The following is a 101,499-nucleotide window of genomic DNA, read 5'->3' as shown; positions in this document are numbered from 1 at the left end:
CTACCTCCTCCAGTGGTGTTGACACTCAGACAGTGGGCTGCGACTTACCATCTCACATTGACTTTGATATCTGGCCACTTCTTTTTTACTTCGGGCACTGTGTGACCTTCTCATCTTGAACTTTTGAGTTGCTTATATCACTGCTTAAGCCACTAAATAGTATGTTTTCCTTGCTTCCACTTCACTGAGCAGGACCACTATTTCGCATTCATTGAAATTCTTCGTTGTTACAAGTGCTTTTGCCATTGTCACTGAAAAGAAGGGGCTTTTTATATTGATTTGCATTTTCAAATATATGAAATTCGGGGAGAAGTTGGGGTGGGGCAATAGGCGTGTGCATGTGTGTCAAAAATCACATTGCTTTTGATTTATAAAGGGAAAGTGCACAAAACAGTTTTATGCATCTGAATTTTTTTATGCGTTCGCACATTTTAATTTATTTTGTTTAGTGTGAATTCTACACAAGGTGTTATACATGAGGCCCCTGATCTCTCAACATATCTGCACCAGTTTTGAGGAGTATTCTTGCACATGTCCTAGATATCTTGGGGCACACATACCCCACACTCAAATATACATACCAGGTCAGTTTACATCTGCAGATGAAATAGAGCACCACACAATCATAGAAACTCCACATGAGCAGTGTCTATGCCTGGATCAGAGCCGTGAGGAAGCAGAAATCAGTGTGCCACAACACAAACCCTTGTTTAGAGAAACAGTTCAAATATTGTCTGGAACAGTGATGTATTTGCAATGATAAAAGCTACATTCAAATGTTATATTGGCTTCCAGAATCCCTGAGCACCAGCAACATTTCCATTTTGTTCTTGTAGCCTACCTAAAACCCAGGGGACAGCACATATTTGATAATACCATGGGATTATCCAGCAGTAACAGCATTTTGCATGGGGGTCCCATCATCACTTTCCTTATTACTAGGAAAAAATATTTATTGCACTCCCAAGTGTCTTTTACTTAATGATGATGATAAATCAGAAGGCAGCTTAGTTATCTGGCTTCTCTGCAGCTAACAAGATGATTACCCTATGCAACCTTGAAGCAGTAGGTATTGCTGTTTATAGCTACTGCTCAGACAGAAATGTCCATTGCCTAGGTTCACATTGCCTTGCCATGGCTGATGTGAAATGGCAGAGACAGTCTGACTGCTCCTAGCTTCTTAAGGGAATTTGTTGCCACCTACAGGATTCTTTGAAGCCAATTTTGTTCAGAAATGGTTTTGTGGTCACAATAGGGAGGAGTGGAGGGGAGAAGGACCTTTAATGTGAGGTTTTCAGTAAGTGGAAGAGGAAACAGAATTGCTGGGTTGAAGAAACCTCTTTTATTTAAATTCTTTTTTGCATAACTTATGTAGAACTAATTACATCTAGCCTAAAGTAGGGGCCTGAGCTACCTCAAAAGCTTGCATATTGTAATAAAAAATAAAAAAAACTGTAATTTTGTTTGACTTTAGAACATTAGAACATTAGAACACTCTAGATAAGAACAGGCCATTAAGCCCAACAAAGCTCGCCAGTCCTATCCACTTATTTCTTCCAAAAAAACATCAAGTCGAGTTTTGAAAGTCCATAAAGTCTTACTGTCTACTGCCTGACTTCTCATTGCATGCATAACTTATGTGTATTTAAAATAAATAAATGAAAATGTAATCATTAAATATTACAGATTTGTAGAGGTTATTAGAAAAATAAAATGATAAGGTGAAAAATCTGATTTCTTTGAGGAGGTATTTGAGAATTCCCACATCAAGTGAATGCAGCATTAGTTTGTCTTGCAATTAGTGACAATGGAGGTGTCTAATGAACATGTACCAGTTAAGGCTAGCAATAGCAAAGAATTGAATTAAAATTAAACCCAGGGTTTTACAACTGGCACATTCAACACTGAGATCAGGGGACAATCAAAGTTGAAGATTAGCACTCAAAAGGAAGTCACAGGCATACTGAAGAGCCATCTTTCAGCACTACATCACAAGTTAGCCACACCATGTCAGCCATTACCTTAAAGTAAGGCAAACATAGTTAGCAGGTAATTGTTGTGGTAACATGTCAACTGATACACCTTCAAATGCCTGCAATGACATGGAAAGTTTCAACATGACCACACTCCTTATTGTTCCTGTTACCAAGACCATCTCAAGCCAGAGAGTGATCTTAGCAATATATTGTAGGAAGTTAAGTTGACTCCCCAAGTCTACCATTGACTGCCTGTGTTGTGTTGAGCAGTTCTGATGATGTTTTGCTCCTTTCTTCTCAACAGGTCTGATGAAGCAAACGAATGTCTTAGGGGTAAGGAACGTCCTCATGTGGTAATGGCACTACTGATGATCTCCACAACTGTCTTAAGTATTATGTCATGCTGTCAGAGATATTGGCCTTACCCCAAAGCCTTTGGACAGCAGCTCAAAATGTACCTGAGAGTCTCCTTTCCATGAACACGGATGCAATCTGGTTTCTCTTTCATGCTTCAGCAGTGCAGGTTGGACGGGCTTGGGAGGACATCATATACTGTCTGGATCAACAACTTGATGCAGTGTGGTTCCATCTACCAGAGGTCAGTTCACAAGGTCTGTCTCTCCAAAACTTGTGCCCTTGTGGTCTAAGTACTTTGCTGTCTCATCCCTCCTGCTTTACATTAACTTTCCTCCTCAACCATAGCTCTCACCTCCTCCTAGACCAGGTTATGCCCCTCCTTTCCTTGTGCCTTGCCATATCAAGGAGTTTTAAAGTTTCCTAGTTCCTAGTTCCTAGTCCCCCTCTGGCCGCTATTTCCACCAGGCCACCAAGTCCATACTCCACAGTTGTGACTCTGTCTGCTCCACTGCTGTCTCCATTCTCAACGTTCAGCAATCTACCTCTTCTCCCTTAACTTTAGGTCTCTTGACTCTTTATACTGTAGGACCTCATTTACACATGCAATCTGAAGGTCCTCCTTGACTCATCTGTCCCAGAAGAAGGAAAACATAATCATCTCAAGTAGCAATTTACTCTCCTTTCAAGGTTTGTGATGGAGGTAATAGGGAACACATATAAGAGAAATGGCTTGACTTATCCACCTCTTTCAGCCTCCCCTTCAGATCCCTGCAGGGTTCTTAATCAATGCCATGTCTCTAAGGATCCAATCAAAGAACTTTCTAAAGCTTTGCACAGGCTTCTCAGAGATGGTGGGGATTGGTGAGCTGGAACTGGGACACCAGCATTTGTCAATAACTCTGCCTTTCGCAGGACCAATAGATTTTTATTTTTCTAAAATAGGCAAACCACTTCACTGTTTAGTGAGGAAACATCTGCAGACAGTGTTCAGTGGGACAGATGCACTGTCTTTCTCTGTTCTTCATTTCCCCGGTCTTTTAAGTATAATTCTTCTAGTTTTATTTTTTTTAACCTTCTTACAGTATATTTTATTCAGATCACTGTGTAATGCAAAGGGAAGGGGAGGTGTGTCATTTCTCCCAGTCACACGACACAAGTTTAAATGGATTGGGGAGTATGGAAAGCATAATTGTGCAAGACAGTAAAGATACATTGAGCAGTACTGGAGCGTTTTCAGGTAAAGTACATTTTAAAGACGCTATAACACAACAGGTAAGTAGCACTAACAGCAGCTTAAATGTATTTGGATCATCTTTCTGTAGCAGATCCCTTGTGAAAGGTGCTACACGACCGCTGTGGTATAGAAATTACATTTTCTATGCGATCCTGCAAATTTCTGCCTGACAAACTTGCACTACGTGCCTGTGATTTCAGAGAAAAATTATTCTGAGAAATGTGGATGCTGCCCTTCCATGCTTAACGGGCAGAAGGTCCAAACAATTCCCAAGTCCAAAACTTAACATGAAGAGGTTGGTACATCTTCTTAGATGTAAACCCTACATCTTCTTAAAATAATTCATCACAAAAGCAACCTTGAATGATGTGGGGTTTTAGTGACCTGAACTCATCTTAAGGGACAGTAAGTAGTTGTGCAGCTCAATTTACAAAGAGAGTTTTGCTTTGATGGCGCCAATCACACTCATTTGCAAAGATTTCCAAGAGCCGACAGGGCACTCGAAGTGTCACAAACAGTGCAAGAAGAGAGGACGCCGCCCGAAACTGCGAAGCTCTCGACCCGGCGAAGCAGCCCGACATTCTGCGCCTCCGAGCATCCACTTTGTTCTCACGACCCCTCGCCACTGAAGGCAGTGTCACCTTCACATTGTTTATAGCTCGGCGCAGTTAAAAAGTAGAAAGATGCAAAGCTGTTTTCCTCATCTCTTCTACTATCAAGTACTGCCAATGAAAAAAAGTTATAATGTGGCAGTTTCCACGACATGTGGACGAATAAATAAAACCTCTCTGTCAGAACACGCCTGGTGGCAGATGGCTCAGCGTTGGAGTCCAGAGAGGAGGGCTGGGAGAGGGCGATGCGGGGCGCACTTCTATGGGATAGATCGCTGTGTTTGTGTTTACTTCTTTTCAATATCAGTAAAATAACTCTCACACAAATAATAAGATTTCGTAAAGGCGATATAAAAATGGCTTCCACAAACGAAGTGATTAGTTCCTGTATTATAATATGTGGCACGGTGGCGCAGTGGTAGCGCTGCTGCCTCGCAGTTAGGAGACCCGGGTTCGCTTCCCGGGTCCTCCCTGCGTGGAGTTTGCATGTTCTCCCCGTGTCTGCGTGGGTTTCCTCCCACAATCCAAAGACATGCAGGTTAGGTGGATTGGCGATTCTAAATTGGCCCTAGTGTGTGCTTGGTGTGTTTGTGTGTGTCCTGCAGTGGGTTGGTACCCTGCCCAGGATTGGTTCCTGCCTTGTGCCCTGTGTTGGCTGGGATTGGCTCCAGCAGACCCCCGTGACCCTGTATTCGGATTCAGCGGGTTAGAAAATGGATGGATGGATTATAATATGTTCTGTGGCCATACGTAATTTACGTTTCACGTGGTTGTACGTAATTTCCATTTTAAACACGAAAAGAATTTTATATATATAGCTTTCACTTTGAGCTACATTTTTTTGTATGAAAATGTGCTATATAAATAAATGTTGATTGATTGATTGATAAATTGAATTATTCAGTAATATACTTCCATGAAAAAATGTCCATGTTTTGTTTAATTAGTGAATTCAGCTGTAAGTAACATGAAGCATGTCTCTTAGTGCTTCAAATATCTCAGATTATACAGCAAAATAAACCTCTCATTCACCTCATTTACTCAATAGACACAAAATATTAGGATTGTGATGCTGTTAAAACAAGAGAAAACCAATCAACGCTTAGAGGAAGCCCTCACATATAAATATTTGGTAGGATATGATGCCATATAAATGGAAAGAAGTCCCCCTTGATTAATGAAACATGAATGTCAAGTTCAGAGCAATTTTCTCTCCAAATGACACAGACATTCGGATACAGAGGTGATCCGATTAATGGAAAATCAAAAGACATTGTTTAGCAGGCTATGACTGTGGTGGTTAATAAAGAAGGTGACTGGTTAGGTGGTATTTGGAATAAGAAGACACAAACAGTTGGTCTTCATTATAGTCCACAGAAAAATCAATATAAGTTATTTTAGCATTGTATATGGTTTTATTTAAATGGAATTAAAGCATCCTTTGATTTCCTGCTCTCAAAATTTTTTCTGCATTATCCTTCTCCATCAGTATAATAATTTGGCTGTTATGTGTTTCTTTAGGTTTTAAAGCTTTTACACTGAACCTATTGTATTAGTGCTTTTATTTGTTTGTTTGTTTTTGCCTTTTGTATAAATTTTGCACCATCCTGTCTGCAATAAAAAAGTACAGACTAGTGCACACATATGAAGAACACCTTGCATGCATACTTTTAAATTTGCAAAGGTGTTAAAATGTCATGCTATGTCATTGTCTAACTCACTTAATGAAGGCCTGGGTCATGGCAGGTGCTGAAACCTGTCCCATCTAGCATAGGGTGCAAGGCAAGAACAAACCCTGGACAGAGCATCCCAGGGTGAACACACAAACAAACCCAAACTGGGGCCAACGGCACTTCACCTAAACTGCAAGCCTTTGGATAGTGGGAGAAAACTGGAGTAGCCACAGGAAAACGAGGCAGACACGAGGAGAACATGCACACTCCACACAGGGAGGACAGAAGACGTGACCCCTGGTCTCCTTACTGCCAGGCAGCAAGCATCCAAATATTTTCATGTCAATTTCAGCTTTTATAAATCTCAATTTGTATCTTGATTTCCGTGTAAATTGAAATCCACAGAGTTCAAGATCATATTTGTCTATTATAATAAAAAATCCTGGGATGAGACAAGACTTTTTAGCCTGGGACAAGACGTGACTTTTTAGCCTGGGACGAGACATGACTTTTTCAGAGAGATAATTTTACATACTGCGAAACGAGACTTTGTGCCAAGAAATTTAAACACGCCCAGGGCTGGAAATAAAAGACAAAGAGTAGATGACAAAGTAGAATGTTGTAAAGAATTCAAAAATGTTGGCGTGATACACATGCAGAGCAGGTTAGAGATAATGAAAATACTAAAATTCGAAAGTCTCAAAAAACAAATGGAAATTATCATTCTGTGAAATAACAAAACAGTGAAAAGAGATCAAATATATTGTTTGGATTTAAACTTTAAGTCGGAGACTTGTAGATCGTCTAATTCATGTTGCCATCAAGGAAAAGCAGTGTTTCTTCCCAATAAAGAAGCGTATCCATGAGAATTAAAAGATTTCTTGTTTAGTGAATGTGAAATCCCCATATGTGAGTGGCAGAGACGTGAAGTGGCTGGCACATAGCACAGGCCAATGGTTTGCAAGCGAAGCGTGCAGGGGACAAAGCCCCCTTGTCTTATCATATAATCATTTTATAAATGACCAATTCTTTAATGCCTCAATGCCCAATCCCCTAAGCCTAGAGAGTACCGATTTCAGGCCAGTCCTCACTGAACTGTCCCTTGAATTGACAACTTGGCTCCAGTTTTCTTAGCTGAAGGTAATGTACTACCACTTGTCAGCCTGAAGATCCTGCTACCAGTCTTCTTTGGCCTCAATTACTACTTAAATAAATAGTCGGGTACCTCTGTTGGGTTGCCTGCCTACCAGTGTGCTGACATTTTATGTTTCGACCAAGGTTACAAATCTGTCTCCCATACTGGTGACCTACCTGCACATGCCCTTCCAGGGCACACAGTACATAAAATGTTTAATGCATTCTGGAAATTCCTTTGACCTTGTCCTGTTCCAAACTATCTCATCATAAATTTGTTAAATTGATTTAAAATAGCTCCATATGCTTAAAGGGCTTGGCACATTAATATTGAAAATGATAAAATAGTACCATCTAATGGTTATACGGAAAATTGCTCTACACCTTCAGTCTACTACAATCATTTATTTTGTTACTTTTGGAAGTACACAGTCATTATTTTTCAGATTTGTCATTATCAGGTGGGCTCTTATCCCTATAATTAAAATTAAAGGAGTTGCCATCTTGACACACAAATATTGTATTTTCAAAAAATGTTGTCATTTTCCTATCATTATTATCTTAAGTATGACATAGTGGCCTGGTGGTTAGTGCTGCTGCCTTAAGCCTTTTGAGTTCAGATCCCAGCTGGGTTGTTGTCTGTGTTCTGCATGCTTGTTCTCCTCATATCTGTCTGGATTTTCTGGCCCGAGGTTCCTTGTTTCCTTTCACATCCAAAAGACTGTGAAGCCAAATTAAATGTTATCTACAGTCGTCTGTCAGACCATTTAACACAGGTCCTTGGATTGCACCTTATAAAGTGCTGGGACTAGATGCACATCAGTAAAGTGCATGTTGAATTGTTATCTGCACCTGTAAATTCCATAAATATTATAACCATCCATGTACTCTTCGTCTATTTTCCAGTCTCAATTAATCCAATTATAGTCATAGTTGACCGTGCTACACTGGGCATGAGGAAGGAATCCACTCTGACTGAGAGTCAATTTTATTATTACCATTTTCATGAAATATCAACAGAGAACTTTAAAAGCAGAAAAATTAAATGACTTCTTTCACACAGTACTTAAGGTTTCATATTGAGGCTTCTTGAAATGTTCACCTCCTGGCAGTCTGTCCGCTGTTTATGACTTTACCCTTATGAAGTCAGTTAAACAGTATGAACAAAGTCCTGCAAGACTCAGGCCAGGTCACCATATGAATAGAGAGAGACTGTGAAGGGGTGCGGGAGTGGGGGGGTGTAGGAGGGGGTGGACAGGTATGTAAGGCATTATACACTATGCCAAATAGTTAGAAAGATAGATGTTATACACAAAATGCGCTCATGAAGTGATTTGTAGTTTTTAATTGGAAATTATGATGATATTTTTAAAGCTAAGGCTTCACCACAAAGATAATAAAAATATTCAACGTAGTAGTAGTAGTAGTAGGGGGAGAAGAAGAAGAAGGAAAATATAATAAGCTAGAATAATGCTCTAAGCTTCATGTAATTGTTGCCACTTTGCAAAAGCATCAAGAACATCCAAGACTATCTGTGTGTTGATACTGTGATATCGCTTGTGATTCACATATGCATGCTTATCCACACTTATGATCTCTATGAGTGATTTCTTGAATGCAGCTTGCAGTACCTGTTGTGGAGTGGAGGGAAAATTAGACGGAGGAACTATAAGAACGGACAGAGCAGGCTCTTTTTCCTTAGGAGACTGTGTTTCTTAATGTGGGAATCGACACCCTTCACATCTTCTATAACTCTGTGATGGCCAGTGTGGTCTTCTATGCTGTGGTGTGCTGAGCTGGTAAAATAAAAAATAAAAGAGAGGCCCACTGAATCAAGAAACTAACTTAAAGGATGCGGTTAATGATGAAACACACTCTGGACTCCCTGGGTGTAGTAAAGAAGGCGAGAATAAAAACAAAATGGAGTGCCATTATGAACAATGTTGCACATCCTCTCTCTGACACTCTAATACTGAAGATTTTCAACCAGCAAATTATTTAACAGAAGTGTGTCAAGAAACGGTATGGGGTCGTTATACCAAGAGCAATATGTCTGTATAATGCCTTGCTGGGACAGTGACTGCCACTGCTTTCTTTCTAAATTGTCTTTATTTGTAATCTACAGTATCTATCTATCTATCTATCTATTGTCATACATACGTGATTAGGAAGCAGCCATCAAGTCCAAAAGGTGAGTGCTACTTCACGAGGTAGAGGGCTGGTTATGTGCCCTGATGTCTCTTTCTTTTTGCTGACAGAAATAAAGAAGAAAAATAAGAATGAAACTTTTGTGATGTCATTTCCGGCTCCTGCACAGAGACATAACTTCTGGGGCTGCCATAAAGACGTCACTTTTGGCCATTCCAGATGAGGTCATTTCCATCATGTCATTTCCTTCCACCATTTTGTCTTTAACAACACCTTAAACAGAATGCACAATGTCTTCTGTGATCTATTTTGATTTATTTGGTCACATTTTTTTTTCATCTTTGTCTGTCGGACAATACACAACTCTTTTTGAGTTATTTTTATCATGCTACCTATCTATCTATCTATCTATCTATCTATCTATCTATCTATCTATGTAAATGTAATAAGTCTGCATATTGTGCATATTACCTCATATGCTGTACAGATGTTCAAAATTTGGTACAAAAATCAAGAAATGGTTGGTTGTGACATACACAGATCATCCATCCATCAATGCATTATCCAACCCGCTATATCCTAACTGCAGGGTCACGGGGGTCTGCTGGAGCCAATCCCAGTGTGCAAGGCAGGAAACAAACCCTGGGCTGGGCGCCAGCCCACCGCAGAGCACACACACACACACCAAGCACTAGGGACAATTTAGGATCGCCAATGCACCTAACCTGCATGGGAGGAAACCGGAGTACCCAGAGAAAACCCACGCAGACACGAGGAGAACATGCAAACTCCATGCAGGGAGGACCCGGGAAGTGAACCCTGGTCTCCTAACTTTTCCTATTTTAGTTGCTGCTATGATTTGGAGGCAGACTCGAACTTGCAAGCTTCTACCTTGCATGAGTGGTCCAACCGGTTGAGCCACCAAGTCTGACAATACAGATCATCATTTTGCAAAGATGCATGTTCCCCATGGCCAAAAAACATAAACCTACCAACACTTTCATTTCAGCTGACTGCACATGGCCTCTCCGCTTAGATAGAGTGAGTGTGTGACTCATAAGATTTATTACTAATAATATTCTCTGTCCACCAAATCGATTTTTTTTTTATGTGCTTGTTGTTGTCCAGCATTTTCAGTGAATGCGTGTGCTGAACTCTGTTTGCCTGCCATCTTCTGGCACCTTCTGTCGAGTTCCCCTAAATCCTGCTGAAGTTAGGAGTTTCTCAAATTAGGAACATTGATAAAATACTATTATTCCTACTCCTAAGTGTAGGACCAAATTTGCATCACTCAGATTTTGGGCCAGTAAGGACCTTTTTTCTACTTTGAGATACTTGATATAAACGGGCATCGAGGGCTCTTCTCACTGTATCTAATTCAGAGCACACAGTATTGCTGATGCGCACAGTTCTGAGCCACAGTTAGAAACAACAGTCAGATCAAGCATTTTGGGAGACCTTCAGAATTTGTATAAAATATATGTGTGGGTTCTCCCCTCCTTTGCTTTGTGTCCGCTACATTGGTAATCCATACTGAATTCTGAGGAAGATTTCTTAGCATTAAAGCCTCACACATATCAGCATGAGACAATCTATGCAGTGCTATGAAAAGGTGCATGGAGGGATCAGACAGCAAACATGAGATCTGCAGAGAGTGACTTCATGGCAGCTGCATCAACATGCTTGCAAGTTAAAGTACCAACCTTCAGTTCCCCACTTTAGAAAAACACTTGTGGCTTGAAGTCCAATGTTGTTCATTTACTTGCAGGTTTAATAAGCAATTGTAAATAATGATGTTGAATACACGTTAATCGAGCACTTTATTGTCACAGTTCTAGATAGCAGTCTGCAATGAAAAACTTTGTTTCTTGACTCCATCCATTTTCCTTTTCATTTATAGTGTGTGATAGCCGATCCTTGAAGCCCTGGGTACAAAGCAGGAACCGATCAATGATGTGGTGCAAGTCCGTCCTAGGGCACACTTACCTTATCAGGTCAACGTGCAGTCACTAATGAATCTTAACAGACATCTTTGGACTAGAAGAGGGACTTGTCGACCCATTTAGACACTGGGTGTTGTTAAGGTAATATAGTAGTCTAATTCTCACACCATGCAAATTCTAGAAAGGCAGCTATCTGACGGGAACTTGTACCCAGGTTCACGTGGCGAGAAATTCACTATGCCAGCCTTTAAGTAGGTGAAAAGCATTAGACATGGTGTCAAAGAGGGGCATTTGAGCAACAAAACAGTTCTCATCAAGAGAGTTTCATTTGCAGCAGGGCTGGTTTGGGACCTGCTTGAATGAAAATTGGGCAGCTATCCGCTTCTATAAATCCTTCTGATCTGAGATGTCGGTGAAAGTCCAGCAAAAGACAGTCTGAGCCAATGCAGTAGCTGGCAGAGTGTGCCACACAGGAGGCTAAGCCTGATTGATGTTTGTGCTCGGCACTCTGCCCTGCCACCCAAGCTGTTTGACCATCAGGCCCACTGTTGGTGTGAGCCTTTGATCTCCCACAGCTGGACCACACACATCTTTGAGTTGTAAATGAGACTTGTAGTTCATTTTCAAGCTCTGATCAATTCAGGCTCAAATGTATTACTATGTTGTGCAGCTGAGAGCGGACTGGCTGTCCGAGGTGTTATAAAGTGTGAGTAGTACAGAGACCGACTGTGCTTGGGATGTGAACTTGGAAGAGCGATGTCAAGCAGTATGTGTTTGTTATCAGACAGGCATGCATCTACCACATTCATATTGCACATTGAAAACCCAAGTGACAAAACGCGGTCTACGCTATGTCAATGCTCATGAGTTGGGCCCACAGCAGAGTCAAATTAAATGAATGGAGAAGTAAAAAATCCCCAACCAAAAGTTTGGAAGGACAGCAAACATGAAATTTAAAATCACAAAGAATTAAAAACTTATCTGTAGTAGGTAAAGTTAAAAAAAAAAATTTGAGAATTCCTGAATAAATTTCCTGTTCATTTCGGGAGGTCTATACACTAGAGCACAGAGCTCAGGGTATGATCGGTACATGTTGAACTGGAATGTATTTTCTGAATGACTAACTACCGCTGCTTTTTTCTGAAATTTTAATTGAAACAGTCCATTCTCATGATTTGCTAAGATCATAAAAAGGTAAGTTTTTATATCCTGTAAAGATTCAGTTTGAATCTTACCCTCACCACTTTTCACTTCGCTTGTCCAAACCACCTAAAGAAAGTTTACATTGGACACAAAGAGCTAAGGGGAACATTTCATGCGTAAGTATAGCTTCACACTCTGAACATTTGCCTCATTCTTTAGTCTTTGCTACTCCATTTTGGTTTCCATTGTTTTCCCAGTTTTGGATGGGACCCTGCTATAATAAACATAGGCTTGTTTCTGATGACAAAAATCAGAAAGGCCCAAAGACGTCTCTATTTCCCCACTCCATTTCACTTTAAAATTGCTGCCGTCTGACACAAGAGTGTTAAGCCATGTGCATGCAGAAGTCTCCATGACAGTGCTTCTGTTTACTGGGCGCACTCTATTTTTAAGTTCACATGGTATGTGGCACTCCAGTGACAGCTGCAAGAGCGCAGTCACACCCTGGTGCTCAAGCAGAGACGCTGTGTCAAAAGGCACAGGGGCAAAATAATGAGCAGGAAGACAATGAAAAGCTCAGGAGACTGACTGGCATCCAGTCACAACCCAACAATGGAAAAACAATAGAAAGACAAAAAGTTATCAAAAGCAGGTAACTCCAGCAAGCAGGGCACTTAAATGCTAATACTGTAGTACTAGCAGAAATAATGAGGTTAACATGGCTCTGCTGGCATTTAGGAGAGGAGAATTCCCTCGTCTTCGGCCTCCTCTGCCTTCTACCGATGCGCATTTCAGCTCAAAGTGAATTTTAACTAGGGAGCTGGGCCTTGAGTTCCTGATCTGATCGATATTTTATTTTTCATATTTTTCTCCAGTCACTTACATATTCCCTAATATTTTCAGCGGTGTCATTCACACTCATTTTCATATGGCTATACCTGTATCAGACTCCTTTTCTGTGCTATTTGGCCTGTCCTCACAAAAGCAACGTTTAATTTATGCTTTGCATGTTCTATAAAAAAGCTGAAGAAAAATGGTTTTGAATGGCACACCTGGCTCCTACATAGCCCCTACATGTTTATGTAATGGTGGCAAAATCAAACTCTAAGTTGAATCCATCCATCCATCCATTTTCCAACCCGTTGAATCCGACCTGGAAGTGCAACCAGATGCAGGTAATGAAACTCCTGGATCGCTTCCAGTTGGGCTATAAAAGGAGCCAACAACCACCACTCGGAGAGCCAGAGTCGAGAGAAGGGAGGCAAGGCTGCCGGGGGGAGTGGAGGAAAAGAGAAGAATAGATTTGTGTTTGCTTTTGCGTTGGGCTTGTGGGTACAGGGAAGACGTAGTCCACAGACGAAGAAAATAAAAGTTTATTTATTTTACGTGTGCCTCCGTTGTCAGTCTGTGTCAGGTCAGTGCTCATATAGCGCCTTTTTATCACAGCAGTCTAAGGTAAACTGATCTCTTTCTTGCATACCAAATAAAGTACCTACTATAGTATCATAGTTTTCTGGACCAAATGAGGGACGGTAGTTGAAGATCCATCCACCCCTGAATCCAACAATCCATCCATCATCTGTTCATTTCATCCATAACATTGTCTAAAGGTGATACAATAGGACATATCTTGGCAACACTGAATAGGTCAGGAGTAACTGTGTGCAGAATGCACATAGGCTATTGACTTTAAGCAAAGGAGAAGGTCTCATAAGTGCTGCTGTTTAAGTACCTGATCCTCCAGCCCCCAAGCCATGCTACCCAGGCCAGAGTTATAGCCAACTCTCCCACATGGACAGCCCACAGACACCTGAGTGGTGTATGTTTTGTTGATGTAACTTCTACTATTTCTTCTTGAACTGGTTTGCACTTAAGTGCCTCTGTCCAGCCATACTGTTGGCTGTATGGTGGTGGTAACTTCTTTTATTAAGTGCTCAGACTCAATACTGAACTATGTATTAACAGATATTTGAAGAAATAAGAAATGGAATCACATGGCTCAGTTGGAATGTCATAAATTTTAGCACTGACTCAACAACCAAGACTCGGGACACCTGGACTATTCAAACCTTTTTTGAAACAAAGCCTTCATAAACTATAACTGATTATGATCCACTCAGACATCACCTGTTCAACTACAAAGTGGTCCAGATCTAATTATGCAGATCCAGATCGTCTGGATGACTTTGATTTATGCGGGGATGATTCCAGTTTGGTGCAAAGACAATTCTTCATGTCGTCAGTTCACACACTTCTCGGTGGTCCAGGATTTTTCTGGTGATGTTCTATGTGATAAACTTAGTAAGTTATAGTGTAATGAAAATTGCATAATTAGATCTGGACCACCCTATACAGGCTGCTGGACTCTAAATCAAATCTCAAACAAACTGTTGTGTTGAAATATTGGCATCTTTGGAATGACTGCTATGTATTCAGTTAAACTCTGCATCTTTATTGATTTGAACCTTGTATCTTTTAGAATCCTAAAAACAAACCATTAAACATAATTTAATGAGGTAATTAGGATTAGGGAGGTTATTATCCAGGGAATGTAATCCAAACTCTTAAATGTGGTTTTAAGATGATCAGTTATTTGTGTAATCATTGTTAATTACATGTGGAGTGAGGCCTTTAAGTTTGGGATGCATGCTACACAAAAAAAGGAAGAGACACAACAAAAACACCGTCACCAATATCTGCATCTGCAGCTTAAACTGGCAAGATACAAGACCTATGTGGACTAAAGAAAAATTGGATTCAGTTATACACCCACACTTGAAAAATCCCATCTTCTGCATCATCTGTATCCTTACATAAGTGTCTTTCGATAAAACTCTTTTTAGTTACATTTTCTGCTTTGGCTACTATTTGCTTTATTGTGTTTTATTAATTTTGCTCCATTGCAGAACTGATTTAATACTGTTTGGTTGGTCCAAGCTATAGTGAGAAGAATACCTAGTGTGGATGATTGCCATATTCCCACAAGAGTTAGTAGGCTGAGCAGACGTTTTCAAAAAAGCAGCAGCATGGTGAGCAGCACTTGCTTTGGTAAGCGGCGCAGGTGTAGCTTAACAGTGAAGACCACAATTTGGTCTGTTTATGCCACGCTAGTAAGCTTCTGTTTGGAGCAGTTGTCCATTTGTGGGTAAAACTTGTAACGGCCGACCCCTTACCCAGACTGGCCACTACACTACCAAGAGATATTCCTTGGGTTACCTGAGGTTTCTTGCTCTAATAACAAGCCATACTCCATACAAGTTGTCTTATTTTTTCCCGACATGACGAAATAATCAGAAAACAGTAAACAGATATGTAAAATCAAACACTGATACATTGATATTTGTCTGTCTTTTCATTTTCCAATGTATATACTGGTGCCGGTCATAAAATTAGAATATCATGACAAAGTTGATTTATTTCAGTAATTCCATTCAAAAAGTGAAACTTGTATATTAGATTCATTCATTACACACAGACTGATGTATTTCAAATGTTTGTTTCTTTTAATTTTGAGGATTATAACTGACAACTAATGAAAGTCCCAAATTCAGTATCTCGGAAAATTAGAATATTGTGAAAAGGTTCAATATTGAAGACACCTGGTGCCACACTCTGATCAGCTAATTAACTCACTTTCAACTCAATTTGGACTGCTGCTGAGTGGTCCAAAGTTATGTTCTCTGATGAAAGTAAATTTTGCATTTCCTTCGGAAATCAAGGTCCCAGAGTCTGGAGGAAGAGAGGAGAGGCACAGAATCCACGTTGCTTGAGGTCCAGTGTAAAGTTTCCTCAGTCAGTGATGGTTTGGGGTGCCATGTCATCTGCTGGTATTGGTACATTGTGTTTTCTGAGGTCCAAGGTCAACGCAGCCGTCTACCAGGAAGTTTTAGAGCACTTCATGCTTCCTGCTGCTGACGAACTTTATGGAGATGCAGATTTCATTTTCCAACAGGACCTGGCACCTGCACACAGTGCCAAATCTACCAGTACCTGGTTTAAGGACCATGGTATCCCTGTTCTTGATTGACCAGCAAACTCACCTGACCTTAGCCCCATAGAAAATCTATGGGGTATTGTGAAGAGGAAGATGCAATACGCCAGACCCAACAATTCAGAAGAGCTGAAGGCCACTATCAGAGCAAAATGGGCTCTCATAACACCTGAGCAGTGCCACAGACTGATCGACTCCATGCCACGCCGCATTGCTGCAGTAATCCAGGCCAAAGGAGCCCCAACTAAATACTGAGTACTGTACATGCTCATACTTTTCATGTTCATACCTTTCAGTTGGCCAACATTTCTAAAAATCCTTTTTTTGCATTGGTCTTAATTGATATTCTAATTTTCCGAGATACTGAATTTGGGACTTTCGTTAGTTGTCAGTTATAATCCTCAAAATTAAAAGAAACAAACATTTGAAATACATCAGTCTGTGTGTAATGAATGAATCTAATATACAAGTTTCACTTTTTGAATGGAATTACTGAAATAAATCAACTTTGTCATGATATTCTAATTTTATGACCGGCACCTGTATATATGTGTGTGTGTGTGCAAAACACCACTATCCCAAAAACACCAGTGACTAATTATTATATGAGACACGAATAGACAAATATTTACATTAACCCTCCCTTGCCCCAAACAATAAACAAAAGCACATAACACAAATACAAAAACAGATTAGATAAACACAGAAATTGAAAATGGGGTGAAAAATGAGTCCAAAATAAAGTCTGGCGTTATTGAAACTGGCTGTAATGTATTGTGCTCCTTCCCGACAACAAAACAACCTCACCGTAAAAAGTCCTGGCAATGGCTGGTATGAATCCAAACTCTGGGGTTATTGGCTCTGGCTGTCGTGATGTAGAATCGGATGGTGAAAAAAGCAAGCAGTGGACTAAAGCAATGACCGGCGGTGATGAGTTGATAAATGGATGGTTATATTGTTTTCTTTTCACTCCTCAATTTGTCTCCTCTCTCTCTCCTCACCTATCATCTTGCCTTCACTCCTCTTTTTTAAATACAGAATGTCCCAGATGTATCTGGTTAGTTAACAGGTGATTTCTGTCTCGGGGCTGCGGTCTCTCTCTATCATCCTTTCCCTCTGCACTTACGGGGACAACATTTACTGACACACATATAACGGACAGTAAACAGGACGATGAAAACAAAACGCACTCAGCACAAACATAGAATTTACTCTTATTATGTTACCTTGCTACATACTGTACATGCAGGGTTCTGTAAAGCAATTATATTAATACACAGTTTGTAATTGATCACAAAACAAGTTTGTTATACCACGTCTTTATCTGAAAACAGTGTCAGATCGGGGGTTGTGGGAGCGTGAACGTGACTGAGAGAATAAAACTGAAAAAAAAGTTAACTTTTACAAGTACTATAAATTTACACCAACTATTACAGACACAAATCAAATGTATGTTTTTATTGTACAGTATAATATTAACAATAAGAGCAGCTGACTGATCAAAATGGTAAACTTGGGAGACAGCCTATATTGAACCAGCAACATCTTGTTTAGGAGTCAGCAGTTCTTACCATTACACAATGCAAGCCATTGTATCAATAGCCTACTCTTTTTCTTCGGTTATATTCTTGAATAAAAGCTTACCTGTTTTGTTATACTTGTACCTTTTGTGAAAGTGCTTATTTGATATTTGGACTTTAGTCTTCACACATTATACACTTCATGTCTACATTTTGTCAATTATTACTAAAACATGAAAAATGTTTCTGTTTTAACAATGTGTTTACATAAATTGTTGTAGACACGGAACACACATTAAATGTAAGTATTCCAAATGACGATGCATTATTTACCCTCTACAACTCCTGGCACTTCACTCCAAGATAAACACTGAGCACTGAGAATCTTTCTTGTAAATTGAGCTACGGCGGTGGGCGAGAGGATGGGACAGCAGGCTGCTTGTGTTGTTCGACACATTTACAACACAAAAGACGCAGACAGAGAGGTGCGAATGAATTTAAGGTGGGCCAGGATTATGAGTTTTTTTGTAGGCTTTGGGAATTCTAGTGTTAAGGTACAAGGTAAACCAAAGCAGAAGACTAAAAAAGAGGGTCTGCATTTCTAAAATGGTTTCAAATATCAGACTTAATGCTTTTAGTAAGGTTACTAATCTGAAATTCTTTGTTTTGTAATAGGTGGATGTTTAGTACAAACTTCAAAATACTTTCACATGAAGGAAATATATTTGTCTATAAAATCCTTATCTAAAGTACTGTACATTACCTATGCTGATCAACACTGATGGAATATCTACTTTTAGCCGTGGGTCTAATTACAGTCTAAATATGTTGACTAATCTTTATTTGGAGTTAATTCTGAGTTGGTAACAAACTATAGTAAGAAATGCCCCTGTTAAGAGTTTATGGATGAAAATCAGAGTAGTAGTAGAAGTGTTAAGCCAACATTTTAAGATCACAATACCATGGCCTGGTCAGTGTCCTAAAAATCAACTGTGCAATTTTATTTCTGTATGTTGGCATATAAAAAAAAAAATGCTGGCCAATTAAGGTAGGGAAACTATTTTTAAAAGTTCAGGCTGCTCCCAAAAATTGTACAAACTATTCAAAAAAGCCATGACTTTAGAAGTAGAAGTCCAGCTCTTTAGGCAGGAGCCCATTTTAGATTACAAGCTCCTTTTGCTAAACAGCCAGACACAATTCAATTGTGATGTTTGTATTTGATAAATTATTTCAATCTCCTCTACCGGATAAGGAACTTCTCTTGCATTTTCTTCTACAGTATCTGACATGGAGTGTTTCAGAGCACGCCAAGCAATCACAAGAAGCTTGCTGACGTGCTCCTGTCATTTTGTGTTTGGGGTGAACAGCGGTGTCAGAAAAGGTTTAAGGTTAAGCAGGCCGTGATATGTGACAGTTTATGCTTTTGACAGCGCCAGAGGCTGGCAGCGCTGATACAGATGGGGACAGTTCTGCTTCACCGCATTTATTAATGACTGTTAGTGACACTGGTGGAAGGCTAAACGAGCCTGGGAGCTGCTTTCACAACCTCAGCACCGTCATTTTGTCCGCTTGAATCACTATTATATGCTTTATATCCTAGCAGGAAATCTGAAAATAATTCTAATGACTAAATTTAAACCAAACCACTGAGAGGTGGATCACTTCTAATTTTCCTGCCCTGCATTTTTTACTATTGTCTATTAAGGAACATTTTCAATTTAATACACTTAGCTCTCAAGACATTTGCTTGAAAATGCACATGCACAGAGGAAAACATTACTTTTTACTTTAGTGACAGATACATTTAGCAAAATCTTTATTTTTTTTTACTTTACATACAAACATTCTTAAATTCATAAAAAAAAAACCCACTTTTAAATTTACTAAATTCAATATGGGGTAGTGGAAGCCAGAGCTGATCCTGGCATGACTTGGGCACAAAGCAGAAAACTGACCCACAGTTCTCCTGCCTCTGAAACTGCTGCCCGTTGGTCATGTAGTCCACAACAGTTTGTTCCAGCTCTTGTATGAACTGAAGGCCACGCTTATAGAGGTGAAAATACTCGGCATACCGTGCCATTATGCTGCTGGGTGGGAACTTCTCCAAACAATATGGATGAAGTGTAATTACTGAAAAATGGGGCTGAAGTCTTCAAGAACTGGTGAGAAGGAGTTGCTGCTGTTTTGATATCTGTGATGAAAGCAATCTAATAGTTTCCTCCCACAGTCCAAAGACATGCAGGTTAGGTGCATTGGCGATCCTAAATTGTCCCTAGTGTGTGCTTGGTGTGTGGGTGTGTGTGTGTGTGTTTGTGTGTGCCCTGTGGTGGGCTGGCACCCTGCGCGGGGTTTGTTCCTGCCTTGCACCCTGTGCTGGCTGGGATTGGCTCCAGCAGACCCCTGCGACCCTGTGTTAGGATATAGCAGGTTGGACAATGACTGACTGAGTGGCAATCTAGTAAAGCTCGAAGTCTGAATGATCGTTTTCTGTAGCCTATTTCAGGAATCGGTTGTGAGTACAACAGAAAGTGGAAGTAATACCCCATCATCCCTAGGAGATAAAGCAAGTTATGATACAGTTTTAGACTGAAGCACGGGGAGGTAGACTGTCATAGCACTGTGCCCTTAGCAAACAAGCAGAATCTGATAAACTGTACTTCTCCACGTTAAGGGAAGGTTGTTTCTGGAAAAGAGTTGTGAAAGCATGTGAGGAGTTCATTATGGGATTTGGCATCTTGATTGTGTAGCACAGCACCACAGAGTAAAACAGCCTGACATCAGTTTCTGACAAATACTTAGTGCCTAGCTAAGACCAAAGGGCAAGTTTGTGCACTTGGATATTCAAAAATGTGTTCCAACTGCAGCAAGTGTCCTGCTGCCAGGGTGGAAAGGAACCTACACTACCTTATACTTGGTAAAGACGGTTGAACTGTGAAAATTAGTGGTAACCTCCATTTCTACACAAAATTTATGCTGTGTCAATAGATTGCTCGACTGCCTACAAACGGCTTACATGACAGGGTTCCAAATCCACGGTGACAAGTTAACTGGGTTGATTAAAAATTGTGTAAGAGGAGTAGCACGATTAAAGCACATAGGACCAAAACAAGTCAACAAAAATGCTCAAAGAAAGGAGTGCAGTGACAAATTCACACAAAACAAGCAAACTCACATTCAAGGTGTCTCCTTTTCTTTTCTGCTAGGTATTCACATTTCCTGATTAAGAGAACGCATCCAAAAATGTATTCTCAGAAGCAGTGTTAGTGGGCTGTCATTTACCACTGTGGACAGCAGAGACAGAGTAAAGTGCAGGAACTGAATTTACTGGGCACTTACAAAACTTACGAAAACATCTGCCAGCACAATAAAACGGTATTAGCTTTATGTTGTGTGCTTTGTGATTACTGCTTTGGGAGAGTTTGTAGATACATTCACTCCAGAGCTAGAAGTGTCCAAATCAAGGTATGGCCAGCTTAATTGCCACCTACAACATTTAATAACAGCATACTGACTTTTAGAAAGGGATTGTGCACATTGTGGTGCTATAAAGTGCACATTAACATTAAGCCTTTTTTCCCTAGTTTTGAGTTTTGTCTCCATTTGCAACATGTTCCTTTGTATGTTTATTATTTTTATCAAAGATAACACCTTTCCAGTAATGAAAACTATGCTTTCAGTAAAATCACAATTCACCACAGACTTATATTGAAGATCAGGGGAGCCCAAAGCGTTGACCGGTAGATCGCATTCCATTCCAAAAAATGTTTTTAAATGTTAGTCTATCATATATTCTCCCTATGGCATTTGCCACTTGATTGACATACAGGGCGGCCAGTCTGAGATCCCTTTTCTTCTAACACACTGGTCAACTGGCACACACGATCAAACATGCGAGCTACTGCAAAACTCTGGCTGTGATCTAGTTAGCCTTCCAATTTATATCGACTAAAGAAGGGATTTAAAAAGAAATTGTTTGGGGAGGGTATGGGCTGGATATGAAATTGGAAGAGGATTCTTCTCCCACAATGTCACAATCAAAGTGCGTTTGTCTGATCTGTCAATCTATCATTGCTATTCCAAAGAAGGAAAATGTGGAAAGGCACTTTCGAACTCTTCATATAAACTACGAAACTGACATCCTTCCAAAAAGCGATATGAGAAAGAAAAAAGAAAGGAAACTAAAATCACAGTTAACTGGACAGCCGTCATTTTTCACTCGGCTGAATTTAAAAGCTCCTTGACTGCATTATTCTGCTCAACTTATTTAGCCTTTTCCCACATAAAGATTATTAAATCCAAATACTGTGGTGACCATAAATGTATTGAATTGTTATTGTGACATAAAGGCTTATGCAAGGTACAACAACATATATTTTCTGTATAAAGTATACCCAGTATGTATATATATATATATATAATTTTTAATATAAGTACAGTAGATCATTTCGACCTGGTCATTTTAAAAGTAGCTCGCAAGTCGAAAAAGTGTGGGCATCCCTGTTGTAGATAATAATAGAAAGGGAGGAATCGAAACATTACGCACATCAGAATCTGTTCCTCGGAGAGTCGCAGTCAGGGCGGCTGATGTAACGGTCCTTACAGATGACACTGCAGTTGTGACCCGCTGGGCTGACTACTTTGAGCAGCTGCTCAAAGCTGATTCTCCGGCTATGTCGTTGGATATCTCTGGGTCCACGGTCCTTGAGGCTGATCCTCCGATTAGCTGTGAACCACCCAATCTCGCCGAGGTTGCACAGGTGGTGAACCAGCTTAGGGGAGGAAAGTCTGCAGGGATCTGTGGTATCAGGGGTGAAATTCTCCAGGCAGGTGGTAAGGCTGACCTCCTGGCATTGCAAGCAATCTTTACTTCCATTTGGGAGACTGGCATCATCCCAACTAACTGGAAAACAGGACGTCATCCCTATCTGGAAAGGGAAGAGTGATCACCGGGATTGCAGCAACTGCTCTCGCTGCCAGGTAAGGTCCTTGCTATGGTCATCCTCAATAGGATCTGTGATTACTTGCTCGCCTACCACTGACCAGAACAGTCTGGTTTTACACCTAAGAAGTCTGCCATTGACCGCATCCTGGCACCAAGGGTTCTCATGGAGCACAAACACGAATATCAGCAGAGTTTCTTTGCAGCTTTTGTCGATTTTCGTAAAGCGTTCGACTCGGTTGATCGAGCTGCCCTGTGGGACATCCTGAGGGTTCGTGAAATCCCCTCGAGGATGCTGGATATCATGGCCGACTTATACACTGGTACTGTGAGTGCTGTGCAGAGTGGAGGCAGAACCTCTGTATATTTCCCAGTTGATTCTGGGGTTCGTCAGGGGTGTGTTCTTGTTCCTACTCTGTTCAGTGCTTGTATGGACCAGGTGTTGGGCAAGGTTGTGGGGTCCAGCTGGTGTGGGGCATCAGTTTGTGAAGAAAGATTCATGGATTTTGACTATGCTGTGATCGTCACGGAGTTAATGGAGGCTCTGACTTGGGCGGAGTGAGGAGTCTGAGTGTCTGTTCTTGTGAGTATCCTGGATAAAAACCAAGATCCACGCTTTTAATGACCTCTTGGGCACAGCCATCGGCAGTGTGTCTGTTTGCGGAGAGAGTGTCGCCCTTGTTGAGAGGTTTACTTACCAGACATTCATATCTGTGGTGACTCTTCCTATGAAGTCAGTAGATGGATTGGGAGAGCATGGGGAGGTCATGAAGTCGCTGGAAAGGGTGTGTGGTGCTCCCGATATCTATGCAAATGGACGTAGGTCCAAGTCTTTAGAGTCCTGGTGGTTCCTGTCTTGCTATATGGTTGCGAGACATGGACGCTATCCAGTGACCTGAGACGAAGACTGGACTCCTTCGGTACTGTGTCTCTTCAGAGAATCCTTGGGTACCATTGGTTTGACTTTGTGTCGAATGAGTGGTTGCTCATGGAGTCCCAAATGAGGCACATTACCTGCATTGTGAGGGAGCGTCAGTTACGGCACTATGGCCATGTGGCGCGTTTCCCCAAAGATGATCCAGCTTGTAAGATCCCGATTGTTGGGGACCCAAGTGGCTGGACCAGGCCAAGGGGTCGCCCACGTAAAACCTTGCTGCGGCAGATAGAGGGTCATTTCCGGAGTGTCGGACTGGAACGCGTGTCTGCCTGGGGGGTTGCAAACCAGGATCCTGAGTTGTTTCATCGTATAGTGGGTGCAGCGAGAAACTGTACCAGTGCAGTCTCCCCAACTTGACTTGACTTGACTTGCATATATAATGGACAAATTCTAACTGATGAGTTATATCTTACCTTACATGTTTAAACATCATTGAGTGTATTTGCTGCTCTGTGTTTCTGTTCATGTGCTACAGGACAGACTCTTACTGTAAAGCTAAAGTATTTATATGACTGGAGTCATTGTGTGACTCAATAAAAGCTGATGCACAACAGAGGTGAGGCCATTTAGGACACTGAAAACAACTAGCCACGCTGTGTCATTAAAGACACATGAGAAGAATGTTCAGCCTAAAAATCATTGCAAATGCCAGCACCTTTAATAGACTAAAGTCTGGGAGATTTTATTGCAGTTTTATTGCAATCCCAGCACCTCTATTCTGACTTTGCTGTACTCTTAGCACACTTGAGGAACGTTTTCTGGTTCCACAGCAAAAGCTTAACAACAGCTTCAGTGTAAAGAAACAACCATTTATGTTTCATGTAAACCTGGTCGAATTTAAAGTGTGACTTGCCCAAGCTGACCATGTAGATATAATGAGAAGCAGAGGAGTGACAACAAAAGCAACAGCCCTTTTGGACCTGAAATAGTAGCCTTGTAGAGGGCTATTGTGGCGCTGCAGGGGTACACATACAGCACGTTTGCCTGGCGGATTGTGTTTTCTTTCTATTGGGATGTACATCTCTCTACACCCAACGTTAAAGTGCTCTTTGATAACATTTGACTGGAGAATTAGCTCCTGGCGGAAGCGTCTCATCTTAATCCTGCCACTTAGACGTTTTGATGTGTAGTTTGGATGACTCATATATGGCTTTTTCACTGTAAGAAACACTCCAGGTCAATAATACCAGTATGTGCTGGTGTGAACAGACTGAAGATGACAGGATACTAGGCCTTGTATGTGAAGTCGTAAAAATGAATCGTGTTATCTGACAACATCTGCAGCTAATTTGTGCATGCCGGAAGTGATGGGAAGTCTGGTAGACAGACAGGTGTGTCCCAGCAAAATATTATGAAGGGTATTTTGTTCTTGAAGATTGTTGAATGTGAAGAATGACATCCTTTACATCTTTCACTACTCTGATGGCCAATATGGTTTTCTATGCTGGGGTGTGCTGGGCTGGTAACACCAAATTAGTAAGGTAATTAAAAAGGCAAGCTCAGTTATGGCACACACTCTGAGCCACCTGGAGGTCGTAGTGAAGGAGAGAAAGAAAGCAAAACTGAGTGCCATTAAGAACAATGCTGCACATCCTCTCTCTGACACACTAACACTGAGGACCTTCAGCTAACAAATCATTCAGCCAGAGTGTGTCAAGAAACCCTATGGAGGCTCCTTTATACCAACAGCAGTACGCCTGCATAATGTCTTACTGTGACTCTGGCACCTGCAAGTCAGATGTTTTCGTTTTCTTTTATCTGTTCAGACCATAGCATGTGTGGGTTTATTTTTTATTTATTTAAATGAGCTTCTGTAAAAAGCCAAATTCCTCTCTGGGGACAAATCGGGCTCCACTTACCCAATCTATGATCACCTGACACTTTCAAATCACAGGTTTAGAAACGTCGGCTGCCTATAAGTGGATGCTCATTAGAAATAGAATTTAAGTTCTTCAGTACACGATGCTCAACAAGGAAACCCACGTACATCACAAGCAGTCTGCAGGAATCCACCAGTGGCATAGCACCAGAAAGCTGTCCGGAGCTGCACAGTGGCACACGAGGGAACAATTCTGGTGCATTTTTCTCCGTCCAAGGCATTCTGCTCCATACCAAGGAGTGTTTTTATTTCATCTCTGCACATCCTGCATTTCTCTATTAATTGCCAGTTAGCGAGATAACCCAAAGGATTCGTGGCTGCCTAGAGAACAGCATGTAGAACTGTAATTGGCTTCTTGTGCGGCAAGGTTTCAAACAGCATCTTTCAACTTTAAAAGAAAACGACAGATTACATGCTGAGTTTGATTAGTTAACTCATCAAAAGTATGAGACACTTTATAACATACATTATAATCTTGTATTACAGCAATAAATTATTATGTTTTGGGTTCTACTCAGAGCGACCTCCATCTATCTGTAGCAGAATCGTAGGCAAACATTAAAATAAATACACAACATTAAAGATTATAAGTGGGTCACACATTAACAACATGATCACGAGTTAGGAAGGTTTCAGGAAACAATTGCTAATTAATCAATGATCTTAACTATGAGATAATGAAGTTCTTTGTGTTACAAAGCTTTTCGGAAAACAAATCCACTCTTGTTCTCATTATGAGAACATCAGCATCAATTTGCTTCTGTTGCAAAACTCATACACCTAATCCAATTGTTCTTACACCAGTTCTTCAATACGGCAATTTCCTCTCTGCTGTGCTTCGGAATCATGCAAGTTTCTACAGATAAACTCACCCAAATGATCCTGTTTATCAGATTGTCCTCTTGCTCTCCTAATTTTGCATGCTGAACAACAACCGCTGTCGAGTCTCCCTGACAACAAATGGAGTATAATCTCAAACAAATATTGTTTTCCTAAATGCATCCCAAAGAAAGCAGAAACAAATTATTGCAGAAATAAACTTGACAATTAACTAGAATGTAATGCTAACTTGGCAGGTAATCCTCTGTCCATTACCTGCTAAATCAGGAGCAGTAGGAGGTCTTTATTAGCAGCATAAGGATGACACAGGAACAACCCATGATATGCCGTCATTTTCTATCGGATTTTCTCATTTCTGTTTCCAACGCCACAGTCCATACCAGTCTACACGTACCGCATGCACACAGTAAACAAAATGTTGCCTTAAACCTTCTTTTATATGCTAATAAAATACACTGAGGAGAACTTGCAGAGTTTGCCAGAGAGATGGGTGGCAGACACAAAAGCAGGTGGAGTACAAGAAAATGTGTAGAACTGAATCAAGGAAGCAAATGCAGAATCTGGAACACCTGTAATATATCAAGAATTTTCAGCTGAAATGTTAAGTGTGTACCACCAGTATGGCTGTGAAACATTAGAAGTCAAGCTATTTAGAATCTGCAGGTGTTCATTAATCAAGCTCTACGAAGAATACTGAATACAAGAGACAGAGACAACAATGAACAGCTTCTCGTGTAGGCAAATGCAGAAAGTAGAGAAGTACAAAGTAGGAGAAGGAAATGGAGGTGGATGGGGCACAAGTAGCTAAAGAACGCCCAAGCAGTCAAAAAGAAAGTTTGATGGGAGTCTGCACAGATTAAGGTGCAGAGAGGAGAACAAAAAATGAGTGGGAGGAAAGTAGAAACAGGAGGCAGCAAAACTAGGAGAGATGTGGAGTGAATTCAAGGCACTGCACAAGATGTGTTCCTTCTTGGAGACACTATGCCTCACCTTGGAGCAAAAGGAAAAACAAGATTGCCAGAGATGGCATTCAGCACTTCATACACCAACATTCAACAGTTAAAATGTTTCTACAGACGTACAAAGCTTATTCCAGAAATAGCTGACTGTTAATGGTGTGTATAACTGTCATACACTTGGCAGTTTACTGTAAATATTAGTTCTAAATGTGTCAAGAGCATTGAACCTCTAGATCGTGAAGAGCATAAATATTTTGTGCCTGTCACATTTCTCACGAGGTCTAATGACACAAATTAACTCAAGATATACTAGTTTATAAAGCAACAACAGTAGGAAAAATGGCCTTTTTAAAGTCATATTGTTGAGTAAATGTTAACGCTTATGCACTTATGTTTGGGTTTAGTTAGCAAGATTGACCTACGCTAATCATTTTTGAGGAAGATTGAAGACTTAAGTGCCAGCTTAAGTGAAAAATTAAAGGTATTAAGTAATTGCAACACAAAAACTAACTTAATCAGTTTAACTCGAAAAGATGCCGACGAAAGAAGAGAAGAAGAGCTGTTGAGGAACCAGCAAGTGCATCAACCTCTGATCAAACAAATGCTAAACAGATAAAGAGGATTAAAACTAGGAATGCTCAAGTCAAGTGTATTCACTGCATGTTATAGTGCAACTAGCAGAATACCCGCGCTTCGCAGCGGAGAAGTAGTGTGTTAAAGAAGGTACGAAAAAGAAAAGGAAAAATTTGAAAAATAACGTAACATGATTGTTAATGTAATTGTTTTGTCATTGATATGAGTGTTGTTCTCATATCTATCTATCTATATATATATATATATTGTTCTCATATCTATCTATCTATATATATATATATATATATATATATGTTGTTCTCATATCTATCTATATATATATATATATACCCGCGCTTGGCAGCGGAGAAGTAGTGTGTTAAAGAAGGAAAGAGAAAGAAAAGGAAACATTTTAAAAATAATGTAACATGATTGTCAATGTAATTGTTTTGTCACTGTTATGAGTGTCACTGTGATATATATATATATATATAGCAAAATACCCGATTCTTGCGATGTCATGTGTTAAAGAAGTTATGAAAAAGAAAAGGAAACATTTTAAAAATAATGTAACATGATTGTCAAAGTAATTGTTTTGTGTATTTGGCGGCAGCGTCACAAAGTTTTTTTCGTCTAGCTGCATCAGAAAATGTACCACGACGTCTGACACGCCTCCTTTTTAGTGTTTTCTCACAGCTTGGATTGCTGCTGTCATATATATATATATACATACATACATACACACATACATATCTTGATATCTACATATCTATATACATATCTACATATACACATATATATATATATACATACCTATCTACATCATATATACACACACATACATACATACACACACACAAATTATACATATGTGTGTATGTATGTATGTATGTATGTGTGTATGTGTATATATATATATATATATACACATACATACATATATATACACATACATATACTTGTGTGTATGTTTGTATGTGTCTATATGTGTGTGTATAGCTTTGGTCACTGAGTGCAAGGGAAAAATAATAAAACATAGTCTATAAGTTATTAAACAGTAAAACATTAACGTTTTAAGAAGTACAGGTACATTGAAATTACATTTTCTATGTGAACGTTCAAATTTGTGCCTCTGGTAATGTGCCTTACCGGCATTTAAAGAAAATTAGTTTTGTGTCCTCTGCAGTGTTAAGAGAAAAGGCTTTGGTTTGGGATAAAAGGAAAAAGGTGTAAAGAAAGGAAAGTTGCCTTTTCTTTTATATAGTATAGATATGTGTTCGCTGACGTTATGATCGCCTTTTGGGGACAGTCGCGGTGGGTCTTGTGTACATTGGTGAGACGTCCTCGCCATTAATCGGCTGTAATGGCACTGCCAGTCCTCCACTCGTGTGCGTGTCTTCATAATCCGAGTGAGGACCTCATAATCGTATCGTGCAAAAGAAAGTGTGAATCGCCTTAATATTATTTTGCTGGTGTAGAAAAGGGGTCCCGTGTTTGCACTTGTCTGGGCTATAGCGCAGGGGAGGATGAAAAAATTAAAAGTGCTCACTTTGACTTAAGGCAGAAGCGCAGTCAGCGTCTCAAAGGCCGGCACAGCTATGCACGCGCTGGCTGCTCGACTTTTGCTGGGCAGGAGACCCCAGTTTTTGCAGACACGTTCATGATATCAAAAGTCTCAGCGCTCTTTGGAGGTCATTCATATATTATATATATATAGTAAAATACCCGCTACGCGGAGAAGTAGTGTGTTAAAGAAGTAATGAAAAGAAAAGGAAACATTTTAATAATAACGTAACATGATTGACATTGTCATGAGTGTTGCTGTCATATATATGCCTGCCTAAATAAGTCACCCTCGCTTTGCTCTTACTTTTTACCGTTCATTTAATCATGGCTAGTGGCGGAAAAATTATAAAATGGAAGGAGGATGGCTTTACCAAAACTATTATTGATGGCGAATCGATTATTCATAAAGCTTGAATTGGTGATCTGTTTTCTGTGTTAACCTCATATTTTTCATACTTTTCTCAAACTAAGGTGGTGCGAGGGTAAAATGAATCGGGATGCACTGATCAATGTAATCGGTGTACCAGGAAATCATGCATTGACAAAAGCTCCCTTTGCTTGTAATGCAAAGTGTGATTAAATGCATTATTTTTAACGTTATGGAGCACATGCATGAAGCTTCTCAGCTGTGCTTGTGCTAAGAAAAGGAAAGATTTTAAAAATAACGTAACACGATTGTCAATGTGACCTTTTGTAAGTAGTGCCTGGAGGATTCAGTGTGGAGAAACTCTAGAGACAGCGTGTGTATTAACTTGTGGATTTTTCTGTGAGTATTTGGTGGCAGTCTGACGAAGTTGCTTGGAAGACAGCGTTAGCTGAGCTCAGCTCAGAGCGAAATGAGATGAATGGGAGGGGAGATGATGACGTGACTCCCCCACCCGCCTTAACTGTCAATCCCCCACAAACACAGTCTCTCGGAATTTGCATAAGCACACCCCTTCACCTACAATTTTAACTTAGTTACAAAGTGATCAAAACTCTCGTTTATATCCTCGTCCTCTCATTAAACTTGTATCCCGCATTACCTGTGGGCATGTGAAACGCAGCGTAGCCTGTCTATGAACTTAATTTAAAGTTTAGGTTTACACCTTTCTTTCTTTCCGAGGCAGCAGCATTCATGAATATGGTAGTATATGCCACTCGCTTCGCTTCTTATTGTTTCGCTGCCTTCTCAATTATATAATGCATGTTTTCTTAAGCGCTTTTTGGAGGTCTTCCTGGTTTTCTACGCACTGCGTTGACAGTCAGTTCACGTGATTACGTGGGAGGCGTGATGATGTCACACGAAACTCCCCCCCGTCATTCCAGCTCAACTCCATTACAGTTAATGGAGAAAATACCTTCCAGTTATGACCATTAGGCATAGAATTTCGAAATGAAACCTGTCCAACTTTTGTAAGTAAGCTGTAAGGAATGAACCTGCCAAATTTCAGCCTTCTACCTACACGGAAAGTTGGAGAATTAGTGATGAGTGAGTGAGTGAGGGCTTTGCCTTTTATTAGTATAGATACACCGTTACTTATATCTATATCTATATATATATATATAGAGAGAGAGAGAGAGAGAGAGAGAGAGAGAGAGAGAGAGAGAGAGAGAGAGAGAGAGAGAGAGAGAGAGAGAGAGAGAGAGAGAGAGAGAGACTCACCTAAAGGATTATTAGGAACACCATACTAATACGGTGTTTGACCCCCTTTCGCCTTCAGAACTGCCTTAATTCTACGTGGCATTGATTCAACAAGGTGCTGAAAGCATTCTTTAGAAATGTTGGCCCATATTGATAGGATAGCATCTTGCAGTTGATGGAGATTTGTGGGATGCACATCCAGGGCACAAAGCTCCCGTTCCACCACATCCCAAAGATGCTCTATTGGGTTGAGATCTGGTGACTGTGGGGGCCATTTTAGTACAGTGAACTCATTGTCATGTTCAAGAAACCAATTTGAAATGATTCGAGCTTTGTGACATGGTGTATTATCCTGCTGGAAGTAGCCATCAGAGGATGGGTACATGGTGGTCATGAAGGGATGGACATGGTCAGAAACAATGCTCAGGTAGCCCGTGGCATTTAAGCGATGCCCAATTGGCACTAAGGGGCCTAAAGTGTGCCAAGAAAACATCCCCCACACCATTACACCACCACCACCACCAGCCTGCACAGTGGTAACAAGGCATGATGGATCCATGTTCTCTTTCTGTTTATGCCAAATTTTCACTCTACCATTTGAATGTCTCAACAGAAATCGAGACTCATCAGACCAGGCAACATTTTTCCAGTCTTCAACTGTCCAATTTTGGTGAGCTTGTGCAAATTGTAGCCTCTTTTTCCTATTTGTAGTGGAGATGAGTGGTACCGGTAGGGTCTTCTGCTGTTGTAGCCCATCTGCCTCAAGGTTGTGCGTGTTGTGGCGTCACAAATGCTTTGCTGCATACCTCGGTTGTAGCAGTGGTTATTTCAGTCAAAGTTGCTCTTCTATCAGCTTGAATCAGTCGGCCCATTCTCCTCTGACCTCTAGCATCAACAAGGCATTTTCGCCCACAGGACTGCCGCATACTGGATGTTTTTCCCTTTTCACACCAATCTTTGTAAACCCTAGAAATGGTTGTGCGTGAAAATCCCAGTAACTGAGCAGATTGTGAAATACTCAGACTGGCCCGTCTGGCACCAACAACCATGCCACGCTCAAAATTGCTTAAATCACCTTTCTTTCCCATTCTGACATTCAGTTTGGAGTTCAGGAGATTGTCTTGACCAGGACCACACCCTAAATGCATTGAAGCAACTGCCATGTGATTGGTTGATTAGATAATTGCATTAATGAGAAATTGAACAGGTGTTCCTAATAATCCTTTAGGTGAGTGTATGTGTAAATCTCTCTCTCTCTCTCTCTCTCTCTCTCTCTCTCTCTCTCTCTCTCTCTCTCTCTCTCTCTCTCTCTCTCTCTCTCTCTCTCTCTCTCTCTCTCTCTCTCTCTCTCTCTCTCTCTCTCTCTCTCTCTCTCTCTCTCTCTCTCTCTCTATATATATATATATATATATATATATATATATATATATATATATATATATATATATATATATATATATATATATATGAGAGAGGGGTCTTACCAAAGCTCATCAAGCAATCCACTCCTCATCTTCAGTAGCTGTGTTTGTATAACAATCCTATGTATTGTTTCAATCCTCTCCTGTTAACTGATTTTATGGATAACCTCACCCTGCCACATGGAATCAGTAGGATGGAACACATATAAAAAATGAGACTCATGGGCATGACAGAACATAAAACAAATGCTGGGGAACTGATATTTTTAGACATGATTTGATAATATTAAGAATATAAATACAGCCATGTTTTATTCAGATTAGAAAAATATCTTTACTGGCAGATTTTTGCAGTAACTAAACAGCTGCAGAATTTGCTTTTCAGGCTTATAAAATTTGATCTGTCAAATAATTATCAGTAGCTGAGCCACTAACTTAAGAGTCTGTAACTGCATGGTGTCCTCTAACCGCTGAAAGACAGACTAGCATTACTGCTAAAACCCCAAGAGTAGCTTAAAATGTAGCCCAATATCAACATTTCTATATACATAAAATACACAGAAGGGACTCAATACACATAATGGGTTATTTAAATTTGTATAAAAAACATAAGAGGTAACAGACATCAATTCAGACAGTTAAAGAACAGACTTCTTTTTTTTGAGGGCACTTTTTCTGAAATCCTTCTCATTTGATTCAGCAACATAAATGCACCTCAAAGTTAAACACATAAAATACAAATGAAAACAAAATCTAAAATGTTAACTCGATTGAATGTGGTACAATTACAGCATAAAGACAGGATTCAAAAGAAACTGGTTATTTAATTTAGACTGTAATATCCCATGGTGAAAACAAATGGATTGCAGGATCTTCAGGAAACGTTCTTTAAGGAAAAGAACATAATTAAAATAAAATCCTCAGATGTTTTTCTTAAACAGAAAAAAAATTCAAAATTAAAATTATTCTTAAAGGGGGTGAAACAGAAGAAAATGTGTCATTCCCACAAAGCAGCACATTTCATAATCCTAAATGATCATGATATGCATAATTAGTAGAAACATTGCTGGGCAGCTGTATTTCATATTGTTAATCCTACACTCTTCATGTGTTCAAATGCTTCTAATTCTATCACAAAAATATTAAAACCGACAAGCACTTAGTGTCCATGTGTACTGTGAAGTATACATCTGATAGCATGTGTGTTAACATAAAAACCTGGCAAAACATCAAATAAGATGAATGAGAAACTCGCAAGCCACCTACAGTTATCGCTTCAAAACTGTAACTGAGTATTTTAAGTTAATCCAAATGTGTAAAACCATGACCATCAAAGATGACAAAATTGTTTTAATTATATTAAAAAAAAAAAGAATTGGGTTGGGTCCTGCATACTGCTGCACTCTGCACTGGCCCTTTTTGGTCACAAGTTACAAGCTTTTGAGGAAACAAATTTTACTGCTTGCCACAGACTCCTCTTATCTCCTGCTAATATGTTGGCCACATGTGTAGGTAGATACCAGGCTGAGGGGGACAGATTTAGTTCTTCTTTGTGCCTGGGTACTTGTTAAAAAGGTTGATGCTACTTTTGGATCCCGTTGAGGAAGATTCTTGTCTAACTTTGTTCAGGGTCGTCTTTTTGATAGCTGCTGGAGAGATTTTCTCTTGGTCAGCCAAGAACTGAAGTTCCCTAAGGAGAAAAATTGAAATGGAAATTTTGTAATGAAATACTGACACAACACAAAAATCTGCCACATTACAACTAGAGATCCTGCAGGTTCAACAGCTTCAATAGGAATTCATCCGACAAAAATAAACTTTTATAATGAAATGGTGCATCTTCTAAATACCAGCAACAAGTAAAACAATTCACTTTTCCTTGTGAGCTAGAGACCATGGGCTGGCACTCGTAGTTGGATTGGCTTCACATATATTTCATTATACTATGTACCTTCAAGTATGTCAGAGGGCAGTTTTTTTAAAGACTTCATGAAGAACTGATAGCTTGCAATGCAGCTTAAAAAAATACAAGCAATAATATATCATCATGTGCATCCCATTTACAAAACACTAAAACAGATTCAAAATGTATTTTTGCATTTGGACAGAACATTTTCTACAACAATAAACCAACCCTTACAGGGAAATTAATTAGAACGAGATGTCAACCATGATTAGTAGCAAAACAACCATTGAGATGGTCATGGGCGGAAAGATGTGAAGGTCTTAAATTGTAATAATGAATACTCAAAAAACTGACTGGCATATTCTCTCCTCTGGTCAAGAGTTAACTTTCCTCCTTGCCTTTACCTGAAAGTTACATTTTTGCCTCTAGGTTTCTTTCAAGTAAATAAATATCTGGCAGAATTAGATTTGAAATGAATCCCTCAAAGTTATAATATCCATGTCTCTTCTATACTTTTTATGGTTCATTGGTATGGCTCACTTCTACTCTGTGCTGACCAAACAATACAATTCAAACGCTATCAGAGCTGTTTTGTTGGCATGTGTGAAGGTTCTACACAATATTAGGCAGATGGTTTTAATGTTGTGGGTGACTGGTGCAGTAAACACACAAGATACTGTTAGTCTAATATATTAATCCTGCAACTTGAGTTTGGTAAAAAAAACAAGTCTAAGATTCTGTAAGGCGGTCTGTAAGGCAATAGTTGTCATTTCAGAATTATAACACACAAAGCCTGCTTGTAGGTTTAAAGGCAAAACAATTCAAAAAAGACACAATGTGCAGCAAATTTAGGACTAGAAGTGAATGCTAATTGAAATCTACTCCTAGTCAGGAGCCCTGTTTGAGTTAATGTCCCAGTGCACCTACACCATGTCTTGCCTTTTGGGCTGCATGGGGTGCAAGCGACACTCCATCATCTATCTGGTGGACAAGCTGCTATGGCCCCATACTGCCTACAGTGCCACCTACCTGGATGACTTGGTCGTCTATTCCTCCACCTGGGAAGAACATGCAAGCCATATTTTGGCCGTATTGCAATCCATTCACAAATACAGCGTCCATAATATTTATAAAAATGCTACTTCAGACTTATTGAGGCTAAGCTCTTAGGCTGTGTGGTGTGGGGCATGGTATGGGTCAAACTGCAGTCGTCTAAAGTTGCTGCCATTTTGGATTTGCTCCAGCCACAAATAAAACAAAGGCAGGCCCAACTTTTCTGGAAATAGCAGAGAATATTACTCATGCAACATGGTTTGGTTCTCAGAAGGAGCTATGCCTTTAATTTAGCTTGGAAATGGGCCTCAAATGCAGTGGTGTGGACTCCAAATGTTGAGGCACCGTTCTCTGAACTGAAGAAGGCTCTTACATCAGAACCGGTATGAATAGCTCCTGACTTTTATTTACCTTTTTCCTCCAGGCCGACATGTCCAACAACAACCTGAAAGCAGTGTTTAGTTAGGAGGCTGATGGAGTGATGCATCTCAGCTGGAAACCGTTGGACCAGGAGAGGGGGTATTCAGCTATTGATTGGAAAACCATTGCCATTAAGTGGGCAGTCACACAACTTAAGTATTATGTCCTGGGTCAGGAATTTACCTTGGTGACTGACCACACTCCTTTACAGTGGCTTGCGATCCACAAAAAAGCCAAATATAGGGTCACACGGTGATTCCTTGACCTTCAACCTTACTGTTTCAAGGTTTCCAACCGCCAAGGGTTACTTGATGCCAATGCCCACAAATTCTTAGTTAGATTTGCTCACCCCTGCCTTAGCCAAGCTAGAGGAAGCCATGTAAGGAACAAGTGCTTTGGAGTTATCTTAAAACTCCTGCAGTGACAAAAGAGATTGTCTGCAGACTCCCAAACATGCCTTTGTTGTGCCCATGTTCTCTTTTCACAGTGTGCTTCCATATACAGTACAGGCCAAAAGTGTGGACACACCTCCTCATTCAATGTGTTTTCTTTATTTTCATGACCATTTACATTGGTAGATTCTCACTGAAGGCATCAAAACTATGAATGAACAAATGTGGAGTTATGTACTTAACAAAAAAAGGTGAAATAACTGAAAACATGTTTTATATTCTAGTTTCTTCAAAATAGCCACCCTTTGCTCTGATTACTGCTTTGCACACTCTTGGCATTCTCTCGATGAGCTTCAACAGGTAGTCACCTGAAATGGTTTTATTTTATGAAGATGGGAAAGAGTAGTGGAAGCTAGGTTAAGAAGGGGAGTGATGATTAGTGAGCAGCAGTTTGGTTTCATGCCAAGAAAGAGCACCACAGATGCAATTTTTGCTCTAAGGGTGTTGATGGAGAAGTATAGGTAGGCCAGAAAGAGCTGCATTGCACCTTTGTGGACCTGGAGAAAGCATATGACAGGGTGTCTCAAGAGGAGTTGTGGCATTATATGAGGAAGTCGGGAGTGGGAGAGAATTACGTAAGAGTTGTACAGGATATGTACGAGGGAAGTGTGACAGTGGTGAGGTCAGCGGTAGGATGCAGTCAATGTGGAGGTGGAATTACATTGGTGATCGGCTCTGAGTCCTTTCTTATTTGTAATGATGATGGACAGGTTGACAGATGAGATTAGACAGGAGTCCCCGTGGGCTATGATGTTTGCTGATGACATTGTGATCTGTAGCAAGAGTAGGGAGCAGGTTGAGGAGACCCTGGAGAGGTGGAGATATGCTCTAAAGAGGAAAGGAATGAAGGTCAGTAGGAACAAGACAGAATACATGTGTGTAAATGAGAGGGAGGTCAGTGGAATGATGAGGATGCAGGGAGTAGAGTTGGCGAAGGTGGATGAGTTTAAATACTTAGGAACAACAGTACAGAGTAATGGGGATTGTGGAAGAGAGGTGTAAAAGAGAGAGCACGCAGGGTGGAATGGGTGGTGAAGAGTGTCAGTAGTAATTTGTGACAGACGGGTATCAACAAGAGTGAAAGGGAAGGTCTACAGGACAGTAGTGAGACCAGCTATGTTATATGGGTTGGAGACGGTGGCACTGACCAGAAAGCAGGAGACACAGCTGGAGGTGGCAGAGTTAAAGATGCTAAGATTTGCATTAGGTGTGATGAGGATGGACAGGATTAGAAATTAGTGCATTAGAGGGTCAGCTCAGGTTGGACGGTTGGGAGACAAAGTCAGAGAGGAGGGATTGCGTTGGTTTGGACATGTGCAGGGAAGAGATGCTGGGTATTTGGAAAAAAGGATGCGAAGAATAGAGCTGTCAGGCAAGAGGAAAAGAGGAAGGCCTAAGACGAGGTTTATGGATGTGGTGAGAGAAGACATGCAGATGATGGGTGTAACAGAACAAGATGTAAAGGACAGGAAGATATGGAACAAGATGATCCGCTGTGGTGACCCTTAATGGGAGAAGCCGAAAGAAGACGACGAAGAAGAAGAAGATGCACACAGTAGATCTGTGAAACAGTTAAGTGCAGCAGGGCAACTGGAAATGGGAGGTCAGCTCAGCAATTAATAAGCTCTAAAATTATTTGCTTTTGCTCTTCTCATATATCCAGGACAGGAAATAACCCCAAGTGAATACACAAAAATATATAAATTCTTTGCATTAAAAAGTACTTCTCTGACACTGACACTCTAGTTTGGGTTAAAACTCTCATCACTCACTCCTAATGGCAACTGGTTCCTTTATATGTCGTGTTTGGCTGACTGTGTTGAAGAAACTGGCATAACTTTATTTTTATTCCTCCACAGTTTTTACTCTCTCAATCGCCTATATGATGGGAGCACATGAATAAGTATTTAGTTTCTTTCTATGTCTTCTTTCTCTAATATAGTGATCCACTATTGCAACAGACGTTCAGTAACTCCCCCTGCCTCCAACAATGCCCAAAGCACAAATAATGTTCTGATGCTTAATGAATTTCATATCCTTGTATATACTGTATATTAACAGTACTTCCTACCACACCTTGTAAAGATGTCCTCATTCCCAAGAGACTCTATTCTTCCTCATACACTTCTAGTCTCAAACCATAGCCTTCATGCTTGACATACACGTGATAATTGTAAAATAAAAATATTTCAAGGTGTAGTGACCACTAAATAATCTTGTACCTGCATCTTTACCAGGTCCCCAAAATAGAGCAGCTACTGAGTTGGCAAGGTAGGATCCAGAGTCAAACGCATAGCAAAAGAAATTTCTCAGTCCATTATACTGTAGTTTGTTTTAAAAGTTTAGTGAAAATTTAAAAAGGAACAAAGCACAAAAATTTAGAAAAAAGTTAACACATGGAGAATAAAAAGGAAAAAAAAGGTTTCTTTTCTGCTTCATTACAATCTTAGCTTTCTTGTGTTAAACTACAGTTTCTAACTTAAAGGCTCTGTTATTTTTCAATGGCAAACTTACATTGGCTTCACTTAGCACATTCTGTATGCATGTCATATACGATTTTAAGCCATTTGCCCACCATGCCTTACCAAATGCAAGGCAGATCATAAACTGGAACTAGTCTATAGTCAGAATGACAAGAAAGTATTAGAGTATTCCATTTTCAATTTAGCTTGTGGGGGTTATAACAGAACCTACTGCAGACAATGTAGTAATATACAGGCAAACATTTTAACATAACCCAACTAACAAATGGCTCTTACAAATATAATTAAATGGATATATGAATTCTGAGCTGTATGACAAAACTATTTCACATGAAGGTCAAGCACAAGACATTTCACTAAAGCAAAAACCGGTTAGAACAAAAGCAGGGAAAAGAGCATTTAGGGAAATGTCATTCATTGGACTAATTTTCTACACAGTTGAATAAGATAATAAAAAAAAGAACTGCTAACAGACCCTGGTCATGGCTTTCTGTCTATCACACTTGTTTAACATCTGACTGCTATCTTGCTGGATTTAATTCAGTGCTTTGCATTTTTGGTGCCTATTATGAATGAATGAAATAACAGATGTCAGGTATATTTACGTTAAAACAAATGTTAAGGACAGGCAAGAAAACTAGTAGATCTGTTGAAGACCACAAATTCTTCCTTTGATAACATCATTTATTTTAAATAGAAATAAAATGGTCATTTGAACATCAAGGCTAATGAAATGCAGGAATCTAACATGTCAGATACAACCAAAATGTTTGATACATTACACACCTGGTCCTGATGCAGGAGGCCTCCACAGCATTGATAAGAAGACTGCGAAAACCCCCACTTTCCATGACATGCAGGGCATGGATGGTAGCACCACCTGGAGAACACACATTGTCCTTCAACTGGCCAGGATGTTGCTCAGAATCCAGCAACATCTTTGCTGCTCCCTGTAATACAAAGACAGCAGATAAGAAAGTGTGGACAGATGAGATAATGTCCTATACTAAAGCCAATTTCATCACATTTCTCTATCCAATGATTTCTGATATTTATGCATTTAAAAGGCAAAACTAGGAAAACAACACTATCCACATTGATGAATCTTTACATTTGTCTCCACCTATCTTAACTTATTAGTTATTTTCCACAACTGTACTCGACAGCTTGCAATAAAGGTTTCCAAGCAATCAATCTACCTTGATATTACATAACACCTTCAGGGTACTCACTAAGCACGGTTTACAAAGGAAAGCAGACTATAATTATTCTAGAAGTAAAACATAAAATCTTAAAATGCAACTAAACCCTAGTGGGCGATTACTCTTTTCTAGAAAATGCTTGCAAATGCTCAGTGCAGTAGTGACCATTATGAGTAACAGTTTGTCAAGACTAATTATATTCTTTCTTTAAATCCATTTTACCTAGCTTAGTCCAATAAAGATTTGTAGAATTTCAAAATTCCAGAGATGTTTTAAGAAACATTTAAGAAACAAATTTTAAAAACTTATAAACTTATAAACACTTTAACAGATTGATTATAGTGACAAGTTCAAGGTACACTGGGGTGTGGTTGGAGTTGCATGCAGAGGTAGTAGGTAAATTTGCATTGAAAGTAGCATGGAAGAGCAGCATAGTCAGGTATTCAAATTAGAAAGCATACTTTATGTTCTTGATTGCAACCGGAGGGCCAATTATTGGGCATCTGCTGAATAGGCTTTTAATCATACTGTGAGATATGGCTGGGCATTCATCCTGGCCAATACCCCCACACCGCTAGATGGAACCCTTCCGGCAGCATGGAGGTGCCCCGAATTCCAGCAGGGCATCATGGATATTGGAGTTTTCCTTCACAGCCCTGCTGGATACCATGGGGGCCGCACTGGGATGCTGCAGGGAGGCTGGCTCAGAGACTTTTATGTGCACTATAACCCGGAAGTACGTCCTGGTCACAGGGACAGAGAAAATGGTGTACTTCCGGGATGAAAAAAAGAAGAGTTCTGATCTGACCCGGAAGTGTTAAGAATCACAAGGACTGAGGGATCAGAAACACTTCTGGATCATGGACTATAAAGGACTGTGGGAGCTCCCAGATGGACGAGCTGAGCTGGGTGTCAGGTTGGCAACGCGTCTGAGAGAGTGGAGGATTTTGTAATGGAGTAATTATTGTATTGTTTATGAATATAGTGGAGAGGAGGGTGCTTTGTGCACTTTATTATTATAATAAATTCAACTTTTGGACTTTTAACTGGTGTCTGACGTTTGATTTGAGGGTTCAAGAGAGCGACAGCGCCCCCTATCTGTCACATAACATACTTTTGCCAAGTGAGCAAATATAACTAGAGTCAGACTGATATGATTGGTGTGCTACCTGTTCTGACTACCAGAACTTACTAACAGTCTAAGTGTGAAAACTTGACAGTACTACCAACACTGATGGGAGGAATGCTTTTACAAAAGAGGAAACAGATCAGGGAGGCACATGGTAAAATGAACATAGGAGTACTTGTGAATTGAGTGGCAGTGGCTCACAGCACCAATGTCAATACTCCATGTCCTACAAATTTTTGCTGCCCTCAATGAATGGCCTAGTAACACCTTAGATCAGTGGGTAGTAACTGCTAGTACTACGTGAGGGTTTTCACCTGGACACAACTATTTGTGTCACAATAAATATCTTAAATCTGACCTTCTTTCTCTTTCTTTCTTTCTTTCCTAGTACACAAAGCGGAAGTGGAAGCCGACAATGACCGACGGTGAGATGGAGTGCATTGTCGAAGAACTCCAGGCCCTCGACAACCAGATCCAGAAACTCCTGACCAGACTGAGGCACCTGAGGGAACTGAAGGCTCATCTACTGAATGAGTCCTCCCAGACTTCTAAGATTGTTGCAGAAAATCGCAATTCAGCCACCTTGACTCCTCTGCTCACTTTCAGGGCCAAGTGAGTTTTACCCCCACGCCTCGTCTGAGGGAATCTGCCTGTTTCAGCTATGCAGGAGGGGGTTTAAGGCTAGATCACCCCCATTGGCCCAGGCAAGCATCTCCACCCAGAACTGATTCAACCCTCTTCACTCCCCTACTGTGCCGGCAACCCCAGGTGATATATTTGTGATTGGAGATTCGATTGTATGAGACCTAAACATTTCTTGCCCTAAACAGAAATCTTTTGTTTCTTGTTTTCCTGGTTCTTGTGTTCGAGATTTTACGAGAACAGCGCTGACGGTCTTCGAGAGACACAAGAAGAGTGCAGTGGAATCCATCATATTACATGCCAGGGTAAACAAAGTTAGACACTGACAGTCAGAGATTCTTAAGGTGGACTTTGCAGCACTTATTAAAGCCATGAAGGAGAGGACCCCAGTTGCGAGGATCTTCATCTCGGGTCCCTGACCTCTGGTTAGAAGATCAAATGAGTACTACAGACTTCTGCTGTCATTAAACATCTGGGTGAAAGGCTTCTTCAAGGAACAAATCATTGGGTTCATCGACAACTGGGATCTCTTCTGGGAGAGACTGCGTTTCTTCAGGCGGTATGGTCTGCATCCTAATAGATTTGGCGCCCGTGTCCTCTCTGAAAACATCTCTAAGGTAATTCATATCTCTTGACTGTACTTTTAATTCTAATACTTTCCATAATGCCTTGCTAGGACATGATAACTCTATAGTGAGCTCTTCTTCAAAAGTCCACTGCATCAATACTTTAATAACCAACCTCAGTACATGTAAAAGTCCAGACAGTACAGCATAAATGCGAGTAATTTAATTACAAGTTCACCTCTAGATGTGCACTTTATTAAAACTATAAAAACAGACTATAGATTAAATAAAAAATCCATAAAAAGCAGCACAAATAGGAATAACTTAATCACCATTTCGAGTAGCCTAAACGTTGCAACAACAATTCAGTTCTGCACTTCCGAGACATTAAATATGGCCTTAATTAATGTTACAGCATTAACCAACAAGACGTTTTCCAACAATGATCTTATTAGTGATAGGAAAATCGATTTTTTTGCATTAAGTGAAACGTGGTTTAGCTCTGATGGTGCAGCTGTTTTAATCAAATCTGCACCTCAAAATTACAGCTTTACTCGGGCGGATCGCCAAGAAAGACGGCGGTTTAGCAAATACTTACTCGAGCCGGTTAAAGTGTAAAGATGTCAGTTTTGGTACATTCAAATCTTTTGAGTATCTTGCCATTGTTATTCATGGAGCTTCTCAGTCTCTAATATTGTCCATGTATAGACCTCTTAAATATAATGCGTATTTCTTTGAGGAATTCTCAGATTTAGTGTCAATTATAATTACCAGCTATGACAGGTTCCTAATAGTTGGCACCTTTAATTTTCATATCGATAATCAGTGTGACCCAAAAGCAAAAGAATTCATGAACCTCCTGCACTGTTTTGATCTGAGCCAGCACATTAGTCAGGCAACACACAAAGGAGGGCAAACGCTGGATTTGGCGATTACTAAAGGATTAAAAGTTGATGCGAGACAGATAATGGATATCAGTTTATCAGACAGCATATTGTTAAAAAAATGCTTCTTTGATTCATCTGCAGCTTCAAAATTTACAAACATTTTAAGCAACTAGTCCATTTGTAATGCTTACTACAACAGTAAGGTGGAAATTGTTAATGATAAAGTGAGAACTACCGCTGACATAGTCACTCCTGAAAATACAGTTAAAAAATCCTCCAGCACTGTTACACCATGGAAGACCCAAATAGTGTCTCATTTAAAGAAAGCATGCCAGAGAGCTGAGTGTAAATGGAGAAAAACTGAATTGATTATCCATTATGAGATATTGAAGGCTGAAATAACAGAATACAACAACATAGCCTGTGTCTTGAGAGGCAGTGCTATTTCTCTAAAATTATAAATAATAATGCTAATAATCTGAGTTTTATTGTCTACTATTGATCGTTTGCTAAAACCAGGTCACTCAAAGGAATGCCTATGAAAAACTTCCAGTGAAACTTGTGAGGCTTTTGCTACATTTTTTAATTACAAAATGAATGATATCAGAAATAATACAGTACATCCCCCCAATAACTTCTCAACTGAGACCCTCCACCTGCATCCTTGACCTAATACCAACAATTTTTTTCAAAGAAGTATCTGATGTGCTAATTGATAGTGTTTTTGACATAGTAAACTCATCATTAGATATGGGGGTCTTCACAGACTGTCTTAAAACTGCTGTTTCCTGTTCAAGAAAAATAATCTTGACTCCTCTGGCATATAAAGTAAGCCTCTCTCAAGGACGATATACCTGGAGACACGAACAAGTGCTTAAATGTCTTGCAGCTACTCTGGAAAGCAAGAGAACTGCCATCAATGGCCTGCCACCCACAGAGACCAACTTAAATGTGCCTATGTTGTTTGTTCGGGAAGGGGACCAAAGGCAACACAAGTTTTGCCTGAAGACCAGATTGGGCGAGATGGAGACAACGCAGGACTGGCAAATGCTGGTGGACGTGGTCCAACGACTCACAGTCCCACCAGAAACAGCAGTCACCAACCGAAGGCCTGACCTGGTCTTGTGGTCAGGTACACAGCGTAAGGCAGGGGTGCCCAATGCCGATCGACTGGTAGATCGCAAAGGTAGTGTATGTAAATCACGTTGCATTCAAAAAAATTTTTTTTTTTTTTTAAGCGTTAGTCTATTGTATATCCTTCCTATGGCATTTGCCACTTGATTTACATACAGGGCGGCCAGTCTGAGATCTCCTTCCTTCTAACATGCTGATCATCCTGCACGCACGATCAAACGTGCGACCTACTGCAAAACTCTGCCAGTGATCTAGTTAGCCTTCCAATTTATATCGACTAAAGAAGGGATTTTAAAAAAAAATTGTTTGGGGAGGGTATGGACTTTATGTGGAATTAGAAGAGGATTTTTTTCTCTCACAATGTCACAATCAAAGTGTGTTTGTCTGATCTGTCAATCTATCATTGCTATTCCAAAGAAGGAAAATGTGGAAAGGCACTTTTAAACTGTTCATAAAAACTACGAAACTGACTTCCTTCCAAAAAGCAATCTGAGAAAGAGAAAGGAGAAGAAACTAAAATCGCAGTTAAATCGGACAGCCGTCATTTTTCACTCGGCTGAATTCAAAAGCTCCTTGACTGCATTATTCTGCTCTACTTAGTTATACAAGTCAGCCTTTTCCCACATGAAGATTATTAAATTCAAATACTGTAGTGTCCATAAATGTATTGAATTGTTATTGTGCCATAAAGGTTATTCAATTATGCAAGGTACGACAACATATATTTTAGGTATAAAGTATACTTAGTGTGTGTGTGTATATATATATATATATATATATATATATATATATATATAGCGCAGTTTTAATGTAGGTAGATCATTTCAACCTGGTCATTGTAAAAGTAGCTCGCAAGCCGAAAAAGTGTGGACACCCCTGGCATAAGGTATACTACGTCGAGCTCACAGATCATGGGGAATATGCAGTGCAGGAAGCTTTTGAACGGAAAAAACTAAGATATTTTAAGCTTGCAGCAGAGGCAGGACAGCAAGGATGGAGTGTAAAAATCTACCCAGTGGAGGTTGGATGCTGGGGCTTTGTTGCAACATCCACTGTAAGGCTGATGAGGGACTTTGGCATTAGTGGGCATGCCCTACGCTATGCCATTAAGGAAATACCTAGGGTAGCAGAATGGAGCAGCCAGTGGCTATGGATTAAAAGAAAAGACCCTATCTGGTCTCCCAAATAAGAAGGCTGGACAAATGCAGAAGGGGGTGGTTCTGGGACACCAGATACCACTGCTAAGGCTACTGGAGATGTCGTGGGCCTAGTCACTGAAATGTTGATAACAGTAGGAACCCACTTGACAACCCCAGTGATGTGTCTGTCCAGCCTGCTCAAAACATCAGAAACATAGTGCGATTCCGTCTTTTAGGTATGCTGTCGGGTGTAAGCTTGGCTCAGGGAAGAGGACGCCCCTGCCTTGCATAGTCCCCAGGCACTATGGATGTTAAACATCTCATCCTGTGTATTTGAAATCTTATATGGTGTTCCACAAGGATCTATCCTGAGTCCACTGCTCTTTTCGATCTACATGCTTCCATTGGCTCAGATTATATCAAGGCATAACGTGAGCTACCACAGATATTCTGATGACACGCAGCTGTATTTATCAACAGAGCCTAATGACCCCGACTCTCTTGGTTCACTGACCCCAATGTCTTACTTGTGTTTCTGAATGGATGAGTAGTAATTTTCTCAAACTAAATAAGGAGAAATTCGAAAATCTTAGTGACTGGCAAAAATGGATATAATGAGGGTATTAGAAATAAACTTGATCCATTATGCTTGAAAGTTAAGTCAGAGGTAAATAATTTAGGGGTAATTGTTGACTCTGACCTAACTTTGAAATCACATATTAATCAAATTACTAGGACAGCATTTTCACTTAAGAAATATAGAAAAAATTAGACCCCTTATAATTTTGCAAGATGCTGAAAAATTTGATAACGCTTTTGTTTTTAGTCGACTAGATTACTGCCACGGACTCCACTTGGGACTGCCCAAAAAAAGACATCAATCGAATGCAACTAGTGTAGAATGCAGCTCTCAGAATCTTAACTAGGAAAAGAAAATCCAAACACATCTCTCCAATTTTGATGTCACTACATTGGTTACACGTGTCATTTAGAATTGACCTTAAATTACTGCTTATGGTTTACAAAGCCTTTAATAATCTCGCTCCATCCTATATCTCAGAATGCCTTTCACCTTACATTCTAAATCATAACCATAGATCTTCAAATGAGTGTCTGCTTATAATTCCAAGAGCTAAACTTAAAAGAAGTGGTGAGGCAGCCTTCTGCTGTTATGCACCTAAAATCTGGAATATTTTCACGATAGAAATTCACTAAGCTAATACGGTGCAGCACTGCTAAAAACCCATTACTTTAACATGGCCTTCTCATAGCTTCATTTTAGTGTAACTCTGATATTCTGTTAATGTATTTAATTATTTTGTGTGGCTCCAAAATACGTACTAACCCCTACTTTCTCTGCTGTTCTCTTTCTAGTTTACTGTGACTACCTGATCAAAGCACCATGCAGTCCCTACATTGATGGATTGAAGGCCAGAGGTCCACATGACCATCATTGTTTAATTCTTCCACGTGAAGCCTGAAAACCATGAGGACCGATTTAGATCATCGATGTTAGGTAGAATGCCTAGAGGGGGCTGGGCGGTCTCATGGCCTTGGAACCCCTGCAGATGTTTTTTTTTCTCCAGATCTCTGGAATTAAGTTTTTTTTTTTTTTGTTTTTCTGTCCTCCCTGGCCATCTGATCTTACTTTATTCTTTGTTAATTAATATCGCCTAATTTGTATTTTTTTCCTTTTTTCTTTCTTCATCTTGTAAAGTACTTTGAGCTACATCATTTGTATGAAAATGTGCTATACAAATAAATGTTGTTGTTGTTGTTGTACCTAACAGCAAGACGGTTTACACTCATATGGAAAGAGAAGCAGGCATTACATCAGGCAAGTGGATTTGTGCTATTGAATAAATGAAGTATTTTATACATTCTTGTTCATCATGGAGTCATAGAATGTTAAAATGTTGTATGTTTGTGGGAAAGACAAAAGAATGTCACTGCACTATGTACATATGACACCACCACTAAATCATATGGTCTATGGCTCTATCACTATCCTCAAAAAACATACAGGTTAGGTTAATTAGTGACTCTACAAGTAGCTCTGTGTGAACAAGAGCATGAGTTTGCATGCGAGTGGGCCCTCTGATGAACTTGTGCCCTGTGCAGTGCTGGCCCCTGCTTTGAAACAACTACTGTTAGGACAGACTCAACACCCCCATAACCCTACAGTGGTCAGCTGGGACTAAGAACATTATTTTTCAGAATAACTAAGCCAGTCAATAAATTGTATTAAGATATTAAAATGTATAGATTTAAAATGTAAATTGTTTGAGAGAAAACACATACATCTGAATTTGAGATTTGCTTTGCTTAATATTAGTGCAGAAAACATGACCTAAACATAAAGTAACATTCACAAACTTACTTAATGAAACTCAGGGTCATTTGGTGGATGAAATCATGACTTAAATATGATAAAAAATAAAAGCCTAATGACCAAGACTAAATCAAGAGCAGCAAGAAGAACTGGTGTAAACATCTCCAAAGAAGTACTAAATCAGGATCTGCGCTGGACGGCTTCTGTCAGTCAGTTGAAAGTGGATAAATACTTGTGGTATCTGCTATATTAAGTGTTAATAAATAAGGTAGATAAAACATTCTGCTTTTTACCTTTTGCAGCAATAAAAGACGCTGCCATTACAACAATTTTCCTTAACAGAAAAAAAAATGAATTTCTTTACAAAGACTAGATTTCTCAATAAAATGAAAAATGCTACACCCTCTCAGTCTTGTATTACTAACCAGTAGGGCTTGGGCTCCCAATCTGACTGCTAGCCGCCTTGGCAATCCCATTTTCACTCCACCATCTGCCAAAGCATCTAGAGCTGTAAATGCCTAAAAGGGAAAAAGAAAGGGGATTTGGGAGGAAAATTTTGTCAAAATAGGACAATCTTCTACAGTGCCAAAACATAATATTTATTAATTAATAATACATAAAAGTATTAATTCCTAGAACCAGGGCTAACATCAAGGAAGAATTTATTGGTGAGAGTGTAACCTGTCTCAGAGGACAGAAGGAAAAATATACATTTTTGCCAAAAGTCTGCCTTAAAAAAGTGCTAATTTAAAATCAAGAACAGATAAGCAGGTGACATTTAAAGCAGGACATGCATCCTTTGACAATATACATCACTGAACAATGCAGAATATTACACATGAAGAGCAGATTTTCAATTTTCTGGTAACAAATTATACAGGAATTACTGGTTTATTTACCACCACACTATAACCTCACACTGGACAGCACAGCATGGAATGGGAATAATTACAGGTAGATTTGAATAACCGAGGCACAGAGAATTACAGTGGTGTGAAAAACTATTTGCCCCCTTCCTGATTTCTTATTCTTTTGCATGTTTGTCACACAAAATGTTTCTGATCATCAAACACATTTAACCATTAGTCCATTATAATACAAGTAAACACAAAATGCAGTTTTTAAATGATGGTTTTTATTATTTAGGGAGAAAAAAAATCCAAACCTACATGGCCCTGTGTGAAAAGTAATTGCCCCTTGTTAAAAATAACCTAACTGTGGTGTATCACACCTGAGTTCAATTTCCGTAGCCACCCCAGGCCTGATTACTGCCACACCTGTTTCAATCAAGAAATCACTTAAATAGGAGCTGCCTGACACAGAGAAGTAGACCAAAAGCACCTCAAAAGCTAGACATCATGCCAAGATCCAAAGATATTCAGAAACAAATGAGAACAGAAGTAATTGAGATCTATCAGTCTGGTAAAGGTTATAAAGCCATTTCTAAAGCTTTGGGACTCCAGCGAACCACAGTGAGAGCCATTATCCACAAATGGCAAAAACATGGAACAGTGGTGAACCTTCCCAGGAGTGACCAACCGACCAAAATTACCCCAAGAGCGCAGAGACGACTCATCCGAGAGGTCACAAAAGACCCCAGGACAACGTCTAAAGAACTGCAGGCCTCACTTGCCTCAATTAAGGTCAGTGTTCACGACTCCACCATAAGAAAGAGACTGGGCAAAACGGCCTGCATGGCAGATTTCCAAGACGCAAACCACTGTTAAGCAAAAAGAACATTAGGGCTCGTCTCAATTTTGCTAAGAAACATCTCAATGATTGCCAAGACTTTTGGGAAAATACCTTGTGGGCTGATGAGACAAAAGTTGAACTTTTTGGAAGGCAAATGTCCCGTTACATCTGGTGTAAAAGGAACACAGCATTTCAGAAAAAGAACATCATACCAACAGTAAAATATGGTGGTGGTAGTGTGATGGTCTGGGGTTGTTTTGCTGCTTCAGGACCTGGAAGGCTTGCTGTGACAGATGGAACCATGAATTCTACTGTCTACCAAAAATCCTGAAGGAGAATGTCCGGCCATCTGTTCGTCAACTCAAGCTGAAGCGATCTTGGGTGCTGCAACAGGACAATGACCCAAAACACACCAGCAAATCCACCTCTGAATGGCTGAAGAAAAACAAAATGAAGACTTTGGAGTGGCCTAGTCAAAGTCCTGACCTGAATCCAATTGAGATGCTATGGCAAGACCTTGAAAAGGCGGTTCATGCTAGAAAACCCTCAAATAAAGCTGAATTACAACAATTCTGCAAAGATGAGTGGGCCAAAATTCCTCCAGAGCGCTGTAAAAGACTCATTGCAAGTTATCGCAAACGCTTGATTGCAGTTATTGCTGCTAAGGGTGGCCCAACCAGTTATTAGGTTCAGGGGGCAATTATTTTTTCACACAGGGCCATGTAGGTTTGGATTTTTTCTCCCTAAATAATAAAAACCATCATTTAAAAACTGCATTTTGTGTTTACTTGTGTTATATTTGACTAATGGTTAAAAGTGTTTGATGATCAGAAACATTTTGTGTGACAAACATGCAAAAGAATAAGAAATCAGGAAGGGGGCAAAGAGTTTTTCACACCACTGTACGTACATTTGCAAAGATATTTCTGGAGTTTTTTTAAGTCATTCCATTTTATTGACTAATTATGAATATTCATTTCTTAGCTTTTCACTGTAAAACTTTCAGCTGTGAACCAGGAGTTAATGTATATTTTAGTCATTAAATAAAAGTTTTCACAAATCTATTTTGAAGGAAAAAAAATCTGCTCAAGTGCAAATGTTATTTTCAGACTTTCAATCAGTGATTTTTAGTTCAGTTTATGAAGCTGACAAATATTAAAATAAAGTAATGCCTTAAAGCAAGTCTGAAATATGAAAGCACAAAACAGAATATTTTATATTTTAAATTATATACAAAATATACATACATACATACATAAATACATACACATACACACATCAATACAGCACACTTCAGCTTATGTCCACTTTGTGAAGTTTGTGTAAGAGAGGATAAAATACTCTAGAAAACACCTTAACAGACCCAGGATGAATCCTAATGGAGGAAAACAGTAAGTAAAAGTGAACCATATACCTTCAGGTTGCTGGTACAACAAACCCAATAAAGACAGGAAAACAAAATTAAAGGCCATTGAGAAATTATCAGCTACAGTTGAAAAAGTCAAAAGTAGGAGAAGGGAAACAGCAATAAGGTGAAATGAAAGCTACTGCCACTGTGTGTAATAATGTGTGGAAATGTTTAAAACAGCAACAAACAAAGAAGACAAAGCTGAAACAGTAAAACTGGCTGTCTTAACTCTAATGAAAGCTTGTGTTAAAAAAAATTAAATTAATTTTAAAACTCGTTACCAAAATTCTCAGAGACAGTACATTTTTCAAACAAATATACTGTTTGTAGGCATGTGAAAAAATCAATTATAATTTTAAATCAACCAGCATCTTGATAAACTTTTTTTCTTACATTGCAACATTTTGACTATTGTATCTGCTTCCTATCACTTATAGTAATGAATCAGCTTACACAAAAAGAGTGAAAATACACACTGTAGCATAAAGAACATTTTATCTTTGTATTTTTAATTCTCTTCAAAATATTATCATGTTTTTTTCAACACATGTTAGAGTGATGCTTATCAAACATGAACCTGCCCGGAGACAATTGGCTTCATTTCTGGCAAGATGGACATTCTTAACAAAACAAAATAATTTTAAAAGCCGTTTTTAAAATTACCTCACATTTTTTAAATAAACGTAACTCAAAATGTTAAAGTTCTGTATTAGAGTAGTTATAAACTGTATGGTACATGTGTTGCTCTGTCTCATTCAGTCCAAAAACATTAGTGATTTTAGTTTTGGTAAACTTGTTCGGTGTGCCATTATTTTTAGAACATATTTACAAATTGCCAGATTACTGCAGAATAATATTTATAAATGTTAATTATTCATAAACTTATCATTATATCTAATATTCATTTTAGTGTTCATTAATCAAAGTGGAAAGCCTTTGCTTTAAGTTATCTAAAGTTAATATCAAACCACACAATAAAAATGTTTTGTTATACACTTAAAAATTTAAGACTGAAAAAAGGCTAGTATTTCAAAACATTTCAATACCTAGAGGTGGTAAACCACACAGGTCACGTGATGTTTGATCATGCGCGAGTCAACAGTTACTTTGATTAATACGTTTACTATTACCCAGATTATGATGGGTGTCTGCTGTTAGCATAGACCTATGGTCACACGCTGGCATTGGGCTTGTACCAGTGGAGAAGCACAGACTAGATGGTACAACATTTTGTTTAAAAAAATCTCAGAGAGAAATGAATGTATAAATACAACACTAAACTAAAAATATGTCTAAATCTGTATTTGATGAAAAGCTTGGTATGGCAACTTGCTGCTGAATTTTCTTAAGTTTAATATGTTAATACTCAAAAACACTTCAACAGCAGATGGCTCAACAGCAAATTGGTGAACTCTTGGTCAGCCAGATGTAAATTAAAATAATTCAGAAATATCAGGCAATTATGTTACCATTTAATTAATAAATTATTAATAAATCTATTGTTCAACTAATTCTGCCTGTCTTTTGTTTCAGTTTTACTTAAATAACTTTTAAACGTATATAAACACATCACTGACATACTGTAGCGTTACTTTCTAGGACTTAATTTAATTCAGAGTCAGAGGGAGCTGGCAACACAGACTATAAGGAAAGGATCAATCCCAAATGCTGTGCCAGTGTATGAACATCATTACACAAAGATTTTTTAAGTAATAGTAATAAAAATTGTGCTGCTGTGCGTTCTTACTTTGTAGTAAACACTGCTCTGTGTTTTAAAGACAAAATCAGTAAACAGCTTGTAAGCAAATCCTACACTGTAACTACTGTATACAACAACACTTACATATGCAGGTCCACTGCCACTCAGCCCAGTAACAGCATCAATCAAATCTTCCTCTACTTCTGTGCAAAAGCCAACACTAGCCATTAGCTGCTCTAGAAGCTTCCCATCTTCCACGTCTGCATGAGTCCCTGTGGCATATACTGTAGCACCTTCTCGAACCACCACTGGTGTGTTAGTCATACAGCGCATCACCTTTGGTTCAGGGTGGCAAGCTGCCAATTTCTGTGAAAAAGACACAATTAGGAAATTCAAAATAATCTCATTACATGTGGAGTTTAAAATAAAATATCCTACTTTAATTTACATAACAGAGTTCCAAAAGACATAGCATATAATGATGTTGTAAACTTAAACTAAAAAGAGAAATATACTATTTAAATTGTGATTAAATCACACAAACTCAAAATTCAATTTATATAAAATGAAATTTAAACATGTTTATCTACTTATATTTGCACTTGGCCCAATTAATGTACTACCTTTTATCATTTTTTTATTTTAATAGATTTGATGTTTTCTCATATAACTAACTAGGAAATATGCCAAAAACTGAAAAGAACATGAAGAACTTATTTAAATCTAAAACCTACAAACTACATTGCCTTGTACATGCAAAGTATAGGACTTAAAAGCAGCATTTGCACTGATAGATATAACACAACAAATTAAGAACGGACTTCTACATATATATATAGATAAAATCCAATGTTTGTCTGTCTGTTTGTCCGCTTTTCATGACAGAACTACTTAATGGATTTAGATATTTTTTTTCTATAATTTGCTTGAACATTCCAGTTGATTTTTGACTTCTCTCATCATAGTACACTTGCGGTAACAATTTATTTGCGCAGATCCGAGAGAGTGGTTGTGGGCCGAGGGGAGGGGAGGTGGGACTCCATTTGAGTTGTCTACCTGCCACCACATGTTGGAGCGTACCTTGCCTCCATTTAGCTAGCGATACCTGTTTGTTCAACACACATTATCATCTACAGATTATTAAGGAGTAATGTTTGAAGTTTTTGAGAGGGAGATCAGAGCTGCGTGTGTTTTAGAGGGTAGCTGCTGATTGCCAGAGATATCATGGCCACGTGCTTTTCTCCCCATGTGGGGGGCGCTCTCCCGTCAGAGCTGAACACGATCAGATACAGTTCCAACGTTTGACATTGGAGCGTAATTACCTTCCGCTTCTCCAGAATTACATTTTTTTTTTATTTTTGTATTGATTTTTTTGAAGTTTGTCCTGTTTCACTACTACATGGGCACAGCCGTGGGAGACAGCTAGTATTGTGTATTTAGAGTGTCAATTAACCCAGAAGTTTTTCTGATGTTTTCTTCAACTGATGTCTAATGTAAGTTTATTGAAAAACTATGAAATGAAGCGTCCAGGTATACTTTTTAAACGGATTTAATAAAAAAAGAAAACAAGAGAGGCAATTTAAATACAATGTCCTAAATCCCTCTGAAAACATGACAGAAAACTCTTCTGAGGAAGACATTTCTCTCTATTCATTAAAATTCTTAGTACATCATTTTGATCCTTTTCAAACAGATGCACCAAAATTTCAAAATATATTGGTAGATATAAAAAAAAACAAAAACAAAACACAAACACTTCTGTAGATGGAAATCTGAATGCAAGTTTGATATCATCAATTTAACGTTTCTGAGAGATTATGTAAATGTTCCCTTTCTGACACTAACTGAACATTTTTAACCTCACCTTCTCAATAGAACTGATAGTAACACCAGCAGCACATGAAACAACCAGGTGTCGATCCTCAATGTCAGAACCAATCTCATCAAGGACAAAGGGAATGATATGAGGCTTGACAGCAAGAAACAAGACATCACTGTTTTTCACGGTTTCCTTGTTGCTTGTGGTGAAATTCACACCGAGTTTCTGGAAAAAAAAAAAATTAAACCATAATTTTAAAAAAAGAAAAAAATAAATAAAAAAAACTGTCAGTTATTAGCTACTTTAAAAAATGTTAAAGATTGGAATATCACCACAGAGAAGGAGAAACACCATTCCTTAATAGAGAACATACAGCAGTAACAAATCTACTAGTTTAGTCAAAGCCAATAAAATAAAGCCATTTAAGGTGAGATATTGAATTCCAGTGTAACAACTGAAGCTGGTTGTTTTGCTTCTTCTGAATGTCAGTGTTTTGTGGGGACTGTTTTGGTTTAAGATAATGCCATAAAAGTCTGAATGGGAGTTTTGTTTGGTAGTAACATAAAACAGTTCTTGGTGGATGACCTTTGGACTACATAGCAGTCTTTTTAAAACCTGCAGCAAAGTGTATGTGGCAGTGGGGATCTTCAACAGCTGGCTGGATCATATCTGCATAAATTCTTATCTGGAAGGTCCGATCAACAATTTGTGCCAAAAGTGTATTTCCATCACTTCTGAGTAAAGGGAACACTGTAGAAATGGTTTTTGCCAATGAACATATGGTTTAGAACCCCAGAACAGTGATGAAAGAGCACTAATCTACTCCTGCTTCAGAAAAGCTTTGGACACAGTTGTGCTGAGTTTTTTTTTTTTAATTTGTGAACTTTATTTTGGAGGAGTTATTAAGTTGCTTTATGCAAATATTCTGTATTTCTTTAAGGCCGTAATGCTAATATATTACAGTACATTTATTGAAGCGGTCGATACATTTTGCTTCTGTTATAACTTTAAATGGTACATTATTTCCCTGTCTGGAAAAGCAAGTAGGAAATAGTGCTTGATCACGGTAGAACCTTATAAATACTGCGGTAATTAAAGCAAGAATGCTATGTACATTTGCACAAGTCACATTATTATCTTTTCTTCTCTGCCAAAGACACAACATCCTCTTCCTCTCAACTCCACCAGCACTGGCAAGTGGCAGCCATTTCAAACTGCATTTAGGGTTCATTTGGGAGAACGATGAAGGTGGCCTCTGGTTTTCCCACAACCTTGGATATCCTCTCTTAAAAGGCCAGGCAATCTGCTCTGGTTTTGCTGCTGCCAACTGGTCTTGAAAACATGTTGGGCTTCACTAAAAGCCCCCAACTTAATCTCTACCACCCCAGCCATTAGTCATTCCCCTAGGCCACAACTAGGTCCCGATGTTTAATCACTTGACAATACGCAGTATCATGCTTAAATGGGATGTGTTTCCTAAGACAGAAACAAAAACTACCAGAAGAATAGTCAAACTAAAGTGGCACATATCTACTGGTCAATCTAAATAAGTGACAGGCACACCAAACAGAGTATTTCATACCTAACGCCAATGAGCGATTTTAACTCTTTAAAACAGCTGATCTAAATGTACTTGTTAACTTCAGGACACAATTCATTAACCAATGCTACATAGAAAACTCAAAACTGAGCCTTTAGGCCATTCAAACACAGACAGTAAGCTTCAATATTTTAAGTACTGAAACAGCATTGCGTGGTTTTTATGCCACATCCAAAAACACAGTTTTTCTAAGAAAATAATCCTCAGATCAGCATGATTATCTTTATCATGCAACCATTGAATTTCAGCATTTAAAAAGGCAGACTATTCACTATCAAGGTAATATTAGGACAACTGTTGTAAGAAGGATACTGTATAGCGCCCGACCCGACACAGACTGGACACGGGAGGTACGTGTAAAATAAAGTAAACTTTTATTTTTTTCTTCGTCTGTGGGCTACGCCTTCCTCGTACCCACAGACACAACACAATTCCAAGCACAGTAACAACACACAAGCACTTTTATCTTCTCTCTTCCACCACCACTCCTCTTCAGCAAGCTTTGTTGTCCTTCCACTGGACTCTGGCCGCTGAGCAGTGGTCACTGGCTCCCGTTTATTGGGTACCCGGAAGTGCTCCTAGTGGTTGATTGCCGACATCCAGCTACACTTCTGGGTTAGGCAAAACCAGTGCCCAAAGGGGGCCAGCTGCTCCTGTTGCAGCACCCCCAGGTGGTGCCTGCGGAACCCCACAGAGCTGCACAGAACTCCAACCCCCATGAAGCCCTGGGGGAGTCCGAGGCACCGCTGCAACCCAGAGAGGCTACCATCTAGCGTTCGGGGAAGATCCTGGGCTTCCCACCCTTGTTCCCCCGGCAGATGTGCTGAAGGGGTGTATTGGCCAGGCATGGGTCCCAGCCATCCATCACACTGTCTAAAGATCAAAACATCCTGTTAAAATGCCACGCTTGAAGATGTGCCTTAGATCTGAAATTTCTTCAAGTAAACTGCTGAAATAATTTCACTTACTACTAGCAGATGGAAAGAGGAACTTTATCGTATTCAATTTTTAACCTAACACTTCAGTTCAAGGTTGGCTAATCCACAGGAAACCACATGCGTACTTTTATCCAAAGCCCAAGCTACCCAGCTCAGAAAGCCAATCTGGATACTATCACTGGGCTATGACTTGCTCACTTCCTTCACCTACAGTGTTCTAATATGCTAAAGGTGGTTTCTGTCAAAGGCCAACTGGGATTGTGGAAATGCTGTGCTCAGACACTTAAGCAATCCCCTGCATTAGTGGTGGAATCATGTCAGATTATCACAATGGAGTGCAAACTCGGGGACAGTATACAGCAGTCTGTCTAGGTAGAAAAAGGAATTTAGTGGTGGTGGTGCCTCGGCTGTTTAAAAGCTTACAGAGCAAAAGAAATTATGCACTAAAATGAGAGAAGTAAAAAGTGCAAGTGAAGAGAGCAAGTCAAGTTAAAGAAATGTTTTATTGTTTCATTTACCACAATACAGCAAGGTAAGGATATTAGCTGATCGTGTTTTCATATAATAAAGGCATTTACGGTAGGTCATTGTCCATTAGACTGTTTTTAGAATGAAATACTACAGGCAAAACAAATGCTAGTTATAAATAGTGATGAGTGAGCCTTGTTCATTTCACATTGCCTCAAGTTAGGAAAAATCACAGAAATGTTTGTGAACTTTGCCGAACTTGGTGAAATGTATTGAAATCAATAGGGAAGGAGAAACTACTGAAGAGTGGACATGTAATGGTGCAATGGTCTTTTTTCCATGTCCCTGAAACCTAGAGAAATGTCTGCCAACTATACTGAACCGATTATTGTGGTGAAAAATATAACCTGCACTATGAGGCAGCATGTTAAACAATGTACCATGATGCCTCCTGTTATAAAATTAATAGAATATCAGAACAGTAAAATGTCTTGCAGACAGGAATTATGGATTCGCTAGCTTTCTCCCCACAAATTCAACAGCAGGTAATCACCTCTCTTGAGCCAAAAAGTACAGTTTGGTTCTCTTTTGCCAAGACAATTTTGCGTGTTCACTGACATTGCTACCAAATGAGCATAACAAATGGATTCTTGACTCTTTCCTGCTTATGTCAGTTGCACAGCACTCTGGGTAATACTAATACTAATGGAAATGCTGCATTACATACAGGTCATACGCAAATCCATACAAAAATACATTATCTTAGACACTAATACCCACAACACATTTCCAGATTCCTTCTACGTGCGTGTTTTGAGTTTAAATGTATTTTTAACTTTGTAAATAATTTTTAGGGCACTACAAGGTATTATATACTCGGGGGGCAGAGGTAAGTGACGGCAAGAGGCCTTTTCACCACTACTGATCAAGGGAAACAGTCCCCGCCGTGCTCAATGAAACATTCGAGTATCCGCAAAATGAAATGATCGAGGGAAAACTACCCTACATGAAGGCACTGAAACAATCAAATCTTGCACCAAAATCAAAAACGAGAAATACTGCACTGCATTAAATGACCAAGTATCATTGTGCTGCATTGTTAAAAGTATTATCAAGCTTTGTTAAGAAGCTAAGGCACCCAGAGGTCTGTGGGGGTCTTAATCCGGCCCTGTCTGGGGGACCATCCCTTCCAACATTGGTTACTACAGCTCTTACGTCACACTGGCCTCACAAAGTATCATGGGGCACGGGAAAAAGGAAAAAAAAAATACATTTTGCATAAACTGGAAAATATTCAGGAAAATATTGGTAAAAAAAATATCCCTTCTGAAGAGTGAAAACAGCATATTTGTTATGAAAAATGCTTTTGCCAATTAACACTAAGGATGTTAAAAGTACCGATACTTTCAGCACCAGCTGATACGAATGTTCCAGAAACATAATGGTTCTATCTTTTTTCAGTATTGGTAGTCCCAAATCAGATTCAGTACGGGACACAAACCTGACTGAAAAGGGATGAATTACTCCAGGAGGCAAAGTAACACGTAAGACAAACGTAAAAAGAACTACATATAAAAAATGGTTCACAGTGATGAGGATACACCACTGCATCATCACGGGTCAAAAAGAAAAACAGAAGTCATGTCTTGAAATATATGGTCTTCAAGACAGTAATCATGCTTATTATTTAAAAAAATGAAAGAAAAAAAAAAGCCAAAACACAAACACAGACCTTTATTACCACTTCTGTCCCATCAGTTCATAAAAGGCTCCATTCATGCTTTACGAGTGCAATGACGTGACTGATCAGAAGTAAGTTTTACCTGTTCAGCGTTTACAATATTGTGGCACTACAAGAGACAAAATGATGACATAATGAAATTGCTTTTTAAATAACACATCCTATACAGACACTAAAAATAAAAACAGAAGCTAAACATTCATTCTCTGATTCATTGTCTGCATGTCCACGGATGTGCATTTAAGCATTAAGTAAGTTTCTAAATGATTTGTACAGTTTGTCATTGCAAGGGAAACTTTGCATGCACCATGCATTGTGCATACAGGACTGTACTTAATGGCGGTGCAAACACTTATAGCAAGTGAAAGCTGAGGCAAGTTTCAGTGGTTATTTGTGTTGCCTACACTGGTGATAAATTGAGCTGCTCCATTTGTTATATCCATCCATCCATTATCCAACCCGCTATATCCCAAATACAGGGTCACGGGGGTCTCCTGGAGCCAATCCCAGCCAACACAGGGTGCAAGGCAAGAAACAAACCCCGGGCAGGGCGCCAGCCCACTGCAGCCATTTGTTATACCAAAATTAAATTTATTTAGTGCTTTGCATGCTACTTTGTTTTTTCCCACCAGGCCTCACCAGGTGTAGGCACAGAGCGCCATGACAACTCTCAAACAAAATGCAAAAACAGATTATACCAGTAAGTAAATACAAAACTATCACACACAAGAATACAGATATCTTAACATACATCAAAACAAAGTAGAAACTAATTAACATACATGAAAAACAACAATATCTGTCCGTATGCAAGTTGCAGAACTCCTATAATATGCAAGATTGAAGAAAAGGAGTCAGACGAGCCAGACCCAGAAGCTTACTGAGATGATAGTTTGGTAACTTCTTGGTAGGTCTACCTGCATTTTAAAGTGACTGTTGCTGTTGTGGCAGTGTGGCATAGTTTTTGGCAGGCAGTGTGGTGTAAAGGTTAACGCTTTGAACATCACTCCTTAAGGGTGTGGCTTCAAATCCTGCTGCTGACATTGTGTGACCACGAGCAGTTGCAAATTGCAATTGCAAAAACAAAACAAATGGAACCAGTTGGCATTGAATGGGATTTCTCTTTTTGCCATGGTATAGAAAAGTATAGAGCAGGGGTCTCCAACTCCAGTCCTGGGCAGCTACTGTGGCTGTAAGTTTTCATTCTAACTCTTTTCTTAATTAGTGACCAGGACTGGAGTTGGAGACCCCGGTATAGAGTATTGTGAAATTTCACTGGTATTGAATACTATCATGACATCCCTCCCTCCAGATAATATTAACGAGTAAGCAAAAAACAACACACTTTAATAACATGAGTTGCTTAGACCCGTTTTAAACATATGATAGTCCATTTGAAAGTAACATAGTATTCTCCCCAAAATGAAGGGCATTGTATCAAAGGTCTGATAAAAGTTCTATCACTCGCACTCACCAAAAACTGAAAATAATGTATTTCAATGGGCATTTATATCTTCTCTAGTTTATACAACAAAATATCTAAAAACCTTTATATCCTATAGTAAAATCTGTTTACTAGTTCAAATAAACACAGTAATGTAAACATTTAACTTGCAATAACAATAGATGGAGATTAATAAATGTCATTAGATTTTACAGAGGTATGAGGCAAAACTGTAACACTACCATTTTAGCTTATTTCACCATAAAAGATAAAGAAAAAGTTTCTTTTCTGATTTTTAGTGTGATGTAAACCTGGATTTGAGAGCACATTTCAGGAGAAGAGAAGTCAACGGTGGTTAGTGTGCTGCTTTGCAACTAAATGGTTGTTTTAAGGTTAAGACAACCTAGATACATAGTTTATAATGTGCTGCTACTTAATGACAAATTCATATCACTTTATTATTTTTCTACTTGCAACCAGGAACTGGGAAGAACAAGGTAGAATCCCACTATGGTTTCAATATGTTCTTTTTTTTTTTTAACAAAGTATCTTGGAACCGTGAATTTTTTATTAAAACCCATAACACACCCCAGTAACACTTTTGCATATGTCAGTAAAAGACCATAAAATCTTACATATCTCCAAGTAATTTTACCAGCATATAAAAAGCTCTTAATATGCCACACTGCACAGAGATGAATGCGCACTCTACTGATGCATTGATAGAGCAGAAGAAACTTTTGTTAAGGTCTTCTTACATTAAAGTACATGAATAACTGTTGCATTTTTGCAATACCCAAACTAAAGTGTTACCAAAAAAGCTACTAGTAGCTAATATAATAAATTGTAACCACCTGTTAAGTCTTAGATCTTTTGTGAAAGTTTACACATGACCTGTGCTTTCTTAACAACTGACAACTGCAGAGTATTTGCATTTACATTTCTACCCTCTCACTTGCTGTTTTACAGTTGTTACTCCCAGGAGGACAGAAGTGCACTTATGCTGCTCTGATTTAATGCAACTTAAGGTTTAAGTAAAAGTGTCCAAAAATCCTTTTGTCTAAAACTGAGGGGACATCATTCTCCTTTGCACCTTGTGGCTCTGGGCCTGGTTTGAACAAGAGACCAGTAAATTGCTCACTGTCAGTATAACAACAGAATTCCCATAATATTAAAACACAAATATAATACACAAACTTAAAATAATAAAATAATGGTTATTAACAAAAAAATACTATATGTTTACGGGGACTAAAAGAAAAGAACTTGAAAAACCCTGAAATGTTGGACTGGGTTTATTACAAAATCTAAAATTAAACAACATGAAAATGAAATTGCTTAAAACCTCTATATTATGTAATGTAAATGGTGTAGACATTTCAAGTGTTTCCTTTTCCTCTAACAAATATATACTTAATTAGTGCAGTTGCTGAAACGAAAAAAAAATTGTGACATTATGTTAAATTTGTAAACAATGAACAACTTTAAAGACCTATCCCTTTAAAAGCAATGAAAATAAACAAACAAGACTAAAACATAAATGAAGAAAAAGGATTACAAAACAGATTACTGACAGATCACGAGCACCAACACCACATCAAGGACCATCACCTAGATGTGGTGGTGCAGCTTGTGCACCCTAGTGATGCTCAGAGCTTGGGTCGTCTTCCACGCAAACAGGTTTGGGCTGAAAGGTCAGACAAAGAACGGTTCACACTGACCATCATAAAAATACAAATTAAAAACCAGTGTACCCTGTCCAGAATAGGGTTACTATGACCCACTTCTGGAGCCAGGCCTGGAGGTGGGGTTTACTGGCGTGTACCTGGTGGTTAGACAACTCACATAAGCCAGTCAGGCTTAGCCGAAGCAAGTGATGTGAAGGCATCTTATGGGTACAACACTTTTAAGGTGAAGGTCGGGTGAAACGCAAGATTAGTGGAGGGCAAAAGTGGGAAGAACTTAAATGGACTAGACCTTCGCAATGGATACTGGCTTTGGGAACTTGGAATGTTACCTCTCTGGAAAGGAAGGAGCCTGAGCTAGTGAGGGAGATGGAAAAGTGCAAGCTATATTTATTTGGTATCATCTCCACAAACAGTATTGGTTCTGGAACCAAACCTCTTGATTGGTGGTGGTCTCTCTCTCTCTCTCTCTCTCTCTCCTACACTTGTGTTGCCATGTGTGAAAGACCTTAAGCAGGTGGGGGAATACTTACAAACCCCAAGCTGAGGGCTGTGCATTTGAAGTTTTCTTCCGTCAACAAGAGGGTTGCCTCGATGCAACTTTGAGGTTGCAGCAAATAGCTGTTCAAAGTATTCAGCCTTCTTAAAGAGGATGGGTGATGTGCTTGAAAGGTCTGCTGCAACAGTGGATGTGGACGCAAAAGATCGAGTATGGGAGGAGAAAGACTACTGGATGGCCTTAAGATTGTTCAGGCAAATTGTTCCCCTCCTCAGCCATTGAAGGCATGACCTCGCCCAGCCTGTGCTAAGCAAGGATAAAGTGGTGCGGACTTCTTCTGAGGAAATTGTAATGCAGTGGAAGGGACACTTTGAGGAACTCCTCGACACAGTGGACAAGTCCTTCTACCAGGAGATAGTATTGAATATGTCCCGAATGTGTGTGTATGTGTGTGACAGAGAGAGTTAGTTGAGGAAGGTGAGGGTTGATTGTCTCCATCACAGTTTAAGTCTGTATGGTGGCCCGAAGACCCTGTGATGGCAAGACTGATGGATTTGGATGAAATCCAACTAGACTGAAAGCGCTGGATATTGTTGGGATAGCATGGCTAACAAGTCTATTCAATGTTGCATTGAAGGCAGGTAAAACACCCTTGGAAAGGCAGACTGTCATGGTAGTCCCTATATTTAAAAAAGGGGACAAGATGGTGTGTTCCAAATATGGAAGGAATCACAATCTTCAGTCTCCCAGGCAAAGATAAGGCGCTGGAGTGAAGAATCAGTCCACTGGCCGAGTCAAAGATACAGGAGGAACAATGTGGATTTATTCCAGTTTGTTATACTGAAACATGTGGAAGAAAAAAAAAAAATCAGACTCAGGGGTCACATAGTCATTTATGATAAAGTGTTTTGATATGCTTTCCATATTAACATATAGCACTCATCTTAAAGAAATAGCATAAAGAGTTATAGCATACACTGTCTGGCAGAGACACAGTGGCATCTGTTAATTAGCAATCTGCTTGCATACCATTGGTAATTTTAAGAATACTATTTTACAATTGGCTGAAATCTATCCAAAACAAACAAACACCTATTAGTCTCACAGCTGCTTTGCTCCCCATAACCATATGCATGCACGCCTCGCTGCTACTGTGCATAACTATATGTTAATAAGAGGAGTTTACATTGATATATTTTTCAAAAGGGTGGTTCTGAATTGGGTCCCTCTTAGAGTTTTGATCGCACGAATAAAACATAATGAGGTGCTTGAAAACTACCATTTACCTTTTTTTTTATTTTAGTTCCCCCAGTCCATGCGCATCCCTGCTCCACCACACTCCGAGGCATCAGGCGCATTGATGACCTGTGGCCTCACATTCAGCCCTTCATTCATCATTCTGACACCCAAGTAACCAGTCTCCCCTCGAAAGTCACCTTTGGACACACAACAACTGCATTTACATACACATATACATATATTTTTGTTCGAAGAGACGTATATGGCCCTTGGTGATCCGCGCTATATCTAATATGTATATTAGAAATCAAATCAACCCCTTTGGAGTTCTAATTATGCTTACTGAGAGCGAAGTGTTTGAAAACTACAATTTACTTCCACTAACAAAATTAAGAAAATGCTAGCACAGTTTAAAAAATTGTTTTTTGGATCCTTTTTCAGTGCTGGTATAACATCCAATTTTAGTACACAGGCGATAATTTGTAGTACATTCATTTATATCTACATTAACATCTGCAACAAACAGTTTGCACTTGACCACATTTAAAAACCACACAAAACACAACACATGGGTGTAAAGAATGCATAATGCAGACCACATTTGGTCAGAAACAGCAATTGAATTCAACATGAGTGGAAATGCAATTATACTTTAAAAAAAAAAAGTGCTAGCAGCCCACCCTAAACATCCTAAGTACTGCAAAATAAGCATTTTTTTAAATAAGTGTACCTCCTTTTTCTAAGGATGATATTCTGAAAAATGAAGAGAAATTAATACAAGCAGCTGAAAGTTCTAAAAGAATTAAGTTATAATTTCCTCCAGTAAATTATTAGGCACTGGTCTTGCATTTTCCAGCGTGACGCCAGGAGATCATAGCAGCTCAAGAACTCACTAAAATCAATTCTTAATAGAGGATGAAAAGGAAAAGGAGTATGATGAAAAAAATGAAGGACTAAAAAACAAAGAATAAAGAATAAAGACTTCCAAAATGAGCAAAAGAGAGGTGGAAATAGAGGTCCACAAAGATGTGGCATGAAGGCAAGACCAAAAAATATGAAAAAACGCGTCAGACACTTAGTGCATAAATTACAAACTGGGTCAGGGGATAAACCCATTAAACATTGTTTTAAAAGAGTTGTATAAATCCTATGGATGATTTAACATTGAATAAACTAGTGATATGAATTTTTGAAGCGTTTTTTCCACTTCTTTAAAGACTGTATCCCAGTTTGAGGCAGAACAGGAGTGCTGATCTGAATCCCACTTAACTGAAACAGCAAGAGGCTTTATACCAACATGCCAGAGATGTTCGTACAGCATTAAGACAGTCGAATTGAAAATTGGTTGTAACAAAATTTAAAAAACAAAATCAGACAAGTTGAAGGATGATAGACAAATTTTGCATGCTTTTAGAACAGACCTTAAGTGAAAGTAAATGGAAAAATGTGCAGGAATGTAGTGAAAATTCAGAGGAAAAATGGCAGAATGAAAGAAGCCAGCGCTCGTGGTACTATCACATATTGTCATCAAGCTATAATACTAAAGTTTATTACGGAAAGCAGTATGGCATGTCACATTATTCTTTTTTTCTTGTGGGCTCAGTTTCCATACTAATTATATTTAAGTAGCCACAGTATGCTGTGCTCTGTAGATAAACACGAGCGAACAATGACAACACATTTTAATGGCAAATATATATTACCGTATATACTCGCGGATAAGTTCTCCCCCGGATAGTCGGGACTTGATTTTACCATATAATTTTTGGTATTTTTATAATGTCGGTCATATAAGTCAAATGAGGAAAACTCACACTACTGATCCACGAGATTATAATATGTTAACGCCACGGAGCACACAGCCTTTTTTTTCCCTATGTATTGTGCCTACATGACCACACGGTAACACTCGAAATATTCCGAAGCGATGTTTTCACTGTTTTGTGTTTTTTCATAACACCTTTATCGTAAGAGCATCCCTTATCTACAACAGAGCATTTAAACAGAAGAAAATATGTAGCTGGTTTCAAATTAAAAGTCGTTGAAGTGATAAAAGAAATTGGTAAATGCACTGCTGCAACATGTCTCAGAAACTGATATAAGATTGGAGGAGGCAAGAAGGTGTAAAAAAAAAAATAAATAAATAATAAAAAATGTAAGTGTCGCATTTTTGAACAGGTGTATAAGTTGGGGGTCTGATTTTATAATAGATTTTTCGGTTTTCAAGACCCAATTTATACACGAGTATATATGGTATCTTTATATAATTTATATATGAAGCACACGTCAAAGTGGGGTCATTGAGAAAATTAACAGTCATCATGGAACATATATAACCAGCTTTGAATACAGACAAGTGGGCTGCAATAAAATGGTCCAAGGACTGGATTTGGTCTGCGAGCCTTGAGTTTGACACCCAGGACTTAAGTACTTAGTAAAAACTGTTGACCCAATTCCTATAGGCTTTGTTTCTGGGTGTATTTATCAATCTGCAAAAAACGTGCAAACAGAACTGTTATTGAGGTGAATTTAAGAAAAGTATTTTACTATAAAATGCTAACAGTAATAGTCAAACATATTGTATACATGTTGTAGGAGTCAACCTATTCAGCAAAAGTGTATATACACCATAACAGTGTCTTAAGAACTAAAGAAATTTGTGGGCTCTTGTCGATCATGCTCTATCCTAAAAGCTATGAGAGTGCGAGTGATGGCACGAGTACGGAAGTACACATACAGGAAAGACAGAGTGATTCAGGCCAGGGAGTACGACGACGTTCCTGAGTGGAGTGCTTACAGTGGTGTGGAAGAGCCCTGGTGTTGGGCAAACATTTCAGAAAAGGTTTTTTTCTGGAAAGTGGGCCAGGAGCTATATAGGGAGACAGCCAGAGAAAAAGCACTGTTGTGACTTACACCAAGTAAAGATTTTTTAAAAATCATCTTACAAAACAATAAATTACACAGTCTCACATGTGCCTGTGCCTACTCAAATTCTACAGTCACACTGAAATCATCCAACCAAAGCTCTAGAAAAGAATGCACAAATGACTAGAATAACATCAGCACAGAATTGTTTTTATTACATTCCAACAAATACAATATTCTGTTTTCATGTCTAGCATGGTTATTGAAACAGAGTGAAAAAAGTAGACTTACTCTGAGCCCAGTCACTGTAGGGAGATCAGTGTCGGGGGAACTTGCAGTAATCTTGTGAGCAGCCAGCACCCCTTTAAAAATAAAAAATAACAAAAGAAATACCAATAAATAAATCTTTTTCTTTCCCCAAGCCAAAAACATCATATGTATTTCAATAAGACTGTATTGTGAGGCTCTCTTTTCAGTTATTACTTACGTATCAAATACTACTATTATCAATTGTTTAGTTTGAGGCACGATTTGCCCATTTGGCCTGGTATAACCATGCACACCCAATCTCTTTCTGATGCCTTTTCCTCTTTAGATAGAGTTGCCCGTCTTTGCTGCTTCCTTTTGGCGTCCCTCGCCAAACTCACCACCCTTAGAGCTGAAGTGTTTTGCTGGGATAAGGTAGCTGTGGTCACTATCACAATGGCCTGGTTTACCTACTCTAGCCTAGTCTTTTCAGGGCTTTGTTTTCTTGACATGTGCATTGATTTAACGTTATTTCATCTCATCCATTGCCCACCACACAATGTTATAAACCTCACTCACATGGTCCAAGCAGGTACTAGAAAGTCACTACCAAGCTGCTGTTACCAGCGTACAAGACAACTCAATAGGCAGATAAGACCAATTTTCTTTTGACCCTTATTTGGGTATTTTTATCATCGTTGTTTTTTTTGTTTTTTTTGACCCTTGATTTACATGTCTGATCTACTTTTAAATTTTTATTCCCAAAGCTAGCAGCCAGACAGTCAAACAGGACAAGTGTCTGTGCATCATTTATTAAAATGGATAAACTAAATACACTTAACTAGTACTTTTTAAATATCCTTTTGGGCATAAATAAAATACAATCTCAGCTGATTTTTCTCAGTCAAGCAGTTACTCTCTGCTGAATATATTCAGCATTAACATTTCCAGAGCATCATCATTTGGCATTTATTTGTAAAAATAAAATGCATTGCATTTTTCATTCCAACAAATAGTGCATCACAAACATTAGTAGTGCTGTTACGAATCCCATACCAAATGGCATATAACAAAGACATAGTAACTGGACAGACACACAGATACACAATTGTCCTTTTATTAGGGTGGATTGCTAGGGGAAAAGAAAACCTGGACAAATTATGAATTTGTCAGTTCTTTGTTGTCTATTGCTGTAGATTTTTCTAGAAGACAATGCACACATTAATTCCTTATTTGGCAAGACAACCTATCTCAAGTCAGGGGTATCAAAATACTCTGAAAGTATGATGGAGTAGTGCTTGGCTCTCAGTTGCAAAAATGAGCAGGACTGTTCCAAAGAACCCTTTTGCTTTACCTTCAAGTACTACATGGTTCACCAACAGTCCATAAATACGCAGTAAGTATGATAATAAATAACAGTAACGGTGCTCATTGTGAAGAATCTCTGTGGAGGAGGATCTGTGCTTTCAACAAGCTTGACAATAAATAAATTTAAAACAACCAAGGCAAAAAAATACCATATATTTAACATTTCCTACAAAATGTATCATAAATAATAGGAGCATTTCATATCCACGAGTGGATCATTCTTCTTACAATTTCACTTGCCAATTTCTTTATCAATGTTTAATCCATCCATCCATCCATCCATTATCCAACCTGCTATATCGTAACTACAGGGTCACGGGGGTCTGCTGGAGCCAATCCCAGCCAACACAGGGTGCAAGGCAGGAAACAAACCCCGGGCAGGGTGCCAGCCCACCGCAGGATGCACACACACACAACCCAAGCACACACTAGGGACAATTTAGAATCGCCAATCCACCTATCCTGCATGTCTTTGGACTGTGGGAGGAAACTGGAGTACCCGGAGGAAACCCACACAGACACAGGGAAAAACATGCAAACTCCACGCAGGGAGGACCCAGGTAGCGCACCCGGGTATCCTAACTGCGAGGCAGCAGCACTACCACTGCGCAACCGTGCCACCCAAATGTTTAATCACTTTGCTAAAATAGTGGCATGGTGGATGCTCCTGTTCACTTACGTATGCCATGTTCCAGGTTGCAATTCCAAGTCCCAGTTGCTGTCCACTTGGAGTTTACACCAGGAGAGTTTGGTTAACTAGTTATTCCAAATGTTCCCTGTGCGAGCATACAGCGTATGTGCCTCTTCACATAAATGGGTCCTATGATAGAATGGCACTCTGCACAGGGTTGTTTCCCTGCTCAGCGCCCACAGCTGCTGTCGTAAGCGGAGACCCTGTAATTTCAGGTTATTTAATCATTTACTTAACATTGGTTGTTAAACTGCACTGTTTGAAAGTGTATGAAAAACTGTCCATTGGCTGGTGGCTACTTAAAAATGAAAGTAGACAACACTTAATATCAATTAAAATGAGAACGAACAAAGCATACAGTAAACTGTAACATACTTACATTTTTCAACAACTTTCTGTTTGTGGAATATGCTAAACTTATTTTCTGACTTGATAAACTGAGAGTAGAGGCAAGTCCTCTAAATAAACAAGCAGATAAGCCAACGGCAGAATCTGGCCTCCAATTAAGAAACGGTTTATATTTAAAACAACAATTTCTCTTGCTGAAGCTTTTTATGAAAGGCTGACATCACATAACTTCTAGTGAGAGAGCATGTCAAATTTAGTGACTGCAGTTGCCATCTCTCATTGCCTCGGAGGGTGTCAAATTGCAGGAAGTGACCGATTACACTATTTCATCAGGACTTTTCATCATTGTTCCAAATGTTGTATTGCACCACTTAAGTGGGAGAAGCTTGTATTACAGTTAGCCCTCTTCATAAAATTATGAAGTGATGCACAGACTGGGAATCCTACTTCCTCTTAATTGGCAAGTTATTGATAACATTTATTTTACCTCTCCCCTTTCACTTCCAAAAATTGATTTTGAAATGATAAAAAAAGTAGCTTTGGAAAGCCCTACACAATGAAAGCATTCAAAGTGGACAGACACTATACATTTTTGTGGTGTTTTTCTGTTGTAATTGCCAATGCAAGTTAACCGGTCCTAGCATGGGGACAGTTTCAGCTAACCTGTTTTTTTCTATATTTAGCATTAGAGCACTCTGTATCTACAGATGTCTGTATATTGTAATATGGAGTAAACTCGGTAAATTGGCTCTAATCAAAGTTTACTTAGCTCTGACAACATATGCAATGACCTTTATATAGTTGAGTTGAAGACATGACCTGCCATGCACTCCTGGTGCATTATGGGAATGATTGCCATGGCACCAACCACACAACTCTCCCTAAAATGGTGGCAAAAACTCTTAACTTTTCAGGGAAATCACTAATCACAAAATATGTAGCACTACAGAATCCCTTATGTCTATAAACCTATATTAGGAAATCAAACTGAATTTTACCTCCAGCAGGAAATGCCAAAGAAAATAAAAAAAGAATAAAATGTGCCATCATAACAGTTTTGACCTGTTCTGTTCCCTATTTGCAACATTTCCGCTTATTCACTCATCCATCCACAAGATTGGCAAGTGGTGCCATTGTGCTGGTGACTTTCAAGTGGCAGCTACACTTGTCTGCACTGAGCAAGAAAAATTCTGGGTACCTTAACATAGCAAAGTTGCTCCAGCATTAGAATTAACAGACAACAAAAGGTTGATTTTTTCTATATCATCATTACATTTTTTATCACACCCGTCAAAACATTTTGAGATTTTGGGTTATTTAGCTATTCTATTGCAGGGTTTTTTTATACTCCTAAATACAGATGTATCAAATTATTATTATTATTATTATGTCAGATTTCTGGACAGGACAGGAAAGAGTGTTTTTGTTTAAGTGAGTAAGGGAGTCTGTCAACTTTACATTTCATATATACATAGAGAAAGAGAGATGTTAAGTTACTGAAATGAAATGTAAAACATACAGAATTCAATGTGGTTTTAAACTTAAAGTTCAAATTGTTTGTCAGGAAAAAAAAACACACACTAATTTAGTCTCATAGTTGTGACATCTATGGAGTGCTGTCGTATTCCTTTGACACACTGTACAGTTTTCCGTTAATGCAGATGCTCGCACATGATCTTCAAGAAGAGCATTTGCCGTTTCAAAAGATGATTCCCATGTTGGCAGGAAACCAAAGTTGTTCCAGCTAAAAACAAACTCAGCTCAGCAACAATCTTAAGGCTGCACCTAAACCTGATATACTCCTTGGATCTGAAGCGCCAGCTACAAGCAAAAATTGTGTCATATCGTATAACCACATTTTTTCTTTCTTTTTTGATGGCTTGAATGAAGTTTCTTTTCTGTATTTCACTAGTCAGACAACTATGAAATCAGGCAAGGTTGCTTCTGCTACAAATCTGGACAGATTGTGAAAACTACAGAAGCTTGTGTTGCCATTTTGTTATTGTTTTGGTAAATGGAAAAGTGTTTACCCATAGACTATTCATCCTAGGTAGAAAAAATATGGAAGTGTGAAAAGGGCCATTTGTATTTGCTTTGTTGTATATTTTAATGTTTTTATGTTATAATAATTAACAAACATTTGGGCCCTGCAAGATCTCAAATATCTGTTAACATGTAGAAAAAGTCTCTTGATTACCGTATATACTTGTGGATAAATCGGGACTTGATTTTACCGTATAATTTCTGTTATTTTATAATGTCGGTTGTATAAGTCGAATGCAGAAAACTCACGCTATTGGTCCAAGAGATTATGATTTGCTAACGTTAACCTGAGAGACTAACCACGGAGCACACAGCCTTTTTTTCCTATGTTGGTGTGGCAATGCGCTGTATCAACGGGCGTATAAGTCGGGGTTCTAATTTTATGACCGATTTTTTTGGGTTTCAAGACCAGACTTGTACGTGAGTATATACGGTAAAAGTTGTGTCTGCATTATTCAGCTTTGACTATTCCCCTCCACACCACTTGGCCAATCATAACTCTTACTGCGCACATTCTCTCTCCATACCACCACGTGACACTCTCAGTGCTAACTTGTCCTTCAACACAGTAGGTTAGAATACCAAGAATGAATGAATTTTAGATTGCGATAGAAAAACTGCGTCAGGAGCTGATAATGAATGACAAAAAAAGAAAAAAAAAAAAAGAGCTGCATATAATAAAAATCGAGAACAAAAAGAGTTGTGTAATAAACAAAAAAAGAGAAAAATATCCTGCACAAAATGCGAACAGAAATGCAAATACACGCTTATAGAATGTAAGTTAGAGGATAAAGTAATTCATAATATTGTTTTTGACGAGGCATTAATGTAATTTTTTATTTACTTTTTATTATGTTTTACTTCTACTTAACTTTTTTTTTTACTATGTTTATTATTCATTGGTATTTAAAATAGACAGTTGTAGTAAAATATTCGAGTAACTGATTTTCTATCTAAAATCTATCAAAAATTTAACTAAGGACCAAACGGTTTTCCACCCATGCCCCACAGACTCTTCTGTTTACCACCTTTTTAAATATAATTGCTTTCTCTACGCGCTTTTTCTCAATGCCCTTCGAGCAGCTCAGCAGGGATATAGTGTGTGCCCAGCATCCGCCCCCGAGGGTTGGCGAGCAAAGCAAGCAGACGGAAGAGCTGTTATTGTTTTAACTATTAATAGGATACTGTAGATTTCCCATGTTTACACAGGTATAAATGGACATAAATATTACTTGAAATATTTCAAGCTGAAAGGAGTATAACCAACTTTTTAAATCTGTGTTTGACGTAGCAGGAGAAAATCAATCAGTTTAAATTGCCATTATAACTATACACTCAGTTTTCAAGTTCACCTCACACTATATTTTTGGGAGACTGCAACAAAGAAATAATCCAGTTACTGCTTTCATATAAAATATAGTTCATAAACATTAAAACTGTAAAACAAATATGAAGGCTTTCTTTTCAAGGTATGCAATACGAGAGTTAGACCAAATGTTCCAACAGATATTATAGTGAATTTTACCACACTGTTAGCAGAAAGTTATAGTTTGCAAAGTGCAAGAGGTTTAACTACCTGTTGAAAATGGCTTCTGTGCTGAAGCACTGGCTCTATGACATACAGATCAGGTTCAGTATTTTCTAGCAGGCTAGAAAGTTTTGGAATCAAACAAACCTTGAGAAACATGACACTTAATTAAAAAGATTTAACAGATGGCAATTTGAATCATATCAGGAGCCAACTTGTGCCAAGTGGAAAAAAAAACAAGAAGAACAGTGCCCATGACATGAAAAGGAAATTGAACAACACAACCTAGTAACACTGTTGTCTGTCAAGACCTGCATATTTTTCTTAGTGCCAGCATATATGGACATTGTTTTACATCTTTTTGCCCTTTTCTTTAATGATTGTTTATAAATTTATTATGATTTTGACACTGTCAAACAGGCATTTTTTTGGTCAGTTTTCCTTATCATCACCGTCATTTAGTGTTGATCTTTACACAGTTGTGGCCATGGCATTTACTGTTGCTACACTTTGGCAGTCATATTACATTCATCAGAAATTGCAGCACTCATTACTTAGACTACCAGTTTATAACATCACCTGTAGGAGATCTTATACAGTGGGATGCAAAAGTTTGGGCAACCTTGTTAATAGTCATTATTTTCCTGTATAAATTGTGGTTGTTACGGACAAAAATGTCAGTTAAATATATCATATAGGAGACACACATAGTGATATTTGAGAAGTGAAATGAAGTTTATTGGATTTACAGAAAGTGTGCAATAATTGTTCAAACAAAATCAGGCAGGTGCATAAATTTGGGCACCGTTGTCATTTTATTGATTCTCAAACTTTTAGAACTAATTATTAGAACTCAAATTGGCTTGGTAAGCTCAGTGACCCCTGACCTACATACACAGGTGAATCCTATAATGAGAAAGAGTATTTAAGGGGGTCAATTGTAAGTTTCCCTCCTCCTTTAATTTTCTCTGAAGAGTAGCAACATGGGGGTCACAAAACAACTCTCATATGACCTGAAGACAAAGATTGTTCACCATCATGGTTTAGGGGAAGGATACAGAAAGCTGTCCCAGAGATTTAAGCTGTCTGTTTCCACAGTTGGGAACATATTGAGGAAATGGAAGACCACAGGCTCAGTTCAAGTTAAGGCTCGAAGTGGCAGACCAAGAAAGATTTCGGATAGACAGAAGCGACGAATGGTGAGAACAGTCAGAGTCAACCCACGGACCAGCACCAAAGACCTACAACATCATCTTGCAGCAGATGCAGTCACTGTGCATCGTTCAACCATTCGGCACACTTTACACAAGGAGATGCTGTATGCGAGAGTGATGCAGAGGAAGCCTTTTCTCCACCCACAGCACAAACAGAGCCACTTGAGGTATGCTCAAGCACATTTGGACAAGCCAGCTTCATTTTGGAATAAGCTGCTGTGGACCGATGAAACTAAAATTGAGTTATTTGGGCATAACAAGGGGCGTTATGACAGCATTCCAAGAAAAACACCTGCTACATACAGTAAAATATGGTGGTGGTTCCATCATGCTGTGGGGCTGTATGGCCAGTGCAGGGACTGGGAATCTTGTCAAAGTTGAGGGACGCAAGGATTCCACTCAGTATCAGCAGATTCTGGAGACCAATGTCCAGGAATCAGTGACAAAGCTGAAGCTGCGCCGGGCTGGATCTTTCAACAAGACAACGACCCAAAACACTGCTCAAAATCCACTAAGGCATTCATGCAGAGGAACAAGTACAACGCTTCTGGAATGGCCATCTCAGTCCCCAGACCTGAATATAATTGAAAATCTGTGGTGTGAGTTAAAGAGAGCTGTCCATGCTCGGAAGCCATCAAACCTGAATGAACTAGAGATGTTTTGTAAAGAGGAATGGTCCAAAATACCTTCAACCACAATCTAGACTCTCATTGGAACCTACAGGAAGCATTTAGAGGCTGTAATTTCTGCAAAAGGCGGATCTACTAAATATTGATTTCATTTCTTTTTTGTGGTGCCCAAATTTATGCACCTGCCTGATTTTGTTTGAACAATTATTGCACACTTTCTGTAAATCCAATAAACTTCATTTCACTTCTCAAATATCACTGTGTGTGTCTCCTATATGATATATTTAACTGACATTTTTTATCGTAACAACCAACGATTTATACAGGAAAATAATGACTATTAACAAGGTTGCCCAAACTTTTGCATCCCACTGTATATTATTATAGTGAATATTAAACAATGTATATTGGCATTTTGCAGACAGTAAAGTTGTGCAGTGGTTAGTGCAGCAGCCACATGCATCCAGAGAGATGGTTTGATAATCATTGTGGAGTCTTGAATATTATTCCGAGACACTCTAGCATGATGAGTTATTTTTTTAGTCCAATGTGGCTTGGTGTGAACAAGTATGTATGTATGTATGTATGTATGAGGAGGTGCACACTGTGATAAAATAGCAGTATCTATAGGGTTTGTATCCTGCCCTCTACCTGATGCAGTGGTGAATGGTTCCAGCTTACCAAGATCACGTAATAGCAAAAATCTTTAGTAATATACATTCATTCTGTAACTTTTTACTTTTCTACTTTTTCATCTTTGTAATAAAAGGTTGATCACAAAAAATAATAGATCATTAAATTGTTGATTCTTTATACTAAATTATACACACAAGCTAAACAGCTGAAAGCTTAAATAGCTTGTCTTATGTCAATGTGCACTAATACGGCCTCCATGGCTAATAATATAGAATTTTTATATAGAATAGCAATAAATTTTGAAGCATGGTGTAAGTAATTTTCCCCCGTATATAAAACAAAGCTGCAGAAAGAAACATCTTCCAAACACTAACCTACAACTGTTTATAGAGACATTTTTAATATAAATTTAAAATTTCTAAATAGCACTTTTCTTGACATAAGAGTGTGTGACTAGACAACACTAGCCACTAATACAATGCTTACTTTGATACACTCATTATAACTAAAGGGTCCAACAAGAACACTTAGCTGGGGAATATGATAATAATTGTTTAAAGATTTTAAACATATTGACTGCAAGTCACTGCAATGTTGCCAACTTACTATGTGTATTGGCAACCAAAAGTTTTCTGAAGGGACCAAACTATCAGGACATCTTTAGGGTAAACACTGCAGAGAACCCAATTAATCTCCCAGTTTTACTTCATCCATCCTAAACAGTCCATCTTTTCAGACTCTCATTCTGTCTACTACCACTAAAAAAAGAGAAGTACACTATATGGACAAAAATATTGGGACACACCTCTTAATTCTTGAATTCAGTTGTTTCAATCACACCAATTGGCACAGGTGTATAAAATCAAACACCTAGCCATGCAGTCTCCATTTACAAACATCTGTGAAATAAAATGGGTCATTGTGAAGAGCTCAGTAACTTAAAGTATGGTACTATGATAGGATGCCACCTTTGCAATAACACGTTTTGTGAAATTTCATCCCTCCTGGGTATTCCACGGTCAACTGTAATTGGTATTATTGGAAAGTGGAAGCGTTTAAGAACAACAGCAACTCAGCCACGAAGCAGAAGACCACGTAAAGTCACTGAGCAGAGTCAACGACTACCAAGGTGCATGGTACCTAAAAGTTGGCAGGGAACTGTTAATTCCATAGCTGAAGAGTTCCAAATTTCCACTGGCATTAATGAAAGCAAAAAAACATTATGCAATGGCTTTCCATGGCAGAACAGCTGCATCCAAGCCTAACATCACCAAGTCCAGTGCGAAGTGTCAGATGGAGAGGTAGAAATGGGTTCTATGGAATAACAAATCACGCTTCTCTGTTTGGTAGTCAGATGGGAGAGTCTGGGTTTGGTGGATACGGGGAGAATGTTACCTGCCTGACTGCAATGTACCAACTGTAAAGTTTGGTGGAGGAGAGATAATGGTGCAGGGCTGCTTTTCAAGGTTTGGGCTAGGCCCCTTACTTCTAGTGAAGGACTATCTTAATTCTTTAACATACCAACATTTTTGACAATGCTATGCTTCCAACTTTGTGGAAACAGTTTGGGGAAGGCCCTTTTCTATTCCAGCATGACTGTGCCCCAGTGCACAAAGAAAGGTTGGATGGGTTTGGGGACTGTCCCACACAGAGCCCTGACCCTCACCCCATTGAACACTTTTGGGATGAACTGGAATACCTCATAACTGCTCTACAGAATGAATGGGCACAAATTCCCACAGAAACACTCCAAAGTCTTGCAGAATATCTTCCAAGAAGAGTGGAAACCGTTATAGCTGCAAGTTGGTCAATTCCACATTAAAGTCTAATGACACTGCATTCAAATACATAAAGTCACTGTCGGTGTATTGGTCAGGCGTCCCAATACCTTTGGTCCATATAGTTTATCGTAGTGTGTTTCTCCTCGCCCCACATCTTCTCTCACTTTAACAATCCATTCTCTCCACTTGATGTGTCACCACTTTTGTTCATCAATCAATATTTCAACATTTATTTATATAGCACATTTTCATACAAAAAAAATGTAGCTCAAAGTGCTTTACAAAATGAAGAATAGAAAAATAAAAGACACAATAAAAAATAAACATAAGTCAACATTAATCAACATGTTCTGCTTCTACTGACAATCTTTAATTCTCATGTACAATGGAACTTCTGACATACTGCACACGCATGTACCCTTCAGTAACTGAAAGACTCATTTAAATGGTCTCAAGAGCTTTCAAAATTTTGTCCACAAACCTTACTATGACTGCCAAGTACATTACTTTTGCTTCATTCAGCATATCACCTACAAATAACTTCCTTATTTTCACTATCCACATTTACAGTTAATACACCTAACACTCTTGAGAAATGTTATACTCAAACCTTGTTCAACTACAAGTTCAACTTATTGTTTCACATCTGTACCAGCTTCCTATGCACTGAATGGAGCTCCCTATGTGCTGATATCAAAATCTTCTTCGAAGCTCTTGACTTTTCCTGCTTGACCAGCACTTCTCCGCTAAATCCACCTGCAGGTCATTCACTTCACATTTCAATTACTCTTACCTCTGTTATTCTTTCCATTTCATCATAAGTACAAGGTCATTCAATACAAATAATTTGCTTAATCATTTTAACTGTCTGTGCGAAACGCCTGCATACGCCAGAATATCCACAATCCATTAAGTGCGTCAATTTTCACTTTTATAATGATTCATCTTCCACTTTACACAATAATGCACTGTGCTATCTGCAATATCCACAAAGTTAAAGCTGCAACACACAGAAGGGTAGTGTATAGTTTTTGTTTCCATCATTTCTTATATTCTAACCAAGGCTTACATGGTGAAACTTTTAAATAAGACTTTACTCTTTACTTTACTAGAGTACACTGTACTCAAAAACCTGTCCGTGTCCACACGCAGATGCCCATCGTAGCCTTCACACAGCCCTTCTCATTCCCGCTGACTGGTACACTTAAGCGGCCATTGCTTACGGGTGCGTGGAACGATCTCATGCATGCTACCGTTTACACGTGCCCCTAAATAATCCCTGCCGATCCTCGGACGACCCCACATTCTCTATCCAATAGCTGCCATTTCAAGTGATTCATACCTGCCGCAGTAAAGCCCCTTGCCAGGGCATGGGCAAGCTGACCCGCTCCTATAAAGCCGACGCTCATCCTGTTACAAACAAAAGACCTCCTTCTTGATCTTGAAAACCGACCTAAAGGCAAACATAAATAAATAAATAAATACATACATACATAGATTTTAGAAACTACAGACAAAAGTAAAACGCAGCAAAGTCACCGACACTCTGAAAGATACAATTTATAGCGGGACTCCCTCCGGCACCATAGCACGTGTTTAATAACTTTGGAACAATACGATTATTTAATGTTATTGAATGTTGTGATTTTATTTTAGGACGAAACACGCACCTCGTAAAGAGCGACCTTCTGCTCAGTCTTGTAATCTCTATTCGCAGAATACCGGATCAATTTTACGCTGTCAACGTGGCTTCCTCCGGCTCTAAACAGCAGAGTTTCCGGAGTAATGACGAAAAACTTGATTGTCACCCAAAGGAACCAATGAACTCATAGCGACGGTTATATTCACCAATCACAAATGTCGAAGATTTTTTTTTTTTATTTGAGATGTGTGTTGGGAGGAATTGTAAGCCTAGCGATTGTTGCATCATACTTGAGCAATCTTGGCAAAAGAAAATTAAGTAGCATTATGAACGTTGTGGTCAGTCATCCCAAATGATCTATCCCAGTATCACGCTAACTCCAAAGTCTTATCGCAGACTGAAGTAAATGTTTAGTGAGTGAAGCCCACGTGGATGCCGATTGTTTCCTCTTGTAGACGTGCAGCTCTGCTCTACGTATCTGCAAATTATCTTGCCAGCCTTTAATTATTTAGAGCCGGAGCGTCTGGAAGGTAAACACGGATTTTAATTAAACCCAGGTAACTGGGCTAACTGGCGCCATAGGCACAGCTAGTTTGCGTGTCGTTCTTTTTATACTATGATTAAACACTTGCTCGAAGATGTCAGTCGCAGGTGGAGTGAAAAACACCCACAGGATGTCCGAATCCCCGGGTTGTAATAACTTTGATGGTTTTGTGTGCAACAAAGGCATTAGACCAGTTTCTCCACTCATCCAAGGCGCCGGTATCCTCGGATAATGATCACTGAAAACTGCTTAACGCATCACCGTAAGGACCAAGCCACACATCTGAACGAGGAGGTGTACGTTTTCTCTTTCTTTCAACCACTTTAAATTACATTTAATTACGGGTTTAGAGGAGAGGGGGCTAAAGCACGTCTTGGCAGCTTCAGGCACCGGGCACAAATTCTGGAACGCCAGTCCTTAACAGAGTAGACCAACACCACCGTCCCTGCAAAATCAACATTCAGACAGATATTCTGTTGTAAAGTTTCGAGTGGTATTGTCACCTCCACCACATTTTGTTTTTCAGCAAGAAGTTCTTATTCGATGTAAAGTGTAAACTAAATCTTAAAAATCTCACAGAAGTCAACCCCTAATAAAAGATGCATAGGCTAGGTCTGTTTGGAGGTAAATTGAATTTGTTTCAGTAAGAGGTTGCAATAGATACATAAATTAAGTATCAATTAGTATGTTAGATACTAGTATGCTAGAAACTTTCAAATATCAATTTTGACAATATTTTGAAAAAAAAAACACAATGAAAAGGGTAATCCACAAATTTAAGATTATAACAAAAACATCACTCTGTGGATCAACTTGCTTAATGATGAGAAGAAAATTATGGGTATAAATGCCCCCTCAGAGTGTCAAATTCCAAGATCAAAGATGCAATGCAGGTGTCAATGCAGCATTTATGGTTATGCATGTTCTATGTTTTACACAGGTGCTAAAGCTCCAAGCTCACATGGTCCCCAAACTGATCTGTTTAATCTGGGTATTAGCCAGAGGATTGCAAAGACCTTAGTGGTTTTATGTTCGGCAAAGGTATCTCCTTACATATCTAGGATGTCTGAATCCTCTGATGCTGCCCAGTGAAATATATTAAATGCTACGCTGCCAGGACAAATCCACACATTTGAAGGTGGACATGTTGATTTAATGATGACCTTTCTCCTCCATCCAACCATCCATTTTAAATTATACTTAAATTAGGTAGGAGCGGCACGGTGGCGCAGTGGTAGCGCTGCTGCCTTGCAGTTAGGAGCCCCGGGTTCGCTTCCGAGGTCCTCCCTGCGTGGAGTTTGCATGTTCTCCCCTCCGGGTACTCCAGTTTCCTCCCACAGTCCAAAGACATGCAGGTTAGGTGGATTGGCGATTCTAAATTGTCCCTAGTGTGTGCTTGGTGTGTGGGTCCTGTGGTGGGTTGGCGCCCTGCCCTGGATTGGTTCCTGCCTTGCGCCCTGTGTTGGCTGGGATTGGCTCCAGCAGACCCCCATGACCCAGTGTTTGGATTCAACGGGTTGGAAAATGGATGGATGGATGGATTAAATTAAGTAAGGGTTCAGAGAAGGGAGTGTATCAAGCATTGGGCAGAAATGGAACTCTGGAGTACCATTTGCCCAATGCCCAATGTTACTCATACCATACTCAGTATAAAGGTCCAGCCTACCCTAACCATCATGTCTTTGTGCTATGTGAGAAAAAGCTACCCTGACACAGAGGGAACATGAAAGTTTAAAGCAGATAATGACCAGGCCAATATTATAAGACACTCTCCTGAGCCATGGTAGAGTACCGCTAACCACCAGGTGCAGATGTAGTGCTTTGTGAACCCCACAACTTCCCTATCTCTGTTAAACTGTTTTTCGCACTTCTCCTCTCTGTTCTTACTTTGTAAAATTTACCTGAAAGGGTATGGGTATAAACTGGGTTCAACGGAGGGCTGAATGTTAAAATGGATAAAGTTCCTTGGCTTACTGTTTGAACATCTTTACTGACAGTGAGAAGAAAGATACATTCTGGTTTTCCTGCTCTATAAATACTATTTGGAAGTTTTATTTTTGTAGCTATCTCATGACACACCAGCTAAAATGAAATGCATACACTGAAGTAAAAGTCTTGTAAGATGTATTGCTGGTGCTCTGGTCCTAAAATAAAAGTTGTATTGTTACGCTTGAGTTAAAATATTCCACCTGTCATGCCCTTGAAGATTCACCTACGAATGAATCGAGATGGCAAAGGAAATTGAAGGGCTGAGATTTGGGGCTAAATCTAAAAAGAATGCAGGCAGAAGTAGACAAAATAGCATTAGGTGATGACAAACTTGTTCTTGTAGCAAAACTGAAAGTAGCAAACTCATTTTTGGTCAAAACCTAAAACAATTTAGTAAAGAATTTACTGTGAATGCTTTTGAAAGTGATTTCTTCAAGCAGCAAATTTCCTTTATTATAAACAATGTTCAGATGTCTTTTAAAGACCTTAGCCGGCCATTATGAAGCCACATGCTGTGCAGTTTATGTCATATATGTCTAGAAAAATATATCCATCATAACAACCAGCATACAAAATGTTGAGATCTGTGAAGTGACTGCTATAAACAGTAAAAATAAGCAAAAATGAACACAGCACAGTGTGACACAAAGAGCATGTGGTCGAAATGTAATATCTTATTAAGTAATGAAACGTCCTCTAACAGGACAATTCAGCAATCAGGCAGGAGAAAAGCTGCTCATTGTATCTTTTAATTACTCCTCAGCAAAATGCCTTGCCAAGTCTTTAGAGCCCTGGTACTTCCTGTCTTGTTATATGGTTGTGAGACACAGACGCTATCCAGTAACCTGAGACGAAGACTGGACACCTTTGGTACTTTGTCTCTCTGGAAAATCCTTGGGCACCGCCGGTTTGACTTTGTGTCGAATGAGCAGTTGCTCATGGAGTCCCGAATGAGGCACATTACCTGAATTGTGAGGGAGCGTCAGTTATGGCACTACAGACATGTGGTGCGTTTCCCCGAGGGTGATCCGGCTCGTAAGTGTCAATCAATGCATACATTTTACTCTGGTTGGTTCATTGGTTTACACCCAAATGATTTATATAAAATAAAAGTATATTATATTCTGGTTCTTCTTATACCTTTTGAGATGAGACACCACCCTTTGCATATAACAACTGTCCATTCTCATTGTTTACAGGACATCTGCTGATTTCTTAGTCATCTCTTAGTCATCTTTCAGTGCATTTTGCATATTACATCAACCTTTCTTCTGGTACATTCTTTATTTACTTTACCATCTCAGTATATTTCCTAAACCAAGTCTTATATTTCATTATTTTGTTGTTCAGTTGACCTTTTCGTGGTGTGACCACATTTATTAAGCCTTTATGCAATTTCTTTAAGATGAAAACTATATTACCCTAAAATTCTTCTTCCACAAGCAACAATTAGCAGTACTAGTTCATGGGTCTAGCATCCTGGGATTGAATCCCATGCTGTATTATTGTTATTGTGGAATCTGCATTTTCTCTCCATGTCTGTGTGGCTTTGTCTCTGGGTACTTTGTTTTTTCTTCTACTTCCTCCCAAAGATGTGTTGGTCAGGTTGTCAATTTAAAATTGGCCCTGTGTGTGTGTGCGTGAGCTGACCATGCTACTAAATGGCACCCTTTTTCAAAAAAATAAGAAGTTTTACAAACAAGAGGAAGTCCTTCATGTTTTCTGTCTAGTGCCTAATGCTCTCAGGATTGTCTCCAGCCCCAGTGATCCTGAATGTTATGTTAAACTTATCATATAATACTACTTTTTTTTTTTTAAATCTTGAAACCACCTGATTTAAGCACAATAAAGAATAAAACCAGACCAAATACAATTTCAGTGTAGACAAACCAAAAGCTGCATCAATAGGAAAAAAGCTATTTGGGACTTTGGGCTGAATTGGATTAGGTGGTTTGGAGAATGTGGTATCACGTTTCATTCTGGGATGAGGCAGTAGGTTGTGCTATTGCTTCACAGCTCCAGGGCACAACTTTCAAATCCCAGCCAAGCTTCCCTTTTGTTTAATTTGGAGAGGAATTGTCACCTCTCCCTTAGTTTTTTTTTTGCCTATGCTGTTATATACTTAATAAAGGTCTCCCAACAAGTAGATCCCACTCAAATCATTGTGTAAGCTAAAACTGCAAAATCTCCGGCAAGTCAACTACTAGTTACAGATGTATAGTCAGGGTCTATTTGGAGCTGAATATGATGTGTTTTATTCAAAGGTTGCAATATATTTATAAATTACATTTTCTTCGATATAGTAGATACTAACAAAATACCCATGCTTCGCAGCAGAGAAGAAGTGTGTTAAAGAATTTATGAAAAAGAAAAGGAAACATTTTAAAAATAACATAACATTTGCTTTCTATTCGTTTGCATAAGCACAGTCCTTCACCAGCAATTTTAACTTAGTTACAAAGTGATCAAAAGTTTTGTTTATATCCCGCATCCTCTCATTAAACTTGTATCTCGCGAATATCGTATTCGTCTTAGGCCTGACAAACGCCAGCGGCAGCGTGTCTTTGAACTTAATTTAAAGTTAAGCTTTACACCTTGCTTTCTTATTTTAACTCCGTTACAAAGTGATCCAAAGTCTCGTTTATACCTCGTGTCTTCTCATTAAACTTGTATCTCGCGAATATCGTATTCGTCGTAGGCAAGACAAACGCCAGCGGCAGCATGTCTATAAATTTAATTTAAAGTTACGGTTTACACTGTGCTTTGTTTCCGCAGTAGCTGCACTTACTGTATGAATATGCTTGTATGCGTCACTCGCTTCTTATTCTTTTGCCACCTTCTCAACTGTGTAATGCGTTTTTTGTTCAGCACTCTTTGGAGCTCTTCCTTGTTCTCTACGTACTGCGTTCACAGTCAGTTCACGTGAGCCGCTCTCTTGTGTGATCTTGCGATGTCCACGGCTTTATTTACTGTTAGCTAAGACCCGGCACTTAAAAGTTTCTCTCGCACTTTTGCTGAGTTTGTGCCAAACACTAGACCATCTCATCTTCGTTTGCATTAGCACAGTCCTTCACCCGCGAATATTTACCTTATATGGGGAGGCACTCAATTACGTGGGAGGCGTGATGATACGGGACGCAACTCTGCCTCACACGGTGACCGAGCTGCAGGCTATGGCCATATATATGGTCGAAAGTAGGTTCCAGTTATGACCGTTACGCATAGAATTTCGAAATGAAACTTGCCTATCTTTTGCCTGCCAAATTTCAGCCTTCCATCTACACGGGAAGTTGGAGAATTAGTAATGAGTCAGTGAGTGAGACAGTCAGTGAAGGCTTTGCCTTTTATTAGTATAGACTAGCAAAATACCCGCGCTTCGCAGCGGCGAAGTACTGCCTTAAAATTTTTATTAAGAGGAAAATTAAACCTTTTTAAACTGAGGGAAAATATGCCAATAATTATTTGTTAAGGATCTCTTTGTATACCACATTGTCAGTTTGGCCCTCCGGTTGTAATATGACCAAGCTGTGTTCTGAGCTTACTCTTGAGCATGCAACGTAAAGTTAGCCATGTGAAAAGTAATCTTGTCTCAAATCTCACAGCTTGGACTGCTGCTGTCATAATCGGTTTGAGTTTCATGGTTTGTTTCAATTACGACAGTATTTGTAGGACTTGTGTTGAAGAGACATTCTGCATCTGTCAAGCGTTGTAAGCATAACCGGTTTCATCGATAACTTCACATCCAGCTTTTGAGAGTTTAAACATTCATAAATATCAAAGTGTCCACTACTGAAATCGTCACCTGTGAATCTAAGATGTTTAAGAGACATTGACGGTTGTCCAAAGGTGTAAAATATTTGGCCATTTCGGTACACTTGAAAGCAACAACCAAACAATTCAGCGGCAGCCATCAACTCACATGCAGAACCATAGGTGAAGAGCTTAAGCATTTTACTCTTATAGTGCTCCTGTGTAGTATAATTATCTCCTGTACCGTCATCAGTCCACACCTTGAACCTGTCCCAGTCATTCAATATATAAGACACAATGTTTCTCCGGATATCAAGTGTGCACCTGATATGGCTGTGCAGTATGTAACAAAGAGAATGGAAAAGGCAGGTGCCATCTCCGGGCATGGAAACCACTCGGTAAGTGACAGTTCTTTGATCGATGGTGATCACCTCAATAGACATGTTAATAGGGGTATGGTTGGAATGATAAATGAAATGGGTACCTGAACAATGTAAAGTAAGTCTAAAATACCTACACAATAACTATAATTGTAATAAACGAACAATAAAACAGTGGAGAAGCCATGGATTAAATAAAAAGGCTGTAGTTATCAGCAGGGAGACGTGAATCCCGTGGCAAAGCAAGGAAGGGAATGTAGAGACCGGAGCGACGGACGGCCTTATATAGGCAGGCAGCCAACAACGTGGGAGGAGTTGGGATGGGGGACCCAACGGCGCCTCACACGGTGACCAAGCTGCAGGCTTTGGACGTATATATGTACGTAAGTAGGATTCAGTTAGCGTTGGGAACCTGCGTACCAAATTTCTTGAAGATGGGCCCATAAGTAACAAAGACCGTTGAAAAGTTCAATATGGCGGCCGACAGTGGCATCATACCACCGAAAAAAGTATGTACATTGGTTTCGGTTAGTGCAGGGAAGCCGCCTACCAAATTTCGTGAAGATGGGGCCATAAATAAGTTCAACATGGCGGACGCTGTTGACCGTTATGACCGTTACTCGTAGAATTTCTAAATGAAACCTGCTTAACTTTTGTAAGTAAGCTGTAAGGAATGAGCCTGCCAAATTTCAGCCTTCTACTTACACTGGAAGTTGGAGAATTAGTGACATTGGAAAGATCAATATGGCAGCCAACAGTGGCATCATACCACCGAAATAAGTAGGTACATCGGTTTCGGTTAGCGCAGGGAAGCCGTCTACCAAATGTTGTGAAGATGGGGTCAGCCTTCTACCTACACGAGAAGTTGGAGAATTAGTGACGTTGGAAAGTTCAATATGGCAGCCGACAGTGACGTCATACCACCAAAATAAGTACGTATATCGGTTTCGGTTAGCGCAGGGAAGCCGTCTACCAAATTTCGTGAAGATGGGGCCATAAATGAGAAAGTTCAACATGGCGGACGTTGTCGACCGTTACGTGTTGAATTTCGAAATGAAACCTGCTTAACTTTTGTAAGTAAGCTGTAAAGAATAAGCTTGCCAAATTTCAGCCTTCTACCTACACGGGAAGTTGGAGAATTAGTGATGAGTGAGTGAGTGAGTCAGTCAGTCAGTCAGTCTGTCAGTCAGTGAGGGCTGTGCCTTTTATTAGTATAGATTAGTACGTTAGTGACCTTCAAATCTCAATCTGACAATAATTTACAAGCTGGATATCACAAGCTAAGAGGACATTCTGTACCTGAGATGGACCTCAGGGAAGGAATTACCTTAATGATGTGAAGAAAAAGAATGTCATCATCAAAGACCAAAGATAAGATACGCGTGTTACTGCAACATTTATGGTGATTATTGTGCCTTATATGGCTCCCAAAATGATTTGGGTTGAGTTTCCTAAAAACATTCATACTTAGCAAGTAACAGACAACTTAAAGAATTACATTGGTAACAAATGAGCAACTTTTATGCCGGTTGTCCAAAAGGCTTCTTAAGACAGGAATCCTACAGGTCAATTGAAAATAATTGTTTGAGCATATTTTCAATGCAAAGTGCTGTTATTAGTCTTATAACTATAATAATAATATAAAATAACAGTGTCTAAAGAAAAGCAAATTGAAAACACCATCACATTAAAGTACTAATTAGGAAAAACCCTGTATATAAGCATTTAAGCAGACACCTTTGGTGTATTCTACCAAGAGTGACTCAATGTAACTATTTATTACTGTATGCTGTTTATGGATAGACAATCACCACCCACTCAGGAAGGAGGCAATCCTTGACAACATATAGTTTGAATGTTGTCTTTTAGTTTTGCTGTTTTTTTTTTTCTCCAAATGTAAATAAATATAGGGCGGCATGACGGTGCAGTGGGTAGTGCTTCTGCCTCACAGTTAGGAGACCCGGGTTTGCTTCCCGGGTCCTGCCTGCGTGGAGTTTGCATGTTCTCCTCGTGTCTGCGTGGGTTTTCTCTGGGTCCTCCAGTTTCCTCCCACAATCCAAAGACATACAGGTTAGGTGTATTGGTGATTCTAAATTGTCTGTAGTGTTTGCTTGGTGTGTGGGTGTGTGTGTGTGCACCCTGTGGTGGGCTGGTGCCCTGTCCAGGGTTTGTTTCCTGCCTTGCACCCTGTGTTGGCTTGGATTGGCTCCAGCAGACCCCTGTGACCCTATTGTTAGGATATAGCAGGTTGGATAATGGATCGATGGATGTAAATATATATGCATAATTTAAAAGTAACAGAAGCAGAAAAAAATTACCCACTGCTTCAGCATATTCATTTTCACATAAACAATACGAATAATCACACATCTATCTCTTACGAAGTCAAAGATGAACCAAGGAAAATATTCATCTGAACAGCCTGCCTCACTTTTACACCAGCCTGTTGGGCATTCTGTCATATACAATGTGGCATTTGGCTGTTGTCAGTCTCTACAGCCACCACGAACACCTCCTACTCGTATTCCTCACAATGGACAATGGAACACCTGCTTTTTCATAAATTTTGTGTAACATGGCACAGCACCACTCTGGGGATGCTGCCTGAAGATTTGTAGAGAAAACTGAAGTGCATTTTCCACATTCCTATGGTGCATTCAGCCACACTGTGTATACGCTGATGTGCAATATTCTACTGCTTTTCAGCCATAGTCTGTGGAGTAATTACAGGTGTCAGTACATATGGGCGAAGAGGATAGATGCTGTCACCCAACAGGCAGCTTTCCCCAAATTCATTGCCCATTGCCTTGCAACAGATCACTGTATTGGTCCATAAAAATGCATAATGGGTACTTCCAGGCTAATTTGCCACAATGTTTGAACAATCTAGACGAGAACAGGCCATTCAGCCCAACAAAGCTCGCCAGTCCTATCCACTTATTCTTCCAAAAAAACATTAAGTCAAGTTTTGAAAGTCCCTGAAGTCTTACTGTCTACCACTACTTGGTAACTTATTCCAAGTGTCTATCATTCTTTGTGTAAAGAAAAACTTCCTAATGTTTGTGTGAAATTTACCCTTAACAAGTTTCCAACTGTGTCCCTGTGTTCTTGATGAACTCAATTTAAAATAACAGTCTCGATCCACTGTACTAATTACCTTAATAATTTTAAACACTTCAATCATATCACCTCTTAATCTTCTTTATCTTAAACTATATAGGCTCACCTCTTTTAATCTTTCCTCATAATTCATCCCCTGTAGCCCTGGAATCAGCCTAGTCGCTCTTCTCTGGACCTTTTCTAGTGCTGCTATGTCCTTTTTGTAGCCTGGAGACCAAAACTGCACACAGTACTCAAGATGAGGCCTCACCAGTGCATTATAAAGGTTGAGCAGAACCTCCTTGGACTTGTACTCCACACATCAGGGTGCTATATAACCTAACATTCTGTTAGCCTTCTTAATGGCTTCTGAACACTGTTGGGTCCACTATGACTCCTAAATCCTTCTCATAAGGTGTACTCTCGATTTTCCAACCGCCCATTGTGTATTCAAACCTAACATTTTTACTTCCTATGTGTAATACTTTACATTTATTGACATTACATTTCATCTGTCACAAATCTACCCAAGCCTGTATGCTATCCAAGTCCTTCTGTAATGATATAATGGATTCCAAATTATCTTGGTATCATTTGCAAACTTAACCAGTTTGTTACTTATATTCCTATCTAAATCATTTATATATATTAAAAATAGCAGCGGCCTTAGCACTGACCTCTGTGGAACACCACTCTTAACATTGGCCAATTTTGATGAGGTTCCTCGCACCATCACCCTCTGCTTCCTGTGTTTGAGCCAATTCTGCACCCATCTAAAAACATCACCCTGAATTCCCACTTCTTTTAACTTGATGCCCAACCTCTCATGTGGCACCTTATCAAATGCTTTCTGAAAGTCCAGATAAATAATATCATGTGCTCCACTTTGATCCTTTTGTTGCCTCCTCATAGAATTCCAACATGTTAGTAAAACACGACCTCCCTCTTCTGAACCCATGCTGACTGTTTAGAATAACTCCTGTCCTTGCCAGGCATTGCTCAATCTTATCCTTAATAATTTCTTCCATTAATTTTCCTGTAATGCATGTTAAGGTTACTGCCCTATAGTTGCTTGGATGTACCCTGTCACCCTTTTTATATGATGGGATGGTATTTGTCATTTTCCAGTCCTTCGGAATCTCTACAGTGCTCAGTGACTTCCTAAAAATATGTGTCAAGGGTTTATATATGTACTCACTAGCCTCCTCAAGAACTGAAGCGTAAATATTATCTGGTCCTGCAGTTATTTGTTTGATTTTAGCCTGTTTAATCTGAGCAGCACTTCTTCCTCTACAATTTCCAAATCCCTCAGTTCCTCAATAGTAGTCACATTTACCTCTGGAAGGTTATCTATGTGCTCACTTGTGAAGACTTCAGAAAAATGTAAATTTAGAGCATCCACTATTTCATTGTCTGTATCTTTTAATTCCCCTTTACTATCCCTGATGAACTTGACCTCCTCCTTAACTGTTCTTTTACTACTAAAATACTGAAAGAATCTCTTAGGGTCTTTTTTCGCCTTATCTGCTATATTCCCCTCCAACTGTCTTTTAGCCTCCCTGATATCCTTCTTAATGGTTGCCCTCATGTTCTCATACGCTTTACGATTCACTTTGCAGTCATTAGTCTTATATGCCTTACAAAGCAGTTTTTTCCTTTGCAGCTTCTTTTTTAAATCTTTATTAATCCACTGTGGATTTTTCTTTAATTTCCTATTAATTCTAATTTTAGGTATGCATCTGTCCTGCATTACATGTAAAACATTTTTAAACCTGTTCCACTGCTCCTCGACTGTCTCCACATTTAAAAGCTTATCCCAGTCTATGCTACTTAGACTTTGTCGCATCTGCTCAAAATTAGCCCTACTAAAGTTCAACTTAACAATTTTAGTCTTTGCATCTGCACTCTTACAAAATACTGAGAACTTATTATATTATGGTCACTTGACCCTAGTGGTTCAATCACCTCTACACCCTCAATTCTATCCTGATTATTACAAAATACTTAATCCAGACAGGCTTCACCCCATGTTGGTGCTTTAACATGTTGTGTTAAAAAACAGTCACTGATTACTTCTAAAAACTCCTGGGGCCTCATGCATAAACGGTGCGTTCAAATCGCAATGTATAAAACCTACACTTGGTGTAAAGCCATGCATACATTTCCATGGTACCTCATACCCTGTCATACACAAGTTCTCCGCTCGGCTTTGCAGACTGGCGGCACCCAGCGTCAAAGCAGTGCTACTGTTCCTGTGTGGTTGCCCTTTATTTCTTAGAACCACATTTCTGACGCGGCTTTATAAATACACTGAAACTAACCACATATTGTTTATTAGTATAATGCATCTGATTGTAGATTACCTGTAACAATATAATGGCCCAGGGAATAGCCATAGTATTCCAAATACCATAACTGCTTTAGCGTTGTTACTCTCACTGCACCTTCTTCTTCTTTAAGCTGCTCCCGTTAGGAGTTGCCACAGCAGATCATCTTTTTCCATATTACTCTCACTGCACCACTCAGAGTATTTATATCACTGTACCTGAGTGGGGAATCACAGCAGCAGCTGATCAGAAAGAGAATTATCGGGATACAGCATCAAGCACATGCTGCCAAAGCCACGGCAAAACGTTTCAAAGCCTTTCCTGTACAGACTTCGCGGTTCAGAAACAGTTTAATCTCAAGAACCATAAACGCAATCAATCAATTGCTCCTTGTAGAACTGTTTGTACTCATAAGTACAATTACCCCACTGTAAACTTGTACTATGGTTATAATATTGCACAACCTGCACCACTTTATAAAGCACGTATTTACATATGATGACAATATAATTTTTAAATTAAATGCAGCAAAATAAACTGCTCAAAAAAATTAAAGGAACACTTTGAAAACACATCAGATCTCAATGGGAAAAAGAAATCCTTCTGGATATCTATACTGATATAGACTGGGTAATGTGTTAGGAACGAAAGGATGCCACATCGTTTGATGGAAATGAAAATGATCAACCTACAGAGCCCTGAATTCAAAGACGCCCCAAAAATCAGAGTGAAAAAATTATGTGGCAGGCTAGTCCATTTTGCCAAAATTTAATTGCAGCAACTCAAAATTGTACGCAGCACTTTGTATGGCCCCTGTGTTCTTGTATACATGCCTGACAACATCGGTACATGCTTCTAATGAGATGACAGATGGTGTTGTGGGGGATCTCCTCCCAGATCTGGACCAGGGCATCACTGAGCTCCTGGACAGTCTGAGGTGCAACCTGGTGGCATTGGCTGGACCAAAACATAATGTCCCAGAGGTGTTCTATTGGATTTAGGTCAGGAAAGTGTGGTGGCCAGTCAATGGTATCAATTCCTTCATCCTCCAGGAACTGCCTGCATACTCTCACCACATGAGGCCAGGAATTGTCGTGCACCAGGAGCCACTGTACCAGCATAGGGTCTGACAATGGGATTTTATCCTGATACCTAATGGCAGCCAAGGTGCCTTTGTCAAGCCTGTAGCGGTCTGTGTGACTCTCCACGGATATGCCTCCCCAGACAATCATTAACCCACCACCAAACTGCTCATGCTGAATGATGTTACAGGCAGCATAATGTTCTCCGTGGCTTCTCCAGACCCTTTCACTTCTGTCACGTGCTCAGGGTGAACCTGCTCGCATCTGTAAAAAGCACAGGGCACCAGTGGTGCATCTGCCAATTCTGGTTTTCTATGGCGAATGCCAATCGAGCTGCATGCTGCTGGGCAGTGAGCTCAGGGCCCATTAGAGGACATGGGGCCCTTGGGTCACCCTCATGAAGTCTTTCTGGTTGTTTGGTCAGAGACATTCACACCAGTGGCCTGCTGGAGGTCATTTTGTAGGGCTCTGGCAGTGCTCATCCTGTTCCTCCTTGCCCAAAGGAGCAGATACTGGTCCTGCTGATGGGTTATGGACCTTCTATGGCCCTCTCCAGCTCTCCTAGAGTAACTGCTTGTCTCCTAGAATCTCCTCCATGCCCTTGAGACTGTGCAGGGAGACACAGCAAACCTTCTGGCAATGACACGTATTGATGTGCCATCCTGGAGAAGTTGGACTACCTGTGCAACCTCTGTAGGGTCCAGGTATCGCCTCATGCTACCAGTAGTGACACTGACTGTAGCCAAATGCAAAACTAGTGAAGAAACAGTCAGAAAAGATGAGGAGGGAAAAATGTCAGTGGCCTCCACCTGTTAAACCATTCCTGTTTTGGGGGTCATCTCATTGTTGCCCCTCTAGTGCATCTGTTGTTAATTTCATTAACACCACAGCAGCTGAAACTGATTAACAACCCCCTCTGCTACTTAACTGACCAGATTAATATCCCATAAGTTTCACTGACTTTATGCTATACTCTGATTAAAAAGTGTTCCTTTAATTCTTTTGAGCAGTATATGTTGATTATATTATACAGATAAAACTGTAACTTCATTTAAATAATCTGTATTGTTAATAAGTTAATAACATGTGAGGATACGGTGCCGCAGCGCTAGCAGGTTCACATATTGTTCCTGCCTTGCTCTGTATATTTGCTGAGGCTGGCGCGACACTGGAAGGATAGATGAATAGAATAATTAAACACGTGCTATGAAGATATTTCAGTGTTCCTTAAAAGTTTTGAATAATTAAAGTCCCCCATGACTATAATATCTCCCTGAAAACTTACCTTTTTGACATTACTAAAAAGTGTGTTAAAATTACCTTCTGAATTGGGTGGTCTATAACACACTCCTAAACTAAAACCTCTTTCCCTAATATTTTCCAGACGAAGTCACATGTCCTTACTAAGATGGGGCTCATCATCCAACTGAAGATGACTTACATTTAAACCCTGTTTGGCATAAACAGCAACCCCACCTCCTTTTCTGTTCTGTCTATCCTTCCTAAAAAATGTGTATCCCTCTATGTTACACTCATCCCCATCTTTGTTATTTAGCCAGATTTCCGTTATTGCTATAATATCATAATTATGCCCTGCTACATACAACTCCAACTCACTTACCTTATTTTTGATACTTCTAGCATTAAGGCAAGCTATTTTCAATGTGTTACTGTTAAACTGAAATAAACAGGACATTTAATTGTTGATAACATTTATTGAGGCGTTCAGCAGCTTCTTCGCTCCGTCTCGCACCCAAACACCCTCACAAAAAACACCCACCAGTACCTCCCCAAAAACCTCCGCGCCCCCCTTCTCCCGGAAGCACATACGCTGGGTTAAATAGTGCAGGTGAGATGTGATATATTAACAATCTTCCATATAATTTTTTTACAACAAAAGAATAAAGGGGAAACATATGTAACAAAGTCCTTGGTTACCATAGCAGAACAATAAAGGCCACAGCAAACACAACAAAACAGTAGTTACATATACAATTGAAAGTGCATAGGTTTGGAATGTAGCCCCTTTATTTTTATTAAACGTTTTGATAAGACAGTTTTAGATAAGATTTCAATAGCACCATAGCCCTTCTCTGAGTACTTTTAATAACATAAGAGCAGATGCTCCCCTTTTTGTAAGACAATCAGCAAGTTGAGTTTTTGTGTCCAACCGGAGAACCTTCTTTATTTTTTTACTCTGTATGAGCTTCTTTATACTGCTTATTTCCAGTCTAAGTCGTTTCTCAGTGACCTGTTTTGTTGACTTAATAGCATCAAACAGAGAGTGATTGTCTGTCACACAGACCATAGGGGGAGCATTCAGATCAGCATTTCCAGTAGTAAGCTCAGAAAAGAGGGTCGCCAGAAAAATAGCATTATCTATTCAATCTGACAGGGCTAGAGTTTCCCCTGCCAGAGTGCTCCTCACCACACGTCTAATTCTCTTAGACTGCCAGGAGAGGGGAGAAAACTTCCCTCCTTCTCCCATGAGACCAATTAATATTCCCCCTTGTGTACCCCAATCAGGAAGATTTCCTAGGGAGGCATCACTGAAAACTGTCCGATTCAGAGCATCATTGTTTCCCAAATGCTGAAACCTGAGAGTGACTTTTTCAGATTTAAGCTTTCTAATGACCTTATTTATCTCGTGAATTGACTGAACTGTGGCATCTTTTATATTTGACCCTAATCTGCTTACATCAAACATGATGTCTGGTCTGGTTTTTTTTGTTTTGCAACCCACAATATCTGTCCAATTTTTGACCTAAGCTGCTCTTTTTCAGTCTCATTAACAGAGGCATCTCTCTGCAGGGCACGCGCTGCTTGTAGGGGAATTGGCTGTAAGTTTTCAATGTAACTATGCTGATGAACATGAATTTCACCATTAAAAGTAACAAAGTCCATTCCCACATAGCAGAAATTTTCATGTTCCTCACGCTCCACTTGAAATGCAGACTTAAGCGTAGGAATCACATCTTTTGAGAAGTTTTGTGAGCCTGCCCAAAGAAAATCATCAACATGACATGCAAGTACTCCAGTAACCTTACACTGCTCATCCAACTAGTAGAATACTGCTGGATCACACTTGTTGAGTTTCCATGGAGTATTTCTCTTTTCTGCTTCAGCAGGAGGCCGGATATGGATTTCTCTGGACAACTGCATGCCCTGTAAGAAAGCAGATTTGATGTCCATGGAATGGACGTGCCATTTGTTTTGACAGATTACTGCTAACAATAGTCTAAGAGACTCAGAAGCAGAAGTTGGAGAATCTTTCTGCAGTTCGTGAATATTAAGCTCTTCAAAACCTCTAACTACGAGTCGTGCCTTGGGCACAATGCCATTGGGAGTTTCTTTGAGACTACAGACCCATCTGGTAGAGACACACTTTTGACCTACATCGTCAACTTCTTCAAAAACATTGTTTTTGTACCAATTCATGATTTCATCCCGCTTAGCCACGTCAAATGAAATGTCTTTTGTTACAAGCACATCACTCTCCCTAACAGGTGATTCAATGTTAAGATTATCAACACATGATAAATCTACTGGCTCCTTTTGCCCATCACTGCCATCAGGTTCAATATGTTGCAAATTATACCAGCTTTTGTATTTTCCAGAAGCTTTGCCTGCTCTACCTAAAACCCTTGCTTTCATTAGACCACCATCATCCTGCTTCATAAAGGTCACAGTTTGTCCCTTCTTAATCTTTACACCAGTGGGAGAGGCAGGGTTATCACAAACAATTTGATCTGTTTCCATTTATGTCATACTAGGATGAACCACTTCTCCTGTATTTACCTCCCTGTCACCGATTGTTTCCTGTTCGCTGTCTGTATTTTCTTCACTATCTGAGCTTACTGCTACATTGCTTAAGCTGTTTTTTTTTTCTTTCTGCCTGTTGTCTTTCACAGTTTGCTCATCTTGAGATTCCTGATCCTGCGTGTTTATCTTACAGAGCCTGGATTGATGCACTCTTACAAGAATCCCCGCATGTCTTATAAACACCACAGCTCCATCCTGACCAATAACTACCCCTGGTCCCTTCCACTCTGGACAGTCCCCTCTTTTGTAATATACCTTGTTTCCGGTCACATACATTTCATCAGTGGGCCTGAGCTGCTTACGTATTGCCCTTCTTATCCGCTCAGAAGACTCTGCTTCTGTGAAAGCTTTCCTGGAAACATGTAAGGCAGAAATACGTTCTCCCACTCTAGCACTCATAGTAGTGCCTTCTAAAGCAGGTGGTTTATCGACTATCACAGAAGGAAGATTAGGATTTCGTCCAAACACAAACTGATACGGACTGTAGGCATGAACGTTTAACATACTGTTCTTAGCCATGAGAGCCCAATCAAGGGCAGTGTGCCAGTCACATCCATTCTCTCATTTGACCTTCAGGATGATTTCAGTCAGTATCTGATTATGTCTCTCGAGTAGTCCGTTGCTCCAGGGACTGTATCCTGCTGTTATTCTTGTCTCGATGTTAAAGTTCTCAGCCATGTCTCTGATCTCTTCACTATTGAATTCACCTCCGTTGTCGCTGTACAGCCTCTGAGGGGCACCATGAACACTAATCCAAGTGTGAATGAAGGAGTTTTCAGATGACTTCTTTGTAGTCACAATGTTTCCAGCACTGAACCGTGTAAAGTGATCGATTATGTGAAGATACCACACACCTGGCTCTAACTCGTGCAGATCCACCGCCACAGTCTCGTTATACTCTGAAGCTAAAGGTAACCCCACAGCAGGCTTTGGCTTTGTCCTTTTGTACTTCTTGCATATTTCACAGTCATTTACTATTTGTTGTAGAATAGTATAGCATTCTTTGTCCTTATTTCCTGAACTGTGAATAAGTCTCTGTAGTCTGTCTGCTGATGCATGACCAAACTGCTTATGGAGCTTCAGAAGGACTCTGCGTTTCTCATCTGTAGACATATTTCCTGTCACTGTAAGGACCTCCTCCTCACTTTGAGTTTTTTTAGCTTCTTTGCCTCTGATGTCTACACAGTAATGTCCAGAACTAGTAAATTCAAGAGGAATGGATTGTTTGAACATCACTGCACTGTCCTTTTTCATGTTCAGAATGGTTCCTGCCTTCTTCAGTGACGTTTTACTCAGCAGAAGTGGAATGTCAACCTTGACAACTTCGGTTTCAATGTTGCATTTTGTCAGTCCTATTTTAGCTGGTAGTTTCACATTTCTTGTGGAATACACCAGATTCCCATCGCCAAACCGAAATAATCTGCAACTTGGAGTTTCTGTTTGCATCAGTTGGTTCACTTGTTCTTGAGTGAGGCCGTCAATATAGTTTTCTAGCCATTTTTCCCCACACACAGTATGAGTACAAGCCGTGTCAATAATCGCTGATCCCAATGATTCAGTCATAAATATCTCAGCATCTGACATGGAGGCCTTTATGAACAATGTGATATTACACTCTTCTACATTTGCATCTTCAGTTATTCGCACTTGTTCAGTTTTCTTATGAGGACAGTCTTTAGCCCAATGAAATGTACACTGGCAAATAGCACATCTGGATCTCTTACCAAACTTATCCAGTGGATTAGTTCTCTGTAATGGCTGCTTTTGTAGTCCACTTTGTGACATCGCGTTCCGTTTCCCTCTGCCTTGCAGTCTTTATTCTGTGAAAAACGCAGATTCTTGGTTCACTTCTATTCCATTCAATGATCCTGTAGTTTGCCTTCCAAAAATACTCTTGAGAGCCTACTTCATGGAGGAGAACTTTAATTCTGTACAGGCCGTCAGAGCTAGCTGTCTGCTTTTTTCATCGAGGCAAGCCGTATCTAAAAGCTTAAAAGCCAACGCAGCATCAGGAAGCGTCATAGTATACTTTTTCATCCGGTTATAACGCTGTTCAAAGTCAATTATGTAGTCCGCCATGGAAACTAAACTGCTCTTCGTTATGCCATCAAAATAAGAATACGCTTCATATGTGCGATCCTTTCCCTTCTTTAGAAACACGGCGTCAAACTTCGCCATTAATGTCGTCATACCGCTATCACTATCCAAATCTTCCGCAGGTATTTCCATCGCGGTTTCACGGGCTCTCCCTTCAAGCGCCAAAGCAACAGCAAGTGCTTGTTTCTTTCTGTCAAGGTCGGTAACTCGCGTCCAGACATTGATTTCATTTTTTCAGCACTCGTACGGTCTGGCTTCATCAAACTTCGGCGGGACTTTATAACTAGCTGCCATCCATATGAACCATCCTCTGCTACCATGTTAAACTGAAATAAACAGGACGTTTAATTGTTGATAACATTTATTAGAGGCGTTCAGCAACTTCTTCGCTCCGTCTTGCACCCGAACACCCTCACAAAAAACACCCACCAGCACCTCCCCAAAACCCTCCGCCCCCCTTCTCCCGGAAGCACATACGCTGGGTTAAATAGTGCAGGTGAGATGTGATATATTAACATTACTCCTTCTATATTTTAATGTTGGCTTAGAATTTACATTAATACGCATTTTTATTTCTACACCGTTGTATGTTCCTCCATGCAGAGATCTAAACCTGGCCTGTCTTAAACTCCCTGCCCCCCCATTCCCTAGTTTAAACAATCCTCAACTAGCCTACTCGTACGCCTTCCCAATATATTGGTGCCCCTCCAGTTCAGATGTAGGCCGTCACGGCAGAACAAGTCCCATCTGTTCCAAAAGGAGTCCTAATGCACCATAAACCTATAACCTTCTACCCTGCACCAAGATTTGAGCCACGCGTTAAGCCTGGTAATCCTCTCAATCTTACCTGGACTGGTGCGTGGCACAGGCAGAACTTCAGAGAAGACTACGTTGTCAGTTCTGCTTCTCAGCCTGGCACATAACTCTTTGAATTTGGACCGTAGAACTGAAATGCTACCCTTATATATGTCATTTGTTCCAATGATTGAGTTCCCAACTATCACTACCTCTCTCTTTTTGGGAACTTGTTTTGAGGTAGCCTGTTGGGGCTCCTTATTCCTGCCTACCACCTCAGAATCATCAGAGACACTGTCCAGCTCCGCAATGACGTGATAACGGTTTGACACTTCTAATTTTGGGGTTAATGTGCCAGTCAGTGTGCACCCTTTGCCTTATGTCTTGTGACCGTGACCCACCTATTAATACCTGTCTGGTCTGGAATCTCCTCTCGCTCCACCTTGGGGGTGCACACTAACTCTCTAAAGGACATCTGGGCCAGATCTGCCAATTCTCTATTACAATGCAGACCCTGTGCTCGAGGTGCTGGATCAGCTGGCATCTTCTGCAGATGCAGCCCTCATAGACAACTGGCTCCTCCAAGCCATCATCTAAAAAGTCCAACATCCAACAGGACTTGGATTGCACTGCCCTCATTACTAAAGTTTGATTTAGGATTAGTAAAACTGCCTTAACTTTTGTTTTCTTAAAATTAAATGATTTAACTTAAATGGTAACACTAAGAACTGCTACAGCTATTTTACACCTTGTCCCCTTAAGCTCCTGTACTGCTCTCCCTCTCAGCTACCTGCTGTTTGTCCTTCTATGAGGTTAACTTTACTTTCCTCTGTCTGTTCTCCTAACTTTGCGCTCCTCTTATTTCTTACTTAAAAGCTCTCCACTCGCACTGTTTGTACTCCCCGTATTAGTGAACCCTTACGCGGCCGCCCACTTAACTGTTCTACCTCTGGACTGCTTAGAACTTCCCCTTTACTGCTTTAAAGTCAGGCCTTTTTTCTTTTCTTTTAAACTAAGTAATCGCTGTTATGATGCGGTTATTTGCTTACAAAAGCCGACATCAGTTACTGCTGCTTTCTACCCTGCCTCCTCGATGCTACTTCAAATACTGGTAACAAGAACAAGAACAAGTACAAGTGACTTTTCCAAGCACATCTTCTAAAATCCAGCTACTTTAGGTCTTGTGCAGGCAAAAAAAAAAGCAAAAAAAAAAACCTTCTAAAGGGAAAAAAGCTTTAAAACTTTCCGCACAATGTCTTGGCTGCAACCAAAACCCAAGTTTTTAAGAGTAAAATGTATTTTTTTTTAACTCTCAAACCACAGAAAACACCAAAAACTCTCAGCAGCCTCTAGCGTTTGCAAAGTTCATGTCAGCGCGCATGTCTGTCAAGAGTCCTTGGTGACTGCATATTACTTGCACATTATCATCTAAAAAACCAATATGGCAGGTGTACATAAGCTGCAAATAGCTAGACGTATGAATTGGCATTTGTCCTATCCATCATTCCAACAATGTTGGCGATTACATGGAACCCGACCCGACTTTCATGCAGTTCTTCAGGGTTGACTAGAAACAATATGTGGCTAGAAAAGGAGAAGCCTGGTGTCTTTATGTATTGCTTTGCACACAGTTGCCTTGTACATCTCCAACAGTTCACTGGAATCCTGTTAGTGGTGTGACATATTAGTATTGCTAGTAGCTGTCCAACAGGTGCCAGGGCATAGTTGTGATGATTGGGTCTCGACAGGTCTTTGTCTTACAGCCACAGCAGTGCCATTAGTTCGGTTCTTGGCAATATCTCCAATATTGAATTATCACTTAGATGACCAAGTGGGTTTAATTGTGCTTGTACCACTACATTACCAATATTACCCATTACCCATGCCTCCATTGTACTCCTAGAAATTTCTTTTGTCTGAACACTCATAAAGTTATAATGGCTGGGGACTTTAATTGTGTTATAAATCTACTTTTAGATAGGACTTCCTCCACAGGGGGAACGGCAACTAACACTGCAAAGATAATTACAAAGTTTATAACTGATCACAACTTATCAGATCCCTGGAGGTTTTTAAACCCAAATTCAAGAACATATTCTTTCTACTCACCAGTACATCATTGCTACTCAAGGATTGATTACTTCTTTATAGACAATAACTTCATGCCTAAGATTAAATCTTGTAAATACGATGCTATTGTAATTTCGGACCATGCACCTATGATCTTGGAGCTGAAATTACTAAGCCCCATGCACTCACCCCGCAGATGGCGCTCAACCGCTTCTATTAGCTGACGAGAATTGTACTGAATTTATATCCAAACAAATCAAATTCTTTCTAGAGACAAATACATCCCCTGAGATCTCTGCAGGAATACTCTGGGAAACTCTTAAGGCCTTCTTAAGAGGACAGCTTATCTCATATCTTTCCCACAGAAATAAATCAGAAGCAAAGAAAGTAGCAGAGATAAAAAGCGAAATTACTAACATAGATGAAGAGCACGCCAGACTACCAAGTGAGACTCTACATAGGAGGAGACAGGCTCTACATTCAGAATTAAACCTCTTGACAACTAAAG

The 101,499-nt window shown here is 39.5% G+C and overlaps 1 protein-coding gene across 1 annotated transcript; it reads right to left on the bottom strand.

Annotated features, from left to right (window-relative positions):
* Positions 1 to 32,761: 32,761 nt before the first annotated feature.
* pycr1a (pyrroline-5-carboxylate reductase 1a) lies at positions 32,762 to 79,193 on the bottom strand. The gene is made up of 8 exons (XM_039739769.1): positions 79,065 to 79,193; positions 78,737 to 78,847; positions 67,202 to 67,272; positions 54,477 to 54,656; positions 52,757 to 52,978; positions 48,239 to 48,331; positions 39,569 to 39,732; positions 32,762 to 34,158 (listed from the first exon to the last, which is right to left on the bottom strand). Exons 2-8 carry the CDS (start codon positions 78,801 to 78,803, stop codon positions 34,008 to 34,010), a joined length of 948 nt encoding a protein of 315 aa, XP_039595703.1. The 5' UTR covers positions 78,804 to 78,847; positions 79,065 to 79,193; the 3' UTR covers positions 32,762 to 34,007.
* Positions 79,194 to 101,499: the final 22,306 nt, after the last annotated feature.

The sequence above is a fragment of the Polypterus senegalus genome, chromosome 17, assembly GCF_016835505.1.
Source record: "Polypterus senegalus isolate Bchr_013 chromosome 17, ASM1683550v1, whole genome shotgun sequence".
Taxonomy (NCBI): domain Eukaryota; kingdom Metazoa; phylum Chordata; class Cladistia; order Polypteriformes; family Polypteridae; genus Polypterus; species Polypterus senegalus.
The sequence above is the reverse complement of the archived record's forward strand: the minus strand, read 5'-3'. Positions and strand labels throughout refer to the sequence as shown.

Excerpts from the sequence above, each read along its gene's own strand:
- pycr1a (XM_039739769.1), bottom strand. The coding sequence starts at position 78,803 with ATGAGCGTCGGCTTTATAGGAGCGGGTCAGCTTGCCCATGCCCTGGCA. Across the intron at positions 48,332-52,756 it reads GTGGCAGTGGACCTGCATAT|GCATTTACAGCTCTAGATGC; the intron begins GTAAGTGTTGTT and ends TTTCCCTTTTAG. Across the intron at positions 34,159-39,568 it reads GCCTCCTGCATCAGGACCAG|GGAACTTCAGTTCTTGGCTG; the intron begins GTGTGTAATGTA and ends TTTTCTCCTTAG.